Source organism: Takifugu flavidus, chromosome 1 (assembly GCF_003711565.1).
Source record: "Takifugu flavidus isolate HTHZ2018 chromosome 1, ASM371156v2, whole genome shotgun sequence".
NCBI classification, from domain to species: domain Eukaryota; kingdom Metazoa; phylum Chordata; class Actinopteri; order Tetraodontiformes; family Tetraodontidae; genus Takifugu; species Takifugu flavidus.
The window spans coordinates 8,474,021-8,618,199 of NC_079520.1; the positions used below are offsets into that span (position 1 = coordinate 8,474,021).

A 144,179-nucleotide genomic window follows, 5' to 3' on the forward strand; every position below is an offset into this window, starting at 1 on the left:
GATAGATAGATAGATAGATAGATAGATAGATAGATAGATAGATAGATAGATTAAATATTTGCGGAAATTGAGACTTTGTCCACCACAAATTTGAGAACAGCTTTTCCTTCTATTTGGCCTGCGCGCTCTGCACGCGGCTCGCTACCGGACTCTCGCGACCATGCTCGCGTCGCTCCTCTGTCGGAGGGGTTCCTGAATGACGTCGCTTTCAGCCAATCAGAGAAGAGAGTCGGCCCGGCCACGCCCACAGGTCGGTCTGAGCGGAGGTTAGATTGCACCGTCCGTCCCCGCCGTCTCCTCATACCGCTGTAATATAGGAGAACAGGTGCGTGTGGAGCGTCGTTGTGACCCGATCAACATGTAAACGGACTGAGAAAATTCACGGATGCCGACGTCCATGTTCGCAGGTTTGACGAACATCAGCTGGCCACGAACCATATCAGGATTCTGCACAGGTACCATGACAGGGACATTACTGGAAGGAATCTGTCACACTGGATCGAGGACTTGTGTTCATTAAAATGGACCGAATAACTTAATCGTCGTCCTAAAGGCGCGTCTGCACTTGTACGGAAAACCACAATTAGACACGACAGCAGCCCCCGACTGCTTTTATTTCTGGTTGTGATTTGAATCAGGTCATGTTTGGATGCGTTCAACACGTTGTCGGAGAGCGAGACTGCAAAGGGTCACTGGCTGAGCCCGTCCACAGTTCAGGTACGTTTCACGAAGCATTTGCACCTCGATTAGATCCATGTAAATAATGATGAATATCAGAACGACCTTGCCTGTACATTCAGAGTTGTAGTTAATGAAGGTTTCCATATTTATTGACATTAGTTGCCCCAGTTTCCATCTCTTCAGTTCAGAGAAAAGCAGGAATTAGAATGTAATAAATGAAAGATGGTCAGTGTGCGTGTGTGCCACACCTTTAAACCCACCACAATAATAAGTGTGATTCTGTCTTCTTTGGGTTATAAAATAAGCCGTTGTCATTGGCCTAATGGGTTTATTGGGATCAGCTCTATAATCACCTTCTGCTCCTGATATGGCCTGCTAGAGTTTATTCTTTTTCAGCTTCATTGATACCAATGCTTAATCCATCTTATTTTCATGCATAAATATTCAACATTCAAGCCCCTTTATCAACCACACATTTTATTTCTTGTCTGTGATTTAAAAAAAAAAACTACCTAGCTGCATGACTGGGAAATTGCTGGCTTTAAAACCTGCCCTGGATGGGTTTGATCCCTCTGATCTGCCGCTTTAGTGCCTCTGAGTAGATCACCTCAGCCTCAGGGAAATCTTTTTCTCTTGTCCCCACCAGAAACCTGCCCACATGTCAGTAGCCTTAGAACTGAAAAGCATTTTTATTTCCTTCATCTGCCAGTTGCACGCAGTGGAAGTGCTCCCTTTAAATGGATGAAGAACACACGCTTGTAAATGTGTCACCAGCCATCACTGCGGCGCTTAATAATTGCTAGTTGGTTTACTCTCGTCTTCATGGGGTGGAGCGTCTTATGAACACGGTGGGACCCGTTTTTAGAAAATATGCGTGCAGATGGTGATTGACTCAGGCTTCACCGGTTGTGTTTGTAGTGCTGGTGGTATGAAACCCACGGTGGTATGAAACACGCCTTTGCCTGTGACACACCAAAACAAATGGTCAGGGGTGCAAATAGGCAGGATCACCGTTCATTAGTCTGACGTGTGTGGAGGTGATAGCTGACGCAGACGCTTGGATGTGTGCAGAATGTGACTGAAACCATGTTGTTGACACCACAGTCATCATCTGGGTGTCAGCGTGCTCTGCTGAGTTGTAAAAAGTGCTTAATCAGGACTGAGGCTCCTGATCTAGCCGGAAGGATGCTGTCATGGGTGTAAATGAGATAAAAAGTAGCTCAGTGAGGCAGTATCAGACCTTCAGATGGTCTACTTAGTTTTCCCTGTTTTTGTGTGTTTGTTTGTGTGTTTTAGGGTTAAAATTTGCTTGGTAAGAGTAGAGTAGGGTAGGGTTACTGTTAGGGGATGTGGAATGCATTATATCAATAAAATTCCTCACAGAGATAGAAGCACATGTGTTTGTGTGTGTGTGTGTGTGTGTGTGTGTGTGTGTGTGTGTGTGTGAGAAATTATGACAGATGAAATGAAAGATAAGAGCATATTCCACCTGTTGTTAAAATGAAGTCTCGGTGAGGTTATCATACAAATGGAATACGTGTTTGCAATTAGATGCACAATCATGTGCACACCTTCAATTATGTTTATGCAGTCAGGATAATTAGTACATTTGCATATGTGATGATTTAACCTTGAATGAATGAAGGCCTATGTCTGAGTCTAGGAGAGAAAATGTTTAACTAGTTTGAGACACACATGAACATCAAACATCCACAGATTGCCTGCGGTATAAAAGCTTCCCAGATGGCCCTTACAGCATGTAGGAAGAGGGGGATGTTTGAAGAGAAAATTAAGCACCCATTCATTCTTTCAGATGGAGAAATATGGAGGGACTGGGGTCACTCCTGTGTGGGAGTAACGAAATCGGAAATCTATTCAGAAAAAGGCTTAAAATGGAGCAAATGACTGACACCTGTGCAAAAAAACTGAAGGTAACACTTAGATTGCTTGCTCCAAATCCCAAATGGTAACCGATGAAATGTTCCAGTTGAAAATCTTCGAGTGCGATTTGAACTGGTGTTCAATCGCTGGAAACCCAAATAATTAACCCACAGAGGACTGGATTTAGAATCAAGCTCCAAATCAAAGGAGAAGATTACAGATCATGCGGCAGCATGTTCTCCCCTGCATCTCCAGATTCTCTCACATCTGTCAGGAATGGTTAGTAAGAACCTGCTCCTATCTGTAAAGAGAACAGGGTGCCTCTGGCAAATCTGCCAGTTCTGGTGTTCTCTGGCACAGACCAGTCGAGCTGGTCTTGGTCAGGAACTGTACTCACAGAGTCAGATAGTGGCCAGTTTCCATGGTCTCCCCCACCTCTCCCAGTGTACTGGCCTGTCTCCTGCTGTCCCTTCACCTCTCCTGACGGCTCGGAGCTACAATCAACGTTCTGATTGTGGCTCACGTGGATGTGCTGTTCTTCTGTGGCTGTAACCACCACCTTGTTCCACTTGATTAAAATAGTGTTGAGGAGAGGAAAATTCTCTGAAATAAAACCGTTCCTTCATGAGGTTGTCTTTCTAATTGCCCCTTCGTTCCTCGCGCTGCCTGTCCCATTTGCACAGCAGCAGGTGAAGTGTGTTCATGTGCATGTGTCTCTTGTAGAAGTGACTCATTTGCAGATTTTTGCAACCATACACTTCATCTGAGGAGTCAGTTGTTATTGTTTACATCCAACTTTTGGATGAACAGATGCACGCTTTGGCATGATATTAAAGAAAATGGCCCTGTGTCACAATCAGGAACACTTGTTTCATTTGTTGTTGGGTTGAGCTCCACTGGCTGTACAGGCAAACTGGTTATCGCTGTGTCATCTGTTGAGCTGTTGTAGCTCAAGCTCCATTTTGAGGAGCTGGAAGGAATTCTCACTGTGTTTTGGTCTTTTCCGTAGGATGATGCCTCCTTGTCAGACCCGAGCAGTCTCCCCCCACTTTCTGCACCTCGTCTCCAGGCTCCAGACGCTTCAGCGACAGACCGAGCGCTCCCCAGTCACAGTTTGACCGACTTCGTGGAGAGGTGATGCGACGGTTTGTCTACTGCAAGGTGGTGCTGACCACCTCTCTAGTGTGGGTGCTGGTCGATGTGTTCTTGCTTCTCTACTTCAGTGAGTGCAACAAATGTGATGACAAGAAGGACGGCTCTCTGCTCCCTGCCCTCCGAGGTGAGTCCACACTGCCGCCGCCGCTGTTGCACTTTCCATAGTACTGAAGTGAGTCTGCCAACTGCTGTATTTCACTTCACCTGATATTACCGGAAAATTCTAATAAAACAATGTATGGCCTGTTTTGTTATTGGTGCGCACTTTTATTGAAGTATGAACGTGACATAAAGGAGACATTCATTACATCACGTGCACATTACTGAGTATTTGTCTAAACAGCCTGCTAAGCTGCGTTTGAGGTTAGAATAAAGCAGAACTGCTGGGAGTATTTACCACACACACGAGTTACACCGCAGCTCTTTTGCTTCCGATTGGCTTGGAAAGTATGATCGGCTACACATCTGAACCAAGTGTTAACTGCTCCTTATTGGCTTCCTGAGGTCCTTCATGCCTTTATTGTCATGCTTACAGGCACGTAAGTAATGTTGTTGGAGGTCGTGCTGGGAATATATGTGAAGAAAATGTTGTTGCTCTTGCTGTCTGGGAATAGGAGACAGATAATCATAGTATCTGTCCCTAGTGACTACTTGGCGATGTGATGGCTTTCAGAGCAGGGAGGTTTATGTATCGCACTTCATCACGGTTAGATATAACCTACGACACCCCTATTTTTATCTTTCCCTTAAGAGTAACAGAAGTGGAGGGTTATGTTGCATACAGGTCTAAATAACTGGTATGTTCAGAACCGCGTCAACGTGTCACTGCAAATATATCTGACCAGACGTGTGCTGCCTTGTGTTTGACCAAAGTCTGTCAGGAAGAAAACATTTCCATGTTCCTCTCTTCAAACAGAGCTGTCTGTGCAGTTTCTAAAAATATGAGTCTCAAATATAGAGCGGGTAAAGCTAGATTTGGCACATCAAGGATGCAAAAGCCAATTGCTTGACTCTCATTTGCGAGTACTATGCAGCAGATGAGGCATCCGTCATCAGCTACCAACTTGTAAACACGTTCTAATAGCAGAGCACACAGGAATATACGTATCGAGTCCGATAACAGTAAGTCTTATCTATATGGCAACATTGCTATTTCCCCAGCTATTCTCAGTAAACAGTCGCGATCAGGAGCTTCCACCCGTTCACGCTGAACACCCACAAATATCACATCAAATACTGATACTTGCAAGCCGTGCCAGTGAGACTACCATCACTGGCTGGAGTGCAGACAACAATCAGCCTGCTGCTGCACATCAACACAAGCACAGAGCTGATTATTTGACTTCAAAATGAAGGATTTTAGATGCTGACCGCTGTCAAGTTTTGGGCTAATACTGCAAACTTAAAATTCCAAATACCACAAGGGCCAGTCAAAGGGATCCTTCCTGAAAAACATCCCAAAGGATCTAAAACATTCTGTTCTTGGCCAGATAAAATACCACTTCAAATATGTATACTTTCCTATTAATGTCATCAAATGTTACACTTAAGATTAGCGACCAGATATTCACCATCAACAACCATGCAAAAAAGATCACAAGAGCTTTGTTACAAGTGTAACACACGTTACCATCAAAGCACAATGAGATCATAATTCACGTACAACAAATACCTCATGTCCAGCCAATCAGCAGTAAGTAGGAGGCTGTGGCTGGTGAACTCTTCTGATCAAACCTTTTGTAAATCGTCACTTGGCTGGCTTTTTATTCAGAGAAAGCGGTGACAGTGGATGAGGACAGGGTAACATTCTGCAGGCGTGGTTCCTCTGATACACTATAGGGCCAGAGTCACAGGCTGGAGGCAGTGCAGCACATGGAAGAGGTGGAGGTAAACTGTAGAGGAAAGAAAACCTATCAAGGTTGTGATAAAGCCTCCATCTGTGCCGCTGCTACAGCACAGTACAGATGCAAATGAAAAGGGCTGGGGGACAATCTGCATGCAGATTAATGTGTACCTCGACTGTCCTCTCAAGAGGGTTCAATGGGTCCAGCTCTATGTTTTTACAATGAAACTGTTTAAACACATGGATTACATAAGAGAAATGGAAGACTAGTTTAGCTTGGTGCCAGTAAAGTGTTGCCCGATGGTGTCTCAGAAGACTTGTGAGACTCGGATTGTGAAGGAACCATGGTGACTGTTGAAACCCCGAGTCAGATTGTCTGAGATTGCAGCGACAACAGAGTCTTTTTCTGTTTCTTCTACTGCAACAGTTGCTGTGCGTTGATCAGGGAAACAGTCTTTAAACAGAAAGATCCATGTTTTTTTTAGCCCAAATGACTGAGAGAGCAGAAGTTTAGTGCAGGCTAAAATCAGCCAAGATAAAGAGACGTGGAGCAGCAAAAAAGAGTGAGAGAATTTCTTAAATAAAGTTCCACGAAGATCTTTAATCTGTATTTATTTCCACAAGATCTGGGATAAATGCATCCATGTGTATGAGGAATTTATCCACGCGTCTCTGATTGTTGTTGCAGAGGTGCAATGTGATTTTGCCAGACGGCCCAAATATTTTGCAAAGGTGTGACAGCTGCTTTGTTCTTTCAAGGCTGGAGAATGTTTGGAATTGCTCGATTCACAAAGCCTTCTGCCCTCTGCAGCGGTTTACATCTGGCTCCACACAGGCAGTTTAACTCTGTTATGTTGTATTATTTTCAATGTTTAACTTCCCTGGTAGAGCTGACCAGTATGGCTTTAAAAAAAATAAATAAAATAAAATAAACCAACAAAACATAAGGTTGTGGTATTCTTTCTCTCTATAATGGCTCATACTTGATTTGGATGTTAACTGTTTTGACTATTTCCACAAAATATTAACACAATTTGGGTTTTAATGATGATGATGGTTGAACACACTGACAACTTCAGCAAACATAGTTTTCCTGTAACATTTCTTTATGTGCCATGTACTGTTTATTGTTTATGGAGCTCAGATTCTGCGAGTTTGCCTGTGTTTCAGAGAAAAATGATAATCTGTGTTAATCCTAACCTACTGATGGATTATAGCAGCGTTTTTAGGTGAACACTGTGCAGTCAGGCGGTTCTGCTCTTAAAGTGTGGAGATCAGATTTTTAAGCCAGCGTTCAGGCTAACCATGTAGCAGTGGCTAACCTGCCTCTCGGAGGGAATCCTCTTAACCTGAACTGTGTCCAACCTTCATGGAGACATCACTGCCTCTGCTCTAGGAGATTATTTCAAGAACTACACAGGCCGAGGAACAGCGGTGATTAATCCGTGAGAGGTTATTTACCTTTGGGTGAGGAGAGCTGCCCCAGTGCTGCAGCGCTGTAGGAACATACACAAAATGACTCCAGACCAGTTCTGCCATCCTCCTGCATTTTCATCTGTTAACCCACTCGTTCAAATCCCGCTGTGCATGTGAAATCTCCTAATAGATTAAATTAAAGTTAAATGCTCAGTGCTTATTATGCTCTCAGCACAGACTCAGCACTCAGGAGAGAGCTTAAGCAGAGCGTATTAAATGACTTTTTACATATACTGTGGTCACCAAGTGTGTTTTTTTTCTTTAAATGACACTTTTAGAGTGCTTGAAATGGTTAATAATAATGTTATGAAGTTTAAATGGTTGAAGCACATTTGAAATAATGGTAATAAATGATGCAGCTTCATGCAGTTTTTATCTCGAACAAAATGAATTTTATCTAGTGCAAAATGAAGCTTTGCCATCAATTACAATTTGAGGCAAATACAAAATTTGCTGTCCATATTGCAGCAGTTCTGGTTCATATTTGCTGTAGCTTTATTTGATGTGGGAGAGGCGCAACAGGGCTGGATCCACATCACGCTTCTCTCTCGTCTCGCCTCTGTTGCAGCTGTAATATCTCGGCGCCACGAGGGTCCAGGCGAGATGGGCAAGGCGGTGGTCATCCCCAAGGACGAGCAGGAGAAAATGAAGGAGCTGTTTAAAATTAACCAGTTTAATCTGATGGCCAGCGACATGATTGCCCTCAACAGGAGTCTGCCCGACGTGAGGTTGGATGGGTGCGTAAGCTCGGTTCTTTCTTTGGTATTTCACTGCTTTCAAAGGTGCCTTTATGCTTAGTTTGTAAAAGCTAACATTTTTATTCTTTAATATCACAGGCGTGATGTTTAGTTTTTGAAAGCGTTCCACAATTCAGAACAAAATGACTGGCCATCGGGGCAGCGGGGGTCCTTCTCTCATCAAATGAGCCTCAGCAGGGCTGCAGATACTGACTGTGCCTGCAGATGAAATGAGCTAAACTATCACAGCAATATTGCTGCTATGATTAAATTAGTTTGTCTGTCCATTATGTCATATTGGCATCAATAATGTTTAATAATATCAGAAGGTTTTCTAATTGCGGACACGGTTTCAGCGGAGGATCCAGCGCAGCACATTAGGCCCGACATTTGCACGGGAGCAGGTTTTGTTTACTGTCACTCAAGATGAGCTCAAACACTTAATGAAGATCCAAAGAGCAATTTGTCTGAAATGAGAGCACATCCATCTCGGGCGGTTGATACGCAGCAGCGACCGCAGACATATTCCAATAAATTTGAATCTTGCGGCTGAACGCAGGTTTCCACAGTACTTTAATTAAGTGAAAAGCATTCAGATATACGATGAGAAATAGACACAGAGGAGTCAGTTCCACAGCTGCCTTTCAAACATTTTAAAGGATGTTCAAGAATATGGTGAATGTGATATAAATGCAAATCTAAGTATCCTGTATGGTGGAAAAGGAAAACCATATTATTGAGAAAGCTGGATGTTCAGCTGAGCTCCATGAGTCTTTCGGTATAAATATTACAGCACTGTTATTACAGCACGCATGATATCATTGCAGATTTTTTTTCCAACTGTGGTATATTTTATCCAAAGCGGTGCAGGATTGCCACTTTCTACCACTGAGTAGCAATAACATTTGGTCTTGAAGGCAACCTCCTGGCCCAGTTGTGTCAGTTAGAGCTGTCGATTTGAATAGGCTGAACCCACAGTGTTGTCTCTTTTGATGGCTTTTTTTACACTCTCATGCCTCCCACCGACCTTCCTCTTCCTTCTCTTCCTAAACTGCTGGAACTCCTTCTTTATTCAACATCACCTCCTTATTCTCTTCCCATACAGACATCATCGAGGCTATTTATTTTGGTCATTTTTGCTTCGAATTTGATTGAATTAGTCTCCGTTCTGCTTCATCAGCTGTAAAACAAAGGTGTATCCCGACGATGTGCCCAACACCAGCATTGTGATTGTCTTTCACAATGAGGCCTGGAGCACCCTGCTGCGGACCGTCCACAGCGTCATTAACCGCTCTCCCAGACACCTGCTCGTGGAGATCGTGCTCGTGGACGATGCCAGTGAGAGAGGTGAGTAGCCTGTGCTCAAGCTACCTGGTGGCTTACGTATTGATGAGTACTCAGAGGTGATGAACAGTGAACACTGAAGAACAATGTAGCGGTTTGATGTCATTCTGGAGAAAAATATGAGAAAACTGGGGTGTAAAATTTGCATTTTTATGTTGATTAGGCTGCTAATTATGGCTAAAAACGTTATCTAAAAACAATAATACCGGTAGGTTCAGAGGTAAACATAGAAAATGATTTTCTGTTGTTGATTATTTGTTTTCTGGCGCATTGAGATCGACATTCTTTGTGTTGCTCTGCCGCAGATTTCCTGAAGAAGAAGCTGGAGAACTATGTACGGACCCTGGAGGTGCCTGTGAGGATCCTCAGGATGGAGCAGCGTTCGGGGCTCATCAGAGCCAGGCTGAGGGGGGCGGCTGCCACCAAAGGTCAGGTCATCACCTTCTTGGATGCTCACTGTGAGTGTACCGTCGGATGGCTCGAGCCCTTGCTGGCACGCATCAAAGAGGACAGGTGGGACCACCACTCAGCCTTGTGTATTTTTCAACTTTTTATGTGAATAATTAAAGCAAGAGCAAATCATCGATTTATAATCAGTAAAAATGTGCAGGTGATGCAGTCGCACTTTTTCCTGTTTGTATTATTTCGAATAAATCTCCCATTTCTTATACAATTTATCCTGTGGTCTTTCCATTTGCTACCTGAGCAGGACAGCAGTGGTGTGCCCCATCATCGATGTCATCAGCGATGAGACGTTTGAGTACATGGCAGGCTCAGATATGACCTACGGGGGATTCAACTGGAAGCTGAATTTCCGCTGGTACCCTGTCCCCCAGAGAGAGATGGATCGACGGAAGGGCGATCGAACACTTCCCGTCAGGTATCGAAACATCCACACCCAACCTTGCATGTAATGACAGAAGGCTCAAGAAGAGATCTGCTGTCGTCTTTATCTGCAAATAGAAACACACAATTTTTCCACTCTGTATTTTTGATGAAAAACAGTTTCCCCAAGAGCATCGCTAGGGCCTAAGTGTGCTCAACTGCAGTCTAAATATACACTCCTTTAATTAAAATAAAAAAAGATTTTGTCACACTTGCTTTTTTTTCAACCAGATGCAAATGATTCCCAGCAACACAGGATTCATTTGCATCAACACGGACTGGATTAAAGGATAAAAGCAATTACCACTTTGTTTTAAAATTGCCGCTCCCCTCTGTGGATAAAGAACAAGATGGTTTTTGGCTCTGTGGACTATTTTGTCTCATCTCTTGCAGAACTCCCACGATGGCAGGAGGGTTATTCTCTATAGATAAAACATACTTTGAAGAAATTGGAAGCTATGACCCAGGGATGGATATCTGGGGGGGAGAGAACCTCGAAATGTCTTTTAGAGTGAGTGGCCCGACCTGCTATTACCGATGTCACTGGTAACGGCCAATTTTCCCTTCAATGTATCACCTTTGTGCAGAAACTTTAAAAGGTTAAATAAGGAAAAAAAGATAAATACATGTTTGGTCAGGTTAAACGTAGCTTCACGTCCTTTTGACGTTTTAGTGTCATAACGTTGCACATTGCTTTAACACTATAGAGAGTTTTATGTGTGAATATGAGCTTCTTTTAATTACTTACACACAAACTTGAGCGTAAAGGATCTGAGTTCAACATCAAGCTTTTTAAGAGCAGTCTCCATCTGTGAGATGAAACAATAACTGTGTTTAGTTATTTCTTTATCTTAATTTCAGTGTTTTCGATGATCTGGCTTTAGTTTCTCTTATAAGTGGGGACTGTAACACTCTCTATAACCTCTCTAGATGCAGTCAAAGTTGCATTTCCCAGCTGCAGACAAACAACCTACAACCTGTATTTGTTTGTGCAAGCATTGCTGCTGTGCATCCAGGTGCAACCCTGAGGTTCTCGGCACCTCGCTCCACAGAGAACGCAGGATGAATCAGAATCGGTTGCAGAAAGCAAATAGAAGCAGATAAAATTTAGAAACCTCTCGTGTTTTTAAAAGTCTGTTAGAAGAACACAAAAGATGCCGAGGCACTCTTGCTAAATGGTAATAGTGGCCAGCATTAAGATTTAAGATAAACATATCAACAAGTGTCAGCCACGGTCTGTTGCTTACCTTCTGTTACCGCGCGTGTCGGCAGATCTGGCAGTGTGGGGGCTCGCTGGAGATTGTAACGTGCTCCCACGTGGGGCATGTTTTCCGCAAGGCCACCCCGTACAGCTTCCCTGGAGGAACGGGCCAAGTTATCAACAAAAACAACAGGCGTCTGGCTGAAGTCTGGATGGATGACTTCAAAGATTTCTTCTATATCATTTCACCAGGTACAGAGATGTTACAGGGAACACAAAGTTGTTGATGATACAGTTCAGTGTGGCTTCTAATAAGATTGTCGATGTGGGTGAATATTTTAAACTTTTCTTGGTCTTATCCTTCTGTTCTCCCCCATACCTCATTTAGGAATTTCCCCCTTTGCTCTCTCTTGCATTTGATTTATACCACTTTAGTCATCTCCAAACTGGGATGAACTATTTCCCACTTGGAGAAGGTTTTCTTCCTCCTTTACGCTGGCGTTCATGAATGTTTTCCGATTGATCCCCTGTGTGACTTAAATGCACCCAGACAATGTGTTTGGTGCAGATTGAGAGATGAGTGCCCCTCCATCTGTCCACCCGGTAATGTGATTACCCCCGCAGCAGAAATCAGCGTTCCGGAAATCTCCGGGTAAGTGCTTTAGATACCAGCAAACCAATAAGGGATGATCCGTAATCTGCTGGTCTTCCGGTGCAACCCGCTCCTCTGCTCCGCCAGGCAGGACCCCGCTTGTGCAGGTGCGGAGACGGAACTGCGGGGGGGCGGGTTGTGATGGATGAGCCTCTCTGCATATTGTGGCCCGACAATGACTGTCTGTTCCTGCAGGACATTAGGCGGAATGATCTGGGCCATGCTGCTGCCAGACCTCACTTATTGGCTCTGAGGAGCACATCTTTCTCAGGCCGGGTTTGGAAGTGTCATCCTGATGATCTTATTACAAGCGCGTCTCGCTGCTCATCGTCTCCTCTGCACAGGCGATTTCAGCATCAAAGGGGTTATTCATCATCTGTAACGTGGCGATCAGGCCAGAGCGCGCGCGCGAGAGAAAATAAAGCAGCCTTCAGCCCGCTGCATTGTATCCTCCATCCAGAGATTTCTGTTTAGCACAAATGCTTCGATTAGATGCGGTACCATTTGTAACCTCTGACTTGTCTTTGATGGGTAATTAACCCTGTGAGTGTCTCATATTGGCTGGTTTTGGAAAACACCATCATTGGTGATAAACGATCCCAGTGGAGCTATCGAAACAAACGGGGAGAAACCAGCACTTGTTTGTAAGTGTGCGTGCCCGTTCGCTGTCTGAACCAACGCTAGTCAATCTCACAAACGTGATGGAGCTGCCGTGCACGTCTGAAAACCTTTCACTTACATACGTTTGCAGTAAAAATTGGATCCTGTTCTCCGCACTTGTCTTCCTCCCATATTTATTTTAAATTGGCAGTGAAAGAGAATCTGTGCTGATGATTAATGGTAAACACTGCGTTGGGATTGTGTCTGCAGGTGTGATGCGGGTGGACTACGGGGACGTTTCCTCCCGCAAAGGCCTCCGCGACGCCCTGCGCTGCAAGCCCTTCTCTTGGTATTTGGAGAACATTTATCCTGACTCCCAGATCCCAAGACGATACTACTCACTTGGTGAAGTATGAGCTCTCTCCTATCTCCTGCTGTGCGTCAGACGCTTCCTCCATATCCTCTCTGACGTGTCCTTGTCTGTTTGCTGGAGGAATGTGTTTACCGAATGACGATATCTCGGTGAGAGAAAATCTCAATGTCCAAAGGCAGAGGCTGAACACGGACAGATAAAAACCAAACCGGCTGCAGTGCCTTTGTAAAACCAAATCAAAATGCGAAGCAAAATTAAAGCATTTTACTAATTCTTGTACAACAAAGCCAGTGTGACCTTAATTCCTCTTTTCTTTGTCATGGCTGTTCTGACAGCAGCCTCGGCATGCGATGTGCTGACGTGACCGCAGACGGCTTAACTAAGAGCTGAAAAAAGCCTGTATTCCTCCAGCGTTCATACAGCGACTGATGGGAGGACCGTCGGTGTCGTCATGCTGCTCTGCTGGGATGTTTTATTTCTACCATTTGTCTCAGCTCTTTAAATCTAAAGTATATTTAATGTGAGATTATTTATTAATCATTTGCTTGATTCTAGAAGCAGGCTGCTTCCAACAAAACGGCAGCTTAAAAATCCCCCAAATAGTTCATTTACACTCATATCATGGAAAAATTGATGATATCAGTAATGAACATGCTGGTTGATACAATCTTAATCTAATTATGTTTCACTTCCCATTTTCATAATCAGAAAGGGCTTTGTGAGACCGTGGACAGTAAAGAGGCCTCTCCCCAGGTTCATATCAAAGGTCTGGTGGATCCATTTTTGCAGTTGTTTGAAATGTTGCCTACCCCCCCCCCCCCCCCCCCCCCTTCCCAGATCAGAAATGTGGAGACCAACCAGTGTGTGGACAACATGGGGAGGAAGGAAAATGAGAAAGTTGGCTTTTTCAACTGCCACGGCATGGGTGGAAACCAGGTGAAAGATTATTAAGACTCCCATGGTTTCCATTCCAGGAATGAGACGATGATGAATAATCACAATCTCCTTCTATTTCATTTGCTGTTCTCCAGGTGTTCTCATACACTGCCGATAAAGAAATAAGAACAGATGACCTCTGTCTGGACGTCTCCCGCCTTAACGGACCCGTCCTCATGCTCAAGTGCCACCACATGAAGGGCAATCAGATGTTTGAGTACGATGCAGAGGTAGGGTCCAGGTCTCAAATCAGCCTCCATGTGGCCAATGCCTCCATGATGGCAGCCGATTGATTGAAATGTGTGCATTTGCTCTGCATCGTGAGTTGGTGGCTTTACATATTGATGCACCCTGCAGAGCAAGGTGCATCGTAGCTGAAGGCCTGCTTTTCGCCACCTGATGGCGCTGTATGACAGTTTGTTGAACGGAAGCTGTTTCTTCTACCCAGTGTGTTTTCCCTCCTGTGTCCTCTTGTTTTCTCATAGTATGTTGGAAAATGGGAATATGATTTTGAGGTAAGCCTTCCCAGTTATTGATCTGAGAACAGGCCCAGTAGATATTTGATTTCCTCCGTTTGTCTCGTGATATGCTGTAACACTGCGTGGATCGTGTGTATTTTAGATTCTTCTAGATTCTAATTCGTGATGTTTTGGTAATTTTCTTCCAGTAGAATGAAACAGGTGCTTTGTGAGTCTTTGTGATGTGAAATGTGATTAATTTAACAGATTTTGTTATAGTATTATTACTGAAGGAAAAATAAAATCTCACAATCAGCATAAGATTTTAAAATGGCTGTAGGGCAGCACCAGTACAAAAATGATTCCAACCAAACAGAATAAATGGGTAAAAAGCATGCAGACCCATGACTTTTTTTTTCTTTTTTTAAAGTGCATTTGCATTCGACTTTAATGTGCTGTTATTTTTTCAATTGAACGGTTCTGTGGTGGCTTCAGTTTTACCTGGTGGAGATAGAGATGTTCAGTATCTGTCTGTGTAGATGTGACAAGGTAAAGAAGCCTGCAGGCCCTCCCATCAGGCCCTGAACAAACCCAAGGAGAGATGCTTTTATTACTCTCTGGGTGCATTCTTAATATGGAAAAAGTTTGAATAATTCATAAATGGAGGAGAATGGTCTCTGTTGTAAACAGCACTGGGGCTTCACCGCTGTCAGTGGCCCCGGGGTATTTTTAGCTTATGTGACAGACAGGCGCTGAGTCCTGGATTACTGGGAACATTTCATCTGGTCATCTGGTTTCATCAGTTTCCCTTTCATGGAAATATCTGACTTTTCCATATTCCCGCTCTGTTCACCGGCGACAGATGGCTCTGCTCACCTGTTCTGCTCTTTCAGACACCATGTGTGTTCACTGTGTTGTGTAAATTTACCAGCTTTACGCCTCATGGTGTGTTTATGGTAATTCCACTGATGGTTACTCACAGAGAGAGCACCAGTAGATATAGTCAGCCGGGATAGACGGGGCTCCTAAGTGCAATTACAAACGTTGGAATTACTTTCTAACATCCTTTTTCAGGTGAGAGTGGGTTCGCTGTACTTAAAATGGGACATCAAGCCATTTTTGTTGCCCAATTCACACTGCGAGGAAAGCTGCACTTGTGAAAATAAGTCTGTTTCCTCATCTTAGGTACCTGGCAGATCAGGCAGTCAAGTGGAAAATGGGAGAAATATAGATATTGTTAACAAAAGCGACGTTAAAATGAATCAGTCAGGATCGATCAAAGTGATTCCCTCAAATTACTGATGTAGTGTAAAAGTCCCAGCAACAAGACTTGAAAAAATAGGGAAATAATGAAAAACTAAAAGGATTTTTTGTCTGTAGTCTAAACAACTGAACCTTAGCTTATTTTAATATTTAAGATCAGAAACATTCTGATTATAGATAAACTGGAGAAATCTAACAAAGTGTGAATCTGCAGTGTACTTTCATCACCATGTCTCCCTTTTCGCCCCACCCCCTTCCTCGGCTCGCCGCAGAAGCGCACCTTCCTCCACATCATCACCCAATCATGTCTGACCCTCAGCCGTCTGGAGGACGGCAGCTACGGTCCGACGGTGGAGTACTGTAACAGCAGCCCCAAACAGCGCTGGATCCTCCACAACTACACTCGTCTGGAGGTTGCCAGACACCTCTACTTCAGCCCCACTGATTATTTTATCTGAGCCGCCATCTGCGGTGGGGCCTGAGGTGAGCCGGGTGGTGTAAATTAGGCTTAGTGTAGAGCGTAGGTGGATCTGCTGTATCGCTAGATCTTGGAGTAGATGTAGCAGACACCTTTAGTTGGACTGTGCTGTCGTCAAATATTCTGTATGTTTCTCGTTGGACTGTGCATAGACATCATTCTGAGAGAGCTCCAAATAGCTCTTATCGGTGACCTTACAGCTGGAATATACATGCTGACTGCAACCTAATTTGCAGTTCGTTTCCAACAATCTCGTTTGATGTGAAAATTCTCCGGCTGCCTCAGGAACTGCCAACGCTGGGTAAATGATGCAGGGATGGAGGAGGACAGGTTTATTTTTAGCCCATCTCCATGCAGGCCTGATTGAGATCGGGTTCGCCATTGTTTACAAGTTCTTTTGATGTGATCCTTCGCCGTGAACCCACCTTTCATGGCCCTGGCCTCTTGTGACACTCTCCTATTGGCCTCGGGCAGCTGCGCACACTGTGCCCCACTCACACACACATGAACAGACACACACACACAGGTGCAGTGGGTCTTAATTCAGAGCAGACCTTTTCAGCGCTGCGCATTTCCATATTTATTTCACTAATGTTTGCGGGGCTCATTTCACTCTCCTTTTATTTTTTTTCTTGTGGTTTTGGCCATTTCCTCCACTCGGCCACGCTCGGTTGTAAGCGTCTCTCCAGTGAGCAGGATTTGGTGTTGAAATTGGGTGAGAGGCTCTCAGAGTTGCTGGTTAGTGTCACAGTCATGGCAGAGAAGTGACCTGCTGTTATTTGGCCTGATTTGTTGTTTGTGCTTTGGCGAGCACAAAAAGAGGCACAGACAAAAGACCACCATTACAGCAAATGAAACTGTCGGCTGACTGTCTTGAGACAAAAAGAAAGCTGCTGATTTTATACTTCTCGTAAAAAATAAAAAAAGGCCCTGCCCTCAAGGTCTCCTCCAACTGTTAACACCGCAATAGCAAAATCAAATCCACCCTTTTGCTTCTCAACAGGTCCAGTTTGCTGCTGGTGAACAAAGAGGATGATGTTAAAAAACTGCTGCGTTTGGTTCCAAATATCCTTGTTTCATTAGCTGGTCTCAGCTGTGCGCACCCCCATTGACTCGCATCGTAAACAGCGGCTGGATCGCTTGTGAGCTGCGGTGGGAGTTTTTCTCCTCGCAGCAAAGGAGGCGTAAAACAATTATGAGTGAAGGACAGAACCTCCAAATGTCTGGCAGTGTCATTAAATGCGAAATCATTGTTCGCCCCGGCTGCGTGCTCCTCCAAATACTCAAGATCTGTAGAGTTTTATGGTAAATGAATATAATATCTCTGGTCCAAGAGAGCTGTTTTATTTTGATGCATTTTATTCCCTTCGAGGTCTTTGTCAGAGGTCACTATCTCGCTGTCAAAGACAAAGAACAAATGTCACGACTCAACTACTTTCCTTTGGATTTTTGACATGTGCAAGGTCAGATGCCATCTGCTCCATTTGTTCTTTCTCTGCTTGAACAAATGTAGTGAGCGGCGTGAACGGTGTACTTCAGTGTGTGTGTGCGCGCGCGTGCGTGTGCACCTTGATGTTTCCAGGCGCAGCTCGTCAGGCCCTTGTGTTTTATAGCTGACGATCAAACATGAACTGTGTGCTCATTAGTCTGAATATCCCCTATAAACAGACGAAGTGCAATCTTGTTTTGATGAAGAATTAAGACTGGAGTGCAGGATAAACCGCGTCTGTGTACGTGTGTAAATGTCACATTCATATGCAGACTGTGGCTGTTTTCCGGCATTGACTGCACACCATTGCTGTGTTTTTTCTTCCTCAGAGTGTGAGGGAGATGATGCGAGTGAGCTCATTTATGTGTAACCGCGCAGACGGTGTGATGTTGTTCTGTATAAGGTAATATTAATAAAGTAATAGGTGCAATTACTAAGAGCAGCAGCAAATTATAAATGCAATTAAAGATTAATCATAACATGATTGCCAGTGTCACGTGCCCACCTGCTTATGACAGGTTTTTTTCTAAATACTGTAACAGGCACCTGGAAAACAGATCCACCACCACATCAAACTGTTCAGTCAATCAGCAGTTGAACAGAAACAACCGTGGATAAATGATGGATTCCTCCGTGTTTTTGTTTGTGTGTAGATTTTCTGACTTTAAAATACGAGAGTGTTTCAGCTAAATGTGCTCATTGTAAATTGATAGGATGTCATACAGCCTGAATTTAACATAAAAAAGACTACGCTTATCACGATCAGCTCACAGCTAACAGCAGCTGCTTACATCAAGGTGCTCTCGCTCATAGCAGCCCAGCAACCTGGCGTCTGTGCACATGGCAACTAGTCAGGAAGTAGATCTGCTCAAACGCAGCGTTGCAAAAGTGTTGCTTCCTCACTTGGGGCTTATCCTCTCATTAGACGTGGAAGAAAATGGTCGCCACGCATAGAGGGTGTAACCACAACTCATAGTTTACCATCCTCCGCCAAGTGTTAACTATTACTAATTATAGTTAATTTTTACTGCAGCGACCACGTCCAGAACAAAGCAATGTTCTAATGTGGAAGCGCCACAACTGACTTTTCCCTGAACACCCACTTCTGCTGTTATTATATTTGTTCTCACTCTGCAGCTATGGAGTGGATTTCTGTGAGCTGTGGGAAATCAAGCAAGTGCGTCTACGAAGGTTCACCTTCATATTTCCATTAAATTTTACATGATTTTTTTCCCATTTGTTCTCCTTCTCTTTAGCGGCTCACCTTGCTGCACGTGAACAGCAACCAGTGTTTGGACATGCCGTCAGAAGAAGACAAGCTGGTTCCCACCCTCAGAGAGTGCAACAACAGCCGCTCCCAGCAGTGGCTGCTCCGTAACATGACCCTGAGCGTCTGATCCTCCCTCGGCCCCACTGCCGGTGCTCCGGTCCTTCTCGACCCTGGATCTCCACACCATCACCAGGTGGACGTGACCGCGTGCGACATACGTCTGTTTCTGCATCAGCCTGAACAGGATACCGGCATCGACGGCACAGTCGGTTACGCTCCATCGTGTGGTTGTTTCCGTTTATAGCTGCAGCGTCCGTCCGAGTGGCTGCGGTCTCTGAGACGACTTTTCCATGAAAAATGTGTGCACAGAGAAAAAACCATTACAGTTCGCCAGTGTTGCTCAGGCTGCTGTTTAGCTGCAGGAAAAACAACTCAACAGAGAAGAATGAGTAAAGAAAATCTTAGAAGGTGTGCATCTGGGATGGTTCCTCACAGTGAACAACTATTGTGCTAAGCACAAGGAGTACACCTTTTTTACCTGGAAGGTGCAATCCTCTAAGTTGTAACTATTTCCATATCAGTGTTACATTCACGTAACAAGGACGTCTTGTTTAAACTGGGAACACATCGCACCTGATCACTGCTGCCCCTTAAGGCAAATGTTGGTATCACAACACAGAGCCCTTTGTATCAACTGTGTCTACCTTGTGATTCATAATGAACAAACATGTGGATAAATCTCTTTTTTTACAATCTTAAAAAGTATTTTAATAGATTTGAAATCGTGCACTCCTAAGCGCCACCTGCTGGAGAAGCTGTGTCATGCACCGAAGATGACATTTCTGATGAAAAACTGACAGTGATACTGTATATTGTGCAGATGTTAGTATTTATTGTTCAGGTTCTGCAACTGTTTTTGATAAATGCTCATGACTGTGTTTTAAAATAGGATAAACAACACTGTGTTTCAGCCACCTTAGGGTGTCATTGCAAATCCGCTTCCCATTAATTAGATTCCTGCTTCTAAGACACATCCCAAATTTTCCATTACATTGAAAATACCTTAAGGGTACTTTCACAAAGCTGAACTGTAACATGTGCCTTTAGAAGGTTTGCTTGATCTCATTAGATTTATTTTGTCAAAGGATATAAAAGTCTGATGTGAAATAACTGCCATGTTTTCAGTATTACTCACCTGACATAAATGTGACTTTATAGTGACACTTTTGTGTTGTTGTTGTTGATGATGCTATTGTCTGATGCACATACAAACCCAATTATTTTTCTAAGAATCTGTAAAACTTGAACACTCCCGGGAGTCATTAGAAAACAAAAAAAGAGCCGTTTATTTGGAATAGTGGTAATAAAACAAAATGATGCTTCCTCAAATTACACTGTGTTGGAAATCATCACTAGCCCAAAAGAACCATTTCTCAGTGACTAGGAATACACATGGGAGCAACACATGCAGTCATAATATCACTGCTGCTGAGTTTTTGTGCCTGCTTGGCGTTGAGACTGGGATTCACTCACCTCTTATGTTACACACACATCGTCTCTGTTGCGTTCAAGTGCATTGTAATAAAATAGGAATATAATATTTGTGGTGGCAAAGTGATGTTACCTGTTTGTACATTTCTGCTCTTTTTTATGTATTGAAAGTCGAATTCTGACAGTTTCAGCAGAAATATCATTGTCAAGTGTTGAGAAAAGTTGAACACATCATACCACATATCAATTGTTGAATAAAACATTGTTATTGGAGCTTTTAAGAAACTCGTACCTCTCTGTTGCAGGGTTCAGCATGTGGGCTTTTAAAGGTAGTCCGCCTCTCTTCTCTATTAACCAGAGGACCTTCTGCTTTTGCTCAGCGTCTGCATAAACTGGTCGGAGCAGGTTCGGCTCACATAGATACCTTGATGCTTATTATTGTTCTACAACCAAGCAGGGACAGTTTGCTCTTTCACGTGACTCTTGGTTCCTGGTAATCTGACACAGCCAGAGGGTCGACAGAGTGCAACACTAAGGAGGGTGGGGAATATCTAACAGGCAGTTAGGAAACACAAGGCTTTATTTTTACTAGAGGCAATGCTCTTTTGATTTTGAAGTGTCCCCCCCCCCCCCCCAATTTAAAAAATAATAATAATACTGGTTCCTCAGAGCATGATAAGAGACCAGGATATGTTCAAAATATATAAATACAACAGATATGGACTAAACTAAGGGCGGTCTCATTGGCATCATATTTTACCGCGTCCAAACATTTCTATATAGTGAATTTGACCTCTGCCCGGCCTGTCTGGCAACCCTCCGGTTACAAGGGCAATACCTTTCCTCCTCTTCCATTAATATCGATTGATTCCTTCCGCTCATTTACTCTTTTTACTAAATGTTTCTAATGTTGCCCCTGCAGAGTTGTTGCCGTCAACACGCTCTCAGCAGGAGCCCCAGCAGCACTTTCAGACAGTCTCACATCTGTTGTAAGCACAGCCTGGGCTGGTACACTGGGATAAGATAGAGGGTCTGCAGCTGGGCCACGGGAGTCCATTAAGGGGTGCGATGCTTTAAAATAACAGCTCTAATGGGGTCTTATCGGTGCCTCGCTGTGGCTCTCAGGAGCACTGCTGCACATGATCAGAGCTTCTTGGTGTCAAGAATTCACAGTTGCCCACAAAGCTCAGGAAATGTCTAAATGATACCACATAGCCCTGAGAGCCATGAAAAACTTCTTGATTCAGGCTGTATATTAAACCAATGTATTTTTCTTTGTTTGTTGTTGCTATAGTGATTCTATTAAAAGCATTAAAATAGTATTTTCCACCAGTGCACCTTCTGTTACTGTCTTACATCAGATGAAGGTGCAGCAGGAGTTTGCCAGGAGATTCATCAGGCAACTCTGTCTGTGATACAGGTCTGTCCTGACAGAAACTCCGTGAATCAGCCAGAAGCAGCTGATGATGATATTTCTGTTTCTCTGAGCCAAGTGATGAACGGATCAGTGAAAAGCAGAGCTTTAGCTCAGGAATGGAGCTGGGCGTTCAGCCATGCTGCGGCGAACAAAAGGCAGTTTCTGTGATTTTTGTAGTCATTTATGTGCATGCTAGTCAGTTAGCAGTAAAGCTCAATGTTAAAGTGCGTTGACAAGCTTGTTTTTATCAGTTAAAAACACAGGAACAGTACTTTATTTTTATTTTTGGCCTTTTTAATCTCTGCATGAATCAAAGCACCTTTTGAGGATGCAGAGGGATCTGTAGAGCTAACCTCCTGATTATGTCATTGTTTCTCTACCCTTTTCCCCCAAAAGCTATTTAACACAACCTGCGACTCCATTTAAAATACAATGTAACACACTGATTATACGACTGTCTCTCCCTGCTCAATATACAGGGTTCCGTCAGCTAAGTGAATCCAATAATAGGCTGAAGCGGAGTGGGGGAACAGGGTGAGCGTGTCTGTGCGTGTTTAATCAGCCTCCTGGATGTTCTTTTTTTATTTCTTTCTTTATTGGAGACCAGTGGAAAAATCCAGCACTTAATTGTTAAGGGGGACCTTAAGTTCCAGAGCGCCTGAATCGAAAAACAGCTTTAATTAGACACGGTTTGAGACCAATATCTCTGTGGGGGTCAGAACTGCAGCCTCTAGAGGCGTCCGCCCACTCAAATAGACACAAACACGCAGCAATATGCAGCACCTGTCTGCAAATGTGAAGAGCATAGCGAGGAACAAGACATTTCAGATGTGTGACCTGCAATCCCTCGAGTCATTTTTTTATTGATTCGCAGGCTGGAAGTGGTTCTTACACGCCTTTTCGATGTGATAATCTCCTTTTAGGGACAAAAGCAGTGATTAGGGGGAGGAGGGGCTGTGTTGCTTTCAGCAGTAATTGCAGACTAATCAATCGCCAATCTCAAGGAGCTCCAAAACTGCGGTTCAGATACTGCGGTCCTGACCGCAGCAGTTTCTAATCAAGTTCTGTTATTTTGCAATTGCCCAAAAAAGAAATATCCTTTGATCCCTGTACAACGCAGATGATATGACCTACTTGCGGTACCTCGTGGAATGATTATATTAGAAGCTGTTGGTCTGCCTCATGTTAAACGACATGCATGGAAGGAGCCAGTTAGCGCTACGGTATCCATTGGCGTTTAAAGGTTTATGAAATGTCTTTCATGAGGCATGTGTTGCCACTGTGGAGAGCAAAATAAAATCAATATTATAGCAAAATGTCATCAAAGAAACTTTTGAGACATGTGGTGATCCATTTGAGGGAAATGAAAGGGGACAAACAGCCCATCAAAGCATCAAAGCTGTGGTGATTTTCCCTGCTCCTTCTTTGATTGGAGAGATTATAGGGCAATAGGATATTAGCCATGATTGTTGAAGTGATTGGCTGATCTTCTCCAAAGAATGACCTCGAGTGTTTCCCCAGCTGATTCTGAGAGGAGGACAAATGCCTCTCATGTCTTCCATTCATCTGATTAGATTAATAAATCAATCCCATCTCCACCAGCCCATCAGCTTCTGCCTGGGCTATTTTTATGAAATGGGCTGCAGAAGATCAGTAGTCTTTCCCATCATGGCTTGAGGAGACTTTGACATTCGGCCAGATGGGCTGACTATATATATATACAGTATTTATATATATAGAACTCTGGTCAATAGGGGCAGCAGACAGTGGTTTTTTCCTGTTAAGAGCAGCCAGCATTTCCTGGAAGTGTTGCTGTGAAACCTTTTTATTTCAAATGTGCAGCCTTATTGAAGATAAGAACTCATCTCCATATATTTCTATTCGGAGTGCTTTTACACATCAGCTGCCTCCTGGTGTGTGACTAGACCAGGCTCAGACCTTCACCCCTTTCTTGTATTTAACTGAGTGTTCAACAGAATTAAAATCACTTCTCAGTGGAGCTGTGAATGTTAAAATATTCTTTCCACTTCACATGCTCCCTTATTTTATTACGCTTCCAGCTGTAATGCAATGTGACTAAGTATATTTACTTAAGTGCAGCTTAAGGTACTTGTACTTTGGTGGTGCACGACCATCTTTCTGCTAATTTAAACCACTTCTCCACCACATTAAAGAGCCAAAAGCTAGAATTATACCCAACTACATTTGGCATGTTTTTCCTTTTTTGTTCTTGGATTTTTTCCTTTCAATTATATTAAAATAACTCTATATATAAAGATTGATTGATTAATTGTTACAATACTAGTATAAATGTGGGTTTAATAGATACTGAAGTCCTCTTTGTGACCTGTTTGTGACATGAGCAACTTTAACCACGACTGCTGTTTTATTAATTCTAGAATGAAGCAACACCAAAAGAAGCATAAAAAGCACTTTTACTGGACAGCACAGTAAACTGATGAATGTTCACTTACCCCGATGTCTCATTGAGACAGAAAAAAAAGACATAAGAAAAAAGCAAAGCAAAACCATGATAGATGACCTCATCCAGTGGGTGGAACTTTGAATGGAAAAGGTGATGTCATATATTAACTGTGAACCAATCAGAATTCAGCAACATTGGAATTGTTGGATCATCTGGGCACAGTCATTCAATCCTGACAGGTTGTCTTGCTGCGTATGTGAAGGGAGATTTAACCAGGTAGATTGTGCTGCTGCATCAGAAAGCTTAAAAGTTGCTTACGGGAGTCACATTTATTCTATAAAACCTTTTCTTTCAATGTCTTCTAAATGCAGCAATTAAAGCCCTTCAAGCTTTAATGCTGTTTGACTGTTGGCCCAGTCCAACTAATAACCTTATCTCTGCTCTGCAAATATGTGAATAGCCTTTTGCTCCTAATGAGGGCTGGAATACATGCTAGATGACATGTGCTCCCCTGCACTCATTATAAAAGCACAGGCTCCTGTGGAGGCTCCAGCTCATGTCCACCTTGCAATTATGATGAACTGGTGGCCGACGGGGAAATCTTCTCCTGTCTGTCTGCCTCGAGAGGACGGAATCAAAAAGCCTCAGACAACACTCGTAGGCGCATCAACGCTGTGCTGAGCTGCCATGTAATCATTCATTTGGAAACGGTTATGTCAGCCCTTAGTGCTGTTTTTAGACACTACAGTAGGGCATCCAGGACTCTGAGTGGACTTGGAATATCACGCAGCAAACCAAAGGGAGCTGCAGGATAATGGTAGCGGTAGATTTTGCCTGGAACCAGACTGACTCGACAACATATTGATCCCAGTGAGTTCAGACAATGGATCCGAAAATGGCTTAAGAAGGCCGCCATCAACATGTACAGCATTTCCTCTGGTGCGTAAAAGATCAACAGCATGCCGTGACAGCAGAGCAACGAGCCTGGTTCAGTAGACAAGAGAACCAAGTGTGTGTCTGAGAAATTTGCTGCGAGAGCTTCACATGATCCATCTCTTTCTGATGAAGTGATTAAAATGGAACCGAACAGACCACTTCCTCCAGTTTTTCTGATTTTATATGTGAAATACTGCAAAGCAGGAGGAGATAAAGGGACTCACAGAGGCACCTATGGGATTCACATCCCGTGTGTCTGACTGCAGGTCTCCTCTTCAACCACAACCTCAGTCATAGAATCACTGAATTATGTGTATTTGCATAGTTGCAGCGTCGTAGTATTGTCCTCCTGAGCTGTGTAATGTTCCAAAGCCAGTGTCTGCAGAATTTGTCTTTGCTCTGCTAACATCTCCCATGTGCAGCATTCACGGCTTAAAGCGGCTGCAGTGGGATAAAGGGGGATCCGCCAGGTTCTTATAGGACAGGTGACCCAGAAAAACAAGAAGCAAAAAGGCTGGATTTGTAAATGCAGCAGACGGAGTGACTTGCCCTTCGATTGTGTAGGCTCACATATTGTATTTGTATTCTTTATTTTGCTTTTTGATCCAACGTGGAAACCTTCATGTTGATAGTAGTATGTGGAAGCTGTGATTATTTGAAAGTTGCCCTGGCCGCTTGTCCGCAGTTTCGCATCCTTGATCACTTAAAAAAATAAATAAATAAAACAAAAAAAACCGCGTTAAACCAGGCAAACCCTCTTTCCTCCTCCTCCAAACGTTGCTCTTTGCAGTACCACTAGGCAACAGCGAGCGCATCGTTGAGGACGGAGTGCGCAGGAGCCACGCAGGGAAATCGAAGGCAAAGAATGATCTAAGCTGCCAAAGGGGCATCTGACGACTCCCCGAAGCTCGACGATGAGAGCCCAGCCGACGTGCGCGTATGAGAGCGGAGTGTAGGTGCGCAAAAAGAGCTCCGACAATCAGCGTCGATGCGCGCATCCAAAAGGGACAATTTTGGGACTGATTCTTCGCCACTTCGACAGTTTTTGCCACCATCTGCTCGGATGCAGTTCTTCTATGCACAGAGACCGCAGGGGAAAGATTGGGAACCGAAGAGTCTCCAACCCAGAGATACATTTCCTTCCCAAAATAGTTTCTAGCGACTAATTACGCATAGATCTTAATCTTTCGTAGGTCGTTGAAGGACCGCGAACTTTCCATTGAAAACTTACTCTGTGAGTAAATCTTTATTTTCGAGAGGTCGAAAAAGCCCCCAACCTTCACGGGCGATGAGTAATTCACGACGCAGCAATTGACAAACCTGTAAAAACCTGGGCTGCGGCTGGCGCGTCTGGATACCTTGTGCGTTTCTTCTGTTTTCATATGGCTTCTGTCGCGGGGGTTCGTAAACTACTGGTCCATTATTGATATTTCATGGCTTTAGACTGTAGCGACAGCGGTGCGTGGCGAAGAAGGACGGTGCAGGACTAACTGGAGCGAAAACAGCGCACTTTTGTCGCCTTATTTCCAAAGACTAGACACTGCGCACGGGCATTAGACAACTGCAGCAAGTACAAGCCGGACTTTTTCTTTCCCCGCGATCATTAAATCCTGTGATTTCTTTCGCTGCTGTCATCGTAGTATGTCTGCACTTCGAAAGAAATTTGGGGACGATTATCAGGTAGTGACCACCTCATCCAGCGGGTCCGGCTTCAATCAGCCTCCGCCTGAGAAAAAGAAGAAGAGGCAGCGCTTCGTGGACAAGAACGGCCGATGTAACGTTCAGCATGGGAACCTGGGTGGTGAGACCAGCAGATACCTCTCAGACTTGTTCACCACGCTCGTAGATTTGAAATGGCGCTGGAATCTATTTATTTTCATCCTCACCTACACGGTGGCTTGGCTCTTCATGGCCTCTATGTGGTGGTTCATCGCGTACATCAGAGGAGACCTCAACAAAGCGCACAATGACAAGTACACGCCATGCGTGGCCAACGTCTACAACTTTCCCTCAGCCTTTCTGTTCTTCATAGAGACCGAGGCCACTATAGGATACGGCTACAGATACATCACAGACAAATGTCCCGAGGGGATCATTCTATTTCTTTTCCAGTCGATCCTCGGATCGATCGTCGATGCCTTTCTGATCGGCTGCATGTTTATCAAGATGTCTCAACCCAAAAAAAGGGCCGAGACGCTGATGTTTAGCGAACATGCCGCAATTTCAATGAGGGACGGAAAACTAACTCTCATGTTCAGGGTGGGCAACCTGCGTAACAGCCATATGGTCTCTGCACAAATCCGCTGCAAATTGTTGAAAGTAAGTGACGCCACTTCTGTGAGAGATGATCCGTCTTTGACACTTTTGCTCCCTTTTCAATCTGCTGAATAGTGTAAAGGCTGCAGCACGGTGCCAAAGCCACGGTCTCTACAAACTCTCTACACTTGAGATGATAATGGAAAATATATCCAATGGTCATTTTACAGCACACAGAATTCAATCTATCATCCATTTACACAAGGCTAGAAATAAAATGACCAACCCAATCAATTTAGCTTAAAACCAAACTTTTCTCACACTTGTGAGTGTGAGATTTCAACTTTACAGGCCCTGATTATGAAGTAAGCCAGGCTAAATAGTCAGATCAGCATCAATCACTCAAGAACTCAAATTCTGCCAATAGTCCAACATGTCTGGTACCAGACACGATGCAAATTCATTACCGTGCCAAACAGACAAGCTCCTCACCAGGAGAGAGATCATCTGGGCTTTCACGCCGCCGACTGCAGGCTTCAGTGAAATAAACAATGGATCTACAGTATTAGTATTCTATTGTTCCAGAGGAAAGTCTAAAAACAGTGACAGAAATTATTGGTAAATTGAAGCAAAGTGTTTTTTGTTTTGCCTTTTAGCGCTCTTTTGCCTTTTAACTAGAAGAGTCAAATGTTGAGGTGTGTATTTCAGCAGTGAGCACGGGTATCAAACACATTTCATGTGATTTTCCTGATTGATGGTTAAATGTGATTACGCAGAAAGAACAAAAATAAAACAAAGGCTCTTAACTCTGTCTTTGCTCTCCCCCCCCACCAAACATTCCTGCCTGTGTCTCCTCTTGATGTAGTCGCGCCAGACACCCGAGGGTGAGTTTCTTCCACTGGATCAGTTGGAATTGGATGTGGGCTTCAGTACCGGAGCTGACCAGCTCTTTCTCGTCTCGCCACTCACCATCTGCCATGTGATTGACACCAAAAGCCCCTTCTACGACCTCTCCCAGAGGTCCATGCAAACAGAGCAGTTTGAAATCGTGGTGATACTAGAAGGGATAGTAGAAACTACAGGTAAGCAAGTCTAAAACTGACTTTGAGCAGCTTGTTTTACCACATGGAGCACAGCGCACATATAGATGCTCACAGTATACGTGCGTGGAGAGCCTCTACCTTGTGGCAACTGTTCTCAGGAGGAATGATAATTTGCTTTCTAAGGTCCCCTTGGAATTAGGGAATTCCATTTCTTTGAGATGAGTAATGCCTCGAGTGAAATTTTGCCTCTGTGGCCATTTTAAATTTAACCGTTTATCCGACACAGCTGATGGAGACTGAGGAGAGCAGCTCCGGGCCTGTAAGGGAGCACCTTAAAGAAGGGGTTTTGGAGAGAGAAAGGAGAATACAGAGAGCTGATGTGGAGACTGACGCTGGCAGCAAACATCGAGATTAACAAACACGTTTAACTGCAAATATGTACCGGGGATGCTTTTTTAGTGCGGTTTCATTTGGCCGAGACATGTTTTTATGGGATTTGTGGATACAAGTGTCGATGCTCCAATGCCCCAAGGCTTTTTAAACGATTAAATCAGCTCATAACTAGTAAATATATGAAAAAAAAATGCACTTCAGGATTGAGCATCAGTCCAATATTGAATATTGAGTTTAAAGCTGCTGAAAAATATTTAGATTGGCTTTTGTTCTTGTGTGTGGTGTCTGAAAATGAACCTCAATGCTCCACTCAGCGTGGTTGTTAATGTCAAATTTTATTCCTCCAAAATCTGCATCAATGAGTCTTTGTGCTGACGTGAAGTTGGCAGAATGGCTGATGTAGAAACAATCTATGGTTAAAAATTCATGTACAGTGAAAGTCTAAGTCCTCAGACGCGTTCATTTCTGGCCAATGTAACTCTGTTTCCATGGCAACCTCTCCTTGAGTATTCAGGATTGCAACACTGCACCTAAACTTTTTCCCCCCTATAGTATAGGAATTAGTAATAAACCAAGAAAACATGGCGTATATAAAATCAGCGATGTTCCGCGATCAGTGCCGTGCTGACAGCTTCATTTGCTTCCTGAAATATGAAAAGACGGAGACGTGTTAGTGTACTGAGATGTGCCCGCTAGAACAGGTGATACAGCAGAGAAACAAGATAAAATAGTAATGAAGCTTGTTGTTTACTAGTGAGGGAGATGTTCAATTTTCTTGGGCTATTTTTTGCTGTTGCGTGCTGTCTGGATTTATTAAATAGTCTGTGGTGCATGTTAAAAGCTGCCTCGCTGGCACAATAGTGCATCCTTTTTGCCCTTGTTGCCTTTTTGAAAACAAAGTTCTCAGTAGAATATATTTTGGTGCAATCTCCGACAACCTCTACATTCTATAAAAAGCTGTGAGCTGCACAGCCGATCCTCTGGATGCAGGATCCCAAAGCACTTTTGATTGATTTGGTGTGATGCATCCTCGGACTGAGACCTGTAGGATGTCTGCTAACAACACGTTTTCTACTCGAGCACCTTCAATGGTTGTTTGTTCTACCGGGCTCTTTTTTTTTAAACAAGCTCGAATCGTTGGTAATAAAATAGATCATGTGTAGCACCTGCATAATAGAAAGACCGTTAGATATAACAGGGTCCAAGTGTGATGAGCACATAGAGTCTCAAGACGTGGGCATGGAGAAACAGGACCTGATTAACTTTGGCCTTCGATGAGCTCAGACAAAGCCTCTGAAAGGATCTGTGTGGTTTTACCAGCAAACATTTGAAGAAGCCACAGCTCAAAAGTTTTACCTCCATTAATAATGTTCCTGATGTGAAACTATACAAAAGTATATTTCTGGTTGAGTGTGGCAACTCGTTACTGTCGGTGAGTTTGCCTGCTGAAGCAGGTAATTAAATTTAATAATCAGTAGTTTTAGATTTATTTTGTTTTCCTTACTGTCAAATGTCAAATGTCTTAAAGGAAGGACTTCCGAACTGCTGTGCGCCTCGGTGTTGGAGAAGAGTCCCATTAAAACCAACAATGTTCAACAGTGCAACGGCTTAAATTTCAAGCCAGAGGCAATCTGTTCATTAGTGGAGCTTATTCTCGAGAACCCAAAATAAACTGTAGCAGCCAGCAGCAGATGCCTAGGTTCCTCCATCCATGACCATAATCAGTGCATTGCAACTAAATTCATGACATCATTCTGTGTATTAGATTTGCGCAGGATGCCGTTATAGCGCCGAACTCCTGCGTGCTCCTCTCTGCAGAAAACTTTTTTTTCTCCTTAATGTAATTGAGGTTGAGGCGTGTTTTTAAGACAGCAAAATCAATGAGCAACAAAGATAAATGAGATGATTAATGTCAGGGAGAAAAGTCGTTTTCATCACTAAAATAAAGGCTGTCAGCTCATTACTCTGTCCCTGACATTTCGTATGTTTTTGGTACAACATGCTGGAAGTTTTAAAAGCTATTTTTTTAAAAAAGAAAAATACATTCATCAGTTATGGAACTCAAGCATTTGTCTATATTATATAATTTTCTTCTGCTGAGAACAATGGGATTTTAATGCAAATGCATGATGTATGATCATTACCCTTTCCATGAAAACCATGAGGAAGAATTCTGTCTTTTACACTTGACTCAAATCCAGGACATTTGTGTCATAAATCTCCCCTCATTGCCCTGATCGATGATGCCTTAATACCCAGTGTGAAGCACAGTGTCACTCTTGATTGAGTCAAAATGGTTACAAACATCACATACGGATTGTTTTGGTCTGCCTTTATCATAAAGCTGCAAGGTTTTCCTGTGATTCACTGGTAAGGGATGAAAAAATAGAATATCCCCGCTATGTGCTCATTTTAAAGTGAGTGTGGGCGGCAGGCACACAAGCTGGAGCAACTGGTGATGTTTATTCATGTGCTTTTTTTGTGTGCAATGGTATGGAACATTTCAGAACAAAGCATAAAACTCTACCATCTAAACCTGTGGGGGGGGGGGGGAACAGTTTTAATCTGTAAAAACACAATATTTAACTTATTAAGGTGTATTGTGTCCATTAAATGTGCAGTTTAATATTATTATAGCTTCAGTTAATTTAGAGCTTTTGCAAGGCAAATCTACATAAAATAGTTAGAATATGAAATGAAGAGTAATAACTGCTTGGATGCGGTCTCCGTTAACACCAGTAGTATAATTAATTTCAAACATCCATTGCCACTGATTAGCAGGGGAGCCGATGTTGTGGCCCGAGCTTGTGTTTTATCATCAGCAGTGCTAATTGAAAGAGCTTTCTCTTGTGCCAGAGGCCAAAGGGTTCCAGTGATATGAGTAAGATGCCCAGAGCTCCTGCTCGAGTCGGGAGCTTCATTGCATAGGTAAGCACAAGCAGGAGTGGACTCTATTATGGGCTGCATGTGACAGTGTTTCGCTTTAGATTAATTTAAAATGACTCATTTTATATCATTTTGCTCCTAGTTAATGATGGGCACGTGCTGATGTGGGTGCCGCCATGTCTGCGGGGTTAAACACTACGGTGGTCAAGCACAGTAGTAGATCAGCATGGTTTTCCAATTAACTGGAACAGACTGACAGCGAAACCCCAGGAGATATGCGGCTGTACCTGTTGCGCTCATATTTCACATGCCGTGATAGGCTCCATTGTTAACTGTGGATCTAGCTGGGGACTGTGGGACTAATCAAGGACTATCGTAGGCTCGTCAGGTTTGCATGTTACCGTCTTCAAGGCTGCATATAAAGAGGAAAAATTAGGAATCCTATTAGAGACGCTCCTGCTGCATAATGCTGTTTATGATAGTCTTACAGGTGCCTTTAAGGAATTTCAAGCTGGAAAAGTGGCAGCAGGGTGAGAGAAACACTGCCCAACTGACAAGACAATATGCAATCTCTTATCTGATTCTTATTTTATGTGCTGTAAATTAAAGCAATAATGGAGATAGGAAAACTTGCTGAAAATCCCAAAGCTGAACCTAGGCGGATTTGTCCTGCTGCTCTGGCTCTGTTGGCACTTTGATGGTGGACTATACAATGATGATGGGGGGGTGGGGGGATGGGGGACGCAGTGGAGGCATTATCCCTAATGATGTCATAATAACCCCATAATACTGGAATTATCAAACTCACCTTGATTGTCAAGTGCTTTGTAATATTTTATGTATATTCATAATCGGAGCTTTTGCACCAAGTAGTTCCTTCTGCGAGCCCCCTGGGAAGCACCTGGCACAACTTCCATGAAAGGTTGGATGCACCTTAGTGGCAGTAAATGATACTAACTCTTAATGAAGAGCATTGCCCCTCACCTCTGGCCGCAGGTCATAAATTACCCCCCCCCCCCCCACACACACACACACACGTTGGATTTCATTTGTTAATGAATGCAGACTTTGGCATTGGTCCATCTATTACTATTGTACGGTAATAATATTTTAAAGTCGTAGAGCACCTTTGAGGCTCCCTAAGTGGAAGCGTAGACCTTATAAAGGTAAAGAGTTACAAGGGGGAGACGTTATAGGCTGAATGGGGAAGATGATGTTTCAGACATCTCTGGAACATGTCCAGAGTTAGACCGGTAGTGAGGTCAGGATGCTGACAGCTCCTTCTCCAAATGTTCTCAGACAGATGTGAGGGATGAGAGCGGGCCCAGGAGTCTGGGATAAGGTGGGTAGTTTGAGGAGATCTATGACACGACAAGGAGCAAGTAGATGAAGACATTTGTAGGGGAGGAGTTTGCAGGAGATGCAGGACTAGGCTGGGAGCAAGTGAAGGTTGATGAGGGTGGGGGTGATGTGCTGTCAGGGTTTACCGTGGAGCCCGTGTTGGAGCCCATCTCTGGAAACCCCAGATGGGATTCCGTTGCAGTAGTCCAAGTGGGAGACTAGGAAGGCCTGGTGATGGGTTCCGTCATATGACCTGAGATAGGCGATCAGAGTCTGCAGATGTTCTTGAGGTGAGAGAAGGCCTGACATGAGACAATTTGTCTTTATTTTCACGAGTATAAAGTGGGACTTTATGCGTTTGCCCAGCCAGTGTAGAGATCCATCACGGCTACTTCCTGTTTTGACCGTTTAGTCCCTACTGGGATTTAAGCGTTAAATTAGTTCCTGAAAAAGGTGTTCTTATAACAAAGAATGGAGTCGTTCCTTTGATGGAAATCCAAACAAGTTTCACAATGATCGTGTCTTGCAGATGTTCCTTGTGAACCTACTGTACATACAGTAATTGCACAGGGGCTGAACTTCACATTACGGGCATTGCAGAAAACCAGCTATGACATCCTGGATTCATTATCCCGTTTAGATGAACTGTGCCGGCTTCCCGAGGGGGAGCACGGTAATTGTGTCTTTAGGGATTTGTCAGGTCCCTGTTGGATGGCAATAAATCACTGGTAGTGGAGGCGTGGCAGCAGACCTGGGATGAACTCACATGATGAAAGAACCATAAACGTATTCTCCAGCAACGTCTGGCTTTTCTCATCCTGCCGAGAATGGAATGATTCTATTTGTCGTGGGCCGCGTGCATGCCCCAGTCATTAACGGCATGGACAGATAGATAAATGATAGCGTCCCCCCACTTGTTTAAGAGATTATGCGGAAGGCTGTAATCAATTTGCTGTGCTGGTCACCGTCAGGATTGACCGGTGGTGCGGCAGCCATCCCTGAAGCGCAGGTGAATCATCTGTGCGGTCCAAACACAATGGCCATTGAACACACAGTCTTCTCCTCGGGGACGTCTCTTAATGTTTTTGTCAAAGTTCTGACAAGTCCCCAGTTTGCTGCTGAAATCTGCTCACAAGTGCAAGTAAAAACACAAAAATGCAACAGGGACCATACCTGAACAGCAAGCTGTCTATTTTGATGTCATCTTGGTCTGAGATTGTTTTTTTTTTTCACTTTGGTCCCCGGATCCCTCTTCAACTCTAAATCCCCTTCATGGTTTAAGTAGATGTAATAGCTGAGATCAATATGAGATTAGAGCTCACACACTCGGCGTGTCTCATAAGGAAAATGGGTTTCTGATCATTTCTGGACGCTGTGTTTAATGAGGAGAAAATCATTCACAGTCCAGTTGGTTTGGGCACATACATCCCATCCAGGGTGATTTTTTTCTATATGGCCAGTAGTGATTGCTTGGCCTAAAGGAAATCCATTTATTGCCAATTTGTTCAGCTGGTTCCCTTTAGCCCCCCATTCCAAACGGCTCTCCCTCAGTAATATACGGTCTCCCGGCTGAGATAATGCCCTATAGCCATATGTTTCTCTAGCCTGCCTGACATCCCACTTTGTGAGAAGATTATATGGAGATGGTTGGCAGCCCCTGTCCTATTGCGGTCTCTTCCTTCCTCTCTCCATCAGCCTCCACACTCGAGTCTCAGCAGCCAGGCTCTCCCCTCCCCCACAGCGTTGCGTCGTCTTCCCTTCGCTCTGTCAGCTCCCTCCTTGTTCTCATTGCTCAGCTGACGCCGCACAGCTGAAATAAATCTCTAAGCCACAAACAACTGGAAGCCACCTTTGTCGAATGGATAACACGCTGAAACAGTATTTAAAGGAGGGAGGGGGGTTGTTTTTTTGTGGGAAAATTCAAACTGTGAAAAGAGGTCACTGAATGCTTGTGCATTTTTACACACTTCCCCACTTGATGGTCACCATAGAAACAGATGATCAGACGGGACTTGTGGCCACAAAAGCAGTGTCTGTATCAAAATCAGAATTGGAAAATAAAAAAGATTTCATTTGTTCGGCCGAAACGGAAAGAAATACACAGCAGTTGGTTTTAGCCAACCCGGGAACCCAAAGTATTATTCGGACTTATGAATATGAACTTTCATTTTGTCAGTGAACACACCATCGTCAGCCATCGTTATGTCCTCCTTAGCTTTATCGGTCACCATATTCAACACAGCAGCCTTTAGGGCACAGACCCTAAAGACAGGGGAGTGTTTTATTTTTTCTTGCAAAGTCTGCGGGAATCTAACCATTAATTGAATTAATTATTGGTCTCCACATATCCTGCAATGTAGCAAAGGCGTTCCAAGGCCAGCCTTGGCCAGAGCGAGCAGATGAATCTTGGATGCCGTTGCACTGTGTATTCGCTGTCCAGAGTCTCGTGCGTGTTTTTGCCAGCATTTAAAAAAAAATAACACTTGAACTGCTCCCACTGCTGTGATAGACTGTCAGGGGACTTTGCTGACAGCATTACACCGAGTGAATGTGTGTGTGGTCGTTTGAGTGAAAGAGCGAGACAGCGAGAAAGAAAGAGGCTGTTTGCTACTTTGTCACTAAATATGAGGTCTGTGAGGGCGTCTTTGACACCCGCCGTGGAGCCTTCAGGGTTCATCCTCAGTGGTTTGATTTTTCATTAATCAATTTCCAGCATCATTTGATTAGATCTGGGCTGCTGAGTCACATCATGCCATTTTCACCGAGGCAAAAATCTAAACAAAGCCTGGGCAAAAACGTTGGCAAGAGCTGGAGCTCGGCTCTCAGGCCTCGCCTTTGCTCTCTCGCCAGGTTCTGATTGCAAATGTGCCGCTCAGACTGAAAAGTAGCGAACAGATATGATCCCCTGACTCCTACAACCTGCATGAGCTTCTTTTACATGACAGACTCGGAGGTTACCACTTAGTTCTTTTTTTTCTGGTATCAAAAAAACAAAACACTGGCAGGCTGAGTTTATAGTGCTTTTCTATTTCAGCCCCAAAGAAGCGATTTTATCTTTTGCTGTCACTGCGCTGAGGCTGCGGCTGCAGCTCTCGGCTCCTCGGCTCCGACAAAGTGAAGCAGCCAGCTCCGTGTTATCAAGGAAAAGGACATTTATTTAAGGTCTCGGGTTTGGATGGCTTTTGGGCATCCAAATCTTGAAGTTTATTCTCCACGTATCAGTTTTACAGGACTGGAAGGAAATCTGACATACAAATACTGCAGAGAGAGACCGAGCAGCAGCGATCGCCATTCAGACATCCCTGCACTGCTGCTCGGCCATTTCTGAAATCCATCCCCTTGTTTGTGTGCTACAATTGATTATGCTGGAGGTTTAATTTAAAAACAAATTGTTTGCTCATTTGGAACTATTTGAATTTGTCTCCGGAATGACCTTTTAATGAGAAACATTATTTGATATTGATGCTGAATTTTGTCAGTAAGGATTACTGTAAATCTCATCTCATATTTAACACAATTAAATCTTGTGTAAAGTGAGTGTTCCAAACTGTTGATGCATGCAAATCCAATTCTATTTCCTCTTTGTTAAACAGTAAATACAATTATAGCCTAATTAATTAATTAGCAATGCAGTATTGTTTTCTATTGTCAAATTCATCCAGTAAACAACCACAACAGTGATCTTCTGACAATATTGTTACATTTCTTTGAGAGTAATTTATTGGTGTTGGCTAGCACAGTCACCCTGGCAGAGAGTCATTAATTATCTTTAATTGATCTACAGAGTTACATACAGTTTGGATCAGGGATTAATGGGCTGAATGAGATATTAACTTCTCATCAATCCCCCATGAATTTTTATACAGAGTTCTCCTCCTGGACAGTGAAACCTGGTTAAATATTCCATCTCTCAGGGGAGAAAAGTATTCATTAATAAATTAATTATTCAGTGCTACTAAAAGTGTTGGTTTTATTGATCAGTGAAGTTCCTTTAAAAAGTCATTCATAGTGTTCTTTAAGGCAGCAGCAGATTTCCCTTTCTTCAGTCACAGGATGAAAAACATCTAGTCCTGAAGGAGGCCAACATGTTTCCTACTGGAGTCGGTGCAGAATTGGTTCCCAGAAAAGACTTCTTTGTGCAGGTTGATGTCAAAAAATAGGCTTTTTGTTTTGGTGCTTCGGTGATGTAACCGTGATGCAAAGCAACATTTGGGAGCAGGGTCCTGACCTGCAGTGATGCAGAGCATTTATCAGGACGCAGCACGCCAGCCTGCAGCAAGGCTGCGCTGTCCTGGGCAGGGGGTCTGAAAATCAGGCTGCAGTTCCTGGAACACAGGAACTACAAATAGGTGTGTCCCTCTGTGAGTGCTACTGCTCCTGACAGATTGATACAACACGAACCTCCGCCTCTGACAGTCAGACGCAGAGATGAGTGTGTGAAAAGGCTCTTAGATTGGTTCGCTCCATTTTGACAGAATTAAACTGAGCACTCACAGCGTAGAGATGAGTAAATATTAATGGCATAAACATCCACCACTCGGTGGTGTTACTACTGGGAAACCAGAGGAATCAAGCGGGTGACTCGGGAGATTAAGGAGTTGGCTAATTAAAAGGATCGGTTCAGCAGAAAAGTAATATTTGTTTTTAAAGTTCGAGTGGCCACCCAGCGACACACCGAACAGATATTGTAAAAGCCAGACAGGCAGGCAGGCAGGCAGGCAGGCAGGCAGACATACAGCCAGACAGACAGGCAGGCAGGCAGGCAGACATACAGACAAACAGGCAGGCAGGCAGGAAGACAGTCAGGCAGGCAGGCAGGCAGGCAGGCAGACATACAGACAGACAGGCAGGCAGGCAGGCAGGCAGGCAGGCAGGCAGGCAGACAGACAGACAGGCAGGCAGGCAGGCAGGAAGACATACAGCCAGACAGACAGGCAGGCAGGCAGGCAGACATACAGACAAACAGGCAGGCAGGCAGGAAGACAGTCAGGCAGGCAGGCAGGCAGGCAGGCAGACATACAGACAGACAGGCAGGCAGGCAGGCAGGCAGGCAGGCAGACAGACAGACAGGCAGGCAGGCAGGCAGGAAGACAGGCAGGCAGGCAGAGAAGTCGGACAACTAAAGACAAATCCTTTTCCACAAAAGAAAAATAAGTTATTGAATCTGACCCATTATGACAGCTAAACAAAATAATGTTAAGGACGGCAGGGGTCTGAAATAATAGGAAAATGTCCCGGGCAGGAAGATTTCATCCACAGAGACTTCTGCCTTAAAGGGTCTATAACTGACATTAGTTGTTCATTCAGAAGGAAACACAACACGTTGGTTCCTTGGCCTTTAAAATGGAGTAAAACTATAAAAAAACCCAACTTTGATGTGTTTTCTTGTGGGTGTATTTAGACCTTAGACAAAGACAATCCCAGCTTTCATTATTAATGGTTATTTTACATGGCTTTTATTTTGAAATCAGAAGGCTCTAATGTTTTTTGGACTTTTCATTTAATGATAAGTTGCTTTCATCATAATAAAACTGACCTTTATCAGTAAGCAGCCATCAAATGAATAAATCAGTTGCTGAAACAAACCCAAACTGGCCTCTGATGTTTTAGAGACTCTGAAGCCAGAGAAGATGTGACTGATGGGGAAAATTTATTTAGAGATGGGATTTAAGACTTTTGTTTCATCGCTGTTACTTCTGACCAAACTCAGCGGTGAAAAGGTTTATGGCTGTCACATACACACATTCGTACAGTTTGGTTTCCATAGAAACACTGAATCCTGTGCGGGCTCATATTTTAGTGTTACATAAGCCTCCACCAGTAATAGGAAACATACATCATCACGCTTTTTTCATTTGACTGGAGTTCTATTTTTAGGAAAGAGGTTCAACAATAGATTACTATAAAATGATGACTAATTATTAATTTGAAGCAGTATCAGTGTCTAATCACGTTTGGTCCCCAAACACAACACAACATTTGTGAATTTCCATATGTAACTCAGCTGCATTAAAAGTGAGAGCACGTCTATTAGCACCATTCCCGTGTCGGTTAATAGCATGTGCCTCATGAACGTGGGTGGTGCAGAACAGCTGGTCTTTAGCGCATACACTATGTAAACTGTGTCTATAATTATGGATGGCTCAGTCATAAATCAGTGAATAATGCATGGGAATAATGACCAATTAATACAGGATCATTTGGTTTCCAATCTATTGCACAGATGATTAGACCATTTGCACGTGTGTTGCGTGCGTGTTGTTTGAGGGCAAAAGAGTTTAGTGTCGGGTTGGTGGGTCTGCAGGGGGAGACTGTCACTCGACCACCGTGCACAGAAACAAAGGAGCATTATTAACAGATGTTTGGGCTTCTGTGAAAACAGCAGATACCATTCATTCCACTTGTTCCAGGCTTTTTTTTCCCATGCCCATAAAGTTATTATTGATGTTTCAACCCCGTGGTTATGGCGTGAATGTCCAGTTAACGCCACAGCATTGATTGCGCCATTCAATAAAGCATGTACTGCTGACTTCTGCTGGTTTTATGTGGTTATAAAACAGAAAAGCATTTGCCTTCTCCCCCGCCTCTTTTTTCTCAGATTCAGCATGTGTGAGCCTTCTGCTGATCAAATGGTGACTATATATTTTGCCCGAGGCAGCTTAAAAGCTTCACATTACAATAGGATTTCACACTTTTCACTCGCTTTGGCCCTAAAGTTCTCATTAGCTCTGCTTTATTCACTGCGGCTCACTTCCAACTGCCCGAAGGCTCGGCGCTCCGAAGCGATAGCGCAGAAGTAATAGTTTGAATGGCCCAAACGGACTTGATGTTCAGCCCCTTGCACATCTGCGATTGTGTGCCGAGCGGTTATCAGTGAGTTATTTAATGACCCAGGGAATCAGTCACGAACGCCCGTAGTTGTAGTGTCGGCATCCCGGAGAGCTTCGCGTGAGCATGGACCCAACTGTTGATGAAGCGTTGGAAAGTGTCGGAAGCTGCATATTTCCGGATACCTTTGTTCAAACTGCTCCACATATTTTGTATGAACAAATTTAGTTTGTGGGTTATTTTAACTCATCAGGGTCAGAAGTCATCATGCGCAGAGCTGCTATATAATGCTGATGTCTGTTCTGTGCTTATCCCCCCTCCACCAAATTTGCGGCAGCACAATGTGCCAATGAAGAACTTTTGTTTGAATTTGCCATTTCTAATTTCAAGACATTATTCTGCATTATTCTAGCTGATGATAGAGGAGAGGTTATGGATGGATTATTGTTTGGTTGCTTTTTCACCATAATTAGAAGCTCCAGATTACGCATGAGTGGAGTTTTAATTACTATCCAAGACTGAAAATTAGTACAAACACAAAATTAAAAAGAGGAAAATCATTTATTTAGCCAGCTGTCCCTGTTATAACACGCTTATTGAGGCTTTTTGTTAGCCTTCACTGTGAACTAAAAATGCCAAGAGTCCTGATGAATACTGTATTGTTGATTCATAAGGATCTGTGCCAAGAATATAATTAAATCAGACGCTGTTGTTCACCACAAGAGCCATGAAACATTGCAGCTTTGAATGTTTTCTGTTTTTTTGGAATTCCAGTGACTTATAATTTGTCATACTTTCTGAAGCAACAATGATTGATACAACGGGTCCTGTTTTCATTGTGTTTCTTCCCCCCTCGTTCTACAGGGATGACCTGCCAAGCGAGGACGTCTTACACAGAGGATGAAGTTCTGTGGGGACACCGTTTCTTCCCAGTCATCTCCTTGGAGGAGGGCTTCTTTAAGGTGGACTACTCCCAGTTCCACGCCACGTTTGAGGTGCCCACCCCTCCGTACAGTGTGAAGGAACAGGAGGAGGCGCTCCTCCTCTCGTCGCCCCTCATGGCGCCGTCTCTGTGCAACAGCGGGGAGAAAAACAGCTCCTTGGACTGTCTGGAGACGCTTGAGGACAATGACAGCACCACCAAGCTGCCCACCAAGCTCCAGAAGATCACAGGGCGGGACGGCCTGCCCAAGAAGCTGCTGAGGATGAGCTCCACCACTTCAGAGATGACTTATAGCTTTGGAGACCTGCCCATGAAGCTGCAGCGAATCAGCTCGGTGCCTGGCGTCTCTGATGATAAGCAGGTTGGGAAAGCCTCAAAGATCAACACAGAGCCCATGAGCAAGTCAGTGGCAGACTTACCACCCAAGCTGCAACGACTGGCAGGAGGCGGGGGGAGGATGGATGGACACCTGCCCCCCAAACTCAGAAAGATGAATTCAGATCGCTTCACATAAACCCTCTGGAGACCACCCATCTTTATTACCTTACCTGAGATCCTTGTTCTATATCTAATTTATTAACTGACATTATTCTTATACATAAAGAAATGTAGAATAAGTGCACAAATACCTTATATAAAGTAGGGCCATGGAAATGAGCACATTTGTCCCTGGATGTAAATGTACATACTATGACAAAAGACCTCCGATGTTTTTTCTTTCCTTCGTCTTTTCTTCTTTTTTTAGGATGATGTACAATTAGCACAATCTGGCATGTAACAAAACAGCGCATGTAGAACAGAATTTCAGTCATTTCTGGCATGACTTTTATCAATATATTATTTTACAAAAAAAAAAAAAAAAGGAAATGATTTCGACGATCGAATAAATCTGAAGTGAAAATTGCACAAAGCCATACGATATACTACAAGTCCCATAATACATGGTTCTGATTTGTGGCGAAGAAAGGCGCACTCATTTGTTCTGAGTTTACTGCTTCTGTTGTTTCCTGTAAATTTGTGGCGACGTTACGTTGATTGCATGCTCCTCTTATTGACTTAGCTATACAAAGGTAATAGACAAAGATGCTAAGCCTTAACTATATTACCTTGTTTCCATTTTCACATCCATTCATGGGTTTTTGGTATATTTCATATATAAAATCTTTTAACATCTGCAATTTTATGAATTTAGTTTGACACGCGATGCATTCTAGGTTCAACAAATGCTGGTGTCGTCCCAACCATCTGAACCAGGCACGCTCCTCGTCCCTGTTGATTAAAGTAACACTTAAGTTGAAACACTTTGTTCTTGATAAGCACAAAACCATCATTGTATAGTAGCCTACAGCATTGGACAGCATTTTGATATTTCCACTGACGGTTGAGTTACAACATAGATGAAAATCAAGTTAGCCTAGAGATGGTCTAAACAGAATTTCAACTTAGGTGTTACTGGTTCCACATAGAAGGCCTGTGTGGTAAAGCAGAGCCGTTGTCTTAAGGGCCAAGAAACCTCTGTGATGAAAGCAATAATATTTGACTGGAATCTTTATATAACCACAGGGTCTACCACAGCCCCATTGTCATCCTGTTTCTGAATCCATCCCATGATATCTGCTTTCTCTAAATGCATCTAAGCTATTGTATGATACCCAATCTCTTCAGGAATAAAGATCTGGCGTAACTGTTTACATCTTGCTACTTTGATGACATGAGTAATGCATGCTATAAATAGTCTTGGGGAGATGGAAGGTCAACATAGCCTAAAGAGCTAGTTCAAATGCGTTTAACGCCCACATGACATGTATTTGAAAGCAACAAAGACTTGAATTAACTGTTTGACACTTGGGAATCTATATTTGCATTATTTCTGAGAGTCGCATTGGGCATGGTTTTAGCTTAATTTAACATAACTGCACAAACCGGCCAGCACAGGCTCGAGCACAGATTAAAGCTAATTAACACAATATTTGAATCTGGCTCTCTGCTTAATTAGTTGTTACTATCCTACACAAACGAAAGTGGCGCATGCACTTAAAGCACTAGAATTCCATAATCCTTTACAAACACTGGATGTTTCGACGGAGAAATAGGTTTTAGAATTGTTTGTGCCACATTTGCTGGAACACAATTTGATCATGCTGATCCTGATGACAATATAATGCCCAAATCTAAACTTTCAGGCAGGCACACACATTTTACACCAGACATATAATGTAACTTTCTGAAATTCCTCTTTCACAGTCTGTAGATCTGTACAGTAGAATTCTCAGATGATTCTACACATTACATCCCTCCTGGTGACAAAAGCCCATTTGCATTTATTTAATCAAGATAAACGTTATGAATTATTTGTTATAAACAGGCTTTCAAAGCAAATGTCTCTCTCCTCTCCTCTCCTCTCTCTCCTCTCCTCTCCTCTCCTCTCCTCCTCTCCTCTCCTCTCCTCCTCTCCTCTCCTCTCCTTTCCCTCCCCTCCCCTCCCCTCTCCTCTCCTCTCCTCTCCTCTCCTCTCCTCTCCTCTCCTCTCCTCTCCTCTCTATGCTGGTGTTGTCAGTTCCTGAGTTAACCTCTGACCTCACTGAATTACATCTTCACTAAAACATTATATGATGCTACAACTACCATGAACTTAAGCCTATAAATGGTATTTGCATGCATGATATATGCATTTATTCGTCTCCTGTTCCCCTCTGCCCTGTTTCTCAGTCCTTATGCCCCAGCCATCAGTAGGAACCCCCATATATAAGCCTGGCCCTGCACAAGGTCTGTTAAAACAGAGATTTTCCTGGCTTCTTCAAGGTCAGGCTCTTGGTTTCTGTTAAGCGCCTCCAGACAAGCCTGCCTGTAACATAGACTGTAACTAAAATAAATTGATCTGAAGAGAATGGAGATTCCGCATCGCTCACAAATCTCTGTGCCGGCTTCTGGAACGTGTGCTCCAGTAGATCACTGAACCAAAACCCTGCCAAACGTCTCAGGACAGACACACAGGCTTATACTTGATGGTGCTGTCCGAAGACCTCTTTCTGAAACGCATGCTTTACGGGTCGCCTGCACTGTGTTCGTGTGGTTGTCTTGCATTATTGACGACAGATGGAGAGCTGCAAATTGAGGTGATCTATTTCTAAATCTGGAGCAAAGGCATGGCCAATAAAGGGTCCCACGTCAACACAGAACAACATCACAGCCAGAATTCATCTCTTCGGGGACTTTTCGCTGTTTCGATTGCCGCTACTGCAAAGCTGGATGTATTCTGAACCTTAACTTGAAAGAAATGTGGTGAAACCAGGGCAGAACCGTGGGTAAGACAGGCAGCTGGGTTAATTCTGCTTGTATCACAGATATCCCTTTTCTTCTTGATCGTTTGAATGAACCCATCGGATGGATCAGAGTTCTAAATCTGTGGATGGTATTATCTGCTGCTAATCCTTTAGGCCACCTTAGAGCACCACTTTCTTAATCACCGGTTACATTTTTTTTAAGTCCATTGCCACATGAGGTCTCCCGACAAGTTATTAGTACTGACGACAATATTTAAATATTGGAATGATTGACTAAAATGCCTGCGAAGGGTGTGGGAGGATTACATTAGAAGGAACACATTTTTATAATTCAGTCTGTAAAATTTTGTCCGTCATTCAGGAAAATATTATTCTTTATTTGATTACTGCTATCAGGTTTCTTGGGACACAATAGCTGCAATAAACGGCCTTTGGGCGTGAAAAGAGCTGGCTGTTTGCTGATTACACACCAAACTAGACCCAGTCAGAGAGTTACAGAGTCATCTTTCAGATGTATGCACCAGAATAATCCCCAGATCGTCCCAGAGAGGTCATGAAATCTAAAATTCTGATGGGATTCTGATGGGATCAAATGATGCATCATCACTCAGGACCAGTTAATAACATTACCTGAAGCAAAATGCCTCTCGCCAATAAAATCTCCACCCATTACGGTGCACAAATGTGATTCTAAGAGCTGCTGTTAGATTTGCAGGTTTCACTTCAAAAGACAAACACTCGAGAAAATAATCAAGAGTTGTCAAGCTGTCCGTCAGCATAGTGACGATATAGCAAAAATATGAGTTATGTACCGGTAGTAGGTTTGTGCTAAAATGTTATTTTTCTTCTCAGACAGGGTAAATAACATTTTTCTGAACCTCTTCCCAGGGTCAGACCGAAACCACCTTGTGCACTGCAATTTTGTAAATGTAAGAAAAGCAAATGGCAGGTTTCATTTTATTTGAAGCATAGCATACTGAGTGTTTATTGACTCATCCAAAACGAGATGGTACTCGATGGAAGGAGACAGCAGAAGGCACAATTGTTGTTGCCTGTGAGCTGAGTGGATCAGCGCAAAAGGGGGGAAAAAAGCACGTCCTTGTACCGCCACATTTCCCCCGTGTTTTATGACTACAAGGGCTGCAGGTTCTCATGCGCTATATTAATGTGTCTGTAATTCTAACAGGGCCTGCGCACGCTGAGGGGAGACCGAGGAAAATCCAGGCACTCGAGTGGATGGTTTAGGAGCCAAACTGATCCTACTCCATTTTTCAGGATGCCAAGTGTGCCAATCGCCCGTAGATATTATTAGCTTCGCCACCAGAACTCAATTGTAGCTGCACACTTTGGGTTTTATTTTCAGCTCTTTCAAACACTGCTGCATTCTGCATGTTTACGATTACATGTGACAACCATTTCATATGTATTATACAACATATGCTGTATGATAAAACGCATCGCTGTTTTCTTTCTATCCTCCTTCTCTTCTCTTCTCCTCCTTAACCCAGTTTTCGTCCAGTTATAAGGGAGTTTTTGTTCCTTCCACTGTTTGGAGTCAGGCTCTGGGTTTCAGGATGCTACTGTTGGTATTAACCTGTCTGACAATGTGTTGTTTTAATCCTCAATTTGTCAAGCTTTCATTGGACCGTCACAGCTTTGAAGCCTCTGAAATTGTGATAATAGCCCATCTGTACTGCCATTACATAGAAACCAGCAACCAGAAGCTTCTGCTTCCATCACAAGGGCTCATTTTTCTATTGAGCTGGGTAAACTCTGCCATGAGGTCATGCTAAGATAGATAGATAGATAGATAGATAGATAGATAGATAGATAGATAGATAGATAGATAGATAGACAGATAGACAGATAGACAGATAGACAGATAGACAGATAGATAGATAGATAGATAGATAGATAGATAGATAGATAGATAGATAGATAGATAGATAGGCACATTAGTTTTTAGTGTTGAGACAGTGAATCAGCTCCTCAAGGCCTTTGTAATGATTTCCAATCCATTTTTATCGCTGGAGCTTCTGGCTCATAAACCCTGGCTGGGATTTACAGGAGTGCAGGTCAGGTTCTCAGTGCAGGTTCTGCTTAACGAAACAAAATATATGGAAAATTAATGCTGAATACATGTAGGTACCAAATAGGTTTGTTTATTTACAACAGACCTACAAACAATAAAATGTAGCAATGTTTGCTGATTCAGTCATTTTCCATTCCATACCACTGAGCACAATGTTACAAATTATTAATGTTTTTTTCTATTTAAATAATAAAAGATGCTAAAAGAGCAGTGCTGGTGAGCAAAGTGAACAAAAGAGTGGGCTGACAGGGAGATAAGTGCAGTGCATTACAGGCAGCAAAGGAGACCCAAATTGGTGTGTGGAATGAATAATGTATTTGTCTCAATCCTTCCAATCCTGTAAGTTTGCAGCGTGACAGTGATCACAGTTGAGTCTGGAAGGGTTGGTATTAAGAGGGAGATTAAAACGGTTGAGAGTGTAGAGGGAGAGACCACAGGAAGAGGGGATATATCTGCCCATTGTCACATCCTGTCATGGCTTGTTTTACATTTACACTTTCCCTCTTTATCCCCTTCGCAGCTCTCCTGGCATCACAAATAGGTTGGATAATTTGGTGTGGAAACAGCTGTTGAGGTAATTCAGCTGTTATTGAGACTGTACGCCGGCTGTGTTTTATACTCTGACATTTCAGCGGATCAATAATGCCTTTTTTCCTGCTGTGATTACACTGTAAGACCAGAAAGGTCAGAATTGCTTAAAAATCCCTGCTTTGTTTGTCTTACATCATTTTAGACTTCCGCATCAACTCACAGACAAACAGATGCATCGCTGCATCCTCACACCCACACACGCGCACACACACACACACACACGCAAGCACGCGCGCAGCCACAAACAGATGCCTTGTCTCTGGTGTATTGTGTTTGTGAGATAACGGGCCAGTGTGGGCGTCCGCAAAACAGCTCAGCTTGCACCTGAGTCAAAATCTATCGCCAAAAGCTCAGAGGAAGACTCGTTACTCTCAGTCCACATTCTCTGTGGACCCAGCCTGTTTGTCTGTCTGACGTGACATGTTGTTATTTATTCCTTTTACAAAGTCTGAGGTTTAAAAAGACCAGTGCATAGCTTTAAGGGGTGTAAAAAGATCTGTATTTATATATATATATTTCTTCTAGCTGCAAGGAGTTACTGCATGTCATCCAGTGTGGAGACTGCATGGAACAGTTTGAAAGTCATTAGAGTAATCTGCCTCTGAGGAATGATTTATGCTTTCCCTGTTTGTTTGCACGACAGTGAAGCAGCATTTAAAACGGTGTTTTGGACATTAGCCACACTGTAGTTGCAGGGAGGGGAAAAAAGCTGCCTATTGACTTGCTGAGGTGACATTGTGGAGCGAGCAGGCTGAACATTTCTGCGAGCTGCAGTGAACCATCATAAATCCCGTCACCTTTTGTGCATCCATGTGTTGGATGCACGCTCCGGGAAAATGACTCTGCATACTCAGAGGACGCTACATAATTGTGGTGCTTCAAGCGGAGCCAGTCGGACTGAAATAAAACAAGTGCTCCATCCAAGCCTGCTAAAAATAAGCCTGTTCAGACGAGGATGGTGGATTCTAGACGGCATGTGCGGAGGCAACTGTTTTGTGAGTGCGAGAGCTTGTATGAAACGGTGTGTTCTATTACAAATGGGACACACGAGAGCAGTGTCCCATCCAGCTGTTGTACACATCCCATGAGAGGGAAAAAATATGTGTTCATGCACGCAATTAGCAAGCAAAGCTTTTATTAGCAAACTTAAATGATCAACTACGGTGCACACATATTAAAATGAGTGCTGAAAAACATCCATGTGCAAAGTAGCAATTATTGGCATGTTAAAAATACTTCATAATGAGGACTTCCCCAGAACCACTTGTTACCTAGCAACTGCACTTGCGTGCTGTCAGGCCTCAACACATTTTAGTTTAAGATGCAGTTGTCTGATCTGCGTGTTTCCCATCAGAGGGAGGCTTTCGGTTTGTCTCCGCTGCCTGTTGTTTGAACAGCTGGAGTGAAATCTACATACAATTCAATGGCGGTTTTATTTTGCCTGAGCGGCGTCTCTGTCCTGCTGCTCGAAGGTCACTTCATCATTGTCTGCTACGCCGCTGGGGAGGAACATTTCACAGGTCTGCCGTGCGCTCCATTGTTTCTTGACGCTGGATATAAACGGTGTTGGACCTTTGCCTGGATATTCCGTGTCTGCCTGTCTGGTTCTGTCTCGTTTCAGGGACAACAGCGAGAAAGGAAACAGTCTTGGGCGCATGTGCATTAACATCATAGAAGATGTTAACACAGATGAAACCACTCCGTAGCATAAACTACAATGAACAATCAGCTCGGAATCACTGTATTGGCAGAACTTCCTGATCTGGGACTAAAACATGATTTAAGGATTTCCATTTACCAGATTCACCAGTTTTTACCATAGATGCCAGAGTGTACGTGTCTTGATGAATGTCTATGAAGCTTGTAGCAGACTCTTCTCTAACGGCTGTCCTGTTCTTCGTCAGAAACATTGCCCAGCTGTGTCTGGCTGCAGTGATATCACACCACTTCCTTTGCTCGCAAAACTGTCATCATCTGTCTGACATGAAAAGTCAGGTCAGGTCGAAGTCGGCCCACAAGGAAGAAAGACCTTATTAGTACACAGACAGGAGGAGTTGTGTATTTACACACATTACTAGACATGAACATACAAAGAGGACATTAGGTCATGGAGATATTAGAGGGAGTACGCTGTCATATTTGAGGGTTCCTTGATCAAGGGAACCATGGGTTTCTGTCCTGGCACCTCTCCTGCTAACCAGTCTTAAAAGTTAGATTCCCATACCGGGAGTTGAACCCGGGCCACCTGGGTGAAAACCAGGGATCCTCACCGCTAGACCATATGGGAGCGCTGTAGGGGCACGTTCAGCACCCTCAGCTCAAGACTGTGATCATTCAGGCAGTCAGTAAACCCATGTTGAGCTGCCATGCACCTATAGATTTTATGAGTTCTCCACTGTAGCTCTGTGTATAATTCCTGCCGCATTTCATCCGTATGCGTTTTTGATGCTATAGACAACCAGAGCAAGCTCCCAGCCTTCACTTTCACCGCAGGAGCCAACCTCCCATTGGTGTTCAGCCTCAGGGAGCTGATTGGACTAAATGTCGCAGAAAGAGCGGCTGTTTTCTTCCTCTCACCACCTTCTTCTGACAGTCAAACATGCAAGAGCTCGATGGTCTGATGGGTTTTGTTTGCTGGAGGTTTGCTGGGATCAATAAGGGACAGGCACAAGGACAATCAAGACATAGATAAGATGAGAACCTCCAGGTCGTCCTTGACAGTGGGAAACTTGTTGTAGATAAACCACGAGTAATCCACTTTAATTTAAACACTGGGATCACTTCACTGCATCAATATCACCCTGGTAATTGGCAGCTGGTGTCTACTGCAGAGCCAGAGTCTCCACATGACTCAAAACTCAAAAGATGGCAGAAAACCAAACAAATACACATCCCAGTTATTTTATACAAATCAGATGAACATGCTGGCCAATTGATATGCTCAAACTGTACATTTGACCCCTCTCTCTGTCTTCCATGTCCTGAATTAGGAGATGAGAGAAGCAGCACGTGCAAATAAAAACCATTCCTAATTGCTGCAGAATGGGGAGTGGGCTCCCTGCAGGCAACGGTGTCGGATGCGGGTGAAGGCGGCCTCCATCGCGCCATGTTTGAAGGCTCCATTCAATTATGGGCTACCTGTCAGGCTGGATAAATCATTCAGCAACTGTAATGCATAATGCAGCCCAACAAAGCTTAACAGAGTACGATATTTCCACACTGGTGAAATAATGACCATGGCACACTTAGTGTGGGTGTGTCATCAAGAAAACGTTGACGTCCATCGTCTTTGAAAAAGAGAAAAAAATCCGCTCACAGCCAGACATGAAGGAGCCGGACTGATTGACAGTACAGCGTCTCACCTATGGGGCGTTCTGTGACCCACAACATATTGACGGCCTGGTTAACAGACTCGGCAAAGGTGTCATTTGTCAGAGCAGATAAATGCATCAGAAAATGAATAATTTAGCTGAAACATGCTGTGGGAAAGAAAGATTCTATTAAAGCTCAGTTCTCTACATCCATAGTTACCTCTTGGAAATGTAGCATAAAAATGCTCTGCCAGCTCTTATTTAAACTGACAGGTAGGTCTGAGTGCAACTGTCCCCTCAAGGACAAAGCACCCGGAACCCGAAACTGGAAAACTAAGCTGCTGTAACAACAAAATGTCATACACGGCAACAGCCTGTTTACAGAGGTAAACCACAGATCATCTCAGCTACAGCGGGGAAATTTACAGCCCGGCTCCGGGTTTTTTGCCTCATTTTTTTTCTCCCCCTCGTTGTTCTGTCGAAAAGCATTCATTCCGATTCCCCAACCGCAAATAAAAGATGATTTGACGTTCTGTAAACTTGCTTATAGAAAAGTCGTGAGCTTCCAGAGCCGTTGCTGTGTCATCAGTTGGGGGAATTATTCACTCTGGCTCAGCTCAAAATATGCTTACCATCTGTTCCATTTTATTCCAGTGCTGAGCTCATGTTTAATGTATCTGTGCTAATGGCATCATACAGCACAATGGCCATCCCTGCATCAGGAAATCAGCGAGAGCGGCGAAGGAGGGAGACCTTGGCTGCGTGAATGGCTTCAAAACGGGCTTTTATCTGAATCGGTCGCTCCGTCGCCTCCAAACACGACACTGACCACGATAATCTGCTAAAATATTTGACATAAATTAAAGACCATTACTCATCCAAATGGTGCACTATTAAAATTCATGTTGCTGTAGTAACATGTCAGGGTGACACCGCTGCAGCATTCATGTTCTATTTAAATCCTCTACCGAGGAGGTCAAGTGTGACTCGCTCTAATATGATTATCCCCCTGAGAAATTTAGGAGGGACATATAGAAATAAAAGCCTGTCAGGCAAATTTGCTCCTGCACTCATGTGATGTGAAACACGCCTATCAACATGTTAGAGTTTATGCCCTCACACATATGGTTTACTGCGTTTAGGGTAAAACACATCCCAGTTTAGTGAGTGGCTGTTCAGCCACTGCATGGTAGCTAATTTCTGTTTTTAAACATTGATGAAATGTCTGATTAAATGAAGTAAGGGGGTGAGGATCATACTGATGGGGTAAACGATGAGGATAAACGCATTAACTGCATCTTTATTACATCAACATCACCGCTGCGTCATTTCATTCCGCGTTTACATTTCTGGGACCACTGATACTGTTGTTATTGCATTTCTGTGCCTCCTCACAACCAGGCCACTTCCTGGCTGGGATTAGCACAAACTATACATGACTTTATGACCCCAGATGTGTCCAGATGTGCATGTTTTTTTGCCGAAGTGTCGCAAAAACAGTCTTGACTGCAGCAACTTTTTAAAAGAGTTGATTGTTTTATGGGGGCAACGGCATCAAAGGAGGTGCGCTAGATTACTTACAAACATTTGGACCTGGACAGATGGTCCGTTCTGTTGCCGGGGGCATCAGAGGGACAGATTTCAAACGTGCACGGTGGTGTGCCAGTCATATCTGTCCCTTCATCATCTGATGATACTCACTCTCATCAACACACATTTGAATATGTGCCTTTCGATTTTGCGACGTGCAGCCGAGGGACGGGAGGGGCCCACATCAAATGGCTCCAGAGGCGTGAACGTGGCAGCTTCCTAATCTTGTGCTCCCAGAAAGGGTCACCACTACTACATTTAATCACTGCAGAGTCTCGCTGCTGATGCTGATGATGCTCCGTTCTATTTCATCCCTGCCCGAGCACGCCCTTGAAGGTGGACAGCTGAGGTGGCTCATTAACAGCAGACATGCTTAGGTCCAGGAAATGTGCTTCCTAATGGCCTAATCAAGACATTCTGCTGGATTATGGCAGTGCGAACAGTTCTGCTGACACTTAAATGTCTGATTTAAAAAATATATTTTGGCAAAACCCCCAAGAAAAGTCTGCCCTGGTACCAACGGCACCATTGTCCTGATCAGATCACACGTGTGCTTTGAGGCTCGGCTGATCGCCACAGGGTGACACAGGCACTTGTTAACAGTGGGTCTGAATTTTGATTAGAACTGTAGGCAGAGATTTCAGAAGAATCATATCTCGGCAGGGTAATATCAGTGTCACATTTCTCCCCTGCAGTCGCTGACACTAAAAAGTTATTACGCATGCAAGATGACAATTCAAAGGGGAAGAAAAGAAAGTTCACTACATTATTATTCCTAACACCTACGGAAAACAGGCAGCTGCCAAAAACACTGCAAGAACTGTATATTTTAAGCATTAACCTAGACTGGATTAAGAGCTGACTCTTTCTTTCTCTTTATGCAACAGTTCTGAATTTATCACTTGCGTGATGCGTGGTTGCATTAAAATAGGATGGGTTAATACTCTTCTGATGGGAGGGGGGGGGGGGGTGGGGGGGGCTGTGCTGCAGGGAGTCACAAGAGGGCTGCAACCAACTGTCAGTCTGCTGTGAAGTCAGCCAGATGGGAGAAAACATCTTCTTTACCTCAGGGAAAAGCTCAGGACAGAAACTAGTGAAGAGGGAGGAAGAGAGGGGGAGTAGGAGGGAAAGAAAGAGAATTAGAGGTTGCTGCAGTCAAGCGGCAATCACAGGTATATGTTAGTTATGGATGGCAGGGAGGAACTTAAATACGAGCCTGCATGTGCTGGGAGGCTGTGCAGCCCGATGCAGAGGACAACAGATGATAGGGAAATAAAATGAAAATGGGAGGGCGCGGCGTGCATCTGGAGAGAAGGGTCAGGGCAGTTTAAATAAATGTGGTGGGGGGTTCCAAATATACATCACCCAGGAATAAGAGTAAGATGATGGAGGTGAGGGGTGGAACATAAAAGCACAAAAGTACACAGGCATACATCTTGCTATTCCGGGCCAGGCTGGGAGGTCTGTACACCAGCCCACACACACACACACACACACACACAACACACACACACACACACACCACACACCACACACACAACACACACACACACACACACACAGTCCCTACATGGTGATTCAGAGAGAGAGATCTTAGTTGCAATTTCACGAGGCATCAGGAGTCATGATCTCCTGTCCTGGAGAAAATATACTGTCTGTCAGCAGCATGATGAGGAGCCTTTACGCGGGCCATAAATTTCACAGCCGGACTCTGGCAACAGCAGTACTTGCATTCTGCAAACAGATAGCTTTTTCAGGTGCTTCCAGGCTATACTGCCCACAGCCTGCGGCTCGGGAAAGTCACCTCACCGCTCCTTCTATAGCCCACCTCCATTCAGACTGTTGCATTTAGCTGTTCAGTGGAATGAGAGCTGTTTTTCTACTACACTCAGCCTTGCATGGTCTAACAGCTCGCATGTATTCAGCCAATTTGACCATGACAAGGAGCACGCTCTGTGGAATTATCTGCACCTATTAAAACTGTCCGTCAGGAGTGTGGTACAGTTAATGAAATCGTCCGGGTCAACACCTCTCTCACCGCTTGCAATTCATCCAGAGATGGAAACTCAAGTCCACCCCCCCCCCCCACCCCCCGTGTGTAAGCTGAAATCCTGACATCACGTCAACTCTCTTGTCACAGAAAATCATGCGTGAAGGAAGAGCGACCCTTATTTTACCTCACAATTTACCTTAGATACATTCAGTATAGTCAGTGCTTTAAAATGGTGGTACAGTTTCAGATGCACCATAAATCTTTTAGCACAGCTTTCATGGAAATAGCAAAGCAGATTATTAAAGGCACCCATGAGATGGGGCAGTGTACAGTAGATTCAAGAGGCGTTGCTAGGAAACGCTACTGCTGGGTGAGTCAATGAGCAATCCACAGGCTCAGAGAGGAGCTACAATAAAATAGACAGCTGAGCAGCAACACAATAATCTCAGTCCACACGGTCATTGCAATTATGCTAATTAATACCATCCTTTCAGCTCTTCCAGTGAAATCCAGGCTCACATGCTCACGTCAATCACCCAAGTGAGAGAGGCGAGGGCTCACGAGAAAGTCACCAACACAACCGATAAAGTTATACACCTAAATACATCAGGAGGAGGAGGAATAAAGGAGACAGATATGCTTAATTAGACATGCTTGCGTTTAACAGAAAGCATCATTCAGTGAATGCAACGATTGTCACTTCTCGTGTTACTACTTGGGTAACTTGCGATCATAATTACTGTTATGTAGGGACTGATGTGCCCACAGACCATGCAGATGAGTTGCCGTGTCACGCACAGAGAGCTCCTGCCACTCAAGCTCTGCAGGTGTGGGAAATATTCTGCTCTGATGTGGAGCTGAACCGTAGGGGCTGTGATTGAGCATTTCCCACTTCCTGCAAGATACCCCCTGCTGTTTGCACTCTACACCTGGAGCCCAATTCAAATCCATACAGAAGACATTGCAAGTCAATTTGCAAATAATTTACATTCTTGTTTATATTATAGACAATGCGGTCCCTACGTAAGGCTGCTGTTATGTCATAAGAAGGAGACACTGTACAATATTGACTGCAGATCTATACCAGATACTTTTACCAAAATCACCAGGAGATATTACTGAACAAAATATATATGTAGTGAAAACAAAAAGGGTTGTCTCTTTATACTATGACCATGCTACTTTTAAGTTATTTTTTGAAACAGTAACTTAAATTTAAAGAGCATGTTAATAAATAAATAAATAAATAAATAAATCTTGCACACAGCACCTTCACGTCTACTGTCGCTCAACCAGTTTTGGTTGGTTTGGTGCAGGATAAAAATGATAATACTCCCATCTAGTGGTCAGAAGAGGCATCGCAGCATAACGTCGTGCAGGGTTGCAGAGGGTGGAATACAATTGCACAATTGAAAATCATCTATTCATAATAGCAGCCTCAACCCTAATATCGGTTTTCAAGACTGAAATCAAAGTGAGCACAAAGAGTTTGATCACAATTATCCGTTTATTATATTATAATATACACGTGTTGAAAATTTGCACTTCTTCCAATGAACTCTGACCCCCAGCATGATGCTCTTTGCTTACAGTCCTTAAATCTGTCCTTAAACCCCTCACACATTCTCCTCTGTGTCACAGAAGAGCTGGAACGATGATGTGTGATTGGCAGCACTCTTGGGTCCACAGAGTGAGTGGAATTTTTTTTATATCTGTAAAGTGACCTGTAATTATGATAATATTATAATATCTTCTTTATGTGGCACCTTTTCAAAGCCAAATTTGAAGGGGCTTAAAAATGCTTTTAAAAAAATAATAAAACAACATAAATTGGAGATGGTAAATAGGATAGTGAAATGAGACATCAACATCAAATAAAAGCTGCCTGCAAAAGAAATTTTTAGAAGAGACTCAGAGGAATTCCCTGACCTTGCCAGCCTTATTCCCTGGGGCAGGTTGTTCCAAAGTGGAGGGGCCATGCTGTCCACTAGTCTTCAACCTTGACTTTGAAGCAACTGAATTCACCCGAGCCAAAGGTTCTGAGGCTGTAGGCTGGCTCAGGAGGGGCCAATCACTCACTTAAGTTCCTGCGGGCAAAGTTTTTAAACCAATTCTAAAATGGATGGTGAGTCAGAGGGAGGTCAGTATGAGACAGATGTGATGTGGTCTGATAAAACCCCTGGAATAGAGACAGGTCCTGAACCTGACATAGGTAGGTAGGGGCCCCAGACTGGGGCAATGATTCACCTTCCAATAAGACAATGACTCAAACACGCCATGACGATGTCTCTGCAGAAATCCAAAAAAATAAAACAACTATCCAAGAGTGTAAAACTTGTGAATGATTTCAATGAGTGGGAGAATGTAAATAAGATCAGGCCTAAAATGAAAGCCTGCAGCAGACAGCTAACACGACCCCAGATCTAAAAATAGTTCAGCTGAACTCTCTTCTCTGTCAGCTAATAACAAAAGGTCATTTGTGACTTTAAGGTCTGTTTCAGTCCAGTCACACTGTCTGTCCATCTGCCCCTTAAAACACAATAATAAAAATGCATCCTGCGTATCACTCTCTTCTGAATTAATAAACGACTTATTAAACCTTTGACAACCACGTGATTTCTGATTTTTCTCATTTCATCTTCATTTCACTGACATTCACCCTTTACTAGAGTTTCAAACTCAGTAAAAACTTGACCAAATCACAGCTCGAATAGACAGCCGTTATTGGAGTTAATTTGCTTATTCACTTTATTCTCACTGAAACACATTTGGATGCTCTAACAATTGATTAGAAACTGATTTATTATTACAGAATATATCAACCTTGATTCAGCTCAGGAAACAACATTTGGGGGCGTGGCTAGTTGGCCCGATCATCCGCACATGCGCATTTAACAAGAGCCGAACTTAATTAAACATGTCGGGCCCGGGGCCATCTGGGGCCACCTGGGGCCGTCCGGCCTCCCCAGAACATGGATTCCTGCAGCGGTGGAGGGCAGCGGGCAGCTGACCCCACATTAGCCCGCAGGAGACCCGGGACGAAGTGAACACATGTGAAAGGTACCCGGGTTTAATCTCTTCTGTGACATGAGGCGAGTCTGGTTCTCTTTTTCAGGCGCCAAATAAAGACGCGCTGGTCAGAATTCTTATGGTTGCCCTTAATTTTTGATGAATCATTAAGATAATTATAACCCAAAACTGGCTAGAGAAACTTCAGCATGATTAACAGAGACGCGTCCATTTATTTCTTTGTTTATTACAGAGCCACTGCGTCACAAACACGCGAGAGGACAGCGCTTGCGTTTATGGCGAAGCCAGTTGAGCAGAAGTACTTTAAAACATTAGCAAATACCAATTACTTTAGGTTTTGAATTTGCTTTAAAGCTAAATCTATGACACCTTATTTCAATGTTGAAAGTCAGGAAACAGTCTCCAGTAGTATATCCAACAATAACATGATGTTGAAGTGGCACTGGAAGAAGCCTTGAACAGCAACAGTTTTGGTCCTGAAATGTTTCAAAGCCTTTGTTAGTTGCAACCTGCTCAGCGTTGTTAAATGATAGAAAACAAAGAGTAAAATGAGCCAATATATTGATATATATTTCCAGTTTGACTTGTTCCCTTTCATTGTGCGTATTTTAAAGCGTCACAAATCCTTGGAACTGTGACATATCTCCTTTCCTATTAGCTGCGCATCCCTTTTATTGTAGCTGTTCTGAATCAGCAACAGATTAGTTAAGTTGAGGCTAAAATAATGGTTACCAAAAGATATTCAACAGCCTTTCAAGCTGAGCTTGTTCTTTTAAATGCTGGACACCAATGTTGCATAAAAAAAATGGAAGGAGTCAAAACACCAACGTAAAGAGAAAATTAGTGGAAGTGAGCCAAGCACACCTGCAGCACCACTATGATTTCAATGGTTTGTGAAATATACACGTATTGCATTATGTGGGATTCATGATAACGTAATGCAATGCAGGAGTACTGCATTATGATTATTCAGAGTTTATTCAAAGTGTAGAACTACATTAATACAGATATTCATTAATGGGGGACCCTGCTGTAGCTGCTGCAGTTCGGATTCTCTCCGCTAGATGTCAGGCTTCCCTCAGAGTTGAAGCTAAGTGAACGCAGCTCTCACCAAAATCAATTAATCTAATTTATGCCGTTACAGATGCACTAAAATCAAGCTTAGCATGGTAACATTTAAATGGCCTAAAGGTATTTAAAGCAAATGATCAGCATTCCTTATAATTTAATTTTGAAGATTAGACTTAAATGAAAACTATGATTCTGAAAGCTTGAAATTACCATTTTTTTTAACCAGAGGTGAAATGTGTACATTTCTATGATCACCATGATTAAGATGCTATTTTGAAGATTTTAGCTCAGTAGCAGAGTCACTCGTTATTTCAGCCAGATTTCTTTTTACCACAGCCAGCCAAAAGAGGGAGACATGACATTAAAAATAAAGCCGAATCTCAGCTCCTGGCAGTAAACCACGTCAGATGTGCTGGTCAGGCATTGTCTCACTTACTATTCCCCAAGTGCAGGATGCCATTAAGCTTATTGGATATACGAGTCATCCATTGTTCATATTATTTTTCCAATGTAAATCCTACACTAAATTTATTCCAAAATAAATAAATGTCTCCATGTTTGTGCAAATGTGCTTCGGCTTGAACGACTCTGTGAAGTTGCTGTGTGTGAATCTTTGGCCGTCAGCCTCGGCGGGCCGAGCAGGGCTCCTTCCTTCCTGCCGGCTGGAGTTCTTGTACTGGCTGTTTGAGTCAGCCCTAAGCCGCTCTCTCCCCACGCAGAGCTCCCTTCACCAGCGTTCACCTAAATCTGTCACACAGATTTGACACTGCATCACTGGGAGTGCACCCTGAAATGACATGTATATAATGTGTAATATTGTGCACATTTACAGCCTGGACTACCCTCAGAGCATTAACACTCTTATCTATTCTGCTGAGAAAATAGAACCCAAAATAACCGGGTTGGGTTTTTTCTATGGAAAATGTATTGATAATAAATGCAGATGTATCTTTATTAGAATCTTTTTTTGAATCGTAGTTTGTTTTTATTTTTATTTTTTTGCAATAAATTCCTGCGAAATCCCAAATGTTTGTGTTGAGATAAGACTTTTAGAAGAATTCAGGTGTCTTTGTTATATTTCTGTGTGCCGTCTGAATTTAACCAACAATGTCAAATTAAACTCTCATCTGTTCACCAGGGATTATCTAAATATAGTTTTAGCCTTTTCGCTGTGGAAAAACAAATTCAGATTGATTTTACAACAAATCAATTTCAATAGGAAACAGATGATGAAAGATGTTAAAGGAGATAAATTAATAACGAAGCTTTTCTCTGAAAATTAAATTAAACGTTGTTGATGTTTAACACATTTACAGATGAAAGATGATCAATGCGCAGTTTATTACTATTAATGATTTACTTGGCTTAATATTATCTGACATCATCCACTCAGCACTTCCTGTTTATTTGTGATGATTACCTGATAAATCGCCATCCATATTTTAAAGCACTCGTGCTGTTCAGGCTCGTACCTGCAGCTTTCTGCTCCTCTCTGTGCCGTCTTTGCTCCACGAGCTTCTGGGCTTTTGCCTTTTCCTGGGTGAAGTGGTGGCACCTGAGCTTGGTGATCAGCAAAAGGTCACCAAGCTCTCCCCAGCACAGCCACACACACGGATGGAAGCTGGGCTTTGGTCGAATCTTCTCGGAGGTGTTTTGTCTTTTAGATGTTTGTTTAGATGAACAGGAGCTGCTGTACCTAATTGTGGATCATTCTGTTCCCAGACACAGGCCCAGGAGAACCACAACATGGCTGTAAATGAGAAGTCATGGACGTCCACCCCTCTGGGAGTTTCCAGCCTTATGGAGCGAGAACTGAGGTTGAAAATCTACTAAAGGAGTTCCAAAGCTAGCCTGGATCTCCTCCTCCTCTTCTCCAGGTACACAGTTTGATTCCTTTTCGACCTTTTGGGAACTTCTCACTCCATCTAAACCCATTTAAGAATAGACTGTGCTGTCAGAGGTCAGAAGCCAAGGTAGAAACATAAATAAGTCCATCACATAAAACAATCCTTACATTGTATTAAGCAGCTCATATTCTTGAGTTCTATATTTCAAAGCTAAAAAGCAACTTTAGGCCTGTGAATAATAAAGCAGGGCATGCTTGTTTTCCCACGCAGGTGTTTAGAGCTGCGCTCTCTGATAAATCATCGTTTGTAAACTTCGCCATAGACGGCGGTGACAGGTTTCCTCACATAATGCAGAAAAATGGAGAAAGAGCGGGCTGGGCTCTAAGTGGAGCTGTGATTTAGAGCAGAGAGATGCAGCATCTCTCCCTTCCAGTGGAGGCCCTCCTGGCTTTGATTTAATTCTCTCCCCGCACTATTAAAAAGGCCCTCCACCATCTTTGCCGCGCGCACCGCGCTGTCACAACTGGCAGAAAAACATTTATCAATGATAGGCTCTGAGGCTAAGGCCTGTTTTTCCAAGGCATCGCCTGTATATTATTGATTGTGATGCACGCAGGGCGGATTGACCACGTTGGGCCGGCAGATGAGGGAACTTTTCCCGCCATCTCCAAATCCCAGCAGTAATCACGGCCGAGGACGGAAACCTGCCTTAGAAAATGATTTGTCACCGCGCTGTCGTGTTTCCAGCCTCGGAGATCAGCAACGACCTCGCGCTCGGATCTGCGACGGGCAGTTTGTTTGGTGCAACTGGCTGAAAGGCTGTGAATGTCAGCGTTCCCCTTTGTTGTTTAATTTATTTTGTTTTCAAAGTGAACGGGAGGTGTCCGTGCTGTGAGAGTTAGTCATTGATGTGGCTATAGTTAGTCCAGCCCCTGCTGAGACCACCCGTAGGAGACGCTCCGTCCTCGGCCGCCACTCCCTCCACCCGGGACCATCTACTCAGCTGCTGCTTTCTTTATGGCCCGGCTGCACTTGATCAAGAACAAAACCCATAATTGTGAAGTACAGCATGTCGCGCACCTCTGGAGTCGGACAGAAGTCCAGTAACCTTTTTATCGGCACTGTTGAAACTGGCGCAGCTGGGACCCGTGATGGATTCACAGGTCATTGACGGCCACAGTGCGCTGCACAACAAGCACTTGGTCCAGGATCAAATCCAAAATTCATCCGCACACCACGTTTTTAACATGAACTAATCAACGGTTTGAGAGCATTTCTCTTTCAGTCAAGTTCTGTCACTATTAAGGTTTTTCCATCACACAGAAAGGATCTTCCAAATTGTGCTTTTCATTTTGCTGGTGTTCTTCCAATGCAGAAGAGGGTAAAATCGCTAACACAAATGGAGACATACAACGTTTTAAGAGTTCTTAAGCCGCCCATTAATGTCAGAGATATTGCCTCCCGTTTAATAGTAGAAAATCTCTTATCAGCTCTAGTTGCACTTGAATTATTGATCGGATCTGTGTGATGGGCTACATCAGAAATTCTTTCCTACCTCAGATGGTGGTCGTACACAAACATTAAGCTGGAAATATGGCTGTGAAATTAGAGGTAATCTAAATGTTTAGCTGCTGAACAACCATCCTTTGTCATATTTAGTAGAGTTATAATGTTTTATCAACAAGTAACTAATGGGTTTATCAGCGCTTGATGGCCACGCTGCTCCGAAAGCTTAAGGTAAATGGTAAGAATCTATTATGGGCTGAAAGCCCTTTATGTGAGCTGTCTGGAGTATTGACACTTACAGTAATTTGTCCCCATTTCCTATTGATTTCTTGTTTTGCTTTCAGGTTGGGCCACAAGCAGGCTAAATAATGACAGATTTGATCAGCGGCTCCTGCAGAGACGGTCCGTACTTCACTCGCTGTGTCGAGAGTTTGCTCATTAGCCGCGCGGCTAATGGGCAAACTCTCGACGATCTGGTTGGAGCAAAACCACGAGGTCATCGGTGTTGATGCTGCAGATAGGCTGACAGCGGACGGGAGCTGCGTTCATCTGCTAAATGTAATTTATTCCAAAAGAGAAAGAAAGGACAAGTATTAGACAGCGCGTGGAAATATTTGCATATTTATCCCTTTATTGCTGCAACCTCATAGATTTCATGATTTATATTCTTTCACTGTTAAACACAAACACCACTCTTCTAGTAAAACTGCAAAGTTTTCCATTTTCTCTTTTAGTTTGAAGATCTTTGTCCAAAACTGTGATGTCTCCCCCTGGTTTTATCACTCCGATATCGCTGTCTGGAATGCATTGCTAAGCCGGGCCTCCAAGGGCTAGCATATAGCTGTCTCTGCAGGCTTTGTACAGGATGAAGAAGTCGTAATCCTCAAACAGACTTAAATTCCTCCAGAAAGGCTCTTGATCCTGAATCCACTCATTTTCTTCAAACAAGCGGGCCCAAAAGAGAAGAGATATTTGGGCATGGCTGAAATCCTTGATTGAAATCTGCTACAAGTGAGCACATGCGCACACACGTGCCACAAAGGCATATAAACAACGGTGGGGGGGCACATTAATACATTCACAAGCGCCTCCCCAGCCGTCTGTTGGTGAGAGGCGGACCGGGTTGTTGAAAGGGGCTCTCTGAGCACTTATTAAAAGGTAAACTTCTCTCCGGCCGGGGAATCGTGCCAGTCACAGGTTGTGTTTCTGCAGCCGGCCCATCGCTTGCTCTCTCCACCCTGTCAGACACTGTTATCACACTCAAAGCCAGATCAGAATGCTGTTTGTTCTGAGCTTTATTTTCACCCACACGGTAGATTCAAAAAGGTACGGTTCTATTTGACAGTGTATATTTCATTGCCAGGGAGAGGCCGTGTTTGTTTTGCCGTGTTTGTCAGCTCATATTTGAGCTGTGGGTTCCTATTAAAACTAAACTCTATATCAGAGGAATATTGCCACCGCCAGGCTCTTTTAAATTGCATATTGAGTCTGTGGAGTGTGAAAGCAATTTAGTTGTAGAAGAGTTTATAAGTGTGTCTACGTCTGTAATGTTTCTGTTTACTCTCAGTTCTCACTTATTTACACATCCTGGTCTTCCAATGATGAGCTCATATACTGTAATAATTGCTCATATTCTCTGACAGTCCCATAAAGGTATAACATATACACACTTTCACATATTGAGTAGATCCCAATAATGTGCCTTTAATCCATCAGCTCCTATCACGGAGACACTACGTCTTGTAGTCCGTGAAGAGATGTAAGGCTCAAGTGTGTCTCCACTTCTGTGCATTGTGATCAGGATGTATTAATCATCCTGGATGTATGTGTATTTTCATCATTTAATCCATGAGCCTGTGGAGAAGAGCAACTCCAGCCATGTTGATCATCAACATTAGAAGAATTACACACATTTGACCACTTCCATGTTCTCCTAAAGACTGAGGAAAGAACCTTTTTTTCTTCTTTCTGCATTTTGTTTATCCATGTGAACAACACATCTCCAATATGTCTTCTATTGAGCTCAAATGAGTCAGGGTATAGAACAGAAATTGATGTCCACCCTAGAGGACATCAATGAAGGCCTCAGTAAATGGTGCCTTGTTTATATATGATCAGTAGAATTTTATTTTAATGGTTTGGCCACATGCTAGTAATCAATTTCAAATTAAAGAGGTAGTTAAGTGAAAATCCCTTTAAGGCCTTTGGAAAGGCATGAGGACACCATGACCTTTGACCTCTAAAATCAAATCACTTCATCCTTGAGTCTGAGTTGATGTTTGCACCTCATTTACAATAAACCTCTCTAAAAGTAAAAGACATAGTCCCCATGACCTTTGACATCTGACCTGAAAACTAAATTCTGCTGCTGAAACCAAACAAAAGTGATGGCGTTACGGTGAATGGTGTTAAGTTGGCGTAAGATGAATTATTTTTTAAAATTAAAAACTCTAAATTTGACTTTTAAGTTGTATAAACACAAAATCAATGCGGATGCATAACAACAATGGCAGAACCAGGCCAGCGGATTCAGAAAAAGTCATTATAAATGCATGAGCAAAGGCGCAGTTAATCTTTCATTGAGACGTATTGTTTTGTAAATGCATTTTTAGTTGACAACAGACGAAATAAGGAAAAAAAACCCTTGAATGTGTTGATTAGTGCTGGAAACAGCAGAGTACTCCTGTCGCTTTTAAGAGTCCATATGTGCATGTGAGTAAACGGTCCTAGGTTTGTGACAGAACGCAGAGTAAACAAGCCATTACTGCAAGTCGGCAGATTAACATAAAATTGTAATTCATCATATTGAGCAGCTGGTGACATCTCACACTCGCGTTTATTCCTTGTTGATACACGCCTTTGCTTCCTTTTTGACAAGTCAAAACAAACAGATTGCAAGCTGTTGCTGCATTTGTGCTCCATGAACGGAGAAAATGAATCCAGAAATCAGGTGCGTCAGGTGATTAGACACCCGTGAGGGATTCTCACACCTTGGGACGTTTGGTGGCGTTCTCAAATTGATTTTAATACACACGAACCAAAATCCTTCACGCATTTTTGATGGCTATTGATATGGGTAATATCAATTAGTGCAACAAAAGCAGTTTTCAGATGGCAATGAGTTCATTTTATAGTTCAGTGAGGGGTTTGTAAGCCTTTGTTGTGTTTCACAGACGAGAGACCCTTGATAATAATATTTTATCAGGTGCTTAAAATCTAAAATGATGGATTCAATAACCTATGACGGGGCTGCATCTATGACACTTCACCTTGTGCAAAATCCATGAAAATTGCATCACAGTTCAAGTCTCCGCTCTTGTCTAAAAGTGTTTTGAATCGTTCCAGTTGCGCCGTGTCCCACTCAGCGCTGTGGAGACCTGAATGAGGTGTTTGGTCCCGGCGCCTGTGCAGCCCTGTTGTGCAGCAGTCTCTGGGTAGTGATGGAACACACTCGCGGGGGAACGAGTACGAGGGGAAAACTGACGGGAGCCCGGAGATTCAAACGAGTGAGCAATAGTGAGGGAAATAGAGCAGCGTTTGTTTGGTCTTCTTTGGCACCAAAAGTGGGAAAAAAATGGAAACATATTTCTCCCCTGACAGCTTCGGTAGATCTAACCCCCCGCCCTCCCCTCTGCCGAGCTCCTTATGATGTTGTGAGGCGTAGAGGTGGGCCGCGGGGGTGTCCCAGAGGCTCGTTGTTTCTTGTCAGAGATTAGATTGAACCGAGCGGCTCTGGTTCCTGCTCATGCCTGAGAGGAGCCGGAACGCCCCGTCACTGACCACAACCTCTGAGCTCTGCTCTGTGTTACCACAGCGGGTTGATTTCCCATTGCAGGGTAAAATATGCTGTTTTCACAAAAGCCTCAGCCTTCCTTTTTAGGGGAGGGGATGTTCCCTGAAATATTTGTTATTGGTGGCAAACTAGTTAGATCCGGCATGTGTGACCCTCGTATTAGGATTATTAATTTCAAATATTTCCAAGTGATCTGCTCGTAGTTGAAGCAGTTTCAGGCATGTGAGAGTCCTTTTTTCCACCTAATTTGAGTGTTGAATGGAGGTGGTTGTTCATCATGTCAATCCCAGCCGCAACAACCTGATGGCGGGTCTGCCGGTTAACTCTAATCGATCTCCTGTCATCATCGGGGGGACGTTTAAAAATCCGATAGGGGAGTAAAAGTCTCGCTCCAGAGAATATTTAGGAGCTGGGGACCATGATTGCCTTCAGACTGTACTTAGCTGAATTGTACTGTAATTATTTGGTAATAGAGGTTTTTTTTTTTTTTGGAGTTGCCCCCTTTACTGCAATAATCCGTATGATGCATGCTCATCTGCTCCCGACTGAAGAGGTTAGCTGTCCCCTTTAGTTTCAGACGGGATCCACTGAAGGCATCCGTCAGAGAGGTAAAGAGCACTGACAGCCATACGTCATCCCTGCCTGGTGCAGGCCCCTCCATTTAAAAGACTACAGCAGTCAAAAGCCCATAAAAGTGAGTGACTGCTCCAGAGCATCTGCCGCTGCATGCGGGGAGGAGAACCAATGTGAAAAAGGGGAGATAATGTGCTCACTCACTAATGGGCACCCGACTAGACACAGACTCATTTTTCACTCCATGTCATCCGTAAGGTTTGAATAAAAGTAATGGCCACAATGAGCCTGGATCTCTCCCAGCCATTATGGCTCCTGCTTCCTCACTTTTATTTGTGTTGACTCGTACAGTCAGAGGAAATGACAGTCTCCGGGCCGGCGGATCAGTCAGAGTGATGATCCGCGGCGCTCTGCTCCGCCGCTGACAGGTCCCTTCTCTCTGGCAGGCATGTGAGGCCAGAATGCGGCACTACGTCACATCACATGCTGTAATCTGACAGAATAAAGGGATTTGCACATTGGGGACATCGCAAAACTGTCTTTTGTAATTTTCTGACGGAGACAGACAGGGATGGGGGGGTCTCCACACTTTCGTGTAGTAAGAATTAGTGTCAGTCAAAGCTAAGTGGCTATTTTAAGATAAATAGGAGAGGATTTTCGTGGCATGTTTTGGGGCGATGGGCTAAAAAGGCAATGCTAATGTGAGGAGATCCCGATTGGTCATCGGATGTTTTCATTTCCTGCACACTCGCAGTTGCAGGAAACGGCGTGTCAAAAAATCCATTCTGAAAAGGTTAGTGCGTAATTAACGCATAAATTGACTGCTAGTGTCAGCCGTGCTCGCTTGAGAATAACAATAGATGCTAAGAAATTAATATTTTTTTATTTTCATTTCACCATCTGCTTTCACAAAGACAAAACACAAAATTGCATTTGAAATTCTATAAACAGAGTTTTGAAGTTGAACAAAAAGCAAAGCCTAATACCTTTAGGGGAAACCCAGTTTGTGTACTGTTAATACAGTATAAGATACGTCAATGGTCCATCACAACCAACTAGAATTATCTCCTACTACAGATTTAGCTCATAAGGCCTCTTACATAATGCAACAATTGAAAATAAAAGAGTAAATAAAAGAAGAATCTAAATGTTATAAAACCTGCATTTTCTGCTTCATCAGTTACCTTTAGAGGAAGTCTGTTGTGTGCCAAGCAGGATGGATGTGAAAACAAGTGATTCCCTTATTAGGTTCGGGAGTCAAAGGCCTTCTTCCAGAGCTGTGTGTTTCAAGAGCCCAGTAGATTAAGACATATATTGGATTCATGATGGAGGCCACAAAGTTCATTTTCAAAATAAAACTGGATATTATTCACAGTCCTTTTAAAATTCAGATTGCCGACTGACCTGTGACTTGGAAGTAGTGTATTACATTTTCAATGAGCCGCCTCTCTGTGACAAGAGGAGAGAAAATCCCATTTCTTGCTCGTCTGCCATGGGAATTATGGGATTAGACCAACCACAGTTAAGGAAACATTAGGGAAACAAACCTTATTTTTTTATCTTATTTTTTTTTCCCGGTAGTTTTTTTTATTTGTTAATTCTTATGTCTTTTGCATGTGTTATTCATAAAAAGATGGTTTTGTACTGAGCTGGAGCCAAAACAGCCCTGCTCTGTACCGGTAATACAGTGAAAATCTCCCTCCACTGATGTTATAAAAGACACATGCGCACGTCTCCCACTGATTTTCATATATATTAAAATCACTACATACTGTGGCATATGAATTTGTGCAAACTGCCAAGGCCTGAGATTATGGAGGGAACTTCTGCTACACCGATGCAGATTTTCCTCTCAATTCTCTGACCTGCCACCTCCTAAAATAAAAAAAGAGAAAAAGAAGTGGCCAGTAATACACACACGGTTTCCAAGACCACAGAAGTAAAACTGACACTGTTCGGCTGCATAAAAAGTTACATATCATACACAAATATTATGAAAAGCCGACAGCTTCCTCTAAGGCATGAGCGCTTAGGGCAGCACGAACAATGGAAAACTTGCGTTAACCCCCCCCCCCCCCCGACTGTGAATATCTGCCTGTAAGTAGCCCTTCAGTCGAAATTTTAATTTGACTGTTACACGGCCGATGGATCTGAGATATCTGAGCCTTATCGCTCAGCAGACCTGGCACACAAGCTAATAAAGCCACAACTTCAGCCTGGCGAGCTCATTCCCATAGCCCCCCCCCCCATCCCATTCCACCACCCCCCACCTCACCCCCCCAAACATCCAACCCCCTTCTTACTGCACTGATGCCTGCCTCATCACTCCACACAAAATATCCCGCCCTTAATTGGTCTGTGCTCCTCCAACATGTTTGTAATGAAAAAGCAGCACATAATTCTTAGTTTGTTGGCTGGCAGAGCCCAATTTACAAAAGTGGAGGTTGGTGATAAGCAGAGACAGTACGGCTGCGGAGCGCTCCCAACAATGAATCACCCCACTGCCAGGGTTGAGCAGAATATAATTGAGTCCAACATCTCTGAGCACTTTCACCATAATTAATGATAATCTGTAACAGAGGAATCTGAGATTCCAGTTCACAGAACTGTTTAATTAGGCCCAGTAATGAAAGCACAGGCACTACAAGAATATGGCCGGCCTCATGATTAATGATTTGTGCTGCTGAACACAAAAGTGCTGCACCGTTAACTCCAACGGATGCTGCCACGTCTCTCTGGCATTTACAGAACACCAAAATACACATGGAGCTGTTTGCATCTCCTATAGAACACAGGATAAATACTAGGAATTTTTTTCTACATAAACACACTCCTGGTTTATTGTACACTAGCCTGGATTAGCCAAAATATATCAATTCTAGTGGGATTCTATGTAACCAGTAAACATTTTTTCATGGTATCCTTGTTCTGGAAACTCAGTCCATCATTTAATTATCTTGTTAAAATGTCTAATTTAGGTCTAAATAAGAAGAGATTTGAGCATGTGCTTTATTACCTTTAATGAGCTGTCTGTTTTTCACTTAGGATGAGGGAGTGCCGGCATAAACAGTGCTGATTTTATACCGCATATATTGCTCTCTCTCCAGGATAATAATGGTCTATTTTTGGCAGATTAAAAAAAATAAGCTGTGAAAAATGTGCCATAAAATGTGCTCAAATGACAGCGAATGCACAGCAGGAAACTTTCAAGGTGAGGAAAGTGATTGTGCCGTCGCTCAGCACCCGGAAAAGTCATTACGTATTTACACAACTGCGCTAAAGCTCTGCAAGATTGGCATGTGACTCCAGGAGGGGGAGGGGGGGGACACACACAATAGTGTTTGCTCAAGTAATCAAAAAGGACATCAAAATCGAGGTCTTTTACTTAAAAGTATGGATTACATTATTGAATGAAATGCTCCATCTCCTGTTTATGGCTCGCAGGCATCTCGCTGGTTATTTCCTGCTATTGTAGCCGGAGTTGTGCGACTTCACATCTCAGCGGCTGCTTTTCGCAGCAGCTCTGTGCTAGACTGCTCCCACCTTTTTAAATGAATCTCATATAATGTGCAGTAATACAGTCATACCATTACAGAAACAAAATAAGATTTCTGTTTGGCATGAATTGAATTTCCGCTCAGAAAAAAAAGCTATTAGTCACTCCCTGTCAGTTTGTTGACTGCTTACATTTTCACGATTTTGTGTGCCAGACCTGTGATGTTACATTTCACACTTAAATGCATCTTTTAAACTTAATGCTTCCCTCGGTGAATTATGGCTCGGAGAATCAAGAGTCACACTAAGAGTCTGGGAAAGTAATAGAAAGATCGGGCCATTACGGCATCGTATGAGCAATGTGCTGTGGAGCAGCCCGCCGTTCATTTTATTCATCGTAGCTTCCAGCAAAACGCTGAAGTGTCCATCAGGAGGACATCAGCCGCAGGAAACGGCAGCGCCACACGCAGAAAACCAGGAGTAGGAGCTCAACGCCCATAAATCTATGACAGAACTTTCCAAAAAACCCGAGAGTAAGGACACAAAAAGGGGAGAAAAAAAACCCTGTATTCCTGAATGAAGTGACTGTAACCACCCGCCTGCTCGCCCCAGCCCCCCCCCATGTCTGAATCTTGTTTAGTTCTTTAATTCTACAGTTTCTGACCTGGATCTGGCCATCGCTGCACATGAAAGAAATTAGAAAAGCCTCTCAGTCACAGCAGCCCTGCTTCCTCCTGCACCGCAGCATTTGTCATTGCCAAAACACCAGAGTTTAATTAAGTGTTGTGAGCAGCCTAGTGAGAAACACACTTTAAATTAAACCTCTGAACACGCCGCTATTGGTTCTTTACCTTCGCAACAATCAGCGGGGTATACGGCATAAATTTCTATCTCTCGAGGGGGAAGGCAGCTGCCGCACCTCCAGCGATTCAGAAACGCCTGGCCTCCCCGAGAGCCGTCTCTATTACAGAACATTTCATTATAACCCAGTTTGGAGGCAGCGAGCAGATGAATGTGATAATTAATGTCCCCCCCAACTAAACATTTTATTTACTCTTGATGAATTAGCGGTTGTTATCAGGGTTGTGGCGCAAAGGCGTCTTCTGTCAGAGAGTCTGTGTAGGGGAATCGAATTACATGGCAAATGATCTTCCAAGGCATCCAGAAATCCTGGATGAGTCTACTTTATCCATAATTTTTAAATGGGCTAGAATTTAGAAATGTGTGTCTCGTGTGATTAAGTTTGTATCAACAAATCCAAATTCAATCCAATGCCATTGTTCAGACCCAAATCTTGTTCACACCCAAGGCTCACTGTGGTTTCTGTTTCCTTATTCTGACAATATCTTAAGCAATGTCAAGGTGTTTATCTAGCCTGCTAACCTGATAGCAGCAGCAGCTCAATACGGACCCTCTGCTTCAGAATTCCTTTATTAGACAAAGATGAAGAGCTCACAGTCTGTAAGACGCTAGGCTGAAATGTGGAGGCTTGCTGGTTGAAAACCCCTGTGCCAACAAACCTCGGGAGGTGTTCTAGTAGCAGAGGGAGGTGCCAGGACACCTTGAGAGTACAGATAAGGTAAACACTCATTCAGGGGTGTACCCTGCCTTTGCCCATATGCAGCTGGAGTAGGCTCCAGCACCCTCCCCATGACCCCGTAAGGGATGAGGTGATCAAGAAAAGGTTATTTATGGGAAGTATTATGAATAATATTACAGCTTTCCCCAGGTTTTGAGCTATGTTTATAATAACTGATAAGGAAAATTATAACAATACAGCTGTAGAATACCTGCTGTTTATTACAAACTTTAATCTTTATATATTTACCTCAATATCTGAACTGAGTGGTTAAAAATGCAGTAAAATCTATAACAACCTGGTTCCTGGCACAAACACAGAATCCACTCAAACTGAGACTGAATGAAGCTTAAATAGAGGTGGAAGTACATTTTCTATCCATGTTAGGTGACATTTTCTTGTCCTGCTTTTGCTGCTGCTCCCACGTTTGAGTGATCAGACACCCATTACATGGTCCAGGTTTATTAGTGAGACCAAACAGGCCTTGAGCTTGCTGGAGTTGAAGTACAATTCTCTCTGCAGAGAGTGTCACGTTAGCTCTGTTGACTGATCCACACAACAGCTGGATGAGAGGACCTCTCACACCTGCAGCGGTGCTGTAAAGGCGCCGTGACGTTTGTAGCACTCAGCAGTGCAACCAGAAAGAAACCCTGACATGCTTTACATCGCGGGCTTGTTCTTACTGGGGCTGGGTGTCATTTATACACGGCAGTTTCCCACTGCTAATTTGGACGAAGTGTCTCCACTTCAGTGTATACCTGTATGAATAGAAGCACGGTTCATTTAAAGCGTGTTGGAGTTTATATATGGAAAAGCTGCTGTGTGACGGGATCCTGTGAAACAGACGCTGATATGTGCTTGAAAATGAAAAAAACCCTCCTCACAGTGGGCCCCGTGGATAATAAATGACTGTATATCAGGACATTTTGAAAGCCTGTATGGCCATTTAGTGGTTCTTTGGTCAATTTGATTAAACTTTTTAAAATAAAGTTGACACAATATTATTTGTGTCAGATTTTGTCAGATTGTTTCTTTACTGAAATCCAGAATCTGACCCTCAAACAAGCAACACAAGAAATTAAAAGCTCCCTTTTAACAGGGAGAAACCCTGAGCAGGACCAGGCTCATATGAGGAGAATCTGTCATGGTAATGTAGCCTTTAAAACCAGAAAAAAAGGATCAAAATTCCATCCATCCCTTACTGTATATCAATGATTTTGATAGCGCCTAAATCTAATCCACATGTCGGGGAATAATTGCACTTTATTTTATAGTTGCATCATATCCTGGACTCCAGAACTATCCACTGTAACGGGATCGTGTAAAACGCGTCGTGGCTTGTTAAGGTCAGAGTTGGATCCTCTTAGCATTGATCATTTAAGGGCGCTCTTGAGATCTTTCTCTTAGAGATGCAAAATGATCTATGATCACTTTGCGGCACTGGTTAATGTACACTATTAGCTTAGTATTTAAACTTGATAATGTAATTGATTCACAAATTGATTTATTGATGTTAATTCAAGTGTTTCATGTATTAATCACGGCAAAGAAATTAATTTCTTATATTTTACGAGCTGTTGTGCGATCAACTAATGATATAAATTAATCAACTTTAATAAGAATTCAAACAGTATTGTTCGGCTAATTTGTCACTTTGTTCGAGGGAGAATGAGCAAGGACCTCTTGATTTACAACTCTGAACTTGGCTGGACTGCTTCAGGGAGTTACTTTGCTTTTTTCCCTGGCTCACTTTTACAGCGTGAGCAAGGCTATGAGGGCCGCCTAAGAATCAAACCCGCAGTTTTTTTCCCTATCCTATCAGCTTTGGGGCCATTTTCAGGTCACTTCCCACATGGATGGGAACCCACCACACTCTAAAGGAGCAATTTCTAAGAGGTTGAGTCAAATAATGACACACTGGGTTGGCGGATTGGGTCGCCTGCAGACCCAAGGAGAGGTTTTCTGACGACCCGGGAAGCCCGACTATCAGTATTTGTCAACCAGTGGATGCAACAGAAGTGTCCCCTGCACAAATGCTGTAGCACAGGCTGTTCCTGCTCTTTTACTTGTTTACTGCCTCAGTAGAACTTTACAGTTTAATAAGACCGTTTTCACACTTTGAGCCAACTCTGAAATTGTTCTGTCCTCCAGAGAGCCCTTTAAGTAGTTCATTAGTGGCCGTGTGGTGTCTTTAAAGTATTGATCTCTGCAGTCAATGGAAAAATAACAACCTGGTTATAAACTACTTGTCCACAGCAATGGGCAACATAAATTATTTAAAAAGGGCAGGTTCGCTGCAGCCATGGAGCCATCAATCATAAGATATGGCGATGACAAAAAAAGGAAGCTGTTCACAGGTCCCTGCTATCTCCTCCCTGAACAATTCTATCAGCCAGGTGACTGCGAGGAGAAAGGATGACCCGATGTCACTCACATTGTTGCCTCTGCCTTTGAAGGGCCCCGCTCTCCTCACGGACCTGAAATGGGATGGCTAAATAGATTCTCTGTTTACCGCTGGCCCTCTGCTTCAATTTGTCTTACAATGAAAAGGTGGACAGGAGGACTCGGAGTTTCCCAAACAAAGGATGAATATTTTATCAAATGATTGAATTGAGTTGCAAGTGGCAGCATATTTATTCATAAGGCTTCATTCAGAGGGATGCCGTTGGAAATGATACATGTTTGAGGGGATCTACAGTATCTGATGCTATGAGGCTGAAGAGGATTTATTGATCATCATCATTAAAAACTCAGAGCAGCCATCTGTTGTCGGTTCGGTCAGGTGCTCGGGTCATTTTGGCCACCACTGTGCTTGCTAAAGGGAAACAGGCAGTCACAACTGGAAATGGTAGCAAAACCACATAATAGTTGGCAATCAATGCAAAATAAATAAAGAGAATATGTTAAAGAAAGACTCTCTGGCTTTTATGGAGACCATATATCCTAAAAATATAATAATTCTTTTTGTTTGAGAGCATTAGCAGTCAACAAATATGATTTTTTTCCCTGGTAACCAGGGCGATGCCAGAAGGGATGCAATACTCGGTTCTTGATACTTAGTTGGATAAAAGTTCCAATTTGGGGCTATGACATTCATCATCAGAAGGATGCGCTGCAAGAACCCCATGAATCAAGCCACGAACAGCAAATGGAAGCCGGGCGGATGCATGAGTGCAGCAGACGTCGTCTTTGAGTTTCAAAACCTCACTTTGATTAATAATTGATTACATGAAGCGGATGAAAGGCAGGAAGAGCTGCCATCCCTGTGAACGGCCGGCCGGTCAAACGCCACTTTGAATCCTGGCCTGTATATCTGTGGTCAGCTCTCCAATCAGCTCTGAGCCGTGCAGCAAAGTCGGTAAGACAAAATGCCGGCGCTGCCCTGACGGAACGACACATGCAGGGATATGAATGACTACATCTGAGGGGTAATTGCTGCCAAGCGGGGGCCTCCTACCTTGTTTCATTTAGTCTATTAGCAATTTATGGCCGGTCTGGCTCAGCTCTGCGCGGGAGGTATTTGATCTGAATTCTCATGAGCTCTCAGGTGAAGTTGGGACTCAGCGGAGATCCTCGAGGGGAAGAAAAGACTTTCACTTATGACTGTTTTAATTCTCTTTGCCTTATCGTAAATTCGTTGTTACAGAATAAAGGTGAGCGTAACATAAATGCAATTAAAGGTAATTGGATTATGATTCCATTTGCTCCATCTCTGAAGTCCTTTTTTACAGTTGTTTAGACACCTAAAGGATTGTTCTCGGAGCTTAATTGATAAGAATTGAGTCTGCAACAGCGTAATTGTTAATTTTGTGCACAATTTGAAATACAAATTTTAGAAAAATGAAGCACTTTGATTTTAATTGGAGATTTGGAAGCAACTGTGAGCATAACTGGCATTTCTTTCCCCAAATAATTATTTAATGACTTGTGATTAAATTTACTTCATTACTAATTAAGTACTTTTAGGATGGATTACAGGTTAGCATTGGTAATTGTGTTTCCAACTTAAACCAAATCAAGGGATCAGTGACAAATAAAAGGAATAACTCAGAAAAAGAGAAATTAAGGAGAAACCTAAAGATATGATTGCTGAGCTCCCTCTGGACTGTTGGAGGTTAAAGATGCAGGTGTTGGTGCTATCAGACACCCTGCTGTCTAATGCCTGTTGTCGGCCCCCCACTGAGAAAGGATGCATATCTGGGTGTGCTGAGTGTGGGCGGGTCTGACTGGTTCAACAACAACTACACCAGGCAGAAATAAAATAAGCACACTAACTCGGTGTGATGGCGTCGTGCTGTTGTGGACCAGTGACCAGTGTTTGTGCTCTGGAACCTGGTGTTTGGAATTAGAGGTTATGTTAGGATCAGCAACTAAATGAATGGTTCCGGCTCTTTCATCGAAATAATCCACAACACATTGTTCACTTTTTAGTTGTACATGCAGATGATTGATTGTGCGTCATTGGACGGAACAACTTTTTACCGTTCTTTTGTGCTCCTGATCCAGACTCGATAGCAAAAAAACCTAATTTGCTCTGTCTCTGCAGCGATCTGAATGCAGAGTATTAAAAACCACAATAGACCGTGCGCTCTGTTCTGGCCCTTCCCCTCCCACTGTGCAGGACCATGGACCTCTGGTGAATGACAGGTGTGGTGTTTGCTATAAAACTCACTGTGGCACCTCCATCCACAGGGGACTCTGAATAACCAGTCCGCAGGAGTGACTCCCACTGGGAAGGCCGGGGCCTTGCACTTCCTCCCCTGGATGACCTCTGACACACCCAGTTTGTGCTTGGTGGCCTTGAAGAGACGGCGGTGGGGATTTCTCCCCAGCCAAACAGCGGGTTGTAATTGATGTGGCAGAGACGTCAGTACTAATCTTTTGCTCTCTGACGGCCTTTCTGTAAGCCCCTCATCCACTGGACTCTGAGCGGTGTGCCAACCTCGGCAAACTGCTACCTAGTCAATTAGATCTACCCTGTCTGCTCCCTGTTTTGTGTAAATATATCTCATGTAGCCACCCAACATGTTCAGTTATCTAGCCCAGCACATTCGGGGTGATTTCTTAACGCCGCTGCATGCTGCTATCAGCAAATGGAGAGTGAGGCTGATATCTCTTCCTGCGCTAACCTGACTGATTATATATGGAATAGGGAGATGCTGTTCATTTTCATTGTGTGGAGGATTCCTATCTTCCTCTGCAGAGCCAGGCTCCAGCAGCACCTGCACACAGCTGTATATTCTCGGTTGAGGTTACCATTGCTAATTTAGTTTTTAAGAAGTGTGAATAGAGTCAAGAGTGAAGCATATCACAAGCGCAGCCCAGTAATGTGTTCACAACCTCAACAATGTCAGCAAATCGGCTTTAGAGGACAAACCATATCATGGGAAGGTCTTTCTGGCTCCTCTCAGGGAGAAGAAGAGGACACCACCTCCTCGCAGGAGACAGGAAAAGATAATATACCAGGGAAATATATGACTGCATCATTTTTCATCACTTAATTGAAGGGATTGTTCTAACATAAGGAGCACATATGTAACGTATAAATCAGGAAAACTTGAAGCCGATGTCTGAGATGAGATTCTTTCGGGAAGGAGACCTAAAAAAAATGTTAAATGTAAAAGAAATTTTTCTTTTTCTTTGTTCTTTTCTTTCTTACACAGCCCCTTGAACAGGTTCATCAGCTTCACCACATCTGGGTTAATGGGCACACGTGCAACGTGCCCACCCAAGTATTATGGCGATGGCGTACGAAAGTCTGCTGGTTTCCAAAACCTCCTGTAGCAATGCAGTTTTGAGCCCCCGTTTATCAGAAATAGCTTTGACATGAGCTTGTCTGCCCTGTTCTGCAGAAGCCGTGACATCAGAGACAAGTCTGCACTTTGCAGCCCACACACAGGTCTTTGAGTCCTTTACTAGGGCGGTTCAGCCGATTTCAAGTACTTGGTGTAGTTTGAGGATGTTTACAGAGAACACTGTGACACTGTATGAAGGCACACCTCCCACACACTGAGACTTCCTAACCAGGTTCTCCACCTCCTTTCTAAGACTTAGCCATACCCTGATACATATGATTACCTCTCAACACACATACAATATATCATTCAGCTCTGGTGTCTGTACCCACTTTATTTGCTTCAAAATACAATTTTTTTATTGTTCTTTACACACATTTGGCAGGACAGAAGCTGCCAAGTGTGTTCAGACAGTTTCTCTGTGTCTGCTGCACCAACAGTTCTTCAAAATATAATTGCAATGTGCAATATAAAGGTGTTTAAGATGTTCACCTGTAAACTATGACTTTCACAAGCATATATGTTATGACATTTTCACCCACATCACCTCCGTGGCCATCAGTGAACAGAACCCTGCCAGTGAGACCTGTTGTATACTGTATCTATACAGGTGGCAGACATGCTGTCTGCACACGTACCAGAGAATATCCCACTCTCAACTGATCTATTATTATATAATAACTATGACTAAATATTGCAACCTAGTAGTTGCGATTGTTTTGCGATATGAAGGTCAAGCTGATGAGGAAAATAAAACTGAAAATGCATTTTACCCAACACTTCTGGGAACAATGCATGTAAAGGTATCAAAGAGGGGCCCGTGCAAGGTTAATCTACTATGACTGTTGAAATTTCCATTATATGCTGGTTGAATAAGGAATTACGAGAGAACGAACCGTGCTGTTTGTCCAAACTCCTCCCTTTTCTGAGCTTTCAAGCAACCAACACAGCCAAGAGTGTATTTGATGTTTTTTATGTTATTCATGTTTAATAATACTAATGTTTGGGGTTTTTTTGGGACATTTTGAATTTAAGAATTGTAAGCATTTTGCAACAAGCAGCATATTTCACAGTATTTCCCTCTTTATTCATTTATGTATTACACCAAAGTCTATTGTCATAAACCCTCATTTTGATAAAAATGCAGCCACTAGACTAATCTCTGGTTGCTGAGGTCCCTCCTCTCAGTCTTTGTTGTGACTGTGTCTTAAAATCTATCAAAGTGTGTGACAGGAACATCATCAAATGTCTGGAAATATAATAGGTGCAAAATGTCAGGGGAAATAGCATTAGGAAGCAATGCCATTTCCATAAATGTTTAATTGATTCTAATCTTTTGTTGAGATGCTTGTGCAATGCACAGAGCTCACACAGAGCAGGATATTGAAATATTGATGTCAGATAATCATTTAGAACCATTGGTGGCTTAATTGTCATAAAATAACCAATAATAGGCTTTATTTAGGGTGATTATTTAGTGGCAGGCAACGTGAATGCAGTAGTCAGGAACTTGACTCCTCTGCTGCTTTTAAATGTGATCACGTCATCCCAGATATGATGAAGCAGCAGAGAGCGAATACCTGCCATGGCTGCTCGGATGCCTTCAATTGTTTTCACGTGGTCAGTCATCAGTGTTCATGAGAGTTATTAAGTCATATGTCAACAGTGAGCGTCCGGGCAAAGCGCTCCTGAGCTGTCAGGCCACAGGCGGACAGCGAGACAGACGTGGCTGAGGCGGCCACCTCAACAGGAAAAAGCCCACAAACCAGCTCCCAGTCAGGTTTGTGGCCAGGCGTCTCTGCTCGAGCTGCTCTAGTCGCCGCGGTCATGACAGGATTTGTAATTCTCTCCCTTTATTTACACTCCGCTGCACCGGCTTCACATCACGTCAGTGTGGTGTGGTCGCGTGGTTGCGGGTGACCTCGGGGAAGGGGCTGTCTCCGCTGATCCAAGCCCACTCTGCTTTGTGTGTGTGTGTGTGTGTGTGTGGGGGGGGTCACTGTTCATGTAAGACAGAGTAATAGCAGCAGCGTTATGCCAACCGACAAATGCCATCCAAAACATATGTGGTGTTCTGGCCTTGGAAGTTGCTGCTTCTCACAGTAGTAAAGAAAATCTATGCATCCTGCACATCAGACAGCAGAAACACACCGATCCTGGATGCTGGCTGCCTCTGTCACAGAGCATAGCTGCATATGATGCTGTGCTCACAAACAGATGTGTTACCACGTCCAAAAAAAAGCTGTTGGATGTGTCATGTAAATACCTAACTGCAGTTAATGTAATAGCCTATAAAGTGATCTTTAAGTGCAGTTTTAAGCACCCCATAATGGCTTTGGCTGCCTTTTAGCGGACCATGTGACTTCCCCAGAGTAGTGATTATGAGTCACGGATGAAGAGGTCTTGTGTGTAGGTCAGCCTGTAAGCCTCACTTTCACCTGCCAATCTTTACTTTCCACGATGCTCCGAGAGCCTTGTTCTTTTCACTGTTAACTGTCTTACAGCAGGTGGTATCTGGTAAATTACGTCGACTAAACACTTGGACAAAACTACAGTTTCGTCTCGTGGAATTCCTACTGTGGTGGACAGAGTCTGAAAATTGCCAGAAAATCCTGAATTAAGCGTCGGGTAGGATTGTTTCTCGCACTGGTTTTCCATTAAATGTCGGGGTGAAGGAAAAACCCTGGATCTGCTCTGGCCAGTGTTTCCCCTCCTACATTACCCGCAGACACTGATGCATGATGGTTTTTGAATTTTGCATTATGTGAGAGGTCTGGGGGTGACTTTTAGGAAGTGTTTTTAATTTCACAGGGTTAAGGAACAGCAAATTCACTGGGAATACAGATCACTTAGCACAAGCTTGCGACCGCCCTGATTTCAGTGAGCTTTCTCCCGATTTGTTAACCACATCTTCGTGGCCGCTGAACCGTTGAGGCTGCCAAGGTGAACGTGCAGTCCCAGAAGGAGGCTTTGCTGTCATAGATCAGTGAAACAGTGATTCAGCTTCACCCGTATGTTTGTATGAGTTTGTGTGTGCGTGTGTGCGTGTGTGCGTGTGTGTGTGTGTGTGTGTGTGTGTGTGTGCTTTTTGTAAAAAGTTTCTCCAGTGGTGAGTGGTAGTGTGTAGGTGTAATTTCTATGGAATTTGTCGACTCCAGTGAACCCCCCCAGCTTAAGCAGCCAGTTTTATCAAACCACAATCACTCCATTATTTGCCCAAACTAAAAGGAATCGCACATGTATCAGCCATAATCCAATAACCGCGCAGCTCCTAAGCCTTTAATTTGATTAAGTGTGTGAAAATGGAGGGCAGAAAGTCTGTCTGAGGATAACATCGTAGACAGCATCTCCTAATTAGTGCTGTAAATTTACATATGGCTTCCTGTTTAATGTTGAACCAGCTCTTAATCCACCTTGCTGTGCGGCGTCTGTAGTCGGAAATACGATGCGACAGTCAAGTGATGAGTGATTATTCCAAATATGCTCAGGCTGTTTCTTTCATCAATCGGTAACAATTACTAAGGCTTTGGAAAGCGCGAGATTCAGGAAGCGTTTTAGTTGTGTCTGGCACGCTCACGCGCACCCTCAGATCTCATTTCTTCAAGGAATTGAAAAAAATCACTGCTTTCAGAGGCCTTTCAGCCAGAATTCCACTCCGGCTAGATTAACAGACACATTATCTCCATTAATGTCTTCCTAGGTTCCTCGATTGTGATTGAGCATCATCTCCCCTGAGCCACGCTGAACATTGGCACGTGATCGCACAGTTCATTTTAAGATAAAGATAATTAAGGAACATCACATTTTTAAAATGATTTAGTAATTTTCTGCTGGAGGATTTCTTTACGTATCTGAAAATGGCACTATAATATTTATTTGAAATCCTGGTGAATTTACAGACATTCTGGGAGACTCAGTCAATCAGTGCTTCTGGATTAGTGTTACTGCCATTTATATGAAGTAACCTGATATAAAGGTGAGAGATTTTTTCATTACAATATATTGTCTGTAAAGTTTTTTCTTTCACTTTTCTTTTTATTTCCTCTAATCCCCAACTCCTTCATTGTTTGTTTTTCCAAAGCCTTATTTACTTTCCATTTTTAATAAGCTGAACCGAGCCATTTCCACCCTTTTTTCCCCCCCTTCTAGGCGGTTTCACTCTTTCGGCTTCCAATAAATGGTGACTTTATTTCCATGAAATTCTCATATGACATAGAATTTTCCTTTGCATAAAAGCATGAAGAATGGGTCTAATATCTGCAGCATTCATCTTCTAAGTGGACATTTGCATGGGTGCGAGGGAAAGGGGAGAGGGGAGACCATCGGCCTCCTGGGGTGACAGCAGTGTAGGGGGATGACATGTGACAGCTGTGACAGTACTTGGGGCTGGGGGTGGGGTGGGGGGGTGCAGGCAGGCAGGCGACTTGCTGCGCCCCCTGATCCAATTACGCCACACAGCCCCCCTGTCAGACCCAGCAGCTTGACTCCAGCCACTCTGAGGACAGTATTGATCTCTTGTCAGGAGGACCAGTTGCCCTCCCATACAACCCAGCCCTGTCGAAGCCCCCCCACCCACCCCCAGCACATTCACCTGCCAACCAACTTGCTATCCACTCTTCTGCCAACCAGCCTCTTAAATTCAGGTTATGGCATTCAGGTAAGGAGAAAGGTCAGCGGGGCCGTGTGCTAAATACACCCACAGGTGGAGAGGCAGATCTCATAACATCCTGGGAGTGGTTGTGGTGATCCAGCTGTCCAGATCTCAGCTCAGGGATACACTTACGGCTTCCCTAATGGTCTGAGAGGATGCTGCCTCTCCCAGCTTGTATGAAAGTCTTTGATTTGAGATGATGAAAAGGCCATTGCAATTAGCCGGCTCCTGTTCATTTTGCTGCAGCGAGGACGGCTGAGACAGTGGCAGCTGCCAATAACTTCAGCTTACAAAGAACAGACAATTAGGCCAGGGCCTGTTACCACCGTGAGTCCCACATCTCCAGACCTTTGCAACGGCCCTACCTCTGAGCACTCGCGGGTCAATAGGCAATGATATTGTACGGGGCGTGAGCTCAGCGCAGAGGTTAATCAAACCACAACCATACACATCACTTATTTTCACCACAAAGGCCGAGAGCAGGAGAGGAGTGAGAGGAAGAAGCCACCGTCTTGTTAAAGATGCAGATCAGAGAATTAGAATATATGAGATAAATGGTTCTTTTTTCAACGCATCTCAAAGAATTGAGTGACATTCTATTCCCCCTTCTTTGGGGGATCATTGACACTATAAGATTAGATTAGCTTGGAGTTCTCATGTCGACTATGGAACTGTTTAACAGAGCTGTTTATTGTCCTACACCCTTCACATCAAGCTACCTACAGGTGTACTGCAGTCCTGGAAAACTACAGGTGCAAAACCTCATTTTGATTTCTTAGGTTCTCACTTTTCTGCCACTTTTCATACTGTTATTAGGGTTTTGGGTTCACCCTTTCATATTTTCCATTGTCTGGTGTCTGTTATTGGTGACAAGACAGGCTATTGACAAGTGCAGAAAACCCAGTATATAGGGAATAAATGGCTGCGATCAACCGACGCTGTGTGTCTATAGCACCATGAAATTGGGCACAATCTGGAAAGAAGCTCATCGTCACTTTCATGGTACATGCCGAGTGTATCCAATGCAGAGTGTGAACATTAACCCAGTCGCTCATGCGTTCACTCGTGACATCGGAGATGTTTGGTCACAGGACATGCAGTGGGAGAGGACCCAAGTGAGGCTGGCTGTGCTTTAAATGAACGAGACTGCACAGAGTACATTTATTTTAATCCTAATCAGGATGGAGAGGGGTCCCTGTGGTAACAGGTGGAGGGGCAGGAATACACCTTGGGCCAGTTACTGGTGTAGATTCTATGCGTGCTTGTCTCAATTATTTTGTCTTTAATGACGTCTCAACAGGTTTCCATTCATCAAATACTTAAAAGAACTCTTTGTTAACTAAATCCAATAAATCATTTTATGGAGTGGCTTTTAATACTGGACCGGGGATGTGACTCATTCTTCTGCAGAGTTACCTCCTCTTAGACTTTTCAATTTCAGCCTCCAATTTCCACATTTCCTTCTAATGCAACACTTGTGTAGTGAGCAAAAATGGGCTGACTGCTCCAGTGACCTGTGATAGACTGTTGTGTTACTGCCAGACTTGTGTAGCTTTCCTGAGAGTAATCACTCATGTAATTAATCTGAAAGAAACTTGTCAGCAAAGTAACTGCGAACTAAAGCAGAAAAAAGCACGTTGCTCCTGTGTGATATTTGATTCAAGGCAGTTGTGACAGGGAAAGAGGTGATGGTGCCCAGCTTCTTTGGTGCCCAGCTTTGCTGCTGTAAATGAAAAATCCACATCGCGTTCATGCCATTATCTTATTGTATCTTAAAAGGAGTGTGTGAAGCTTGAGTATTGATCATTCTTTCTTCTATATGTGTGGCATATTCATCAAAGAAAACGACTGTAAATCCTGTTAACTTCTGTCAATGCTTTTCTTTTCTGGACATTTTTCGAAAATATTAATAAATAAATATTATTAAAAATAAAAATTAGTATTGTTATGTATTTTTTGGGGGGGAATTTTATCACTTCAATTTGAGGGTGATTAACTTGTTAGTGGATTGTTCCTGTGTCTTGGAGGATTATTCCCCTCATGTTCCTATTTTCACTAAAATAAGGGTGATTAGCAAGGCAGCTATGATCATGTGTGTCCTTTTCCCCACTAACAGTGAGAGTTGGCATCACTGTCATTTATTTTTGGAACTCTGTTGCGTATATGTAACAATATCTGGCAGTGAGAAGCTTTTTATTGAGGACGGAGCGCTGCAGCTCAAACAGGGACACCGTTTCCCTTCTGGAAGCACAATTACGAGTGTTTTCAGACATCCCAGTGGCACGTCATCTGTGAAGCAACACCACTAGCTCCTCCGAACCAAAGATATTTGTCACACCTACCGTACGCGCCATCAAGTCGCTGAAGCACTGGGTCCTCCAGAGGGGCCCAGGAGGGGAATCAAGGGATCTGTCGAATTAATACAGGCGGTGAAGATTCCTCCTGTCATCTCGGCTCTCTTTTTACCACTGGCTTTTAAAAGCCATTTAAAAGCAGCAAAGTGAACTGGACAGACAAGCGTGACAGCGACTCCTGAAAGAGCATCTGTCTCCTTTAACACTTAAATAAACTATGATACACATGAACTTAATTTTAATTAATGAATTGATCTAGTTTGTCAGTGATGAAGCCAAAGATTTAAATAAAACATGTCAGAGGGAATCTGGATTGCTTCCTATGAGGGTGGCAGCTTTACATCCAACTGTACAACCCATCAGTCAATTATATATGTGCTTGGAATTAGGAAGGATTTTGATCCAGATTGGAATTATTTTAACTCGCTAGAACACTACGACACAGGGCAACACAAATGCGTGTTTTCTCTTGTGTTTGTGGTTGCTAGTTGTATTCCCTCCACTGTGGGGTAACACGCAGGAGGAAATGAACTGAGTCGCTTCTCCAAACATCCATTTGTTCTGGAAACACAATAGAGAGTAAAATCTCTAATTTGGAAAAACTTCTATATTTATTCCACCTTCTAGGTTGCTGTAAACCACATTACAGTTGGTCATTAATGACTCCTTGTAAATCCCCTAAAATGGTAATTTGTCATCCTGTCACTTCATTTGTGACCTAAAATTCCTCACCAGGGGCATCATCAAATAAATTAATCACTGCCCAGGATCCATCTCTCCCTCGTGTGTGCTATTACACGCGGTTCTCCTGTGTTTCTCTTCATTTACATATATTTAATGGCCCAGTTGTGGTTGGTTTGCACCACGTGACTCGCTTGAATCGTGTCAGGTGAAATATTCTGTCTTGCAAAACAAGTCTTTTTAAAACAATTTCAGAGAATTGGGGTCACTTTACAGAACTGGAATGTGAACACATTTGCAGTTTTCTGGGGAGGCGATTGCTCCAATCAGCCTTTCAAAAATCTTATTTCTTATCAAATTTACATCTAGCTAATTTCAACAGGAGCAGGTTTCAACCGTATTCTAGCCGAGTTGTCCATGCATTCCGGTGTGGTTTAATTGAATCTCATTAGAGCGCTTGTACAGTACATTACCCATCAGACAGCTCGATTTGTTGGGTTCCTCCAGAGAATTATGTCGTTCCATTTGACGATTTGACCGAAGCCTCAACCTGAAAATCAAAAACCTGAGTCACACTGACATTCATTTGTATTCTGTAGGTTTATTTATTTGTTGTACAATTGCAACATTATTAAAATGATTTTCTGTGATTGTTCTGAGTTTTGGCTCAGAAGTCCTCCACCGATCCAGTTGCGCAACCTCACTGTATTAAATGACTCATGCTGCTCTTCTAAAACTCAGCAGAGGAGATGCAAATGAATTACGGTGTTTTCCTTTTATGACGGAAGAGCCAATTATTTTTATGAGCTCAGAGTGTGTCATGTTTGAACTTCCATCCTCATTAAGGGTCCCTAACACCAGAGGACATGTGAATGTGCTCAGAGCATTACCAGAGAAAACAACAACTCCGCGTTGTCACAGAATCTCCTCGCACCCAGCCACCCTGTTAAAACCTCACAGCCAGTTTCAGAAGAAATTACCGTAATTAAGAATTAACATGCATTAATTGTTATGCTTCCTGCAAAGTGAAGCTGAATGTGTCACATGCTGCAGAGGAGCTGCTAAATGCTTTGTCACCTCCTGCTTTGGGGAGCTGGAACAACTCTGGGCTTCCCTCAGCTCGCTCTATCGGCCAACGTCTCAGTTTTTCTGTTAGAAGGACGATGTTTTTATGATATTAGAAAAATAGATTTATGGATGTTCAGGGCAGGGGAGGCCACACAGCGGGAGGGAAATAAACTATTTAAAAGGAAAGTTACGCTGCAAATTCCACAATAATGTTTTGAATTGAGAAAATGATACATTCTAGATAAACTCAATTCATTTTAAGCCAGTGAAATAACGGATATGCCACCATTATTTATATTATTTTACAAGTTAAACAATTAGCAGTACTTCTGTTACTGTGTGACACACATGAAATACAGCCCTAAACTAATTTCAGATTTCCTTTAATTAATCTGAGTAATAAATATGTAGATATGTTGAAATAGTCTGATCCTATTTCCTACTTACACGAAACTAAAATCTAATGACTGTAATTTACAGTATAATCTAATTATGATAAATATCTGCATCTTCTTACTGATCTTTTTGGAGTCTTTACTTATTCCAACACTAACATTCTAATCTGCTTTATATTCTTTCACCCCTTCCTTCTTAAAGCAGGTGAGCGTTACATTTACCAAGAGCTGAGAGGTTTCCTGGCTTAATCTGGATTTAATATTCATTTCAAAGTAGGTTTTTTCCTATTAATTAAAAGTAAACCATGTGTTGTATGGTACATTATCCCTCTAACGGCCCCATGTGGAGATTATGAAGTGGAAAACTAATGGTGCAGACTTTAGCATTTTGGTTTTGCCTGAATCATTTACATATCTGTGTGGGGACGTGGATGCATGTGCAAATTTGCAGAACTCTGTATGTCCCATGCTCTTTGCCATCACCCCCCCCTCCCACCTTTCTTGGTTGAGAGAGGAAGTCAAAGAAGAAGTGTAGCCTCTCTCCCCTCAGCGAGAGCAGGTAATGAGATTCTGTGCACCCTCTATTACGAGGAGGATGAGAAATCTGATTATTAAGGAGAGGCATGTGGCAGTAAGAAAAATCTGTTTGTTTGTTCCTTTTTTCTTATTGTATCACCCCCAGAAACAAAGGTGACCCCCATGTTCCATTCATTAAATCTTGCCTGCTCTAATTTATCAAAGTAAACTATCACTGTTTCTGCTGAGCTAATCAGAAACGGGCAAATTTGTGAGCTGTGCCTCAAAAGGACACATCACTGGATTTGGATATTACTTTTACATATTGCATGGGGGTCTAATTCATGCTCGCCACAGAACAAGATATACTTTATGGACATTAGCATGTGTATTGAATTTTTTTCTTTGTTTGCATAGGAGAAAGTTCACTTCAATGAGGATGAATTATGGCCTCCATGAAGGTAAAGTGTAATTATTTCAACGGCTCTGAGTTGCTGGAGGTGTACATTTCCGCAAATATAATAGAAAGTGCAATTTCTGCTGTGTGGTATTGTGCTAAATGATATTTATATTGCTGTAACAGAAATCCGATAAACCTCTATACCACAACAAATCAACACGGCACCGAACTGATACTTTTTCAATGCTGCATTGAGAATTTCATCAGGCTTTGGTGGAAGAATGCAGCCGATGATACAGATTTAAGAGACATTTGGAACACTATCCATAAAGTGCAGGCGATAGCGACTTTTTATTTCAAACCATGTCACGGATTTCTCATCGGAGTTGATCTGGAAAGTTTGCTTGCCATGAAGGGAACATGTGCTGTTCACTCAAACCTATCGGGGCAGTTTGAACTTTGGAAGATAAACTGGAAAAGAACGTGTATAACATGCAAATGCCACACAGACAGGCTGCCCGGAGCTAGAATAAAACCCAGAATCCTCTTTCCTGGAAATCTCATTGCTAACCTTAAATAACCCTTTAATTTTACTACCCTTCTCAGAGCCACATCACAAAGGCTACCATTTTGGCGGTTGCATGTATAGACTGGAATATAATGTTCATTTTAATTTCAAATCCTGGCAAACTCAGCTTTTTAGCTTCAAGAAACAGCTATTTAGAAATATTTGGCGTGACGAGGTTTGCCCAGAGAGCTGTGGGGTAAAAAGATCCACACAGGAGCAATCTGAGTCACCATCGTGTCTAACAGACGCCACTCCTGCCGTCTTTCCGCCTCAATGTCACGCACATGTGTCAACCAGCGCTTGTGACAAAGGCAACACTTTAGCCCATGTAGAGAGGACACACACTATCACAGCTGTGTAAAATGTGGTCTGTAAGTCGAGTGTGTCGTGAATTGTGGTGAAAGTATTTTCCCCATAAAAGATTTGGACAATAAGTGACCAGAACCGCTGGCCAGTCCTAATGTTCTAATCTCTTCTAAACCCAGCACAATAAGCATATTTTAATCCTACAGCGAGTAGCTCAGAAGCAGGACTTTTACAGGTACTGGGGAGAAATTGGTATTTATTACTGAACTGGTAATCACACCAGCAACCTCGCTACGTGGGTCTTTTCTGTCTCACTGCGACCATGATGTGCACAGCAGGCTCACAAAGCTGCTTTCCTGGCTCAAATGACCTAGCTTAGCAAGCATGGCTGCCGTGACCCTCGCACGACAACCCCCCCTGTGTAATTAATATGCACTAAAATGCTCCCCGTGCAGCCAATAAAAAGCCTGGAATCATGCACTGGGAAAACTGTAATTGTGCATTCTGCACGGTGAACATTTTAGTCAAGTGGCATCTGATTGCACGCAAGTTCTTCCCTCCCTCGCCACTTCTTTTCTTTTAACATCCTTTCAGATTAAGGCTTTCTCCTCAAAGGTGGAAATTAATCTTTGAAACTGGACATTTCCCAACACGGGGAGCACAGTGGGGTGACGCCGCAGTCCACCCAGTTCATTTTAATCCCTATGGGCAATTATACTTTCAAATTATATCCTGAAGTTAAATCTTGTTCACACTTAATTAATTTAAACACGACATCGTGGGCATGAAAGTGTCCTTGTTCTCCTCGAGGCAAAGCAGTAGTTTAATAGGATCCAATCCTTTGTGATAAGGACTAGTTGGGACATGGTTACTGCTGTTTATGATTTAGGTTCTTTCTGTTTTGCTGTTTTCGGCCGTGTGTAAGGTTGATTTAGATAAGACAAATGATCAGACGGGAATACGCCGCTCTGACATTTATTCTGGATTTCCTGCTTAAAGGTGCAGTCAGCTGTCCCGAACCCAAACAGTCTTTGCCAAATTCCGTGACTGTCTCTCCGCAGTTCACTAGTTTTCTGATCTGCGCGTGCACTGAGAAACACCTTCCCCGACTAATAACAAGGTCAAGACAATAACATTGGGCAAAAGGATCACGCCTGATCCCCTGCTTCATCTGTAACGGAGGATGAAAATATATATTATTTTCTGGTTTTGGTGGTGGAGCCTTTATTATGCACTAAACTGGCAGTGCAATTGTCTTTCTGGTTAAGTAGATTTTAAGCCATCACCCTTAAATGATGGCATGATTATTAGCTGATCTTTACTAGGAGAAACCATTTCAAGTCGAGTGGTCATCCCCTAAAATTCAGACTTGGGGTGGGGGGAAACAGGGTGAATGTGCAGAAAAGGCAGAGCTGCATATCTGTCTATTCTAAATGTTGAGTTACTGTAATTAATGATATGTGTGCACTATTGTTTCTCATTTTTATAATGAATGCATCGCAGGACTGTCACTGAGTCCATTTTGACAAATAGGTGGGTGGAGGGATATAAAAAACATACATTGGTGGCTGCCAGGGGGTTAGATTTTGAATTAATTGAGGGAAATGAATTCAGCAGTAATAGGCCCTGACAGCAGACTGTGGCAATTGTGATGGCAGTGACTGATGGTTGATTCACGCGCCGGCTTGTGACAAATAAGGCTTGTTTTGCTCCTGGTGTGTTTAAAATCCTACTTGTGTGTTCATTAAAAACAAATGCATCAAGTGAGAAATGCATTGATTAATGGAGAGCGAATGGCTGAAATTATGGAAATCATGGCCGTCAAATAACACGGAGGAGTGAGGGTGAGGCATTTTCCAGGGAGGTGGCCAGCCCACCTCTTTCCCTGACCCGTGCGAGCGGGGCGAGCCCTATCGTAGCTCCCATCACGCCCCGGTGGTCAGAGGCTTCTGACAGCACCGTAATGCTGATCAGATAGCTGTGTGGAGTCATTGCTTACATGTGTCATAACCACCATCCACGATCATGTCAGAGTCACGCTGGGCGCCAGAGCCGGGCTCTGGGCTCGCAGGACCTGGCCGGTTTCGCGGTTGACATTTCCCCAGCATGACCGTGCTAGCGGAGCTCCAGCCACAACCCCCGCTAATGTGCCACTCCTGGACCCCGCAGCACAGTGCTGGCAGCTGGAATGTGGGGGCACAGGTGCTGCCAGTCCCTGTTAGCTTTACAGCACCTCCTGGTGGGTCACAAACAACCCCAGCGTGCGTCTGATCTGATACCTCTGCATATTAAAAGTCTAATGAATTAACAAGTCTTTTTTTTAAAAAAATGCGTGAGCGTGGAGTTGATGGTGAAACAAACTTTGTCTCCTTAGTAACCGCTGTGCAGCATCAGCCGTGACAAATGCATCATATTTTAATTAGGCTGAGGAAAGAACAGAGGGATTAAACGTTTGTCCTGCATCAGCACTCAAAGGCCCTGCACGGATACAGAGCACTTCTGGATTTTTAGACATTATTATACCTTTTTTTGTTTGAAAACACTTGTTCCAGATGCTCCGTACCCACCCTCCTTGATTTGTTGATGGAGCTAAACATGCACAGACTATGAGATGCACTTGTTTAACCAGATTGATTTATTGGTTCTTCGGGATGGACACAATAATCGCGCGGCTCTGGGGATTCGTCTGCTTTCCAAACAGGACTGGGTCCTGCCATACACTCATGACAGCTAAATTGTTCCACTGAAGAGGTTGTCCTCTTGTCCCCTTACCTAAGCCACTTCTTACTACAGAGATATGGTATAATTGCACCCAGAGGAACTTGTAAGCCTGTGTTGTGGTCTGTTTCTCTTCAGGAACGTGGTCCTTTGTGGCACCTAAATCCAGACAGAGGAAGAGGCTGCAATATGTATTGCCTTTGTTAAAGGTATTACTGGCTCATAGATTCCTAAAGTAGAATAGCATTTAGCATCACTTTTACACCCAGGGGCATTGTTTCTTTGTCTTATGGTAAGTCCCTTGCATGTGCCGTGTTAATTGCATTCATGCTTGTGTTCATAAAAGTGCATAATTGTTTTGTTCTATGTAAAAATTATCCTCTAAATTAAATCAAAGCTGAATGATTTTCTGCTCCTTTTGTGGAAGTACAGTATCACTATAACTAGGAATATACACTATACCTGAGAATTTCTAAGTGAAGCTGAACCTGTTGGCGAGAGAAGACAAGAGAGCAGCTATAAATGGTCCCGGCTACCTTGGTGTCTGCAGAAGTGGCGTTCGGGGGAGGGGGGTGTTAACTCACTGACCATTAGTGAGCTTGAGTGCAGTACATTCTATGGCCTGTCAGCTCTTCTACTAATGTGTGAGGAAATAACTCTATTTCCTACTCCACTGAAAATCACCACATGACCTGGACTAGAGTGTTCAGTAGTGCTGGAAGCTGCTTTGTAGTATTATTAACATGATAGCTGTGTAAGCAGCCAATGCCCACCACTCACACTCACCGCATGTGCTCATCAATTAAAACAAAAGGAATTCATCTCTGTATAGAGCTTAAATGTGTCACCATAAGCTGGATGTCAATCCAGAGTTAGAGGATATTTCATACTGTCTTTTTTTTTTTGCATCTTTTCCTTGTTTTGAAGACTAAATTGTCCTTTTGGTTTTGGTATTTGACTACCAAGTTCAGTCAATAATTCGCAATTTCTTGCTGCCGTTAGAGAAAAGAGTGTATGAAACATTTTTCCGTTTTTTTCATAAAGGACGAATATCAATTTTCCCTCTACTATATATTTTGAAATAACACCAAACACAGGTTAACCTTTAAGGAGAAAGAAAAAACACTTTATCTGTTTGGTGGTATTAATAAGTATAGCATTTTTTCTGTGGCACGTTTTCAGAGCGTCCGAGGAACAAGCCGCGCTGCCGCTTGCTGCTGCTTGCTGCCGCTTTACCTACTATGGCATTTATTTTTATCAAAGAACGATTAGGACGGTTAGCGGAGAGACACGCTGTAATCGTCCCCCCCGTCACAGCGATCCTCAAAGACAATAATTTTCTTTAAGTAATGCTGAGTGGTATAGAACTAACAGATGAGCCACTCCGCCGCTGCGTCAAGAGGGGCCGAGTGGCGAGGAGAGGTGTGTGTGGAGGGGGTTTAACCCCTGCTGTTCCTGTCTGTCCAACAACTACCTCCGCCGCCCAACTTGCCTCCACCACTGCTACTCCCACCCCCACCAGAGCCTCCCATCACTTCTCTGTGTGCTCCACTCTTGCGTAGGGGCCAATGCAAACAGCATTATTTATGCTTGGCAACACAGCCCTTAATTACTCATGAACGGGCACACACTCCAGACGCTCCCTACCACCCACCAACAGCCATTAAACACTCCCTAAAAGCTCGCTATTTGATATTAGCACACTCCAGCCTTTCAGAAGGTATTTAAAAGAAATAAATAAATCGGGAAGTAATTTACATATGCACAGCAGCTGATATTTATACTCGACACTGCGTCCCCGAAGGGCTTGTCTTATTATCTCTGTCCTCGGGTCCTAGCGCAGAGACCAAGGAGGCAGGCAGGTGATTAATTCTGCACTCAGGAGAAGCCAACAATTCCATAAGAGGAGACAGAGGAAGATTTCTGCAGGGCTTTTTCTAAATAGTGCTCAGTCTCCTTCCTTTATGGTTTTGCCATCTCTTTATCCAGTTTTATTGTTTGCCATTAGCTATGGCTTAACAACTAATGTGCAGGCTACATGCAGCACGTGTGCTGGGATCATGTCAGCAATCAAACCTAAATAAATTTTTGTACAGCATTCAACTTTGCCTCGACTTACATCATCAGATCCAAACAGTGGAGGCATCAGCCGCGCTCTCGGTGTGCACTATTAAAAATCCCTCTATCTAATTACTGCTGTAGTCCCATATCCCTCTGACATGGCAGAGATAGATCATTATTTTCCCTGCAATTTGTTATATTCTTTGCAATATAATTGGATGAGATTAATTATTATGATTAATGGATCCATGGATATTTGTGTGTAACCATTAATAGTAGACTTTGGCATTGGGTGACGTCGAAATTTGAGATGGCAGAGTGCTTAAAGTCTCTCAGTAAGTGTGTTGTTATTTATCTTGTGTTATCCTTTATTGATATTCAATCATTATGCTCCATATTCACTTTGAAATTCTTGTATGCTAAATTAAATTCCTTTTATATGAGCAGTCAGAATTACTCACCTCTCCAGGCGTGGCCAATCAGTTCAATTTCAAGTTTATCACATTATGCTTTATTAATGAGAAGTGAAACTGTTTTCCAGCGCCCTAAATCCACAGTGAGGCTGCGATTTAGCTCATCCAAAATGACTGTCCAGCTCCCGCGGACGGACACGAGTCAATTCCCTGTGCATGGGAATGGCTCATTAACTGGACTGAGGAGAGGCGCGTGCATCTGTATATGGCTGCCGCTGCTGGGCGAGCAGAATGGATTTATGGTGTCACTCAGCCCTGGAGAACAACTAATGAGGGTGCGCAGGCTAGCAGCGTCCGAGTGGGGTAATTCCACCCGCTATCCATCCAACGGAGGGAGGGGGGTGTAGGGGTGGTGGTGGGTGGGGGGGGTTGTAGAAGGAGGACACATCCCTCATTAAGTGTGAGCGTCTCAGGAGCTTTCTTTAATATTTTAATAAATAACATCAGCCCAACAAGAAATTAATGAATAGTATCATTAATAATGAGCCCGAGCCTTGTAGTGATAGGACAGATATTAAATTGAACCACTGTGGGGAGATCTCCTGAGACTCAGGAGTCTTCCAGCAGCAAACAAGGCCAGTGAATGAGGCAGCCGTCCCTCCGTGCCAACAGCTTTTACAACAGGTTGAAAGTAATAAAGGAGGATTTTCCCAGCGATAGAGTTAAGCCCCGGGAAAGCTGCTCATGTAGATCGCTGTGAAAGGCACAGCCAAATGTGATCCTTAATTAAACTTTAATCAAGATAATGCTGTTTGCAGGAGTAGTTTAAAAAAGGTGTCCCCAGCCCCCCCGTCTCCATCCAGTCAACCTCCCCGCTTCATATTGTAGCGGTCATAACCCCACTTATCCGCTTCTTAAACTTGTACGTGCGTGTTTGTTTGTTTGGTCTGTTTTCATTTGCAAAGCCTGGTGTTCTTCCTCTGATTCAGCCGTACATTTGTCTGGATTTCTCTGCGTTGTCCTTCTGTGTTTACTCTTGCTGGTTCTGCCCCCACTTTATACTGGATAGAAGACAAAAATAGCCCTGTACTGGATTCAGCTCTTTATCTTCATACTTTCTGTCTATGCATGAGGCCATTGTGACAAATAAATAAAAGGGAAATGGACGCATGTCTTTGCTTTATTATTGTTCTATCATTCATCCATTAGTACAATAAACTGTCCTCTCGTGGGCCAAGAAAACATCTACATCTTCAAAACATCAACTTTATTATCCAAACCAAGCTGCTGCTGTGGTGCAGCTTTACTGCAGATGAATAATGACATCATCCTACGTGGAAAATATCACCATTGCCAATATAAAAATACAGATAATTTAGGCGCCCAGCTTCATTTATCTGCAGTTTTCACACACTCGTGCGAACACGGAGCACAAATCTCCTCCTAAAGGTAAAATACATTCATTTACTCAGAGCAGATTTGGGCCACGTCCCATTTATTTGCATAATAGTATTCTTTACCAAATGCAAGTAAACTACAGTTTAAGGCAAAGCACTTACACTCAATCATCGACACGTTGCCTTATTGAAAATGCAATAGAAGGATTCTGCATCATTATTGAACAAATGCATTTTCTTTGGATAGAAGGAAAATCTGACTTCTCTCCAACAGTAATCCTGAAATAAATGCAACACTTTATTTAGGAATTGAGTAATTTTGTGATTTCTGATCTCCTTATGTTTAATAAACCATTGAAATAATTTGTAGATATTACCAAAATGAACAAGCTGGACCTGGTTTGCGAGCCTAGCTCCTCATCTCTGTTCTGTTCTGACCGTATGTCCCTGCTACACACAATATTACTCCTTTCCCCCAAAGTATAAAAAATACCGGCACTTTCCTCATAATAAAAAGTGGATTAACGTGAATCAGAGGAAATCATCACCAGCTGTCACAGAGAAATGAGAACATGCTGGCCAGGGTCTCCTCTGATTAAACACACCTTTAGAAATTAGTAGAATACCAGCAGATCGTTTGTTCATTTCATTAATCATTTCACCCAAATAAATATTTGCCATTAGTTCAGTTAAGGCGGGTTTGCAACTGGGTTCAACAGGTGGACAAACTTTTTATCCAACCGTTCTTTAGGAGGACAACGTGCGTGCGCTCCGGCTGAAGAAGCTTCTGGGTCGAGGATAACGTGAAAAACAAAGGCACACCGAGACTGGTGACTCTTCGCCACCTGAGGAATTATCAGCCGGTTGTGACGGATTACAGCGCCGCCGCTGCTTGTTTGCCTGCCTCCTCTAAAAGCAGTGCTCAGCAGAACCCGGCTTTTCACCTTCGCGTTGTTCCTTCTGCATGAGTAATTACGGCCCTGATTTCTGAGGTGCGCTTGTGCGGCTTGTTTCCTGGAAAATGAATGATTGGGGCCCCTTCTTCCAGTAGACGTCTGGGAGTTTATTTGCTTATTTGCCTGAGAATCATCTCACTCAATCTGGGACGAATGTGTCACGTGCTCATGCCATTTTCTTTACTTTTGAGTCATGAGTGTGTGTGTGTTGTGTGTGTGTGAGAGAGGGCGCGGGCGAGAGAGCGAGAGCTTCAACGTGCACAGAATACAGTAGGAAGAGGCTGACTGGACAGAGACAAATCACGCGTGCTCCAGTTTCTGCCGTGCTGTACATCTTTTAATCATAATGACTAAACAATGAACAGGCCGTGGCGTTTGGTATCGGATGTGCAGCAGCGGCGATGCTCGCTTTCCCCCCCCCGATTTCATGCTGCTGTCTCCATGGCTGCGGTGACTAATGTGTGGAGGGCTGTGGTGTAAAACTGTTGCCCCAAGGTCAGCGTACTGACACTTAATTGTTTGTCCTGTCACGTGTCACTTCCTTGAAATTTCATATCTGACCCTTGTTAGCCCAGCGTTTCTGTTTTAATCCCCAGAGTGACAGAAAGATCAGAACTGTGCTGTGATCAAGATGTGTCAGATTACTCCTCTTGGGTCCTGTCATTTTGATGCAATACGGACCGAAGACGCCTGTCACTCATGCACTGATGGATTCATGGCCCCACTTTTAAGGCCAATTCTCTTAACCTCCATTTTATTTCATATATTAACCAAATGTTCTGTCATACTGGTTTCTGATTGTCTCAACACAATCTGTTCGCATCTATTCCCTATTAATCACCTGGTTAGTGTCACGTGATGCCTTCAATCCATGGGAAAGTAAAGGAAATTACTCCTTTTTAATGTCAGCAGTTTGTCTCTCGATGTATTTTATGATTTTATAATTCTGAAGCGCTTTGGGAGGAAGAGGAAACCGATACAAATTGGATTACAAACGTGGATGCCCATCAGTCACACAGCACACACACGTTATTGCTTTTTTATTCAACCAGCTCCTGCAGCGACACACAAGTATGGATCTTCACCCCTGCGTCTGTTTTAAGGGCACGTTCACTGACTCTGTTTTTACACTGTGTGCAGTGCCGACGTATACGCACCAGTTTATTTATGTTAGTCTGCAGCATCTACAATAAAAAATGTTACAGTTGAAGTGGAACATCATTACCTCAGCTTTCTAGTCCAAACATCCATCAGAGTTTTCAGGCAAAAATAACCTATGTAGGTCTTTTCCAGTCCAAAACTGTGTATTCTTACAGGGTTTTTGCAGAGAAATGAGGTGCAAATGAAGCGTCTGTCTGTCAGAAGGCTGCTATTTAACTGTGGCAATGTTTTCATTGTAGAGAAAATATATTATATTTCCAACACAGCCCTTAATATTTGTATTTCCAGGACAACATTAATTGGTTCACCTCGATGACTGAATGTTTCAGACATATTCCATATCTCCATGCTCCATTTTCTTTGCTATAACACACAGAAACAGCTATTTTTTTGGATGTTATGATGTCTCTGTTGTTTCTCCAGAGCTTCACGCTGAAGATTTTACAAACGATGTGTTTGTGTTCGTATGAACGTATTGATCAGTGCTCCGTTTGGGCCAATATCTTTCTTTATTTAGGATGGCAGCCTTGCAGGCGGGAACGTCGTCTCTCTCTTTCATGCCATGTTTTTTTTTCTTTTTTTGCCTCACTGACTTCCCTAACTGCACTGCTTTATTGAATAAATTCTAGCTGTCACTTCCCATGCTGGCAGAATAACTCAAACGCAACATATAATAATACAGGAAAAGTAGGATAAAATAATCTTGTCATGGCTGTAAAAGTGATTGCTGGAGGCCATAGTCGGCAATCAATACACTAATTCTGTAATTTATACTCTGGGCAATCGAGGAGGAAGGAAGCTGTGATACGGTATTTCTTGGCTCACTGACCAACTTTGACCTTCAGTGGGACTGAGAGCAGGATTATTGTGTTGTTCGGCTCAAAGAAATCACCTACCAGAGTTGAGGGGCGATGTCTGACATTTTGTGTTCGGGAACCAACCCTAAACTGATTAATTCTGGGTAAGCACCAGCTCTTGAGCCTTCACGATCTTCATGACGCCAAATCCCTCACACTCAGCTGACAGAGGGAAACTTAAACGTCGACCTCTGGTTTTCGTTAACTTGTTTCTTTCTTATCCTCAATTTTTATGGACAGGCGAGTGTCGGCACCCTTTTCACCCCTGGAGAAAAAAAAGCTGTTTTTTTTTCATTGTGTCTTCATTTATTTTTCCTGCAGTTTCCAAGAACAAAACATCTATTTTTCTTCTGGATCGTCGCTGTCTGCCGTCCTCAATGCAGCTAAAGGCACTTTGGTGGTTCTGTGGTTGTTAGGATGGGATCTCTGGAGCAAATCCATGAAAAGCCAAATACTGGAAGGCTTCAGAAGTTTCTCTGAAAGGGAGAATTGATTGCAATTAGCAGAGAACATTTTTCAAGTGTTTTTCTGCCCCCTCTAGTGATGCTAATAACTTAATGATCTCTGAAAATGCATGCTATTTTCCTCAATTGCATTTAAGCATATTGTATACTTGCTTGGTACAGATTTCCAATTGCTAAAGGTCTGAATGAGCAGCAGACGTTATATCGAAAATAAATGCATCACTTGTCTTATTATTGCATGTATGTTGGCTAATGTTTTACATGGTAAAACACCATTCAGACCTGGGTGGTGTCCCAGTTAAGCGAATATCCACCACAGTGTTGTCCAATTAACCCAGCAAACAGTGACGGTGCAGACTGTGTAAAGTGTTGGCAGACAGAAGGTGGTCTAACCCAGCAGGAGAAGCAGTGACCAGTGAGACCCCTGCCAAGATATTGAGGACAGAAGGAACTGGATGTGTCATAATGATCACTAAATATGTTGGTGCTCTGTTACAGCAGGAGATTGGTGAGGAGGTGCATGACCTTTGCTATATTGACCTACTGGTTGACTCTTAGTGGGGTGCTGGAGCAACACAACAAATACCATCCAACAGGAAATGCTGGAAAGGTTTAAAAATACTCGATTCGTTAATAATTAATGAGTAACCACAGGTAAAGCTGACGAGTTAGCTTGTGTATTTCAGATGTAGAGCGTGCGCATATTCATTTAACCGTGCACGTGTGCGCCACTGAAAATGTCCGTTTTCTGTGTATGCACGTGTGATTTGGTGGAGAGGTGTGGAGACGAACGGGGGGGGGGGGGGGGGTCACGACAGACAGCGCCCTCACCTCACACTTCACGTCCCTAAATAGATTAAAGGTTTTTTTCCCCAGATTTCTGCCTTTTCCCAAGGCCGCCTGGAGCCCAATACGCACTTGAGAGTGTAATTAAAATTGATGATCTAAAATGACAGAGACATGATTTCTGCCCGCAGCCAAAGGCCTCTGAAGACACTGTAGCAGAGCATCAGGACAGCATCACTCTTTTACATATCGCCTTCCAAAAGTGATCACAAACAAATGATCCTGACTGAGAGCACCACATCAGGGAGCGTCACTCCTATTTTCTTTCTTATACGAATGCATTTTAGAATTTGGGTTTCCTGTTCTCTACATTTCGCTGCACGCAAAATGAGTAGAGGTGGATTAATTATGACAAAAATAAAGCCTTTGACTAATAAAGACTAGAAATTCACAACAAAATGATATATATTTATTAGACACTATATATTTACAGCTGCCATACAAAGGAATGATGTGATTCGACTGTGGCTCTGATCTATCACAGCTTCATCTTTCTCTCATTTTTGACTTTATTCTGTGTGTTAAATGATGCACTCCAGCTCAAACAAACAGAACCTTTTAGCCTGAGGGAAGTCACTAGATTCTAAAGGAAACAAATGTGACTGTAAAATGTCTTCAGTTTTCACTCGGTGAATATTTTTCAAAAAGCTGTGCTCATCTACAAAAACTCAAATTCACAACCTAAAATGATCAAATTTCTGGTTTTTACCTCTATGAATCGGTGTGTCTGTGTTCCACCTGTGCACTGGCTGAAAACTCGGATGATTCGTTTCATTTCAGTTTTGAAAGACTGATTTATTTGAGGATTTATGTGAGGTTATTTGATTATCAGACTAAATCGGGCACTGAAGGACAACTTATCTCCCTTTAAAACGACTCTCCTGAAAAGAGATGTGCGAGCAGAACGTGCGCGTGCCTTGTGCTGGCTAACATGTCGTCTGCCCCTTTCATTAGTCACGACACATGTCAGTTTAGCTGGGAGCGGGAGCAGCTTGCTCGCGTTTCTGCTTTATTTGATGGAGCAGAGCAGCTGTCAATGAAAAGAACAGGGCTTTAGGTGTTGGGGGGCGAGGGGCCGGACCCCTCCCCTCCCACCGGTGTCCGTCTAAAGATAAATATTGATTGTGGACAGTTTTAATTACTTCCTTAAATTGAGCAATTTTGCTTTTCCCAGTTGGCTCGCTGTGAAAAATCCATGCAGGGATTCAGTGAGAGGCAGCCGAACAGGGCCGAGCATGGCGCGCCATAAATCACCGCAGATACATAATTCATTGGAAACACGTGAAAAGGACAAGACAAGATGGTTCGGATCATTGGAAACAGCATTTCCGCAGGTCTGCCGGTGAGGAGGAGCCATGAAGATGCGTTCAGCCTCTCAGGCAGTTTTGTTACGACCGTTTGACCAAACTTCACACTAGTATTTACTGATTCGGAATATTTTGTACGAGACAGAAATGGAATGTTGGGACGCTGTTTCTGGCACCTCGTGGATCACAGCCTGTTACACAGAAGTCCTTGACCTGCCGGGAACATTATTACTCTGTTATTCAATAGACAACCACTAATAGGTTCAGTGTCAGCCTGGGAGATATCTTCTTAATAAAGATACGCATCGCGGGATCAAGATGGTCACTCTCAGCTGAAATTAGCAGGCAGTCTTAAGCTTTATCTGATTGAGGTCAGGAAATATAAGGCAGCCATTCTTTGCTGCCAGGCTAGCTCTGTAAGCGGTTGGAATCAGAGGACTTCCGCAACACCGAAATCATTTTCTCTAGTCGGAAAGCGTCTTTTCTAGAGATTCACACTGATTAGAATTATTAGATTCCTGTAGCCACGGTTTCAGCATAATATACTGTGGTCATTTGTGGGCTATGTTTTTATTTTATATACCTGCTATATAATTTCTCTCCCCTTTGATTTGACTGGAGTCTTTTATTCAGGGGAGGCTTGTGTTGCACATTTTAGCTCCTTAAAGAAACCACACAAATTGTGCCAGACTTTAAACACTATCATAGCCAATAACAGGTTGAGATCTCAGTATCTTTCTCAACTCTATCCTCATGGGTGGGTTGTTTTGTTTAAAACTTATAGCAAACTGTAATTTTATCAGAAAGCACATTGTGATTTTATAAGATGTGCGTTGGTATTCTTCATTTTATTACACCTGATGTTTCCTTCACATTCTTCTGTAAAGCCTTCTGCCTCTCCTATAATAAACAATACGTTTAATCACTGTTATCGTCTGTCTCCAGGCTGTTTTCTGCGAGTCTCTGAGTGGATGTGCCCTAAACATGACAGTGTGGGCTCTTTGTTTCGCAGGACAGGCCTGTAGTACCCCCCACTGGGACCCAGCTCTCCATATCAGCAAATAGATGGGTCACTGGAAATACATGATTGAGATTTCTGAACAAGGCATCATTCTCTTGTGTTGTACAGACCTGCACGCTGACCTGAAAGAAAGGGACACATGTTTTTACACGTGCTCATCGGCCACGTTACTGGCAATTGTCTCTGACTGCCCCCCCCACCCCAATACTTGGCAGAGAGGAGTGAGAGGGACCTGACTGATGTGCTGACCTTAATCTGGAGGTTTGTGCCGTTGCAGGCAGGGGTCGGTCTGGTCAGCCGTGCTCTACCGGCCTATTGTCCATCTGTGACGTGACATCAGCTGGAGAAGACCTGAAACAGAGTCGCCCTGCAGGGAGTGGAGGAGATTCAGGCTAATGACAATCCCAGAGAAGACGGCGTTCCTGAACTGTGAATGTGGTCTAATTCTGGACACTGTTCCAATAAGGTTCGAATGTTGTGAGCCAACGCCGCAGACTCGCCTGGTGTTTGTTATTTGACATGTTTAATGCTTCCGGCTCTTCCCCACATTCTTATTCATGTGAGTGGATCAGCATATATACCATACATCAATAGTGTAAACACTTTGCCTCGCCCTGCAGATGACGATGGTTGTTATTAAATAAATTCAAATGAATAAATAATATGTGGAGGAAGCGCTTGTGCTCAGATCCATAAATTACCTCTGCAGGCCCCCGCGCTATCCTCTGTGACACCGGTGTGACAGTGAGAGGCTCGTCTCCTATTACCTCTTTCTTATGCACTAGACTGACAAGTGGTGGTGGTGGTGGTGGTGGTGGGGGGTGCGGAGATAGGGGGTGGGAGGATAGACAAGCCCCTCGCTCTGAGTGCTAATGGATGATTGGCGGCAGGATAGGAGGCTTCAGTTGTCTCTTTCATCCTGGCCTGCTTTTGACCCAGAGAGCCAGCAGTAATCGGTCCGGCGGAGGGGTAATCATTCCCCGCGTGCAGACTCTGATAAGTTGGGACACCTTCCCCCGGCAGAGGAGGGAGCTCCCGCGGCCTCCGTGGTTATCGCTGTCCCCGGCTCCCCTTCAAGAGGCTGCGCTGCCTCCTCTGCCGGGCTCAAAGGCTCCATCAACAGCAGCTCTCCATCCACTTTCATCTGACAGAGCACATAAGCCGGTGAAAGGATGGGGGGGGGGTAAACTGGGTTCTATCTCTCAAATTGTGATCTTATGAATTCGATTTGGCCACTTTTAAAATGTAACCGCACAATTTGTTATTTTTCCCGTTTCCCCTTTCTGTGTTAATATCTGTGGCGATAAATTGCTTCGATTGACAGCCTCAATTTTTTTTTTAGTTGTTGTATGCGTCTGTATCTGTGATAAGGCAGCAAACCGTGGTCACCTGAAGGGGTCGTGAAGTGTGTGAGGCTCATCTTTCATGTAAGCTACTGTAGAGATTGTTTGGCTTTTTTCCCCTCTGGAAAATCCCTAATGTTTTGCTTGATTACATTTAGTTATGGTTTTCCTCCCATTTTTCAGAGGACTTCTTAAGCCTGCCAAGATTACTGTTTAATAGGGATGATATTGTGCCGGCTTTATTGGCTATTTGCAGCTGCGCTGCCGGTTCATTTAATAGCCCCATCGGTTGTTAAAGGGATTACACAGCTGCCACTCTCTGGTGTGTACAGTGGACCTGTGGAAAAAAAGAAAAAGGAGGCCACCTGAAATAAGAAAGAAGGAACCAAACATCATTTTCTGTAGCATTTCAAAAATGTGCGCTCACACATGCAAAGTTTGCCGACTACATTCAAATTGCCGCGGCTCCCCCACCCCTCCTTTGTGATCTGATGAGTTCCCATTCCATATCTAAGTGACCTTTAGAAGGCCAGAGGCACTACCCAACATTGATTAAATAAATTGATCCCCACACATTCAAAGGATATTAATTAGACATGGAAAACAAGTGAATGAACACAAATAGCTCTTAGTTTAAATGCAAATGCGTATTAAAGGCTGTGAGCAGTTCGAGAACACCCGGAAAGTTGAAGAACGTGGAGAAACTTTTGTAGCAGTCGCACAGAAATGAGGTCTGAGCATTTTTATTCATGAAAACGCTGACCGTGGTGGCTTCCTATTAAAATATGTCTGCGGCAAAAAGCAAATCAGCGTGATTGCGTAAGAATCAATACGAAGCCAGACAGAATGCGTCATCGTTGGGGTGCACGCCGAGGAGCGCCACTTTGCCGGTCTGTGACTCGTCAGTGTCGCGGCAGCTGCCGAACGGGTTCGAGTGGAGAGGGCAGAGTCGCAGCACACGTGCCAAAGCTAACAGCTGTTAACCACGCAACCTGCAGGCTATGAACCACAGCTCCCTTCATTGTCCGTCTCACTGCAGTTAAATATTCCTGGAGGAATTTGCTACTACAAGACCATACATAACGGGTGAGAACCCTTTACACCAATATTGCTCTCAAAAATTGGCAGCCTGAGAAGGCGGGACGTGAGGGATGCTTGAGAGCGGTACCCTATCCCTCTCAGCCCCCTGGGAGCCACTTGGCCAGCTTTCATCCACATAATTATAATAAATTTGACATTTCATAGATAATATTGATTTCTTTATTTTAGCATTTCACCATAGGTGACAGTCTAGTGTCAAGAATGAAATTTCTATTGATCTTCTGCGCATTAATCCCTCATGTGTATGTGATCATTTTTATAAGACCTTTTACTGCACATAAATCAATATTTCATATTTCCAGCCACGGCAGAGGAGATGTCATATTTGTAAACTGTGTCTTGACACTAGCAATCCCTTTCTTGTTCAGCTGCAACTGTGCAAGACCAGTCAATTTGGGGTGCTGGGAGCAGAGGCACGAGGGGGGGTGGGGAGCGGTGGGCTGGAGAATTTGTAGTCTGCGGCGTGGGCCCGGCTGGGAGGAGGCGAGACCTTCTGCAGAAATGCACTGCAGCACTGATGAGGAAGTATCATTTTTTACAATTAACAAGCTTTCAGAGTGATGACCGGGCGTTCATGATGAAAACAAACCGACAAATCCAAGCGATTAGGAGAGGATATTGAGATTTCTTTGCCGATTTCTTTTTATTCAAACATTTAAAAAGTACCGCTGGGTTAATGGAAATCAGTCAGCAAAGCGCCAGTTAGATTCAGGTTGTTTTTTTAATGCTTCCCAGCTTTTAACATGGTTTCACATGAACGAATCCCATTTTGCAAAGTGCGTTTCTTGATCTACATTGACGACTGATCGACTGTTGGAATTATTCCAGTTTCGGCAGAAATAAGGAATATTTCAAACGCTGTCGACGAGGATCTTTGCCTCCGAACTGTCAGAATAACTGATTTGTTTTCCCACAATAATTTGAAATAAGATTTCCCCTTCATACTGGAATGCAGCGCGGTAACATGACAATAGCCGTGGAGAATGCACAACTGTTTGGTGAAAAATATGAACACCTGAGTGTTGCAGACACCTGACCTTTTCCCAGTCTCCCTTAACATGTCCCTTCCATACAATCAGTGAGAGAGCGGTGCACAAGAAAGGCCAGTCCATTAAGGGAATATGCTAATTTTGCCATCCTCTTCTAATTGATGCCATTTTACCAAGTAAACAAGACTTCTGTCTACAATGGATGTGTTTCTGCCAGTTAAAAGGATATTTCAGATCGGCTTTTTCCTGTAATTTTCTCTCTGAGAGCTAGTGGTGTGCCATTATTGCAAATTATAAGCCTCTCCTTTTGAGGAGAGGTGCTATTCTTACTGTGTCTTTCTTCCTCCCCTCTCTTTAAAGGCCATCCACTATTTTTTGTCAGTCACTGGAGAATCTTCATTCACGTGAAAAGGTGTCGCTGCCTGACCGCCTGAGCATGATGACAGACGCCCGGTGGAAGTGTGAGTGACTGCCTGACACCGCCGCCGTTTTGTCAGCGATGTCAACAGCGCTCTGGCAGCTAACACAGTATTGTCCCGGACACTCTACAGGACAGCATCATAATATGAGGCGCGGACAGGACGTGATGCCTTATCTCCACAGCCTCGCCCCATCCTTCAGTCTTTCCCACAAGCCACGACTGAAGGTCTGCGAGGATCCCCGTTGCGCCCAGTTGCCCTGATTCATCTCTGCTGTCAGCCCAGTAATGCTGTATGAGCTTGTTCCTCCATTCAAGTAATGCTGATGAATCTGCTGTCCGGACGGTTTTCGCTGCACTTTGTTGGGGGGGCAGGAGGGGGGGGGACCCATTACAATGTGGGTTTAGGTCTGACCGTACACGATCAGTCCTCCTCCACAGAATTGTTCTATATTGAAAAGGCTATCGGTGCACATGCACGTGCGCCTGGGGGTGGGGGTGGGGTGCACGGCGGGGCTGGAGAGGTTGACTGGCACTAGGCGCTAAGCTGTCTCTCTAAGGAAAGGGCTGTTTAAAAGGCAGGAGCTGGCAGTGCAGCAGACCTCTCAGCTCCCTGTCTAAATACTGCTGCCGTCTGACTGACAGCGACGCAACAGCACACTGGCGTTCTCTTTCCAGCCACTCAGCGATCCTTTAACTGAAGGGGAAAATAAAAAAATTTAACATACAACTCAGAATAGAGTGTCACCTAATGCAGCGCTGCTGTCTTCAGAGCTCTTTAAATTGTTTAACATGACAAGCCGTCCTTTTGCTCCTCTGTGTGTGATCTGGCCTTGTCTCTCTCCAGGGCTGGCTCTTATAGAATTAATTAGAATGACTGGAAGAATCACTCCAACTTTGCATATTTGCACTGTAAGATATCCCTCATATATTAAACGATTCCTCTGTTTTTCCGAATAATTCAAGCTTATCCCTCCATAGTTTCAATTACTAAACCCAGAGGTAGCTTCATCTTTGATTTATTGTTATTTGTTCAGCAATTGCCCTTTCTAAATTCAATTTTTAGATATATAAAATGTTCTTTTCCCATACAAGGGACAAACAAGAGTCATCAACATGCTAAAAGAAAGACGTTGTAAATGTTGCAAAAGCGTAATAGCACAAAATTAACAATCTCTGTGGTTTGCTTGGATCCAATTAGAGGGATATCTTGCTATTTCATGATGCATTTAGGAATGACAAAGCACTGATATAAGTATTGATTTCCTTTTTTAACTCTAACCAAATAAACAATATGTATATGTATGTATTTGCCGGGAAATCAAATCAAAATACACATATTACATTGAGGGCCCTGGAAGACTGACAACAATTGAATTTGTCAGTCAAAAATTTCGTTAAGGAGTTAAAGATCTTTGATCTACCAGTGAGCTGCAGATATTTATGCCTCTCTCCTGCTCCTACATTCCAGTGAGACAGTCATATTCACCCTTCCGTTTTTACATTTGCTCTCTTTTTGTGTGCATGTTTCCATCTTCCATTAGAGAACATTTATGGTTGTGCACTTTTTGGTCGATGCCTGCGTGTTTTTGCCAGTGTGAGTATCTCCAAGCGGCGTAGAGGGAGCAGGGGAAACGATAGCCATGTTTGTGGATTAATAACTATTAATTCTCCTTTTGACTGTAATTGATGCTTAAATCTCTGCTCTCCTCCTCCTCTCGGCAGACCTCTTGTGCCCCCGTCAATTCCGTCCTTCTAATAAGGGCATTATTCCGAGGGATTTCATGCATTCTGATAAATCAAATTAGAAAGCCGCTGACTTAGATAGATTGCAGCGAGTAATTAGAGAATCCTCGATGCCTTCCCCTCTGCCACTCATTCGCTGGACTCTTTGTTATCTACCTATCTGGGCGCAGCATGAGGTGGTGTGTGTTTGCATCACTTTTCCCTCTTAAAATTCCTTCCTGATGTCACCGGAGAGACAGTTCCTGGACCATATCTTGTCACCCAGGCTTGCTCACCACCCAACGGACAGCGCAGTGGGACAGCCGTTAATTGGAGCAACTTGGGTTGATGAGTACCCACGTGTGTGTCAGTGACACGCAAGAACAAGGAGACGGGCTGACATGTGGAGACAGGGGACACCCTAGACTGGACTGGGCCACCCCCCCCCCCCCCACTCACTTGCATTTACACACATGCATACACGCTTGCACGCACCTCCGCGGGCCCCCTCGCCCTCTCCTCTTGCCCTCTGGAAACAACACCATGTTCCCGATACTGAGTCAGCGGTCACTATCTGTGTCAGCGGGGCGGCCTTGTTCGCACAGATGTTGGAAGCACTTGTGTGTATGCGTGCACGTGTATGTGCACCTCGTCAGTCTGTTTAGAAAATCAATATAGCAATTGTAATTTTGACAGAGGCACAGCCCTTAAAAGCCGCAGTTAGCAGATAGAATCTGGTAGAATGTTTGGCTTCATATAATAATATTTTTGTGCCACAGTGCATTTATCATCCGAATAAACAGTCGCCATCGTAGCTGACTGTTTATCTTAGCTGACTGTTTATCGTAGCTGACTGTTTATTTCAGTGCACACGTGATCATTCTCCAGCCGAAGAATTCTGCAGACAGCTGATGTGAGAGTAATATGAAGATCATTTAAGTTCTTCGTCAGCAACTTTCACATGTATGTGTGTTATTTCTACTCTCCTCGCGTCACCGTGATATTTCATTTATCCATCCGTCCATCCATCCATCCATCCATCCATCCATCCATCCATCCATCCATCCATCCATCCATCCATCCATCCATCCATCCATCCATCCATCAACCCACCCATCTCCCAGGGGTATAAATATACCCTCAACCCGCCAGACCATCACAGGGCACACGCACGCACACACACACACACGCCCGCGCGCGCACACACCTTCACTCACACCCTAGAGATCACACACATACTCACACACATACAGATCATACATGATATAAAGGAAAATGATTAGTTATATCACAGACCAAGTGTCAAACATTTGTATTGTTTCTTATTCCTCACGTTGTTTCTTAGTGATAAATGTGTTTTTTATTTAAAAATGACCAATCGTTTTTACTGCTCACAACTCAAAGTTGCCTTTTAAAACATTCGTCAGGAACTGTGGTCAGACCAGGTTAAATGAAATACAGGATCTGATATTAAACTGTTAAATGTTAACTTTGTTATGCACAAAAACAGCTCCTTCCTTTCTGTTTCTACACAGGCAACACCACCACTTTTAGGACGTCACTTCCTGTCAGTCATGATCGTCACCTGATCACCACACCAGGGTGTTTAGCATATGACAGACTTTAAGAAGTTACAGACAATTTCAAATTTGAAGCTAGATAATTCAATGTGTTTCTAATTAATTAGTAATGCGACACTCATGTTTCAGAGTACTGTTTCCAATTTTGACAAAGGAACATTTGTAATACATTAATACAACCTGAGGCCAGGTATTCCAGTAAAACCCTTTTTTCCCCACCTGTGTGATATTTTTTTCTATTGTTTTTTTAAAGTGTTTGTCTGAGTGAAATCGGTCCGTAGGCCGGGCCCAGATCTGTGTACTCCACAATCATCCTGCACTCCACAGTCCTGACAGCTGCACTTCTTCCTGATCTAGCGCGTGCCCTCTGTGACATTTCTCTTCCTTTCCATTCCACTTTCTCTGCACCCCCATCACCAACCAGCCTGACAGAGTTCACTTTTCTCCTTTAGAAGGATGAATGAAGATAAAAAGCAAGGCAAAATGGCGCACCGGAGGCACGGCTGGCTTTGATGCATGATGGGACTTTGGCCCTCTCCTTCCAAAGCCCTCTAATGGAGAGCTGCGCTCTGCTCCCAGTGACATTGTCAAGACATCAGGAACGGCTGATTACGGTGCTAAATATTGATCTCTGCCTCACACGCGTCAAAATTCCCCCACCCTTTAATTAGAATTTCCCCTTCGTGCTATACAGGAACTAACCGAATATATTAGAGGACTTCATGAGGAGGAGGGGAGCGCCACGCGTGGGGCATAATTGTGACCTCTTGTCTTGCTTCTTTCCTCCAGAGTTTTGAGATGACTCCCGACTGTCTGTTTAACGCTCCCAGCTGCTGTGATAATCAGACTTATTTTCTCTGTCTTATCAAAGGATGATCGGGTTGGCATTCCCCTCTCCTGCCCCTCTGCCTCATAACCCTCCTACTTCCCCTTTTTATATAATTCGTTTCTCATGTACCAACCTGTCTTAAAACAAAACCGTGCGGAGCCATTTTTTTCCCATTTTGCTCTATTTTAAATTTTTTTAAAATGAAGTGATTTGTGAATAATCTTAAATCAACCCTCATTAAAAATGTTGTTGGGTCATCTTAGAAGTAGTAAATTATTATTTAGCAGGAGCAGAAATAATGGGTTTAATGGCACCATCAAGCACCATCAAAGTTGCCAGCCGGCAGTTTTGGTCAAAGATTTAAGTGTTATTTATCAGTTGTGATGTATAGATCACATACGGCTATTTGGGGGTTTTACTTTGTCAATGCTAAATCAAAGAAAAGGGTCTAATATGAGCGCCTGCATCCTGGAAATTGCATTTTTAAAATCTTTATGTATTTGACCGATGGCTGCAAAAGCTCTCTTTGCCTTCCAGTTTTGTCCAGCTCTGAATTACTTTGCCCTTTCCCAGCACTCCTCCTCCATTTTTTCTTTATTTCTTTTTTTTTGGTTAGGAGGTACTAGTTATTATTGCCGGAGCCTCGCCGTCAGCCGGGTTTTGGTGGGAGCCGAGTGCCACGAGGTGCCTTTTTCTATTTGTTTGTTTCATGCTACGCTGCACCAGCCGCTGACCTGTGGTAGCCATGTCGTGCACGAGGCGGGCAGGTCCATCCAATCAAAAGGAGGATGAAAATTAACACCAATTTTACCATTCCGGGAAAGAGGCTGCGGTAAATGTGACTTCTTTGGAAGCTTTTCTTCCACAGTTTGCACAAAGACAGCTTTTTAAAACTCACTTTTTTTTATTCTTGCGGAGGGATATTCTAATACCGCCGGTTTGTTTTTTGTTTTTCTTTTCACAGTGAATTCAATCTGATCCCCCATACTTCCGTGCATGCAATATTCATAGTTGATCCATTGACTGCTATTCAAGCGGGAACTATTTGAAGAGGGAAAGTTCATGTGCATTTTTGATGGATTGTGCATGTCTTTGCCTACTCTATATGGATAGAGAGCTTGTTTGAAGGTCAGTGATTCTCTTCAGTCGGAGCATTCCTTTTTGGTGGGGAAGAATATCTTCAGTCTTCACTCCATATTTTTCAAGCTCTTGTAGGATGACTAGGTTGGATGACCTTGAATCCTGGTGGAGATGAATCTCTTTGAGGCTCCCCTCTCTCTTTTCTCTGCCTGATAGCAACCATCTCTCATCTGACTTTTCATCTAAAATATCCACTTTTCCCTCATCTCAACCTTTTCAGGTCTTTGATATTTCTGACTCGCTCTGATTGCGATACACTCGCATCGTTTATTCCTCTGCTGTGACGAGTTACTGTACTCGCCAATATCATCACCCAGTTTGCACACATGCATTAATAAAGTATATAAAATGTGTGTGTGTTTTCCTGTTTGCACGAAGGTTCGGTGCATGGAGGGCTGGCAGGTGCATCGCTGCAGCAGCCTCTGTCTGGCTTGACATGTGTGTGTTCCTAATCTCCCACTGATACGACAAAGCTGTGTGGGAGCCTGGGCTGCATCTCCACTGTCCCCCCTCCACCCCCCCCCCCCCCCCCCACACACACACACACACCCCTCCCCCACTCTCTTTTGTCTGACACACATCATACGACCCTCTTCCCTCTTGACCCCTGAAGAAGGAACAATTCTACCCTCTCAAAATAAATGTGTACTTATTCTGGATGTGTAAAATGGATACTTGATCAAAATGAGCACATGTAGCTTTCTTTTTTGTAAGTATTTATAAATGCTTGGATTAGTAGATAACCTATAGTAACAAAAGAAGCACAGCTGCCTGCAGGTAGGGGTGGGGGAGAATTTTATTTTGGTACAGGGTTTGTAAAAACAGATTTATATATATATATATATATATAATATATATATATATATATATATATATATATATTTTTTTTAACAGCAAAACATTGCTGCACTTGAATCATTTTATAGCCATAACATTAGAAACCAGATGTTGAAGCTTTAAAATGATTTAAATGCCATACCTTTTGCAGAATTCTCTATTTGTCTAACAGAAATTCAGACATTTTTTAAATTTTAAGTATAAAACAACAGCATGAAACCCTATTTGAGAAAAGTGAGCATTAAAGACTTGAATCTTCAAAAATGCATCACCTTGTCAGCTTATTTATGTTGCTTTTACATGCATTCATATATATAACCTTTCAGTAGGGCATGAGTGTTGTCACACATATTTTCAACAATTCATCCACTAGAGGGCCTTCAGCAGCACCGCCAGTTTGTCATGTGACTTGTGGTCGACTCCATCCAGTCTTCTCCAGTCGTCCACCTTTAATTTGAAGCTGCACAGCTCACCTCCACATTCTACCTGCTCTCCACCCAGCGCTTCCCTCTGCACAACTTACCTCAGAGTAATTCCTTCTTTTGCCAAATGATTCTTCTTTGCAGTTATTTGGCTGTGTTGTTTGAACTGATGGGCGACTTTTACTCCACACTGCCCTGGGATTTATGGAGGTACTGCATCCCTGTTGTGTCTGTCGATTTGGAAAATTACAGGAGTTTTAGTATTTTAAATCTATACAGCAGCAGGGTTTAAAGGGGGTCCCATCATTTATTGATATTATATAAAACATAACATTTACCATTACAGCTAGTAAACACATAAAAGGGCCTTTGTACCCCGGAGCCTTAAAGTACCGAGACGTGTTGCCTTTTTTAGGTGTTTCCAGGAAACACTATAGTTTTAACCTTGGTGCAAACTGTCTCTAAGTGTGTCTCGACTGAAGCCTTTGACAGTGACGGTTCTGCCTTGGGTCTTCTTTAATTGTGTGTATGATGGAGCAGACATGGGTTCTATACCGCTGGGTCAGTACCTGAAGGTCTTGGCTACAACAACATCCTCTAAACCTAAACCTGCTTTTTTATCAACATTAATTCAGCAACCAAGATAGAAAAAGGAATGAATGTACCTGCGGTGTTTATCAAGTAAGACACACGCGCGCACACATACAATTTGACCCGAACCTTGCACCGATTACATGTGCATGGGTGTGTTTAATGTGTTTCCCTTCACATGGAGGAGCAGCAAAAACCATAACACAGGATGAGGGCATATTCTTGTGGGAAGCGAGCCAGTGCGCTCGACCGTGCTGACATTTTACACACTGACATCAGATGGGAGGGAGCGTCTGCAGCCCTGCGTTTAGGCACACCATCATACAGGAAGGTGTAAACAAGCACACTGCTTGCTTTGTTTTTTTTAATAAAAAATGCGTATTAACACTAACAGTGTTCTGAATATCACGACTGAATGGGATGCTAATGCTGATGGAAGGTGTGCTGTGATTCTCAGAGAGGCCTGATGCTCCTGACTGCATGATGCACGCGTCATTGGAAGCCGTGAGTTTTTACAGTGTGATCGCCCAGTGCCCTCACGCCTCGCCCTAGAGAACTAATGCATCATTTGAGACTCATACAATTCACTGCATCCTGCTGGCTCCAACCAGTCTGATAGGGGCATTTTTCACCACTTGGAAACATGCACCGTGTGTCCGATCCCTCGTGCTTTAATGTGTCCTCCATTACCATCAGGCATTTATGCCTGTTTTTTCTACTTCAGTAACCACTGAGCACCGGCTTCATTAAAACTAATTGAATCGGAAACGTGTCTGCCCGAGGAAACATTAACTCATTCTATCAAGGAAATTCCCGATTTCATTTTGTCAATAAGGTCAAAGGAGCCGGCCTGCGTGTTCAATACTGATACATTCTGTGGCCGTACACTCAAACCGTTGGCCTCTTTAATTCCAGCTGCGTCCACCCATTGTCAGCAGGGAAAACCCGACTCCAACTCTTGTGGTTTGCACCCATTCGATAACACTAAAATCTCTAAATCTATCATTTCCCACAGCAAGCCGATCTGCTGTCCAACATAAGCTCGCGCCGCCTTCATTGAATTATTAATTTCTTGTAGTTAGCACGACTGCTCCGCGCTGGCGGTCTGGGCGGCCACTGTTGAAACAGTGATTTGATGGCGCCCGTCGAAAATCAATGTGCAATAACGGAGCGTACACAGCTGTTTAATACGAGGTAAATATTTATGAGTGATCTGACGAGGCATCAGGGCCAGTCAGTCTTCTTTGAAAGGATCCGTGCGAATGATTAACCTCATTTTAGTGGTGCTGTCTGGGCTGGTAATGGCCATTAGAGCTAAGAAGGAGTGAGGCCTTTGATTTTTGGCTCCTCATCATTCACAGCTTGTCGCATCCCTTCATCCCTCATACATGGCTGCTGAATTGATTGTCTGTTTAGCCCTATGAATGATAAAGCTGCTCTGGGCCACAGGCTGAGAGGGACAGACACGGCTGGCTTCCATCTATATGCAAGGTGCTTTTCCCTCCCTGCCTCGCCACCTGGAAATCTGCTTTTTGCATTATTTATTGGACGATCATCGGCATTTCAATATGGTAAATCAAATAGTCACAGTAATACAACTATAGGTGGTGGTATCCAAAGAGAGCCGCTGCTCAGCTCATTATTCATTCATTTTGTTTGGAGCGAGAGTCGGGAAGGGCCATGAGCTTCACAAGTTGTGTAATCAGTGTGTTTTACTGCCGCGGCCGAGCGGCGGCCTGCCTGAAAGGAGGGAAAGGTAACATGGAGAGCATGGGGGGCGGTGAGGTAGAACAAAAGGGTGGAATTTGAAATGATAAAGATCAACAAGATGTGTGAATGTGAAAAACAAAGAGCAGAATTTTGCTACCATCTTCTCTCCCATGTGTGGAATTCAAAAAGTTGATATGTTTTGTCAAAAGAAAAGCATGTCTAACATCGCTCTTTCTACTCTAATCGCATCCTCCTGTCAGGACAACAATAAAAACCAAATCAGATTTGTGGATTTTCAGGAAATGAGCAGTGGAAAACGTGCACGGCTCACATAATGCACAGGTTCCAGATAATATCGGCATGGAGACAGCGAACCAAACGCACCCATGGCGGAGCTGCGGCACCCTTAACCCACCGTGCAACATGTGTGGAAGCCTGTCAGCTTACATCCCTGACTGAGGCAGAAGTGCTGCAATGTGCAGCTGTGCATGCATCATAATCCCTGATCATCGCAGTGTGCAGCATCTGCATGTGGTCACATCTAATGGTTCGGATGGGAAGCTTCATTATTTGGCTCTTTGTCAGAAGCCGCTCTCCTTGTTGCCAGGCTGATGATTTTTCTCTCTCCATCCACTGCCAGTGGAGGACAAGAAAAATGAAGTTATGGGCTGTTAATGAATGCACACTCCAGTCCTCCAGCACACATAATCATGCCCAGACACTGGCACAAGCCGCTGCTTGTGCCATGATCCATTGTGTGATGACAGACATGTTTTAAACCTAACTGTACTTTGAGTCAATAGAAAGAACTTGTGACATTGTAGTGCAGCCTTTCAGTAGAGCCGTTAAATGTCAGCAAACTGGTTCTGAGTGTAATCCCAATTTGCCTTGGAATTAGCACTTTACAGTGAAGATCTAATTATTTAGACAATTTATTGCCTGCTGCTAATATTTCTCAAAATAAGCTGTTCCCTTCATCTCGATCATGTGATAAATGTGGAATCAGCGCGGATAAGTCGCAGACATGCCTCACAGCCCCGCGTCACTTCTCCGTTCTGACGGAGTGAAAAGAAGCGCTTGTGACAGCGGCGCGGCTCTGTTGCGCGCACACAGCCGCCGCCTCTCTGACGCGCGTCTCCGGACGGCGATCATTTCAGGGACACGGATAAGCAAAGGTGGCCAGATATTTTTTTTTATCCTCTTCTCAATCGATTTTGCCTACATTAAACAGAACTTTTTATCCGAGTGAACGTGATCGCCACGACTCTCCGGGGGTTGAGATGACGCTCTTAATAAAGCACTAAAGCAACTCTTACTTTTGTCTTTTCATTTTCAGAATGTTTGGTCATCATCCCACCGGTCTGATGCACGTTAGATGAACGCACAGATGCAGCGTGATGATGATGATGATGGTGATGATGATGATGATGATGATGATGATGATGATGATGATGATGATGATGAGAAGGTGCCGCCTGCGCGCAACCATGATCCATATCTCATCCTGAAAATCAAGATTCGCGAGGGAATAATTTCCGCTGGATTTTAGCAACAGTTGAGATTTTGAGATGTGTTGGAATTGAATATTATGGTCTGGTGTAACGTCGGCAAAGGAACAGTAATTTATTTGATCAGACGGCGCGAAGGCATCTGTGTATCCATAGAAATAGAGAGGGAATATATTTGAATTAATTGTCACAGCAAAGGGGAAAAAAGAGCTTCTCTCTCCAGCGCGGTTTTATTACACCGTCGGAACATAGGAAAAAGTTTTTGCTATTTTTAAAATGTAAATTTTCGGGACTGAGGTGAAGAAGATAAACTTTTAGATTTAATCAATCGTCGAGTTAATTCCGGGATTTCAAAATAGACCAAATGAAATGAATCAAGACCGAAACTGTCACATCTATTTTTACATATTAAATGTTAGAAATATAACGAGACGTGTCGGGGGGAGTGTGAGGGCGTTTCAGGAATTTCACCTGAAGTAAAGTTCTGATTATGGAAATGATCCTTGTGTACGGTGTATGTTTATATCACAACACTATAACCACTAAATAAAGCAGGCATTAGGCCTGATGTTATTACGACGGTTTTTACTTTTTTACTGGTGGCCCGGGTTTAATTTTCCAAAATTAGAAAGTTTGGGAAAATCACATGACTGATGGCGGTATTTGGAAAAAAAAATCTCTATATATATTAAAACATTTTTGAAACTAAAGACTAATTAAGGTAAGTTTGAATTTGCCATGCACCAATCAGACGGATGTGATTAAAAAGACCGATTGATTTAAGAAAAATTACCTAGAAAAGAATAGATTTGTACGTTTTATTTGTAAACATTAAATAATTCTTTCTCTCTAAAGTGTTTGAATTCGGCACCAAAATGCGTTACAGAAGTTGTGGTAGAAGCACAGCGTGATGTCAAAGACGTGGGCCTGCGTCGCCCACCCGGGATACTGGCACTTTCCCAGTTCCGGACGCGTTAACCCAAAACTACCTGCAGCCGTTTCGAGGACATGGAACATAGACAACGGGCTCAGCAGAAACTTGGGTGGTTGGAGATCGTTTAAATTGCACCATGCTTAGTGTAGCTCTCGGCAATAGAAATAATAAATATATAGAAACGTTTATATTGAACAGCAACAATACTTACAGCACATACAAACAAGGAATGTCTGACAGTTTTACAAACACCATGGGTCCCTCATTATTTTTTTTTTATACACGTGAGATATTTTTCCACATATGCGTCATACATAAAAGGAGTGCCTTAACTACGAATCTGTATCAAATCTAGCAGACTACATAGTGTCCGGTATATATCATATATAGACATCACCTCAGCAAGTGCCTATAAAAGAAAAGAGAAGAAAGGAACTGAACCCAGAACATGCGTAATCTTTTCTGGAGACTTTGGGGGGGATCCTGTCAGAAACACAGAGGCACGAATCAGAAAAGAAAGGAAAGGAAAATTAAATCTTCTCATTGTAACAAACTTTTTACACGTTATAAACCCATCATTATCTATAATAATGTACAGTGTAAGTGTGTGCGCGCGCTCCTTTGTGTTCTCATATATCTATATATAAATGGAATTTATTACATCTGAGTATGCAGAACCGTGGTCAGTAATGTTAAATAAACAGTGGGGACAGGTTCACTTCCTTAGCTGAGCCCTTCGACTCGTTTGGCCGAATGACTTAAATGATCGAACTTTCAGTTCTTGTTATTTTTCTTCCTTCTTTCATTATTTAAGGGGGGGGGGGGGGTTTATTGGCCTACCGGCGCTTGTAAATGTTCGGATATTGTTTTGTTTTTGTTTTTAAAAAAGGAAAAATCTGCCAAAGTCGGACTCAAAACAGTCTTTTTTTGGAAGTTCGTCGCAGGTCTCTCCCGCCGAGCCGGACTCAGAAGGGAAGGGTGTCGAGGAACAGTTTGTCAATTATTGCTGGCGGAGGGACTAGATCTTCTAGTTTTAGGTAAAAGATACGCTGCAGACCTTGAGTACATAGTGTGCGCAGTTCAGGGAGCTTTCCCAAGAGTTTTGACAGGTAGTTGGGACGATTCAATCCGCCGCCATTGAATGTCACTTGATCTTTGAGGCAGTTGACGATCTTGTTTTGGAGATCCTCGACTCTCTTGGGCTCCTTCAGCCCGTGTCGCTCTGCAATTGAAACAGAAACGCATGAAATGAATTGAATCCCCCTTTAAATCCTATGTTTGCGGATGATTTTACGCACCTGTTACCATGGCCAGGGCTGCGATGCAGGAGAAGGCTGAGATGTCGATGCTCATGCTCTGCAGACTGGACGAAAACTCCACGATCGCGTCCACCCACTCGCCAAACCCGCGCACGCACTGTAGCCTGTGCAACACCACTCCATTACAAAAAATAAGTTTGCCTTCTATCGGGTTGGACCTGCAATTAAAGAGAAAACGTCGTTAATTAGGCTCAGCAGTTAAACGGCTTTATTATTATTATTCGGCAGCTAATAAAACTCTGAGCAATGAAGCTTGAAGGGCTGAGATTATAATTACGCAACCACTTGATAGTTTTGTTTAATCATCGTCTGGCTCACCTGTACGAGAGCCGCAGCACGAAAACCTCCAGGAAGGCCGATTCAAAGAGCAGATCCTGGTCCTGCTTCGGCAGGTCAGAGAAGCCGGGAATCTTCTCCGCCCAGCCCCGGATGATCTCCATGGAGCCCGTCAGCAGGTCGTAGAACTGCTGGATGTGTTGAGTGTTGTCTCCAGCCATTTGGTAGTCAGGGCTAGCCTGGAACTGGAATTTCATTTAAACGGCGTCTTAATGAGGTCCTTTAAAATATATAATCCGTGAAATTGCAAATGTTCCTAGCATTTTTTTCTAAGACGGAAAGGCTCCTTCTTTTTCTATTAAAACCACGTCTTCTTTTTTTTTTTTTATCAAGTTCTCTATTTCAACTTAATTTACTTATGAGAAATGTGCGACATTAAACGCCCGCGACGCCGCGAATCCAATGAGACATTTGGGAAAACTTTCATGACATTAAATAGTTCGCTGAAAGACGGGTTCAATTAAAAGGGCCATCAATCCTGTTTTCAAACGGAATGAAACAAATTTCTTTCTTTTCTTCTCCGTGTGTGCGCGCGTGTGTTTTATCTTGCGCTTACTCTGGAGTAGTCCAAGGCAGACATGGATGGATTGGAGTCCACATGGGCCCTGACGAGCGCGCTTATGAGGCTCACCGGCGGCGAGGGTGGAGAAGGCTCCTGGGGACTTTTGGGTTTGGATGGGAGGCGTCCTCTCCGACCTTTGAGACTATCCGTTCGGACAACTCGATTTAGAAAAAAAGTTCAAAATAAATCATTCATATACATCCAACTGGTGGTGCGTAATATGAATTATGGCTTCAGTGACAGGCGCTCTGCCGTCATGTGGCTGAAATATAAATGATCCAAATGAATTGAAGGCTTACCTTCTCTCACCATTCCGACAACAAGGCACTTCTGGAAGCGGCAGAACTGGCAGCGGTTTCTTCTGCGTTTGTCAACAGGACAGTTTTTATTTGCTAAACAGACGTATTTTGCGTTTTTCTGGACGGTGCGCTGCAAAAAAAAAGAACCACTGTCAACGCTGGCCCAAAGATTTCTAAACAAGTGGTGGAAAATATTTTGTCGTGACGCTATTCTGCATAATTATAGGCAGCAAATATTCAGATATTGCATTAAAGATCAGCAGTATGTTTGTAATTGTTTCCGTCAGGTAGACTTATTCGTGGTTGCTGGGGGTGTGTAGCAGCAATGTTCCGAGCAGTCCGCAGAGGGAATCAAATTTTCTCAAATGAGTCTTTTTATTCAATTCCTAAATCCGCGGTAGGTGTAATAATACAATACGCGGTAGGTGTAATAAGTCAAACATCTCTCCTAACAGTACAGCTCTTTCATGGCTGCTGTCATCTCAGCCCACCTTGAAAAATCCTTTGCAGCCCTCGCAGGTTCTCACTCCATAATGCTGGCAGGCTGCGTTGTCTCCACATACCGCGCACACGCCCTCGTTAGACGGAGATCCTCGGGACGGGGGCGATGGCACTTGGCTGTCCACCAGCTGGTGCCCGTGTCCGAGCTGCAGGGAGTGAGGGAAGGCCAGACCAGCCTGCTTCCGGATGGCGCTGGGCACCGCAAAGCTCTGACCGTCCAGGCCGCGGTGCACGCCGGGGTTGTCGTGGTTCATGGAGACGTGCAGCGGCCCGTCGAACCGCATCTGACAGCTGGAAACGGGAGTGCCGGGCGGGGACTGCTTGAAGGAGAAGAGCGAAAGCCGCGATACCGGATTCTTTCGCTGGTCCATCATGTGAGACGTGGCCGCCACATAGTTTTGATGGAAAGTGTGGAGAGAGCCAGGGTCCTCCCACATGTGATTAGGCTGAACCTGGAAGTTTGGCGTGCTCGGGGCATGAGGCGAGGAGGGTTTGAAGTACATAGGCCCAGAGTGAGCCATCATTTCTTCCGACTGGGGAGGCAGGTGACCCTGCTGATGGTAGCTGTGCATCTGGACGTCCTCCACCTTGATCGAGGACTGCTCTCCAGAATGCGGCACCTGATAGAGACAGGGCGGTTTGACGTCGTAACCGGTGTTATAGTTGTCCATGAATGTGCTGAAACTCGGGAGAGAAGTCGTGGCTGTGATCTCAGTGTTGGTCAAGTCCATGCTAAACTTAACAAACTCGGGGGTTAGGAAGTCGCAGCTGTACTCTCCCGCGGTGTGGTAGCTGTAGCTCTGGGAAGCAGGACTAGCTCCTTGAGGTGATGATCCATACTGAGCCTGAACGCAGGGCATGGCTGGAAAACAGCAGAATTGCTTCAATAAATGTTCACACGGCGAGGAGAAAAGTTTGAATTGTGATGCGCACACGGCGTGGATGTGCTCTGAGATGTGTTTTAAGAAATGTTTAGCTTTATACTAAAGCGATGTGGAATCCACTAACAGTTTTGCGTTTGTTAATATTTTTTTTGAAATCCTACCTCAAGTCTTCTGACAGTTTTTCGGTGACACTTGAATCGGGTATTGCCAGCAGTTGTTAGGGTGTCAGGATTCAAGAATGCGCCTCTTTTCTGGATCTTCCCCTATAAAACACACCACTGTGACATTTACTATAAATCTGAAATTAAAGTCATCTCTCGGAAGACATTGAAACTGCACGGTCATTAAAACAAACCCCACGCCTTGTTTGGACGCTTTGAAGAAATTCTCAAAATAAATTAGAATATAGAAAGAAAACACTATTAGTGTTTCTCTATTATTGAAGGTGTTGGATCTTTACCCCGTGTCCAACTTTGCGGAGACGGCAACTTGTCTGGAAATCAGAGCCAACTATCCTTTAAAGACCCGCAGCGCGCACAGATCTGCCTGGTCTCACTAACGTTCTGCTCTAGATAAAACCACGTAATCAAAAATAAAACAAGAAGAGAAGGCTCAAAAGCGCAAAGGCACACGGCGAGATTGCGCGTCATAAATAAAGAAAAGGAGCAATCGTACCTTTATCACATCAGGATCGTGACTTTCAATCCATGCAATAAGCATGCAGTGGGGGGTCATCAATTTCGGTAAAAGCTCCAAACCATGAGCGCCGGTACCCAACAATGCCAGGCAGGCAAACCGCGTAACTCTGTGCACTGACAGCGACGCGAGCTTCGACTACCCAGACTGGCCAATGTGGCTTTGTTTATGTGAGCTCCGGCTACCGTGGCCCACGTGCTTCGCGGCACGACGTCATCGGCGTCGACACCGGCGACGACCAATCCGCTTGGGAACATTCTCCAGCCTCATTTTTTTCTGGTGAGTAGCCTGCGTTTGTCTTGTGGTATGTGGTCTGTGTTGTTTCCCACATGGATTGGAGCAGAGATGGAGTGCAGCGCAACACTCGCTCCGCGCTCACTTCATGTACTCAGAGAATTCGAGTCAGCTCTTGTTTGGAGTTTTTAATTCATCTTATTTTCCGTGTAATTTCACATATGTGCGAAGTTTCTGCTCATTAAAACCCTGAGCCGATGGTGATATAACGTAATCAACTTTGGTCTTTGTGTTCTTTTTTTACGCACGACGGAAGTAAGACAATGACTGCAGAATATGTGATGGTGAACTCAGCATTACAGCAGATATCAAACAGAAACAGCTCTGCAGACTAATATCAGGTGCGTTAATCCCGTTGTGGTTGATGACACGAGCGCGCACTGGCACGATCAGTTGCGCCTCGGTCGGACTGATACATCTGACTCACTGGGCTCGTGTGAAATGGGCCTAATGAGGCGGGGGTCGGGATTATTCTTACGACAGGATTCCTGTATTTCAATTGTGTTCCAAATTTAGACCTCAGATGGGTTTGGGTGCGCGGGGTGGGCCGCGAATTTCCGTATGTGGGAGCCTCTGGAGCAGGGTGGGTGGGGGGTAATTAGTCGGCCTCCAGCCAGTTGTCAAGAAGGGAAGGCGATTTAGTCCCCTGAGAGGGAAACGTGATAGGAGCAGGCAGAATGGAGGGTGACGCAGAGAACGCTGAAGCTGACGCAGTGGCCGAAATAATATTTTGGACTTATTGTTCTGCAGCGGCGGGGTAACTGATCTCAGCACAATCTTACAGCAGCATATGGTAGCAAAGAGTTTTATCTTACTACTTTTTTGTCTTCATGCATAGATGGGAACGCGAACACATGCACGCCCACACGCACTTGTGCAGGGAAAGGCGCTTTTGGCTGCTCTATATTGCCGAACATCCAGATAAAGGAGTGGCGTGATAAACAAACTGTATATGGTGGTTACGCTCACCTCTAGAGGACACTATTGTTCACCAGCCGCACACCAGCCAGTCTGTTTCTCTCAATTAACCTCGGTAATTAACCTGTAACCCCATCAAGGCCGTGTGGTCACGCCCAGGCATTTTCAAGTGAGATATCAAAGCACACAAACACCTCAAACACCAAAAGGATTCAGTTAGTGTCGCTGCTGAAGACATTATTGAACATGGTTTCATAATGGTGGCAAGATTCAGACTAGTAAAGGCATGTCAGGACGCTGTGTGATTTTCTGATAATAATTTACCAACTAGAATTTGGATTGAAAACATAATTAGCATCTTAATTGACCATTTACTGAAGAGTAATTAACTTCCCATTTGGCCCCTTTAATTGACAGTGATGTGAAAGTGAATCCTTTTAAACCACCGTTTTTTGGTTTTTTTTCGTGTGGACAGAAATTGAGGATGCATGCACTGGCACCGTCCCAATGCCTAGCCAACAGCACCGGCTCCGTTTGTAATTCCTCTGTAAATGCAGGTGTGTGAGTCCCAGTCAGACCCCAGAGGGGACCCAATGAGAGCAGGAACGTGAACAGTGGTCGCCGCTCCTCTAATCTGGCTCAACAGTGATTGAATGGTTGTTGCAGCTACTGGAAAGGATTACGGTCTCAAATAATAACTCCCCCCCCCACCCCCCCACCCCCATCCCCCGACATGTGGCTCTATAACTCTCTTCTATGCTGTTGTGACCTGAACCACAAGTAATTCAACAGCAACCCTGATTTGAGCGCTGGGAAAAAGTTCGCCGGAACGTCAACGTTTTTTTTACATGAATCTGAACAAAATATAAACAGCATTTAATTCAGATTCAAATGAACATGATGAGTAAATTCAAAGATCACTCCAGAGTTGAACGCTTCTCATGTAGTGATGACCTCATATTGCTGATACATTTCTGTGGATTGTAGCATCGGTGCCTTTAGGTGTAGAATATGTCGGTGTGTTATCTAGTATTTAATATTTAGGCATTTTTCCACATATGCATCTCCTCCTGTGTCTGATATGGTTCTTGAGCTTCAACCCACTGTCCAAAGACGGATTCTAAACTGACCCTTGATGTGACTGCAGATGGAGTTTGTTATATATGGATGCGCTTGTCCAGGATGTGCCCCGCCTCTCATAGATAGGCTTCCCCCCACTAGGAAGTAGTTGGAATAACTATTTCTTCATATTGAATGTGTTTTTAATAATTATACTTAAATGTGATGCTTTTTCTGTTACAAACTACTTGCACATGTCTAAAAACTGCATTTACTTGACCAGATATACATCTGTGCACAGTCTGGCCTCTCCTCATCTCTACGTGCAGCTAAATACCAGGACTGGCTTTATAACAGGCAAACAGATGATGTAGCCATCTTGTAGCACATGTTTGCTGTAGATGTGCAGAACCTTAGCAGATATTAAGCTAAATCATAATCACTGATTAGTCTGCTTCTCTTCTACCCCGAGAGAGTGAACTGATTCAAGATCACAGTTCTGCCATTTTTCAGGACTTTGTCGACGAGCGTTCGCTAAATTCTCCAGTCGCCTGAGCAAAACCCGTTTCACCTCAGAGCAGCGGCAGGTATCAAACTTTCTGAGAATTGAACATTCTGCCCCTGCAGGCATCCCTTTGCTCAGTGTCTTCTTTCCATTTCCAGATTCCCTCCTCACAAGCTTAAATGTCTACTTAATATGCTTTAATGCCTGCTCTTTAGAGCCAGCGAGCACTTCATCACTTTTATACACCTTTATATAACACACTGTTAACTAGCAATGCCTTATGGAACAGCTTGTCTTGCAGCTGGAAGGCGCCTCCTTGGCATGATGGAGGTACCTGTTCACCATTCACAATGAGACAGTAAAATGGGATGGAGGCCTCTGCATAGTGCTCCTGTCTATATCAGTCAGCCATGAATATTCATGAATCACAGTGTCATGACATGCTCTGTAATTGGCAGCAACATTAGTAATGACACTGCTGGTATCAAGTCCCTGCATATTCATGCGCCGGGGTAATATTTCCTTGTGATGCTGTTTTTTTTTCCCTTCCCCCTGAAAGTGAAAATGTATTCTGAAGCTGCAGGTGTCCCTCCTGCTACAATCAATTGCTGGCTGGATTGTACCAGAGTACAAATCAGACCAACATTTACATCTTTTGTCAGTCTCTGATTATTTTAACAGAATTATATATATATAAAGAGGCTGGGGGACTGTAAACAGCACAAAGTGGATCTTTTTGTAATAGTTATGGATGCAGGCCTGAAGGCCTACTGGGCATTAAAAAAGGTCACTGGTAAAATGGATCAGACTTTTGCCTAAAAAGAAAATTACCCAATGATCTCCTCCCCATGACAAATAACGCTACATGCACTTTATTTCTTATGCGAGTTGTTTGATTGAGTAGATTCAGCAGCTTCCGGAGACACGACCCCGCTTGCCGAGATTACGTGACGATAACGGGTGCACTGCGGAAGATTTTTCTTTCCGTGGCAATTTTCTGTGATTCCATTTCGGCCACACTAAAGTGTCTCAGAATGGATGGCGAGGGAATTGGGCACAGCTTTGTCTAAGCTGCGAGGATTTCTCCTCTAAGCAGCTGGATAGGTTGTTGGATGCTTTTTCTCCCCCCGTGGCTTCAGTTTAGCCCGGCACAACGCTCCGAGTGTGGCTTAAGGACACAGACAGGCTGGAAAACCAGTTGAAACTGTCAACGAACCCAAACAAATTCAAGTTGCATATGAAATAGTCTTAATATTAAGTTCCTGTTACTTTACCCGTCCAATTTAAGATGGTGCGATGCCCCGTGTTCAAAGGCAGAAAGAAAAAAATACAATAAAGAAATGAGGGCTATGAAAAACCCTGAACATTCTTTGCTGTTGTATAAAAAAAGCATTTGAAATATAACTGGGGTAAGATTTTCAATCTTAGAGTAAAACATTAAATAATCTGCCTAGTAACTGAAGTCATTTTAAGAGTTAAAAACAGTTATTTTATGGTGCATCGGCTCTGACGTGCAGACGGGCATTAAGACTTCGGGAAGGTATCTACACGGGGACGCCTCGGCTCGGGCGGGCAGAGAGAATTATGGGAAACGTTTTCGGTTTAACTAGACCACCATATTATGAGGGTATGTAGATGTGGAAGGGGCGTGCAAAGGTGCAGCTGAGCTGGCTGGCGGGCTCGGCTTCATTAAATAAATGTAGTGTGGGAGAAGCACAACATTTATCAATTCAAAGAAGCAGAAAATGGAAAACAACCCAAAGGATTTTAACACAAACTAGTGTTTAGACACTGGTTTTATTTACTTTCTTTCGCAGGACTGAGGATGTGGTGTAGAAACGGCAAAGTAATGAGCTGTGGAATAACTGCAGTGCACAATACGGCCCCTCTGAGTTCTGCAGAGCAGCATAAAATGAAAATAAAAACAGCTTTTTAAATGTGAGCTTGAGCAAACACAATAATTGTTCATTATTGGCTATTTTATCGGATATTGAAGAGTAGAGGAAATGTAAATGAACCCAGATTGACTGCGACGCATCCTGATACATTAAGAAACAGACTGAGATTATATTAAAACAATAAATGAGGTTTTAAAATATTCGTTTCCAACAAATTAGACGAGGTTCGTCATTGTCTAAATCTAGTTTGCTAATACTTAGCGCACGTCCCGTAATTACTCAGGTTTGCTTGTTAGCATGTGTCCGTGCTGTCTGTCTGCACGCCACAGGCAGGTTGTGTCATTACTCTATACAGACAACATTTTGAAACGTTACACAGAGGGGAATATGAATAAGCACTTGATGTATTGTTTTTATTGCTTGATGGTGCCTGACAGCTCTGTCACTGAAAATGCATGGCTTATGTTTTACCTAAATCCATCACTAGGAATATAAAGACATATGCATAATAATGAAAGTCATTTATTAATGTGCACTGTCCCCTGGAGTCACATGACAATGAAATGGATGACTGGGCTTCTATTGCGTGGATGCTGCGTGCCTCCGTTGCGTGCAGAAGCTTCTACACAGGTAAACATCATCAGCCAGGTTGGACTCCAGTCCAGAGGAGATCAGGCGTTTGCTTTGGAGAGGTGTCGTGGGAGTGTAGACGGCTCAGTGATGGAGGAAGTGCCACCAGTCCTTTGGTGCTCTGTGTGAATCCAGTGGTTTCAGGATTCTTAACTAAGAAATTCAACCACTCAGTGTCCCGAAACTGTTATATTATATATTATTAGGCTGAACTTTAACCTCAGATGTTGTTGGATTTGGTGACCATTACGAGACAAAAGTATTTATATTATAATTCATAAGATTTTTATATGGAATATACTTGTACAGCACAGGCTGCAGCCATAAATAACCATTCTCCTCCTCAGACAACGCTCCCCTTGTTGTGGTTGGCATGGTTTTGCAGGCCTTCTGTCTCGGTCTGCCTCGGTCCTGGACGATGCTTCGGGTGTTTGCTGTGAGTTCTGCAGCGTGCTTGGACGAGTAGGATTTACGTCTGTGGGCTCCAGTGCAAAAAAAAAGAAAAGAACAAACTGGTAACTCCTTTGTTCTGTCCCAGTCAGAGGGAGCTTCCTCTTGTGGTTACCATGGCAAAATCAGCTATCTGCTGCTGGTCGGGGGCTTCTTAATTGTATGTCACATCTTTATTTACTCTTGTGTTGGTGGTGGAGTTAAACACCCTTTATTCTAATCCTCCATTATTCTTTTGAAGACTGGGATTTACAGGCCATCGAGGACAGAAAAGAAGGTTTCAACAGACACGGGAGCTGCAGGGTGTCCCTCGAATACTGTATAGAAAAGATGATACGTAAAAACGCTGTTCTGAGACTGATTTCGCTGGGACTGCTGTGAGAACGCACGGTTCTCCTCAGACATTCCTGCTGTCAGACTTGTGGAAATGATTGGTGTTTTTAACCAATGGAATATGCATGGCCTCACAATACGGCTCCCGTCATGAATATTACAGTGGAAAGTTGTGCATATGTGAAATGTATTCCGATCCCCTGAAAGATTTGGGACAATAAGTATCCAAATGTTGATGCGTTTCCTTGGCTCCCATTGTCAGATCTCAAAAGTGTCCCCGTGCACGGAGACGATTTCTCATCAGACGCCAGCAGCCGGAGCAGCCGGCTCATTCACGGAGGAGTCCGATATCTACAGAAAGCCATCATGAAATTGGATTACAAACAGGTAAATGCTTCATTTTTTCTCCGCAGCTGACACTTATCCGCAGAATTCCTGGTCCCTCTGGTCATATTGCTTTATTTACCCCCCGTGTTCATTTTTCATTCACTGGAAGTACTGACACGCTGGGCTTGACTGACTGACTGCCTGCCTGAAATCTTCTAAAGTTGTTTGGAGGAATCTTACAACTCTGCAGGTCTGTGCTGGGATCAAATTGTGGATTAATTCTTCCAAATGATCTCAGTAATAGGTAGAATGAAGCTTACATGTCTGCCTTCATCTGGGGGATGTGGGAGAAGAGTCACCCCAGTTCAAACTGAAATGTCACCGTTTTCCTTTACATTTCTGCCGCATAGGAAGAATCTCATTATTCCCAGCTTGTGTTTTTTGGAGCTAGTCTTATTTTGCTATCTGTACGAACATACCGGGGTCCTGGAGGTGAGCCGCCGGAAAGACCAATTAGCGTGATTGAAGCGACTGCCTCGTCAGCAGCCCGGCAGGAAAATGTAGCCCGAACATGTCGCGGATGAAACAGAGGGCAAATTAAATAAAAACTTTGTGGGGCAGGAAACTACAGTCAAAGAAAATAACGTACAAGAGAAATTAAATGCCTCGTTTTGAGCAATGACAGTGTTGGGGTACTGCTGCTGTAAAAATGCGCATGGATTATGTTTAATGTCTTTATTAAGCCAAGCAAATGAGAACCAATTAGCGTTTAGAAATTCCTCTTCCTGGTCTGCTGAGATCTTGTTCGTTCCTCTCACTTTGCACTGACCTTTGACCTTTGACCTAGCATCAATGGCATATAGGTTAAATCTATTAAGTTATAAAAGACTTGGCCTGGTTGCCATAATTGTCGGTAGTTTCCAAGAAGTGAATGAAGACTCTCGGCTTTTGCAGGCAGTTGAGCTCATATTTAGCCTGATAGGTTGAGCACCACACGCAGCTTCTGACCACACCTGAGAAATTCCTCATTTTTATCTAATTTTAAAAAAAAGAAGAAGCAGAGAATACACAAAGTTGAGGAGAGTGACGGGAAACTTTACAGTCACCTTTGGGTTGAGAGGCCCGTCTCAGAGTGAGGCAGAAGGGTCCCCACCATCCCTGCACCGACTCACTTTTCCTCCCTGAGACTGGGGTGAACTCAGGGGCCTTGATTTGATTTGTGCAGCCTTGAATCATAAGCTTTAATTGCACCTGACATTTACAGCTTCTCTCTGGTATTTAAAGCAGTGTACAGGTGTGGCTCATTACTGAGGGGTGAGAGCAGATTTCCTGATTTTGCTCTTATTGCACGGCTCTGTCTTCACTCATCTCAGCGCCGCGACCCCCTCTTCCCCTCACATCTGACCCGTCGATCATCAGTCAAAGCAGAGTTCGGGTCGGCCGTGAAAGAACGTCCATCGGCGCTGCAGAACCCGTCAGAGGGAGGGAAGGTGGGGGTGGGATTGGCACAGACGTTTACGGGTCCTCAGGTGCGCTGATTCTCACATCCTCCCATGCTAGTTGCTTGTAATGGTCGAACAACATATAGTGTTCCGTAAAGTAATCACTGTAAAAGTGTGTGAGTTACAGCTCATTTTTAAAAGTGTTAAAAATTACAGTGCATTATCACAGCTGGGGATTCCGGTGGCGGAAAATTGTCGTACTCTGAAGCTGCTCTCTTATCTGGTTCCTGTAATTGCCAAACTTGTCTTACATGAACAACCAGTGACTTTTAGTACAACAGGTATTAAGTATGACGCTGTAAAACACTTCTTAGAGAAAAAAATGTACAAAAACACTGAATATTTTAAGTTCTGCTTGTAATATTAGAGTCACTAGTTCTTCATGAAACATCTTGTGTCTCACACAGTCATGTAATTGCTGACTACACAAGCGTAAAGGAATTAGAAAGAGCATTTGTTTAAAACAGAAAATAGCCAATGGGCATTGCGTTCCAACCGGTCCCAGGATCCGTCTCTCTCCGGGCTATATGTGCCTCGTGTTGGCACCAGAAAAACAAAGCATATGTTGATTGTTAGCCAGGGTGTACATAGCATGTCCTGTTCACTCAAGGTCTTCCTTGTAGCTGCAAACTCCCAACTTTGTTTCTCTAGGCTATCTGTCAGCCTTCATTTAGCATTTGAGGATACGTGGATTCCCATGCACTGCAAAAAGGCAACGTACTTCGGAGGGAATACGGCCACTATCTGAGCAGTGATCTGTCAACCTTATTCATTTAGCAGAAGTAAGTAGAAATGCAGGCTTGTTTTTTTATTTTTATGAGCTATTTATATTTTTACAATTCCATAATATGAGTTTCCTTTATGCCTCTAAAAAAGCCAGACAGGAAATACAGAAATATTAAGACTACAGAAGAGTTTATGATAATATAATTCTAGCCAAACATCAGAAAGGAAAAAAATAATAATGAAATTATAAATACAAGACTGCTTACATGCATTTAATTTCCCCCCAAGCTGCCTTTTCCAGCCTTTCTCCCCACACACAGCCGGGTACATTATAGCAGTGACATTTTCTCTCCTGACCTTCTTTACTGGGGATCAGGCTTTGACTGCTCGGGTTCATCTCCTCAGGATTTTTCAAGCCATCATGGTCAGATAGTTTTAGCATGTAGACGTTGTTTAGCCTCAGAAAACATCCTCTTTGCAAACATTAAATTTAGTACGGAATGACAAACAAACGACAAACTCCAGACGGATGAAAGGACCTGATAAACACGCAGCAGGATGTTCTGTGGACCGTCCTGTTCAAGATCTTATTTCCTTGCATTTTTTTGGTGTGTGTGTGTCTGTGTGTGTGTGTGTGTGTGTGTGTGTGTGTGTGTGTTGTGTGTGTGTGTGTGTGTGTGTGTGTGTGTGTGTTCTCATATATACTTGATTTCCCGCTGGTGCCCACCTCCTTTGTGCTAGAGGAGTAATTGGCAAAAGCATGCAGGATAATCATCCTCAAACGTACCTGTAACAATTTAATTGGACAAGTCAGCCCAGTCAAGCATCTCCGGCTCCATGACTGGGAGACATGAAATTGTCATTATTGTCTCTGTCATTTTGCAGCATTTTGTCCAGCCGCAGACTTCCTCTCACTCCACTGAGTTTTGTACCTCCAGGAAGCTGGTGTGTGCTGAGCGGAGGTAGGGGTGGGGTGGGAGGATGGGGGGACGAGGAGGAGGGGGAGGGGGGCAGGGAGCGCTCCCGTTCCTCCAGGGAGCTTTTGATGCTCATTTAGCGGCGCCATGTCACGTGGCCATTTTGCCTTTTTAATTGCTGATGATAATTATCATCCTCATTATTGTTACCTTCATCAGCACGTCAGGTTGTTACAGCCGCGCGTTCGCCGCTCATTCATAAATCCCGACGCCGCGATGCGACTAATCCTTGAATTCCTGACATTTAATGTAGTATTAATCCTGCCGTTCTTTGCCTGGTGCCAGTCGGTGACAGGCTCCGAACACAGAGCTGTGAATCACGGGGTCAGGGGTCATCAGGAAACTCAGCAATCACCAAGGATCAGACACTGCCTACCGGTGCTGAGCCCCGCTCATGTCCGGGCTGCTTATGTCTGTGCCCGTGCACGCACGCGTGCGCACCCACACACCACCGGTGGCATGTATTTACTAACGACATACTATAATGGTCACATTCACCCTACAGAGATGAAGAAGTGGATTCCATGGTCTTCCTAATACATCATGGCAGGGTGCATACTCTTGTATGTAATTCATTCTAAAATGTGGCCTTTAAATCTGTTGTTTTTTTCTTTTACTTACTTTCCTTCAGTTTATTTATTTATTTGCCGTGGTTAGGGAATGGCTTCCAGCATGTCGTAGCATTAAGCAGAGCCCACCAGCTAGCTAGCCTCAAGTCGCTCAAACATAAAATAAATCAGGGCACAAAGGGCCCCGCTCATTCCTGCGAAGGAGCAACATTTTCCCCGGCCAACAATGGGGGCTTGAATTTCCTCGACAATAACAAATAGAAAGAAAGTCATTCGGGACACCAACATTAAAAGTGATTAATCATCGCTACTCTCTCTTTACTTTTGAACCAAGGGATTGTCCAGCAATAAATCTTCGATGATGTACATAAGAATCACTTCCTAATGAAATGGGGCTTTGTTCATTTGTCACCTTTTAGACCCTTTCATTTAAATTACAAAACTTGTGACCTTGTGACTCTGGATATAGATCTCTGGTACTTTACAACTGAAGAGGGATTAATCCATAAATCTTGATATTAGATTTCTCTGTTTGGATTCTGCCTGGGAATCTTCAGAAGACAGAAAAAATACTGATGATCCGGAAGGAATTCCTTTCATTTATTTCAAATGTATAAAATTAAATGTATTGATGAGCTGAGTAGCTTTCAATGGAGCATCTAGTGAATGTGACGCTAGCATCTCCCACCTTGGCACCCTAGATTTGTCTTAAGTCTCTGCCGTCCCTGCTGCCCTGCCTTTTTCTCCAGCCTGGTGCAGGAGAGGGAGGAGAGGAGGGGCGTTCAGGGGGCCCACACTCAGGCCAAAGGGCCGCTGCGGCTTTAAGTGTGCTCCTTGTGCGGCCAGAGCAGCCATCGCACTGATGCAAAGTGACAGGGACAGATGTGACATATCGGTTCCGACACACTTCCATACCACCAGTCACAGGCTCGGGGTGACTCACATCCCCCTGCTCTGGTCCTGTCCCCCCGCTGCAGGACAACACGACGATGCTCGAATGAACCTCGCCATCACCCGCACTGCTGCCAGGTATGGGGCTGCCATAGCCAATTACACTGAAGCGGTGCACCTAGTAAAGGGGGCAGACCCTCGGATGGGGAAGGAGAGGGTCTGTGGAGCACGCAGCGAGGATGCGAGCGCAGGTAAATCCAACAAAAGCTGCTGCCTCCCTGCCTGCCGCGCTGTATACCTCTCTCCGGCTCATACGACGGGGGCCCCCCCAGCACTCATTGCTAGTTTGCACATAGTCATCGCACATCTAATTCAGGGGCTTTTAATATTTTATAAGCATTTTATGGTGTAGAGGGCCGCTTCAGATCTTGTAGAAAGGAACATAAGACGGAATTAGCGTACTCCAAATGGCCTTACTTACCTTTTAAATGTCATGCACAGGGATGGCTTTGGAAGAATAAAGCAGTTAAGGGTAAAAGATGGTATTCTGAAACATTTCATGAATAACCCAGATTTGAGGATCTCAACACATGACCACCCACTGATGTCTTTAAAAGACGGAAGTAAGCTCTTGGAAGAGATGTCTCCTTTTAATAATGTGAAAGGAGGGCCTCACGGAGAGAGCTTAGAAACCACAGGGATAATGGAAACTGTTTCTCATCGCTGCTTTATTTATTCCTGTTTCCTCCTTGAAATTCAAGATCAAAAGGCCGTTTGTTCCGTTGCTGCCCTTCCTCTCCCTTCATTGTGTCAAATTAGAAGAGGACACCCTGTCATTCATCGTGTTGTCACAACAGATCATTTGCTATCCTTGTGGTATCTTTCTGATATGCGTTCCCATTATACACTGTAGCTGGCCGGCATCAAGCACCACATTAACAAACATTTCCCTTTCCACCATTTCAAAAGGCTCCCTCAGTCACTGCCACTGAGCTACCCCATGACACAAAGAGGCAAGAGGGAAATTAGGTATGTCTGTTTCCTATTAATTACAATCCTGGGAAGTCTCCCATGGACACACTCGAGCCACTCTATTACGGAGAGAGGGGGGCGTTCGCTGATAAATTAATAATCCGGCTTGTCACCAGCCACAGATGAATAGCCCCTAGTGATTGATGCTGTTTTCTTTCATAGGGCAGGAATTTGATGTCAGAGCCAAATGTGTTATCAATGCCATGGGACCTTTTACAGACACGCCGCAGAAAATGGATGATCAGAAGAACCCCGACATCTGTCAACGCAGCGCAGAGGTGCACATCGTCATCACGGGCTATTACAGGTAACTAACGGCAGGCCCCTACGTCTCTGTCACTGTCCTCCTGTATCACCCGCTCCTTAGCCATGCTTCCTCCTCACTTCATTAACCGGCACAGACGAAGGCTCCTCAGCCTCCGGACCAAACAACCAGGCTCCGGCTGCGAGTGGTGCCGGCGGCGACCCAGGCCTGGCGCTCAGGTGCGCAGGCCTGAGGAGAGTCCGCCCCTCCTACTGTCTCAAGTCAAAGTGCAGATTTATGTCTCTTGAGTGGGATATATGCAGCGCGCCTCAGATTGGATTCCTTCTTCTAGCAGCCGGAGCTGGAATTTTCTTCCTTGTTGATGCGTGTTATTTGTGTTTGCAAGAGGGGCCGGCTACTCCCGTGACCCCGCCTCCCCCCAACCATGCATGTGTTTTAAACAGGACAATATGTGCACCCTCGCTTTTCAGCTACTTGGAGCGGCGACTGGAATTGAAACCAGCTGAATTAATCTCCAGGAACCAGCGCTGACAGGAGCCTGATTATGGGGTGTCCCTTCAACCAGGCTGGCCTGCTTGTGCCCTCCCCTCCCCAACAGACCAAAGGTTAATGCAGTCGTCCTGTTTGTTCCCCTCCCTATCCCGCCGCTCCCTCCCGTGCATGTAACGCAAGCGCCACCTCAGGTCCCTCCGAACACAGATTCCCCGGATTGCGTCACGTGGTGGTATCAGGAAAGCATCGCACACCCGCGCTGTTGTTAGTGGTTCAATCAGATAGTGACCTCAGGATGGACACAGGACACATTTAGCTTTAGCTGAATATTTATTAACATTTCCAGACACATAAGGAAGCATGAGCAGCTAATAAACCTGCAGGAGCACAACATCCCTCCCAGAGAGAGTCATCATCGGGCTCTCACTCCAACCTGGACGCTTGAATCAGAACTAATTCATAAAAGACATTTATGATAATAAACACACGTCCAGAAGTCCCGCAACACACACACATGCACACACACACACACACACACACACACATGCGCCCAATTCCACCAACACACCCTCTCTGATTTACAAATAGCTGATGGAGCAAGCAGCTGACAGAAATAAATGAGCTAATCTGATGGCTGTGTAGGACTTCTAGCAGATATTAATTCATCAGGAGGCCACAGAGTGCAGACAGATACAAATTCCTGCTTTAATTATGTATGGAAGCTGCGCTGGAAACAGGAGACGCCACTACTACAGCGCCACTATTTCTCAGAGCAACTTTATGAACCCTTCTGATTCCATCTTGATTTTGTTTTTTTTCGCTTTAGATATAATACACCTCACTCTGGTCCTCCCCAAGCACTCCAGACAGAATGGATTTTTTCTTTCCTTCCCCTCCGCAGCAGCGCTTTCACATGAGACATTTGATAATAAACAAGTGGGAAAATAACCTTTGCCACATTAAATTATATTGTTTTCGATTTGCAATTTTTATGAGGCCTTCCTGGAGCCCGTTTGATGCATTTTGCTCCCAGTCTGGGGCTCCAGTGGCCCCCGTCGACAGGCAGTCTTTTCAAAATCCACAGAAGCTTTATTGAATGAGTGACCGGTGGGTATCTAAACAGAATGCAGGGCTATTGATTCTGGAGAAAGTGGTCTAATTGTTTCTAGTAGACAAGGGCTTGTCCCGATCATTTGATTGATTAGCTTGATACCAGTCTGCCTCCTCATTCTCCCTCCCCCGGCCTGTTAATAGCACTGTAATCCCAATACACTGCTGTATTTCTAATCCATCATCATTATCATGGCTGTGCTCAGTACAAGATTAGTCCGTGAGGACTTTGCTTTCCTTTGCATTCCTCAATATTAGCGCTGCCTTCAACGTGGTCCAGGAAAACAACTGCAAAAAAGTTGATTTTTATCATTTTACTCTGACATAAAGGACAAATTCATGATCAGTGATGCAAAATCAGTACGTCAATATACATTTATTTTTGTTGTGCGGATAAAGATATTTGTTCATGGTACATAAAAAAAATAAAATAGAACCCTGCTAGTTGAGCAAAAATAGCAACATTCACTGTAGTTTTGATTCCCCAATGACCTTTCTGTACATTTTTTTAGATCACTAATCTAAAGCTGCGAGAAATAAAAAGCCAATGTAATAAAATGTCATATAAATGTAAGCATCTTATGCATAATGATGAAAATAAACCTCTCCTTCCATCAGTACAAGAGAATACGGTGAGTTGTTGGTAACGTGTCACAGTGTTTCTCCAGATCGAGCCTCAGACGGCGTCTGGCTCCAGGCAGCGTGGCCATGGAAGGCGGGGTGACATGTGGCGTATGTCTGGGCGAGACCCTGGTAAAAGTCCTGTAGACACAAAATGAGCAGAGGAAGCCCGAAGCCTGAGAAAAAGAGAGAGGAAGGAGAGCGAGCAGAGCAACATAAGTGTGAAGTGATGGAGCGAGAAGCCGTGACTGGCGGAGTCGGAGTCTCCGTCCTTGCCTGTGGTGGCGCCCAGGCTGGGGTCTTCACTCAATTGTCCAAGATCGTAGAAGGAAGGGGATGGGTGGGGGTGTGAAGACCGGTCATACCAGAGGGGTTTGTCACATTGTGTGGAGGTGACACCTCAGAAGACCTGCCGGCCCCCGCAGTGGGCAGCCAGCTACGGCCCCAGTGCTCCCCCGAAGGGAGGAGAGTCCCCGTGGCTTCTCGCCATCACACCAGAGCCCCTTCATGTCCAGCAGTGGATTCTGACTGAACCGGCTCCATTAAAAGCTCCCTTTGTTTCGCTTCACGCGGCCTGACGTCCTTCTCTGTTTTCATGGGGAAATCTTTCCACAGCACACAACAGTTCCCATTCCCCAACCATGAGTCAGCTGGACAAAGGAGGGATCAGTGTCGCCGACTCTGCGTCTGAAATCAAAGAATGACAAACGTTCTCATCACTGATCATGACCGGTCCAACCTTCCTGCCTTCCATCCGTATCTTCTTGTCAACTATTGTGATTTAGATCTTTCTACGGGACGTGTTTTCCCGTCAGAGCTGCCCGCCGCGCTATAGTTAGCATTCAGCTGACGCTTTTGCCATCATCAACATAATCAATCGGACTGTTACATTCATCGTCAGGGGCCTCCAAAGCTCCAGAGACATTGTTTATCATGCTTAACTTTCATGTTGAACAACTATAAATGGCTATTATGCTCGTCTGCATCCTCTTTATTGCCCATCAGAGGTTCCAGCTACTCCAGTGTCATGAATGTTTAAAAAATGCCCTTTCATAACGAGTTTGTCATTGTTTTATTCAGAAATATCAAGCGGCCCATTATGGGGGCAGGTACCTTTTTTTTTTTAATCGATACACAACAGCACGTTAATATTTAATATTTATTTCTTCCTGTGGCAGAACATTAGATGGAAAAGTGAGGGACAGCATCTGGGCTGTTTCACTTTTCTGTGTGGCAGAAGAAGAGAAACCACAGACGTCTGCGTGATGGCTGCAGCTTCATGCTCATGCAGGTGGTGGTGATCTCACACCAGGGCTCCGGGGTGGAATCCAGCTCTGGCCCGTGTTTGTTGTCCGTGTGCTTGTGTGGGTTTCCCACAGCCCACTAACATGGATATGAGGAGTGTGAATGTGCTTCTTGTGATGGACAGGGAGGCCCTAGACAGATTGGATAGACTCCAGTGACCCTTGTCGCCTTGACTACGAACATATGGGGGTTAAGGGTAAATTCTTCATTGCTCCGGTTCAGGGAAAAGACAATGATGTCATCACTCTATCCCTTTCCATCATCGCTTCTCCAACTCCAGGTCACAGGAGGAGCTGCCTCAGCAGCGAGGCCCAGCCCCCCCCCCCCCCCCCACCTCACCACCAGTATCAGCTGTGATGGCCGAGTGGTTAAGGCGTTGGACTTGAAATCCAATGGGATCTTCCCGCGCAGGTTCAAGTCCTGCTCACAGCGATGGATCGTTTATGTGATCACTATTGTAGCTGGTGAGTATTTTCTGGGGGAATTTCAGGATACCATCTGAAACTTTAACTTTGATGGTGGAAAAGGGAGGATACACAGTGTCAGATGTCCCTTTATTTAACAAAATGAAATCCGAAATAAACCCCTAGTTGTCCCATAATCCATTTCAATGTTTACTTGTACTTATCAGTTCAAACCGCAGATGATGTCAGCTAAACTCCAGCCTTTATTTACATGATGCCTACAAACAGAAAGCAGATTTAGCAGTTTGACTGTCTGCATGTTGTCTATTCATTCATTAATACTGTAAACGGTGAATTCATGTCGAATCTTCTAAGCTGACGTGTAGGCGAGGCCTCATCTGGACTAAACTGTGGATGAGCTCAAGTTTGCACAACTTAACTTTCTCCCAGAAGGTCGTTTATCTTTGTCCTGACCAAAACAGAGCTCAGCTGGTTTTAGGTGCTGGAAACGCGACCGATGGGACCGATGCAGGTGCCGAGCACAACCTGTCTGGTTCTGACAGACCGGCCCGCCGCCCTGTCCAATAACCGTCCCCGCCTCCTCCACGTTCCAAATCAAATGAACTGTACGATGACCTGCGAATGACGAGCGTGAGGAGTTCCCGCCCCCCCTGTCACTCTGCCGCGAATGAGTTTTAACCCTCCGTTGGCCGGGCGGAGCTGAAGAAAGCTTAATCTATGATCCCAATGTTTCTGGAATGTTTAAAAAGGTCAATATGCTGATATTTTTGACAGCGCTTGACCTTTTGTGGAAAAAAGTAACAAAACCATTGGAATTGAAATAACTTCTTTGTTTAGTTCTGGCACATAATGTATCACAGTCAAAGCATGCTGTCTCCCCACAGCATCTGCCCATGAGTGACTGGACTGTTAATCTGCTGTATTGATCTAATATCAAAGGTGCTATTTAAATGCGGCATAACTCTCCGCCAGCCGTGATCTGTCAGTAGGTTCTGTTTGGAGTCTGGCTGAATCGCTAATGTTTCGTCTGTCGCTGTGGCCAAACATCTGGCTACAGAGGCAGGACCCTGCAGACTGGTCATCAGGGCTTTTAAACCAGAAAATTCACTTGTTATTTAGCCTACCAGAGAAAGGTTGCGCAATCAATATAGCAGAAGATCTTTTAAAAGAATCTGCCGCCACGTTCTAGCGTCTTTCTTGTTGATCAGCTGGGAATCCTAATAGATGTTGACTGCAGCATATCTGAAATATTTATTGCTTTAAATGTTCTCAGTACTTAAATCATAACCTCCATGGAAAAAAGTAGTCCGTAAGAAAAAAACACAACCATTAGGTTTGTTGTTATGTGACATTTTTGTCTTTTTTCTTCTCTTTTTTCTCATTAGAATGGTCTGCTGATCGTTTCAGGTTAAGCGTTTCTATTGTTGAGGCAGAAGACAAATTTGTGCTTCAGTTTTTGTGATTCTAACCTGAATCACATGCCAGGAGCTAATTCATTCTGGAACTTTCAGGGAAAATGGTTTTCAGGAAATTACCTGAGAGCAGGCGAGCTGCAGGGGAGGCTGCACAGTCTGATGCTGCCGTGGGTTAGCAGAACCATTGTGGCGGACACTGCTGGGCTTCCTGAGCTCTTCCTTTAATTGTGAAAGACAGAAAAAACATTCACACCAAAGAGGTAAGCAGAAAACTCAGAAAACTGCCTGAACTAAGTTTAATCACAGTCTACCTCTAAAAAGGACAACCAGTGTGATCTTCCTCCTCCTACACACAGCCTACAGACCAGTTTGCATGTACAGTTATTGCTTTAACTCCAGCTTGACAGCAGCCTGTGCATTGCTGTCTATTTAGAGCGGCCTGCTTTGACAGCACCACTTACACTGGCAGTAGTCCCAGTACACCTCTGCCAAACTGGTCGCTTCAATTTCAGCACTGCTATTCCTGCACATGCATTAGATTGACCTCACATTAACCCAGATACATCTGATCTTTAAGAGCCATAAATTGGCTTTTGTCATTACCATAGGTTAATTACTGAGATTTGCTCCGTATCATTGCTACACTGAGATTGCAATAATAAGCGCCGCACAAAAGCCATTCACGCTGCCTGCACGAGCACTAAATGGGCATTGTTTGCATCTTTCTATTCCTGGCTGGAGTTCTGTTTGTTCTGCTCTATTTTCGGCCTCCTGTATCGCGGCACGTTTGATGCAGCGCGGCTCGGCTGAGCTTAGGTGGAACCTTGCCCTTCCTGTTATTCTCTCCTCAGTAAGTCATGTGATGCAGACTTGAGATCAGAAAAGCAAGGCTTGTTTCAGGACCTCAGCTGAAATCGTTGCAGGCATAGCGCGGGTCATCCTGTCACGCAGATGCAGGGAACTGGAAGAGTCGAACTCTATAGCCTGTGAGCTCGAAAAACAGATCCTGCTTATTGCCTGATTATTCCCGGTCTCTGCCTTCACGACAAGTGGAAAGGTTTTAGATTTCGCTCCTTTCATCTGAGCCATATGCCGACGTTCCGCTTTTAGCTCCGTAACCATGACACTCGCGGTCAAATTTGCAGATGTTGAAGGGAACATGAAGTCCATGCTCACCTTTCATGCAGGTGCATCTCACTGATTTATGTCCAATGCTGAGAACAGGAAAGAGGCAGAGAACTCTGTACAAAATAATTACATTCGAATAGAATTATTTTGTATTGGCTATGCTAATGTTCTATGAGCTAGCCAAATTATTAACTTGAGTCATTTGAGGGTTGCTAATTAGTTTAGGCTGAGATCAGTAATACCTCGGTAAATGACAATTAATAAATGATCTGTTTAAACTATTAAAGATAGAAATTTGTATGAGAAGCTGTCAAATGTCAGAGAAATACAATACTGAAAATGCAGAGGTTGTCTGAGAGCTTGTACTGTAAAAATAGTCTCTGTTTATAAAATTATGTATAGCTTTTTTTAAATATATTTTTAAGACTGGATTTCAGTCAAATTGGTTAATTTGCTTATGCTAATAGCAACAGAACGTCTCACTACCACAAGTTGCCACAGTAAGAAAACATGATTTTTTTTAGCTTATTGTTGTTTTCTTTTGATAAACAGAAAGAAGACAAAAGCCTTTATTTCTGACATGAATTTTTGTTTTGGTGACAGTAACTGATCTTAACAAGGTCAAATACACAATTAGCTCAGATGTGCTAATCATTAGCGCGGTTAACTGACTGAAATAAAATCAAAAACTGACATTCACAGAAAGCCTTCAGATAATTTACAACATGAAAAAAGACTGAAAGTATGTTTGATTAGATTTCCGTGCAAGAGAGCGCTCACGGCACTTTAATCCAATCAGCGGTGCTCCTGAGCCCCAGGCTGGAGCACTTGAGGAAAAATCTGGATCATGTTGTGTTGGCTCGAGCTGCTTCGCCTCGTTTTGCATCATCGTACGGATGATCTGTAAACACGGGTTATTCCAAGTCAGCCTCTGTTAATTGAGCTGTGCGGTTGCTGTTGAGGTGTGTGTGGGTGTTTTTGTCTGCACACTTTCTAAATTAAACACATATCACCAACAGCAATTACCCAAGAGTCAGTTCACACAAACGTGTCCTCATGTCTGATATGAAACATTTTTGTCTAAATTGAACCTGCTATCCACCATTTCGGCATATTCACTGAAATATAAAGTTAGATACTGATATTCTGTGGTCGGCCAGCAGCAGGTGAGTGAGTGCGCAGCACAATTTTGATATATTTTAAAACTGAATCATGTTAGAATGCAAGATGGACCCGCATCCACCAGTGTGATCGAACCAAAGGCAGCGTTCATGCCTCTCCCTCCTAATGGATGGAGTGCTTAGCAATAGCTCAGCTAGTTAAGTGACAACAAATGAAAGCTCGTGTTCTAATTTGGTATTGCCGATGCTGCACAAACGATGTATCTCGAACAGCCCTGAAGGTCTAAAAATTGTATAAACTGTCACAGTTACTGTTTCAATATGCAGCCCTTTCAGAGAGCTCCAGTAAAAGCCTCATATGAACCAACCTCCATGAGAATGGGAATGATGCGAGGCTCAGAGCAGCCATGACCTTTGACCTCTGACTACTATAATCTAATAAGCTCGTTCTTGAGTTCAAGTGGGCAAAAATTGAGTTTCTGTCAAGATGGTTGAGCCAGAGCACAGTGTGTTCACAATGGGCATTAGGAGCGCACAAAATAATGTGCAATGTTTTATAACAGGATGTTTTTATTTGTCATTGGCTTTTATTTATTAATCAATGAGTAAAACATTATATTTTGATACAATTCTGATCATTATTCAGTCTAGATTTTTTTTACTTTCTGAACACTTTTCTCTTCCAGCATTCCATGCTCTCTCTCCCGTTGTTTTCTCTCTCTCCCTCTCTCTCCCTACCCCCCCCCCCCACACACACACACCCTCTTGTTGCCCGTCCTCCTGTGACACTGGCAGTCTTCTTGGGCTCAGTGACAATGATGAATGCAGAACATGAAGCGCATTAATGCAGCAGGATCTGGTCAATGTCAGGCCTTTCTTCACTGTGTCAACTTAAACAAACAAGATCAAGCTATGGCGAATGGTAATTGACCCTCCTGAGATAAGGCCCGTACCACCAGCGCGGGAGGTCAGGAGAATCTCAAACCGGTCTCAAGTCCCGAGATGGACGCACTCTAAAAGCTCAATCGCTGTCCAAACAAAGACGCTTCTATGGAGGACGCTTCTACAGACTCCTCATCACTGTCACACTCCCGCTCCCGCCTGTTCTATAGCCTTAAAAAGTCATATATTAGATGAACTCAAAGTCTGTACTCCGAAATCATTATTTTTTCATAATGGTGCACAGAGTGTAATCAAATACTCTCGGATAAGCTGTCACCATGGTGAGCTGAGCGTTTCTAACTTGTTGTTATGGTCAACCAGTGGTGACTCAGAGAGGAGAGGAGAGGAGAGGAGAGGAGAGGAGAGGAGAGGAGAGGAGAGGAGAGGAGAGGAGAGGACGAGGAGAGGAGAGGAGAGGAGGGGAGGGGAGGAGAGGAGAGAGGAGGAGGAGAGGAGAGGAAGAGGAGAGGAGAGGAGAGGAGAGGACGAGGAGAGGAGAGGAGAGGAGAGAGAGAGGAGAGGAGGGGGGGAGGAGAGGAGGGGGGGAGGAGAGGAGAGGAGGGGAGGGGAGGGGAGGAGAGGAGAGAGGAGAGGGAGGGGAGGGGAGCGGAGCGGAGAGGAGAGAGGGAGGAGAGGAGAGGAGAGGAGAGGAGAGGAGAGAGGAGGAGAGGAGGGGAGAGGGGAGGGGAGGAGAGGAGAGGAGAGAGAGGAGAGGAGAGGAGGAGAGGAGAGGAGAGGAGAGGAGAGGAGAGGAGAGGAGAGGAGAGGAGAGGAGAGGAGAGGAGAGGAGAGAGAGGAGAGGAGAGAGAGGAGAGGAGAGGAGGGGAGAGGGGAGGAGAGGAGAGGAGAGGAGAGGAGAGGAGAGGAGAGGAGAGGAGAGGAGAGGAGAGGGGAGGGGAGGGGAGGGGAGGGGAGGGGAGGGGAGGGGAGGAGAGGAGGAACCCCACCAATAGTCCAGCCTTATGTTAATAGTATACACATCTATGAAGGCCCACCTATAGAACGCTCCTACTGTTGGTGCTCCAGGATTTTAGGATCAAGCATCAAATATGTGGCATCTTCATCAAGGTGAAACGAGGAGTCAGCTGTGACATCACTACCTGGCCTTAGAGGGTGGTTGTGTTTGCTCCACTCTTTGCATCCTCTGTGTATAATATTAGAGATCCATTTAGTCACGAACAGAGACAATACAAATCAACATTAAATCTGTTTAAATAACACGGGCGCGCTGGTTAAAAAAATAGTTATTGTCTCACTTTTTTATTAGGCTGAATGGCGTGTTGCATTTGATGCCAGCGTTTAATATCTCTATCTGTCCGTGCAGTTGGTGTTTTTATTGCCATTAATTTACTACTCTGGGTTTGTCTGCTTGGCTTTGTGCATTTATAGAGTAATAAGGGAATGTATTTAATACCACCCGCTCTCAGCAGCTCTGAGAATTGGGAGCATGAATCAAAGCGCTTGATTAAACCGCGCTGTCCCAGCCTTTTAAGCGTGCTTAATTTCACACCATCTATAAATAAAGCAATTATTTTCTTCTGCAAACAGTCAAAGGGAAGGCTTCATATGTCATGACAATTGTATATGGCGGCTTTTCAAAGGCGCATTGTCCATCTCTGGTTCGCTCTCTGGTTAATCCACTTCCAAACTCGACCGTTGGTGCTTTCATTAGGAAACAAGTTCTGTTTTTTTTTCTTTCTGTTCTTACAGAGCTCAAATTATGAGGGAATTGTAATTTGAATGCACTCTTAAAAACTGCTTAAGCCAGAGAGTTCTAATGCACACTTTTGTTGGGCCTAATCTACAGATTGTTTTGGTGACCACGTGGGTATTACGCAACGGGACTGCTTCAACAGAACACAACTGTGAAGGCCGAGTGTGTGGGAGGGCTTATCCGAGCGTCTGCTGCCAGTTTCGGCACGCGAGGATGCTTCCTGTGGAATGGATTTGTGCTTTTATTGTCTAATCTTCACTGACTCGCTCTCGCAGCCTCGTCTTGATCCTGAACGAGAAGTTGAGCTAAGCCGCTGCGAGCGCGTCCGAGTCCAGGCGGTTTATTATTATTGCGGGCATACTTTTAGGATCAGTCAGGATACAAGGTTCTTCACACAACATTTGGCTTTATTGCTGCTTCCTGAACACCTCCATTGCAGACACCGAAATGGCGTTATTGTGTATAATCGTGCATGGCTACCTGAGGACCTGAACGCATCGTAATTAGGAAATAATGGGTTGGTGTTCATGGATGGGAGGGTTCTATTTAACATTTCCCTCAGAGCAAATGGGCTAAAGTCAGAATCAACCTGGATAGAGGCCCCGTCAGACCCCAATATAAAGAAGGTGCCGTAGCCTGCTAAAAGCAAGGGGACCGTGCACGCAGGAGTAATGGCTGAGGCCGTCTCCATTAAGGCTAACAGCTCCCGTCTTCTTCAAGGTGGTCATTTAGCGGCGCTGCTCGTTCAGCCTAATCAATGGTTGGAGCTGCAGCCAACCATTAAATAAAAAAGAGGGTAGAGATGAGGCAACTCTGATTGGGGTTAATTGGATGTAATTGGAATTTATACTGTACAGTGGACGACTCATTAAGAACACATTTAAAAATAATGTCATTTGAGCTCAGGTCATTTAACCATTTTTACATTAAAAAAGTGCAAAGTGGGGCTGGTGAGGGTGGGTGGGGTGGGGTGGAGTGGGGGCAGTGTAGCGGCTGCAATTTTCTGCATAAGTTCTTTTAAACGGTAAAAAATGTCAGTTATTAATTAGCTCATTGGTGCTCTTTGTTTGGGCCATGGTGAAAAACGCTTGATTCCTTTTAGGTGACGACACAACACACAAACACCCCCTCGTCCACTGTTAAAAATAACACATAAACACAAAGTAAATGGTTATTTTGTACTGTGTAGTCCTCAAAACAGATATTTTTCATCTCCAGCCCCCCAAAACAAATGATATACACCTTCAATACTGCTTAAATAGCACATTTGCAGAAATGTATCCTTCTTCCTACAGTCTTTCCCAGCTAGCATCCTGTGCTAAGCAGCTGTTTGAAGCTACTTGAAGCCGGGAGCCATGAGACAAGCTCAGACGGATTGATTTCTACACTAATCTGTTTGATGTAAGTGAATTTAGGTTCTAATTCACAGGCTTGC

At 43.8% G+C, this 144,179-nt stretch overlaps 3 protein-coding genes, 5 long non-coding RNA genes and 2 other non-coding genes across 16 annotated transcripts; 6 read left to right on the top strand and 4 right to left on the bottom strand.

Moving 5' to 3' along the window:
- The first annotated feature begins 250 nt into the window (after nt 1-250).
- Nucleotides 251-20,498, top strand: galnt13 (UDP-N-acetyl-alpha-D-galactosamine:polypeptide N-acetylgalactosaminyltransferase 13). 4 transcript variants are annotated; one of them, XM_057041952.1, is made up of 15 exons: nt 390-455; nt 639-717; nt 3,572-3,696; nt 3,786-3,841; nt 7,605-7,773; nt 8,954-9,120; nt 9,423-9,630; nt 9,827-9,997; nt 10,396-10,513; nt 11,275-11,455; nt 12,726-12,865; nt 13,666-13,764; nt 13,860-13,994; nt 15,758-15,968; nt 18,709-20,498. In XM_057041952.1, the coding sequence occupies exons 5-14, from the start codon at nt 7,640-7,642 to the stop codon at nt 15,941-15,943; spliced, it is 1,539 nt and encodes a 512-aa protein (XP_056897932.1). In that variant the 5' UTR covers nt 390-455; nt 639-717; nt 3,572-3,696; nt 3,786-3,841; nt 7,605-7,639; the 3' UTR covers nt 15,944-15,968; nt 18,709-20,498. The 4 variants fall into 4 exon arrangements, with proteins under 4 accessions (XP_056897907.1, XP_056897917.1, XP_056897926.1 ...); XM_057041927.1 differs by having other exon boundaries at nt 251-567; nt 3,572-3,841; XM_057041937.1 differs by having other exon boundaries at nt 252-455; nt 3,572-3,841.
- A 5,271-nt stretch (nt 20,499-25,769) lies between these two features.
- Nucleotides 25,770-42,372, top strand: kcnj3a (potassium inwardly rectifying channel subfamily J member 3a). The gene is made up of 3 exons (XM_057043826.1): nt 25,770-27,310; nt 28,113-28,329; nt 40,603-42,372. The coding sequence occupies exons 1-3, from the start codon at nt 26,633-26,635 to the stop codon at nt 41,193-41,195; spliced, it is 1,488 nt and encodes a 495-aa protein (XP_056899806.1). The 5' UTR covers nt 25,770-26,632; the 3' UTR covers nt 41,196-42,372.
- A 6,491-nt stretch (nt 42,373-48,863) lies between these two features.
- On the bottom strand, nt 48,864-48,935 carry trnae-uuc (transfer RNA glutamic acid (anticodon UUC)). Its single transcript has one exon. It is a non-coding gene; the product is annotated as a tRNA-Glu (tRNA).
- Nucleotides 48,936-56,263: 7,328 nt separating this feature from the next.
- Nucleotides 56,264-59,338, bottom strand: LOC130534379 (uncharacterized). Its single transcript, XR_008952889.1, has 2 exons — nt 59,116-59,338; nt 56,264-58,390 (listed from the first exon to the last, which is right to left on the bottom strand). It is a non-coding gene; the product is annotated as an uncharacterized LOC130534379 (long non-coding RNA).
- LOC130534375 (uncharacterized) lies at nt 56,462-61,909 on the top strand. 2 transcript variants are annotated; one of them, XR_008952884.1, is made up of 4 exons: nt 56,462-56,602; nt 59,366-59,520; nt 61,341-61,554; nt 61,731-61,909. It is a non-coding gene; the product is annotated as an uncharacterized LOC130534375 (long non-coding RNA). The 2 variants fall into 2 exon arrangements; XR_008952883.1 differs by lacking the exon at nt 61,731-61,909 and having other exon boundaries at nt 61,341-61,724.
- A 42,362-nt stretch (nt 61,910-104,271) lies between these two features.
- On the top strand, nt 104,272-107,745 carry LOC130534390 (uncharacterized). Its single transcript, XR_008952895.1, has 2 exons — nt 104,272-104,515; nt 107,483-107,745. It is a non-coding gene; the product is annotated as an uncharacterized LOC130534390 (long non-coding RNA).
- Nucleotides 107,746-115,603: 7,858 nt separating this feature from the next.
- nr4a2a (nuclear receptor subfamily 4, group A, member 2a) lies at nt 115,604-120,241 on the bottom strand. Of its 3 annotated transcripts, XM_057048419.1 has the most exons (9): nt 120,075-120,241; nt 119,561-119,662; nt 118,506-119,377; nt 118,015-118,144; nt 117,710-117,873; nt 117,136-117,338; nt 116,797-116,975; nt 116,556-116,720; nt 115,604-115,981 (listed from the first exon to the last, which is right to left on the bottom strand). In XM_057048419.1, exons 3-9 carry the CDS (start codon nt 119,373-119,375, stop codon nt 115,908-115,910), a joined length of 1,785 nt encoding a protein of 594 aa, XP_056904399.1. In that variant the 5' UTR covers nt 119,376-119,377; nt 119,561-119,662; nt 120,075-120,241; the 3' UTR covers nt 115,604-115,907. The 3 variants fall into 3 exon arrangements, with proteins under 3 accessions (XP_056904399.1, XP_056904382.1, XP_056904390.1); XM_057048402.1 differs by having other exon boundaries at nt 115,604-116,720; XM_057048410.1 differs by having other exon boundaries at nt 115,604-116,720; nt 119,561-119,677.
- A 12,056-nt stretch (nt 120,242-132,297) lies between these two features.
- Nucleotides 132,298-134,880, top strand: LOC130535786 (uncharacterized). Its single transcript, XR_008953203.1, has 3 exons — nt 132,298-132,513; nt 132,942-133,076; nt 134,742-134,880. It is a non-coding gene; the product is annotated as an uncharacterized LOC130535786 (long non-coding RNA).
- On the bottom strand, nt 133,275-140,792 carry LOC130535781 (uncharacterized). Its single transcript, XR_008953202.1, has 2 exons — nt 137,960-140,792; nt 133,275-135,381 (listed from the first exon to the last, which is right to left on the bottom strand). It is a non-coding gene; the product is annotated as an uncharacterized LOC130535781 (long non-coding RNA).
- On the top strand, nt 136,350-136,431 carry trnas-uga (transfer RNA serine (anticodon UGA)). The gene has a single exon. It is a non-coding gene; the product is annotated as a tRNA-Ser (tRNA).
- Nucleotides 140,793-144,179: the final 3,387 nt, after the last annotated feature.

Excerpts from the sequence above, each read along its gene's own strand:
- galnt13 (XM_057041927.1), top strand. The coding sequence starts at position 3,700 with ATGCGACGGTTTGTCTACTGCAAGGTGGTGCTGACCACCTCTCTAGTG. Across the intron at positions 11,456-12,725 it reads CTTCTATATCATTTCACCAG|GTGTGATGCGGGTGGACTAC; the intron begins GTACAGAGATGT and ends TTGTGTCTGCAG. Across the intron at positions 13,995-15,757 it reads TGTTTGAGTACGATGCAGAG|AAGCGCACCTTCCTCCACAT; the intron begins GTAGGGTCCAGG and ends GGCTCGCCGCAG.
- kcnj3a (XM_057043826.1), top strand. The coding sequence starts at position 26,633 with ATGTCTGCACTTCGAAAGAAATTTGGGGACGATTATCAGGTAGTGACC. Across the intron at positions 27,311-28,112 it reads TCCGCTGCAAATTGTTGAAA|TCGCGCCAGACACCCGAGGG; the intron begins GTAAGTGACGCC and ends CTCTTGATGTAG. Across the intron at positions 28,330-40,602 it reads AGGGATAGTAGAAACTACAG|GGATGACCTGCCAAGCGAGG; the intron begins GTAAGCAAGTCT and ends CTCGTTCTACAG.
- nr4a2a (XM_057048402.1), bottom strand. The coding sequence starts at position 119,375 with ATGCCCTGCGTTCAGGCTCAGTATGGATCATCACCTCAAGGAGCTAGT. Across the intron at positions 116,976-117,135 it reads GTGCTGCGGCTCTCGTACAG|GTCCAACCCGATAGAAGGCA; the intron begins GTGAGCCAGACG and ends CTTTAATTGCAG. Across the intron at positions 116,721-116,796 it reads AGCCCTGGCCATGGTAACAG|AGCGACACGGGCTGAAGGAG; the intron begins GTGCGTAAAATC and ends TTTCAATTGCAG.